At 39.2% G+C, this 121,896-nt stretch overlaps 3 protein-coding genes and 2 long non-coding RNA genes across 26 annotated transcripts; 3 read left to right on the top strand and 2 right to left on the bottom strand.

Annotated features, from left to right (window-relative positions):
- Positions 1-4,005: 4,005 nt before the first annotated feature.
- CCDC28A (coiled-coil domain containing 28A) lies at positions 4,006-11,734 on the top strand. Of its 4 annotated transcripts, none has more exons than XM_087776456.1 (6): positions 4,006-4,162; positions 5,029-5,223; positions 7,981-8,144; positions 9,121-9,275; positions 9,911-9,933; positions 10,992-11,734. In XM_087776456.1, exons 2-6 carry the CDS (start codon positions 5,066-5,068, stop codon positions 11,044-11,046), a joined length of 555 nt encoding a protein of 184 aa, XP_087632582.1. In that variant the 5' UTR covers positions 4,006-4,162; positions 5,029-5,065; the 3' UTR covers positions 11,047-11,734. The 4 variants fall into 4 exon arrangements, with proteins under 4 accessions (XP_087632582.1, XP_087632585.1, XP_087632584.1 ...); XM_087776458.1 differs by having other exon boundaries at positions 4,044-4,103; XM_087776457.1 differs by lacking the exon at positions 4,006-4,162 and adding an exon at positions 4,299-4,523.
- Positions 11,735-11,883: 149 nt separating this feature from the next.
- On the bottom strand, positions 11,884-15,437 carry LOC148053330 (uncharacterized). The gene is made up of 3 exons (XR_015708717.1): positions 15,303-15,437; positions 13,407-13,563; positions 11,884-12,415 (listed from the first exon to the last, which is right to left on the bottom strand). It is a non-coding gene; the product is annotated as an uncharacterized LOC148053330 (long non-coding RNA).
- A 2,386-nt stretch (positions 15,438-17,823) lies between these two features.
- LOC148053329 (uncharacterized) lies at positions 17,824-21,371 on the top strand. Its single transcript, XR_015708718.1, has 3 exons — positions 17,824-17,954; positions 18,161-19,756; positions 20,943-21,371. It is a non-coding gene; the product is annotated as an uncharacterized LOC148053329 (long non-coding RNA).
- A 5,119-nt stretch (positions 21,372-26,490) lies between these two features.
- On the bottom strand, positions 26,491-93,719 carry REPS1 (RALBP1 associated Eps domain containing 1). 16 transcript variants are annotated; one of them, XM_087774239.1, is made up of 21 exons: positions 77,242-77,365; positions 75,252-75,481; positions 72,688-72,884; positions 67,414-67,544; positions 63,226-63,379; positions 57,789-57,916; positions 57,139-57,301; positions 56,766-56,829; positions 55,748-55,902; positions 51,702-51,841; positions 46,861-46,941; positions 43,691-43,778; positions 42,759-42,860; positions 38,519-38,591; positions 36,116-36,234; positions 35,294-35,358; positions 33,972-34,157; positions 32,504-32,599; positions 31,757-31,905; positions 31,031-31,136; positions 26,491-29,933 (listed from the first exon to the last, which is right to left on the bottom strand). In XM_087774239.1, exons 4-21 carry the CDS (start codon positions 67,486-67,488, stop codon positions 29,865-29,867), a joined length of 2,013 nt encoding a protein of 670 aa, XP_087630365.1. In that variant the 5' UTR covers positions 67,489-67,544; positions 72,688-72,884; positions 75,252-75,481; positions 77,242-77,365; the 3' UTR covers positions 26,491-29,864. The 16 variants fall into 16 exon arrangements, with proteins under 16 accessions (XP_087630365.1, XP_087630357.1, XP_087630351.1 ...); XM_087774231.1 differs by lacking the exons at positions 67,414-67,544; positions 75,252-75,481 and adding an exon at positions 93,135-93,710 and having other exon boundaries at positions 57,852-57,916; XM_087774225.1 differs by lacking the exons at positions 67,414-67,544; positions 75,252-75,481 and adding an exon at positions 93,135-93,661 and having other exon boundaries at positions 38,519-38,588.
- Positions 93,720-94,167: 448 nt separating this feature from the next.
- ABRACL (ABRA C-terminal like) lies at positions 94,168-116,733 on the top strand. Of its 4 annotated transcripts, XM_087774242.1 has the most exons (5): positions 94,168-94,465; positions 95,496-95,627; positions 106,962-107,068; positions 114,940-115,006; positions 116,162-116,733. In XM_087774242.1, exons 4-5 carry the CDS (start codon positions 114,946-114,948, stop codon positions 116,344-116,346), a joined length of 246 nt encoding a protein of 81 aa, XP_087630368.1. In that variant the 5' UTR covers positions 94,168-94,465; positions 95,496-95,627; positions 106,962-107,068; positions 114,940-114,945; the 3' UTR covers positions 116,347-116,733. The 4 variants fall into 4 exon arrangements, with proteins under 4 accessions (XP_087630368.1, XP_087630369.1, XP_087630367.1 ...); XM_087774243.1 differs by lacking the exons at positions 94,168-94,465; positions 95,496-95,627; positions 106,962-107,068 and adding an exon at positions 111,509-111,678; XM_087774241.1 differs by lacking the exons at positions 94,168-94,465; positions 95,496-95,627; positions 106,962-107,068 and adding an exon at positions 112,302-112,445.
- Positions 116,734-121,896: the final 5,163 nt, after the last annotated feature.

Raw genomic sequence — 121,896 nt, 5'->3', positions numbered from 1 at the left:
TGCTTATGTTCATTCACTCCCATAGCCAAATGGTAGTGTGTGTATATATATAGAGAGAGAGAGATACAATGTAAGTATACACGTTGACAGGTTTTCAGTGACGTTTCCTGAGGGCGTATCTGTCATCATTCTGTAAAGCAAAACGCACACGTGCCTAACCCACACGATTCTACTACATCCATATTAGTCCGGTGGTAATTAATTTTCTTTATATATCATTTCAGCGTCACTGCATTGTTCTGCACATGCAGCTGGATGGTAAATACGCACACCCGTTGTTATGCTGCTAGTCGTAAAACAGAAACAAGTACTTTACTTCGTATCAACAGGTATCTCCCATATTGCACTCTTTTTCGGACGGTGATGCTACAGCAATGTCACGCTTCCGGGAGTGCAAGGTGCCACCCTGTGAAATACATCTGAGGTTAATTATAGAAGCTAAAGAACAAGATGCTTTCATCACTGTCTTGGAAGCCTTTAGAACCCACTTGCCATCTCACGTTAACTGAATAGGGTTTTCAAAAAGAAGAATCTGATTTCATTTGCATGCATATCTCAATACCAAGTACAGACTAACTTCTTTGAAGTTCTTCTTCAAAGCATCTTCAAAGGTGGGCCTCTAGTTTATAGGGAGATATACATGTAAATAAAATCAGATTCAATTAACTTTTTAATTTGCTTCTTTAACAATAACATTGTTCTTATTAGAACTCTGTTACCCTCGGAGCACTTCAGTCAACAAGTATATACAAACGCTACCACTGTAACGCTTGTTGGTGTTGTCAGAAAAAAAGCCTTGTAAAGGAAGAAAAAAGCATTTTCCGAACGGTGAATCATTACCACAATACAAAATTATGCAAAAGCTCAGCTAAATGGAGATAATCCAAAACACACTTTCTTTTCCTGGTGAACGTATGATATCTTTATTTGATTCCAGGCAACAGCGTTATCTGCAATAGCATTTGTCGTGTCAAGTCAAGACCACACTACCTTTGATTCTTTGGTCTTAACTTACTGTTATCTTTTATAAGAAATTAATTATTCACTATAAAATTACTTTCACTATGAAAACATACAATAAAGTCTGACGCTTTCCCAATTATCTGCCCTGTAAGCCCTGCTAAATCAGATACAGAAGTAATAGAGACATTTTAATAATAATTCTAATGTCATGTAGTGTGCAGTGGTAACAAATGTACTTGGAGCAAAACATTGCCTGCGTGCTAAAACCAATCGTAGGTCTTTTCTGGGGTGTCCCAGGGAAACCGCACGCTGTTTTTATAAGAGTAACTAAGTTATTGTACTTGGTCCCTCATACGGAGAGACTAAACTGAAGCAGGGTTGACTGTGGAATCCAACTGCTTTCTGAATATAACTGATTTTATTTTAAAAATGCTTGTATTAGTGACAGAAAGATTTTCCCTTTATTTAAAAACAGCCCATTAGACACTCTATTTCAATTGCTGTGGTAGAAACAAAGGATACCTAGTCACCTTCCATCCTAACTGTCAAACCTCTTTGCTTCATTCTGCGCGCACAGAACACCATTAATCACAGGGGAAAAAACAAACCACACCTCTATATACAAACTGCAAGGTGGGTACATTTACTTGCTTATACAGCATGTGAGAAATGAGCTGAATGAACACAAACATTTCCAAAGTTACCCTGCAGAAACAGTATTTATCACATACAAATCTCCCAAATATCTACACAAATCTGTCTGTAAATCTTGCTTTTTCCAGTTTTTGTAGCCCCCCCATATATACGCACACACATATATGTATGTCTGTGAACGAGGATTCTACTTGGGCAGCCCTATGGCTGAGAAATTGTGACTGGCTTACAGCCTGTGTGAATTTTGCTAGCTCTTGTTTCCCTGTAATGCATGCCAAACTAGATATCAGAAGCCTTTTGTATTAAAGAATCAAAAAGATGGTAAACAACTGTTTCTGCTTCTCTACCTTTCCCTTAAGTCTTGTACCAACACCTTTTTGTTTAATGTGTCTCCAATGTTACAGTTTTCTTTCTCTCTTCTCGCTTGTGCCTTTTTTCCTATGAGACTTAGAGCTTACATGCAAACACCCTTAGATTGTGTATTCCCACTGCCAGCGTATCAGCGATAGTCTCTGGTACTCCCGTCTCTTGCAACAAAACTGTTTGTAATGTGTCAGAACTGATCCAGCTCCTCAGACCCAAGCTGTGTCCTGCTGCAAGGAATTACTTTCACTGCAGAATGGCCCTCAGTGGACATTTGGTCCCTGTTGTCACCTGAGAGTCATCGCAAATGCAGTCTCCCTTTGACAGCACCCCTTTTTGGACACACAGCGGCCACTGAGTCTCACAACTGCAGCGTCCCACGCAAGTCCTGATGAGGCACTGTTATATCCAATAGCCCCTTGAGTCTAATTCAAGATCCGTAAGAAGGTTCAGGATCGGGGTACAACCGAAGAATGCTTTTTGGTATCGTAAAAGGTCTAGACAGAGGTAGGGAGGCACCCTAGCTGCACAGCTGTTAAGTTATGCAATAGCTTTGTATTGACACGTACCCTTGCAAACACCAGTAAAGCTTTTGGCCAACGTTTTCACTCTAGGTGATGCGGATTTTACCACCCTTCACAGCTGCTGCGTAAGCAACATCTGAGAGTTTTCATCAGAAAACGTACAGTTTTGAACATCTTTCTTCGGTAAAAAGTAAAATCTCTTTGCAAGTAGAAGAAATCCAAGTTGACAGACAAATTGTAGAGATAGCTGGTAAGTTCATCCCTCTAGGCAACAAACTACCAAAAACGCCTGGAGCTATCAGCCATAGCTAGGAAAGATGTGCCAAGCATTCGAGTCCACAAAGCCATTAATGACAGGGAGCACTGAAGAGACAAGTCATGACTAGAAATGCAATTGTTTGAGTTCCTCTACAATAGAGACAGCGCTACGAAATAGACTTGGGGGGGGGGGCTGAACTTATTAATTACTAAGGCTAGGTAGGCACGCCCTGCTAATGTTGCCTGCCTTGAAAATTAAGTTCCTGCAAGCCAGCTACTCAAGACTGGAATTAAGGTCGGAGAAGACAGAAAGCTGCATCAAACTAAACGCGGCAGCAGGATCCTCCTCACTTAACTCGGACCAGTAACCCCCCCCCGGGAACGCCTGTCGCGGGGATGGGGCTGTACGACAGAGGAGTGGGTCCTGGCTGTTTATCAGGCCGCTTTTCTACCCCTGCTGCTTCTCAACAGAGAGCTCAACAGCCGCGAAGGGAAAGGCAGGGGAAGAGCAGCCAAGGCTCCAAGAGCTGCAGCGTGCGAAGGGATGCCGCCACCTGGAGTACAGGGCCTGCCACTGACGCGAACCTGTCGCGCACCGAACTGCGGCTTCGAGCCTACAAAAACTATTCCCGTTGGAGCTCCGGTACCTCTGCAGGTGGCAAAGGCAGAGCTCCGATGGGGCATGCTCCCATGGGGCATGACACGCACTGCTGCCCAGGAGGCGGCAGTCCCTTTTCCAACCACTCTGCTCTCCCTCCGTTTCTCCCATGTTCGAGCCACGGAATGTGCCGTTTCACCGGCATTTCCAGCACGGCCAGGGACGCCTCCGTGAGGCGCCTGACACGCATGTGCACGCTGCAGGGCTCCAAGGCGGCGACGCGGCCCGCAGCCCCGCGCCGTGCCCGCCGCGGAGGGCTCCCGCCCCTGTGGAGACACCGAGGCCAGAGTCCGCTGCCCGCCTCGGCAGCGGCTGTGCCCCGTCCCCCGGAGCGCCGCGGGAGGCGGATGGCAGCGCCGCTCCTTTCGGCCGTTAACGGCCGCTCCGGCTCCACCCGGCACGGCCCCGCCCCTGCACGCGGGGGGGCGGGGAGAAGCGGGGCTCTCACGCATGCGCGGTGGAGCGCGCGGCCCCTCCCGGCGCCGGCGTCAGTGCCCTGCGCGCGGGGGGCTCTGGGAACGGCAGTCGCCCGGCCCGCTCGGGGGTCGGGCCGCCGCGGGGGGCGGGGCCCCCACAATGCACCTCGCGGGGCGGGGCGGGGCTGGCCGGGCCGCTCCGCCCCAGAGGGCGGCGGTCACGTGACCCGCGCGCCGGGCTGGGCCGGCCGCTTCCCCGGGGGAGGGGTGAGGGCCGGCGAGGCCGGGGGTCCGCGCGCCGCTCCGGGGGCGGGGCCTCCCCCCAGGTAGCGGGCGGCCGGGGGGCGGGGCCGGCCGGGGGGCGGGGCTTACGTTTAACGGCCGTTTAACGTTCGCCGGCGGGGGGAGAGGGCGGCGGTTGGTGGGGGGCTGGGGGGAGGGCGGTGGTACTCCGGGAGGAAGCGTCACAAGTCTCCGTGCTAATCAAGTGACGACATACAGTAGGGGCTGTCTGTGCCTGAGGGCGGGGGTCGTTACTCCGGGCGGTGGGCCCGGAGCGGGCAGCGGCGGGGAAGCGGCCCTCGGTGGGTCAGCGATGGCGCCCTGGGGTTTACATCGGTGTGCCCTGGGACGGAGGCTTTCAGAGGAGGCGTTTCCCCAGGCGGGGACGTCCTTAGGCAGCACCCGGTAATAGCATATATAACAGCAGCAGGATAGCATATATATTATTGGGTAGCACCCCTCAATAGCATGTATAATAGCAGGAATAACTCGGCATCAACTGAGTTTTGATAAAGCCTCTCCCTTTAGAAGAGATTGTTTGGCAAGGATGAATCGCAGCATCCTCATGCCACCATCGTTTCTCGGTCAATTTTGATTGGTGCGGACTTGACTCATCCCGGTGTTTTCTAGCAATAACCCATGGGACACAAAGCTTGACATCATTCTGAGGTACCCGTCGGCTGAAGCTGATGCGGATGATTTTAATTCCTGCTTGTTTTGCTGATGAGGCAGGCCTGGGCGGCTTCTCCTGAAAACTGGATTCTCTTGTTTGAGGAAATGAGTAACTGCTCATCTTTGAAGAAACTATAAAGCTGTATTTCCATGCGCTGTGACCTGTCTTTTCCCTTCCTTTTATTATAAATGCCAGTTTTAATGGGTGTTTCTTACTTTTTTTTTCTTCCCTTTGGAGGACAAGAAATTAGTCTAGGTGCAGTAAATGGGAAGAGATGGAAGAAAGGAAAATCAAGAGGAGGAGCCCCAAATCATCTACCAGTCACCCTGCCCAGGTTACTAACTCCAAGAAAAACTCCGTGCCAGTCAGCAAAAGTACAGCCTTTTCAAATCCCGCACCACAGCCTGCAGTACAGAAACCAAAGTTAAAACGGTAAGCTTGGGAGCATCAGCGGAATGCATCAGGCTCAGTGGAAGTGAGAGCCAGAAACCTGCCAATGCTCAGACAGTCTAAAGGGTGTTGAGCCTGGCTGGGACAGAATGAAAAGAGCGAGCTTCAGACTCGTGAAAATTTTTGATGACATGTTCGTTTTAGCAAAGCAATTTGTGTTTAATGCAATATAATGGTTATTTTACAGAAAAAGATGCTCGATACTACTCTCGTAAGCTTTGTAAGATGTTACACAATGCTGTGGACTCACAGTGGTAACAATTTAGCTGAAGAGATGATAGCCTGATGTGGCTGGTGAAAGACAAGAGTTGGGTGATCAAATATGGCAAATGCGGGCATCGTATGGGAGCTAGCAGAGCCCCAGATGTACAGCTGTGAGGAACAAATAAAATATTACATGACTGCAAGGTTGGAACTCACAAGCAGGGCAGGAAATGAAGGACGTAAATTGAACAGGATGAGCTAGAACTGGAATTTCCGTGTGTTTTTTATTTGGGGACCCATCGGTGGGGGCAGCAGCAGCTCCCAGGCCATACTCATGCACAGAGAGAGGCATTCAGCTCTTCAGAAAGTACCATTTTGGAGTAGTTTGTGTGTTACCGATGATGCATCTATTTCAGTTTGAGAATGTTAATTTTCCTGCATGTTAGAAAATACATTTCTTGGCTGTGGCAGATACAGTAGATAGATAAATGAGTGAAGAGGGTTTTTAAAGTGAAATGTTAGCTGGAGAGAGGCAGCGGCGTTTATTGATCTGTAAGCATTAGCTGAAGATTAAATACTGAACTGTCCTCTTTGGCACAAATAGTTTGTCTAAAGGACCCAGTATTGGCCTGATGGAAACATAATGCATTTCTGCAATGTAAAGTCTTTTTTTTTTTTTTTTTACTTTTTTTTTTTCAGGGAAAATATGCTAGTAATTTGAGGGAAATAATAACAAATACTAATGTGCTATAAACTGGTGGTGCCTGCAGCTGACTGTACCATTTATTAAGACTCAACACTATTCTGGAATCTACTAGAAATTCATTTCTTGTAGCCCACAATATTGGCTAGAGGAGAAAATGTCCTTTTTGCTTTAAGTTTTGGAAAAGGACATTCTTGCTTAATTGTTAAGTGAAGCTTACCAAGCAGTGATAATACAATTTCTCAAACTCTCCAAGCAGGAGCGGCAATTGACATAAGAATGCGACGATGAACGGCCGTTACGATAGCGGAGTAGGAGTATTTAATTAATTTTCACATCATCTGCAAGAATCTAATGAAATAAGTTTTCCAGGAGCGGTAATATATTGTATTAAACTTCAGATACAGGTGGAAAAAATCAATGACCTTTCTGGCATACAAACCTTTCTTTAAGTCTGAAATGGAAGCAGAAATAGCCAGAGTTAAACCTCAGTTGAGACGTGTTGCTCTGAGTTGAACCAGATACGATAACTGTTGGACTGTTAGTTGTTCCAACATATAGACTATGTAGTCTATACAGTGTTTATAGACTACAGAAGCTGTTAGGCTGGAAAAAGAATTATTATTTCCCACAGGAAAGAGACAATTTATGACTTGCAGAGCATGGGAGTATTCAAGGGAAGGGTAGAGCTTACTATGCTGTAAACCCTCTTATCTTCACTAATTAAATAAAGCCTCTTTACTAAGCCTGTAATTTTTTTAACATCCCATAGTATCCTGAATTTTAAGTTTTAGGCTCAACATTTTTCAGATTTCAGGATTTTTCAAAATCAGGTTCTGAACAGGCTCACCAGGAGGCTGCAGAAGCCACCGGGCCAACGTGAGAGGAAGGCTGTGTGCACACATGGATGGGCAAATCAGGGATGAGAACAGCCCCTTACCTGAATCGTATTAGGTTAGGATGCAGTCTGTCTGTCTGTCTCTGGGTCAGAGATGGAACATGCTATTTCTTACTGGTAATTGAGTGTTTAGCTTCCATGGTGATTGCATGTTCATTTGGATTTATAATGGTTATTCATTTTCATTCATGGAGTTTCTATGGGCACATGGTGCTCTGAATAAATTTTATGTCTAGAGAAAAATGTATGGATCCAGGGATTTTGATGGTTCTGTTGCGAAGGGGGCTGTAGAGAATTTTTAGCACATTTAACATTGGTTCAGGCATGGACTAGTTCCATTTGGTATGTGCCAGAGGACTGGGAGATTGCTTTTGATGGCGAGTTTTACAAAATTGGCATGTTATTCGAAGGTGGGAAGAAGGAGCTCTAGGAAGATATATCTGGACGCAAGGTCACCTTCCTGTATAGGTTATAACGAGTTGATTTCCACACTTTGCAGCCTCTAGGTGTTTGCAACAACAGGAGCATATGATTGCTGAGGGCTTTTCTCTCTGGCTTAAAGAGAGTTTGCAGATGCTTTTTGGGTGATTTTATGTAGATAATGCCCCACGCATCACGTGTCATTGTTGGGTAATGGTCATCTTTAGATTATTAAGATGGCCATTACATACATGTGCTCCACTGATGTTTCCCACCATTAATAGGAAAGGAGATTGTTGGAATCCTTCATTTTGCAGTATCAAACTGTCAAGATAGCGATGTTGTTCTTTATTCTTAAGACAAACTAGTGACCCATTTTTTGACTTAAAAAGAGTGATTGAAATATGGAGTATATATTTTCCATTTCATTTTCAGAGCCCTACATTTCAGATTCTCAGTGAAGGTGAAAGCAGGAAGTAATCTTTTTGTTTAATTACTTTTTTTTTTTTTTCAGTGTAATAAAAGAGAAAGCCAAACCTCCAGGAGGCGAAGCAAAAGGGGCACAGGCAGCACCAATCCAGCATTCTTTTCTCACAGATGTATCAGATGTCCAGGAAATGGAAAGGGGACTTCTGAGTCTCCTGAATGACTTCCACTCTGGCAAACTTCAAGCATTTGGTAAGTGCATGAATTGTCTGTATACCATAGTTGTTTTATACCTATACAATGGTAACATTTGCAAACGAGCGTGCTGTATGGACAGACTGCCAGTTTGTCATGTTGGACTCTGCCGTATAGAAATGAAGTTTAGCATAATTAATAGATCTTACTGCATTTTTAACTTACAGTCCTATTGTAAGGTTGTCTTTGCTGTGAAATTATTCAAATGCCATTTCATTGTTTCTTCCAGCATGGCTTACCAAAGGCAGTACCTTGGCTTATAGGTTTAAGATAGCAAGTTTAAAGCCACTTATTTATGATAGTGTAGGAATAATAAGAAGTAACTGTATTTAGCACCTGATTTTGCTGCATATTAACACTTTAGACTATTGTTAACAACTTTTATGGAATCCAATGCAAGTTGCATTTTACCCAGCTTACTCTTCTGTCTTAGGCATCTTACTCTTCTTACTACTTCACAGCTGATGGAGGTTTCAGAAAAACCATGACACTTCTGCTTCCTTTTTTTTGCTGCATGAGTAGAAAGATGCGTATGTGCTTTTGTAAGTTTAGCATGTCACATTAAATTCCACACCGATTTTTACAAGAGAACCTGAAAAGTCTGTATTATATAAAGCATCAATTAGAAGAAAGAAGCCCCCAAGATTAATCAAAATTAGAAAGGTTTATTGTGGTCATATTTAAAGTTAAAAACCAGGGCTTTCCTAAATCTGAGAGAAATTCAGGAGTATAGAAAAAACACTGTTCTAAAAACCAGTGAGTACCTGGGGTAGTTATCGTACGTTCAGTACAACACAACACCAGACAGGATGACAGAAGCTTCAGTAGTGAAACAGGGAGAAATCATTGAGAAAGCAAATGAAGTTGTAAATTTGATGTTTAAGCTCCTCTTCTCTGATGTAAAAAGCTGCATCTTCGCACCTTTGTGTGCCTTCTCAGGTTTCTTTAGATAAAGCTGTAGCTTGTCCTTTAGGAAATGAATGTTCCATAGAGCAGATGGAGCATGTGCGGAGTATGCAGGAGAAACTTGCTCGCCTCAATTTGGAGCTCTATGGGGAGCTGGAAGAACTCCCTGAAGATAAAAGAAAACTAGCCAGTGACTCCAATCTGGATAGGCTGCTATCAGATGTAAGTACTGGGAAGGCAGAACACACGGAACTTTGCCCACAGAACTCGGCCTAGGAAAACAGCGCTACTGGGTGGGCAGTGATTTACAGTTGAGGAGAGCATAGTTCTGTAATGAACCAAGACATGAGCCCTACCCTCATCTTGGTTTTGAGAAAACACAGTACCTTTTCTTTTTTTGTAGGCTGCTGCTTGTTCTGGTGAGTAGAGCAGTCTAGCTGGAAACTGTCTGAGGATGTAGGCCTGTTTAGAGACAGCTGACGTTCCAGGGAACTACGACCATGTTCCCTGTGGTCCGTCCTCCTGCATCTGGGGAAGACCACACATAACAAGGAATTTAGATCTGTATATTCTATACTTTCAGTTTCTCCTTTCTCTAGTGTATTTCTATAAAAACCAAACCTGTTAAAACTTCATTAATTTCCCGAGATCAGCAGATTTAAACTTAATTTGGGACTTGCCTCTGGTGTAGAATTCAGTGCAGGTTTGCTTTGCTTTTTGTAATAAAATCATACATTTCAGCCCAAACTATTAGTGATTTCCTTTGTTGTTTTAATGTATTTCATCATACCACCATAATTGTTGCATTTGACTGACTTGACATGCCATTTCTGATACTTTCTACATTTATATTGCAGCTAGAAGAACTGAATTCATCTATGTATCCTTTTCCTTAAATGTCTATTTTGCATTATAATTATTGTTAACTGTAACCAAATTACAGTGTATTTCCCCAGTAACTGGTGTCTTTACAGGAGTCAAATGGCTTCAATAATGTCCGTCCTTTTAAATTGCAGTACTGTAATACAGCATGGCTTTTAGGTTCTTCCAGTACATAAATGACTGGATCTCAACACTTTCAATTACAGGCTGTTTTTGCATACGATGATTTATTTAGCTAGCGTGTAGCACTTTAGACAACGTGTTGACAGTAGATGGCAAGGCCTGTCAGAAGCAGGGTCCTTCTACATGCTTCTTGCTGAGACACTCGGGAACAAACATACACGACAATATTCCTTCTACGGTACTCAGAAATGTTCTGTCCCATTGCTAAGTGAATCCTATTACCTTTTAGTTTTCTCTAGAAATGTATGCAGCTGTTTATCACTGATTTTACTGTGAAGAGTGGACTGACCTAACTTTTTATTTCTAGGGTCAGACTGTGGTTGAGTCAAATACTTCAGCAGAGCTTTGGTGACTGAACAGATGTGTGCTCTTAGCCCACCCAGAAGAAGATAAAGCCGAATGTCTTAGCTTGTCTTTTACATCACGCTTCTGATAAGCTAAGAACACAGTTGAGGAGTGTTGCCTTCAGTTTATATTGCAGTCTAGTTATGTCTGGTGTTACGCACTTTGTGTGCATCGAGGAAGGTGGGACTCCGGTTTGGGACTTAAGGTACTGCACCAGTATATAGGTTCCCTGTGTCTGTGGAAAGCTGGTTAAGGCTAGGTCTCATAAAGAACACAAGTGGAATGTGATAATATCACACAACAGTGATAAAAATAATCTGCCAGCGAATTCTGGAGGTATGTAATGCCTAAGTCTCATTGAGGAAGATCAATGTACTGGTTGGGAACTAGCATAGGACTTAACAGAACTGAATTCATCTGGACTGGTGCATATCTGTCACAGGACTAAGCCTAGTTTCATGTAACACTGCTATCTTGTTTATACCTTACCTATGTGTGAAAATGTTATTCCTTAATGGTTTGCTTCAGCCAAAAACTACATTTAGCAGATGCTCAAGATATTCCAAATAGTGCCACGGGCTGAAAGAACAGCTTTGTCCCAGAAGCTTGTCTTTTGTTTTTCCTGACAGTGGAATCTGGAACAGTTGGTGTTTGGTTTGGTTTTTGTTGTTTTTTAATTCTACACAATGAAGAATCAAAGTGCAAATCCAAGTGTTTATTTTTGCACATTCCTCTTTAGCACTGTGTTAAGTCAGGACTCAGTATCTAGGGTTTTAAGTAGATTGTTGTGATGCTACACTTTTTATTATTGCCTTATCTAACAGAAAAATTGGGGAAACCTGGAGGCACATTTCTTCTGCTCAGTGTTGTTCACAGGGTTGAAAATGATATATAAGTTCATTAGCATTTCTCCAATTTTTATGAAGGCAGCAATGATGTTGCCTTTTGGATCAGCACATAGACAATCTGCACACTATATCTTTAGTGTTTTGTTGATCAGTGATGCCACAGATTAATTTATTATTAATAAAGTAAAACATTTAAAATATGACGTTTCATTTAGAGAAGCTGCTGTCTGTTCAGCTAAGATATGAGTTCTTGCATGGTTGGAATGTTTGCAGAGTTTACTTTTTTTCATTACTGTGAATAATTATGAAGTGTCACTAAATTAGAACTAGCATGCATGCTAGCAGTCCACATACTCTGATTAAGTATTGTGAAATTCCAAAATCGGGTAAACAGTTATTGTTCAATAAATCCAGTATAGGCAATTCTGTAGTCATTCCTATGTTATAAATTGTCTGGTATTAACTGGTATCATCTTTGTGTTCACAGTCAGGGAAAAAATTCTGTATCAGTGTAAAATGGGGCTGGTTTTAGATCCAAAATGTTTATCCTGGTCCATCAAACTTTGCCTTTGGTTCTAGATTTATTTTATATTCAAGTTTTTAGGCAATACATTCAGAATCAATATTGCATATACTTACCGCACAAGGAATGAAATCTTTATCCTTCTACTCGAGAGTGAAGTTTTCATCAGCCCAAAGTGGGGATGTGGCCAGGGAACAAGAGGTGCCCGTTGCTTGGCACCTTTGGAGAAGATGCTTCTTCAGCCGCCAGAGGCAGTAGTGGATCCCATTAGCGCCAGCTCCTTCTGGAATTGCAGCTGGCGCCAAGTCTGCACTCTGCAGCTGCGGACAGAAGGATCACGCAAACACCACAGCGTGCTCTGGCTACAAACTCAGCCTCAAACGCTGTTACTCCCTGCCTCGCCTGCCAGGCCAATCTCAGTGATTAACGAACCAGTAGGGATCCCCGCTGGGCTCTTCCTTTAGGACGTTCTTGTTCTTTACATGATTTAGCTCCTTTGTTGTTGAGATTCTCTAGGAGTTTTGCATGCTGGCAAAACTGCCTCCAGGTCCCAGCCTGCTGCTGGGTACGTACCTGCAATGCTGTGAAATCCAAAGTCAGCGTAGGAGAACAAGAGTACAGCACGCTCCTCACAAAACGAAGCCAAGGGTTTTTTTCCCCACTCTTCAGCCAGTACGTGGGCCGTTAGCGTTTTCTGCACAGTAACTTCTCACTGTCAGCGCTACGGCCTTGGTTCTGTGCAGGCTTCTGAACCTCAAGCAACAGAGCAGCGTGATTTCGCCTCAAGTTGCGATGCACGTTACGGTGGCAAAAGTCACCAGTAGAGCTGTGTTTATACCGGTAAAATGACATTCGTACAGCTCATTTTGATTTGGGAGGAGAGCTGTACCCCCATGAGCCACTTGTTGCCAGTGCAGTATATTGCAGCGCCGTAAATCATACTGGTCCCAAAACACACTTTTAACCAGTAGCTTTCCAGCCGAAATTATTAAGCTATTTGACAATAAAGAGAATTCTTTTCCCTTTTGGGGCTCCGTCATCTAACTCTGCTTAGGCTTGTGACTTCAAACACATTTCAAATAACTTACAAATGTGTGGTCTGTTGGATGTCTTGATCTTTACATTTCGGTAGCAATTTGTGCAAGTACATCAGACATAGGTATAATTTGAGGTGCGGACACAAACAAATACCTTGCTCGAGCAGCTGTTTAGAATTATACAAGAATTAGCACCTTTTTCATCCACCCCCTTAAGCCCACAGGCAATCACAAGTCAATAAGAATCATTAATTGCAAATAATTAAGGAAGTAAAATTCTCTTCTCTCCTCCTGGATACACATTTGCGTCTTTTACACGATCCATTAATGGCGTCTGCTCGTTATCTGTTGGATTCGTACAAGAAAATTTTGTAGCAAGGTCTTTAAGAGACTGAGCTTCTCTTCAGGTGGCAATAAACTAATCACATTTCTAGGCTCTCGCAGGAAAAGGAAAAAATCTAACATATTTGTGACAGTCTTTTGTAATTATAAATGTACATAAATGGCTGCATAAAATGAGCTCCTTTTCTGTTACCTTGTTTCCTGAAGAGTTGTTTATGGAGATGAAAGTGCATTAACATGGAATGGTTCCTGGCCTAAACGAACACTGATAATCGGAGACAGCGTTTGGAAGATGTTCTGTCCTGCGTCACTGATCTAGATGACCTCCCTCCAAGAGACATCTGTAGAACCTCAGTGAACCAAAAAAGAAAATAAAAATCGGGAATAAAAGCTAATAGGAAAGGAAGGTGTCTTAGAGAAGAGGAAGAGATGTGGCCCGCAGGGCGAGGGAGGGAGGTGATTCTGCCCCTCTGCTCCGCGCTGGTGAGGCCCCACCTGCAGTACTGCGAACAGCTCTGGGGCCCTCAGCACGGGAAGGACATGGGCCTGTTGGAGCGGGTCCGGAGGAGGCCCCAAAAATGATCAGAGGGCTGGAACACCTCTCCTGTGAGGAAAGGCTGAGAGAGCTGGGGTTGTTCAGCCTGGGGAAGAGAAGGCTCCGGGGAGACTTTATTGCGGCCTGTCAGTACTTAAAGGGAGCTTATAAGAAAGATGGAGACAGGCTTTTTTCAACGGGGCCTGTAACAAGAGGACAAGGGGTAACGGTTTTAAACTAAAAGAGGGTAGATTCAGAGTACAAGGAAGAAATTTTGTACAACGAGCGTGGTGAAACACTGGAACAGGTTGCCCAGAGAGGTGGCAGATGCCCCATCCCCAGAAACATTCAAGGTCAGGCTGGATGGGGCTCTGAGCAACCTGATCTGGTGGAAGATGCCCCAGCTCATTGCAGGGGGGCTGGACTAGATGACCCTTAAAGGTCCCTTCCAACCCAAACCATTCTGTGATTCTATGAGATGAGAGTCCGTGGTATTAAATTAATTGCCTTTTTCTTCAAAAATAGCAAGACAAATTATTAAGGCAAACATCTGTTGTTTAGAAAATATACTGAACTCGAAAAATAAGTTTTAATATAAATAGGTAAGGTCTGATTTTTTTTCCAGTAAGTTTATTAAAATGACAAATGTATACAAACGCTAACTTAGCCATGCTGAGCTGTCTTGACATTCTCATTGGTGTAAAGGAACAGAAACAGAAATTTATCAAGGCCTACTGACCCGACGGTACCAGTGCTGAGCAGATTGTGTTTTACAACTATAGTAACACAAAGGTACAAGGAGCAACGGCATAAGGGCAAAGTGTGTGTCGGGGGAAAGTAAGCCAGATTCAATTTGGATCATGACTTTGTAAATTTATTTCAATCAGTAAGAAACTGGAGTATTCACTGTGGAGTTCAATGGCATGTTAGAGCCTTATAAGCCACACACAAGATATTGAGACTTCACAACTACATCACATTCTTTGTATTTTATATTGGATATTGATTGTTAATGCCTGTTCGCTATCCCAAGTCATCACGGTTCTGTTGCAGTTCGAAGTATTTCACCTTTAATGCAGTATACACAGGGATTCTGAAGCATCAGTGCATGATGCTTAGCACGTTTCATACGCTTCCAGTCTTGAAACGTGTCTGTACTTTTAGTTCTATTCATTACAGAAATTTAAAAATGCTACTTCACTCTCCTCACCTTCCCGAAGCAGAGAGAGAACTAAGTGTATCTATTTCTTTCATTTCTTCAAACACAGGTTCATGATTTTTGCACGAGTTATACTCCCATCTGTCACATAAAAAAATGAAGGAAATTACACCTTCCCCATAAAAGGCAGTAAACCCCAAGTCCTGCCCTAGGAGAGGAGCAGATGTGGGAATGCTTTGTCCACAGAAAGTCTCAAGCTTCTTATGAGAAATCAAAGCTCCTGTTTCCACGTGGGCAATTTCCCCAACTACTCCCTTGTGTCACTACCAGCTACTGTGGGTGTAACAGGTGCTTTGTGGGTACTTTTTTCTAGAAAGGAGTTGCTCGGCGCTTACCTATCGCAGGGAAGCTGGGTACAGAGCTCACTTCTTAAAAGTGAAGGTGGCCACCAAATTTGGCCTAGACTATCCCAAGCCGCACGAGGATGCAAGCGGGCTGACTGCACGTTAGAGTTGCTTCTTCTAAATGCACTTGCATTTCATCACGCCTCAGGCGATTGAATCTGGAACTTCATGTCAAATGTCACATACACGGATCAGTTCTGTCCATGTGCAAACGCCGAGTTCTGCATTCAAGAGGCTGTTTAGGATCGCTAACGCAGAACATGTTTTAGCCCGAAATACTGGAAGTTCATTCCCTTTTAATTACAAATAATTAAATTCACTGTCAGTGATCTATGCCTTGTGCAACCTTACTGTCGTCATCACAAAACATGGGCTTCATTTATCACAGCCCTCTTCACTCGCTATAAAAAGACAGAATATTTAATATGAATGAGTACATACCAGATCCTTGACTGGTTGCCCAGAAGCACCAACGTAGCGTAAAACATTTGATAGCGGGAACAAGGCGTCGGAGCAGGCCCCACGTAACAACTGCACTGCAAATGGAGAGAAGGTATTTTATTAGACCTGCATCAATACAGCAGAGCAATCAAAATACAAGTTGTAGGCTTCAGCTGGCTCATAGCGCGGCGGTGTGACAGGCTACCGATTGTCACAGTGAATGCAAACGAGCTGCAGATTAGCTGGCACCTTTTGATTTGTAGGTACCAGCCTAGAAAGACTTCATGCTAGTTGCATGTTTGCTTCTTTGCTCTTGAGAATGGGCTACTATTGCTATACCATACTATATAATTTCTTTACAATCATTAAAAGCTTGCAAGGAAAAAGTACTTCTCCAAATCACATCCTTTCAGCGTTGCTTTGGAAGAAACAAAGAACTTACCTGTGTTAATCTGGCAGCAGAGAAACTGATTGTATCACTCTTTAAAAAACAACACTCTAGATGTTCAAACTACTGGAGGTAATTTCGACACAAAATGTAAAGCAACTCTCAGAATGCAATGATTAATAAGGGGAACGGGGTATACTGCACATAAGAAACAGCATCAAAAATGCAAATATCTGTGCTCACGTGATTTGGCTTTTGGTGCACAAACAGCTTGGTGGAGGAGCTCAACTTCTCTCTTCAAAGGAATTAACCAGCTGACACATCTTTGCCTTCTGATGCAGCAGTGATTGTTGCCTTCTGCGACAGAAGTACTTGCAGTAAATGCACCGTAAAATGCAACATCTTTAATTTAATGGAAACCATGAAGGTTGTATCCTAAGAATGTGACTGAAATTTGAAGTTGGCAGGAGACTTGGTTTCTAAGGCAAGGCAATGCCTGGGAGTACCAGACTTCTAAGTGCCGGATTGGCCTGACACAATTGTTCTCAGAAGCTCATGAAACCACCTAATTTAAACCTACAGCCATGGATTCAGGAAGGCACGCAAACAAAAACCAGCAGTCCCCTCGAAGCAGCCTAGCACTCAAGAGGCTGCTAGTCTGCAATGGAAAACTTGCTAGCCATTTCTTAATTTTTGTCACACACATTTGAAAGTTGTAGCCCCTTGGAGTAAATCTACCTCGGGAGAAGATAAAAATGTGCCAAGTGTGGATTTACAAAGAAAATGATTACCAGTAATTTGTACTTTACAAACATCAAAAGCATGGGTAGTCAGGCACTGGAACAGGCTGCCCAGGGCAGTGGTTGGGTCCCCATCCCTGGAGGTGTTTAAAAGACGGGTAGATGTGGTGCTCGAGGACATGGTTTAGGGGTGGACTTGGCAGTGTTAGGTCAACGGTTGGACTCGATGATCTTAAGGGTCTTTTCCAACCTAAATGATTCTATGCTCCTGTGTTTTTAAACTCCCTGCTCCCCATATGATAACAGCACTGGAAATGGCTTTCTCTGCCATCAAACCCCCTAAGACATGGTATAAAAATAAACGGAGTGGCTGAAGTTTATAAATCTGCAATCCCACATTATTAGGTAATGAAGTTGGTTTTTCTGCCAGAAAAGTTGGGTCTTCAATAGCAAATGAAAACCATGTTACAACAGAACACACCATTACTTCTGTAAGCGTATTTAGCCAAAGAACTGCTTGCTGGTGAGCTGGATCGGGAGCAGAAGAACCAGCCCAAAGGCTCGCTTTGGGTAGGGTTTCAAAAACATTCTCAAGCTTCCAAAACTGTGCGTGCTGGAAAAAACCCAGCCTGGCAGGGCTGTAACCGTGCACCTCAGGGAGCAACTGGCTCTTCACTCGTTCTCCCTAATGAAAAAGTCTAACAAACAGCAGCAGGGGGTAACAGCGGGAGATTTTTAATGGAAGTAAGTTGTTCCTTGTTACTATCCAACACTTCAACATGATCATCGCCCCTGTTTCGCATGGATATCTGTTTAGACTGGAAAGCACCGGTCTTTACACAGAATTTGAAAAATATTAAAAAGATGCAAACTTTAAAACAGCTCGTCTCTAGCATGACGGTATCAGGGAAATTAGAAATCGGGGGGCGGGGGAGGACGTTGGTGGTTATAGCATTCATCTTCCCAAGCAACTGCTATGTGTGCCAAGTCTCTGCTTTCCTGGGAATGGCTGAACACCTGCCTGCTGACGGGAAGTTGTGAATGACACTGAGCAAGAGCTGGAACAGGCTTTAGGTAAGGGGCTAACTGAACTTGGTCAGATAAAATTGATGCAAGTAAAACAGTATTTCTTAATACTTGGAGGAAACAATAACTTAGTTATTTCAGCATCTGTTTTCACATTAACAACTTTGTTGTGCTATATATATATTTACGCAATGTTTAGTTAGTTGAGTGTCCCTGGCTCTGACACCAAGGCATTCCTCTTTTCTCCTCCCTAGACTGGAACCCTTATTACCAGTGTCTCGTGATAAGTAGCTGCTGGATACAGAAAGGACTTGCAGACTGACCTTCTTTTGGTCAGAAGGTCAGTCCATAGAAGACTGACCAAGTACCAAGATGAACACTCCAGCCAGAGCAGCTCTAGAACTTACGTTGCCAAGCTCAGAGAGACAAGAAGAGAGCAAGGGATTCTCAACTGGCAGCTCTCACCATTTTTCTGTACAAAAGGCCTTAAGTAAAACTAAGCCTGAATTCCTGTGCAAGCAAACTCAAGATTTTTCCTTTTAAAACTACCAACATAATCAAACATTCAAAAAGGCATCTGTCTGCTCCCCAATGAATGGCATACTCCAGGCGTATCTGTTGATTGATGGTCTTGTTCTCGGACTAAGTGCATGATGTCTGGGTCCTAAGGAACAATAAAAATGAAAGCTGCAGTTCGTGACCTACAGCCAAAAAAAATCAGTTTTGAATTAATACTCCTCCTAATGATCCTTCTCAGCTAGGTTTTGAAAAACAGTGACACACTTTGCATAACACTTACTAAGGAATTAAGGCTGACCACATTTAATACAATAAATATTAATCTCCTATAATAACCATGTACTTTACAATTTGTTTAAGCAGGTCTCAGATTCTGGAATAACTGCAGATCCCTATAATGCTACTTGGTTCTCTAAAGAGTCAGTTTAGTTTTGATCATTTTTAGCTTGATTTTTAATGTTGATCCAAAACAGATTTATAAAACAGTTCTTGCATTGTCTGCTTTTGAGTAGCCAAACAATTGCTTGAAATGCTTTAGTTTTCAAAGTCCCAAAATAAACAGAGCCTGACTGTTAATATGGGACATTTTTTGAAAAGAACAGGCTTACGAGCTTAGCTCTCACTTACAACTTCGCTCCCTTGCTTTTAGTTTTGACTAGGAATCTGCAAGTTGTTAAAGTCTCATCAAGCGCCTTTAACACAGGCAATTAGATAAAGAAAGCAGATGAGCACAGATCAGTTTTATGAACATAAACGACACGTAGAAGTCACTGTGTACAGTACCGGGATAAGGACTATACGATTAATCCAACTAAGTATCACATTGACTCCTTCGTGGATAAAGCGTTCACCTTGCTGTTGACTAATAAAGAAAACCAATTAGTATTTGCTTTTTTCCCTACTACACAATTATTATATACACAGAGCTCAGAAATTATCCCTGCATGGAGCGTGGCTTGGCCCATGCCTTCAGGTGTACTGCTCTCTCTTCAGTATACCGTGGTACCGAGGCCAGCGGGTCAGTTAATCCACCCATCTGCCGGTTCTTGGGGTTTCCCTTCGATGTCTGTTTTAGACCAAATCAATGTTTCGTGGCTCACCTTTCCTAAAGGACATTCACACCTCTGTCAGAAAAACACTGCTCAGATTGGAGCAGTGCCAAAGAGAAACACAGATTGCCACTGGGCTCTCACAAGAAAAGCAGGCGTGAAGATGGATGAGCCAAGTTTGCTGCTCGTAACTAAAACCTGTCATGCACGATGAATTCGGACACCTACGGCTGGGGACGTAGAGCCTTTAAAAAAGCATTTTCTCAGGATTTTGTTACTCCAGTAAGTTTGATTGCATTGCTAATACCTACTTTAAAAGCTTTTACCTGAATCTTTATAATCATAATCATTGTAACACATACATATTTAAGACTTCTGCCAGTCAAAAAGGTTGACAGAAACTATGGTAGCTAGACCAATGAATAATTTTAAAAGCTTAATGCAAGTAAATAATTTAAACAATGTATTTCCTAGTCAAATGCAAAAAGGGTTGTATTTAATTCTCAAACATATCACAGAAAATAAGAGATCTCTGAATCACAGGACTAACTGCAGGATGAATAAGAATGATGTATAAATCACCCGATATAGTCTATAAGGAGTGAAATTATTTTACATTGTTTTCTGTATAACTTTAAGCTACATCTTACTATATAAATGCTAGAAGACGAAAATGGCCAGGAAAACAGACATAGAAATGTACATACCAGTATTTCTGTAGCAAGTGCTACTTCTTGCTAAGCAGGTGCCTAGAGACCATTTTTATTTTGGAATTTGTAAGCAGAATTGAGCTGAATGCCTCAATGAATACGTAATTTTGACTTGTGTACTTTTAACAACGAATAACCCTTGCCTTGAATTCAGTTCTCTGTTGTTCTTGTCCTCTGAGACAAAAACATCTATAGATATTATAGAGCAGAAAAAAACCAAGATGCTTTTTAAAAAATTTCATTGTTTAAACCATCATCAGAACGAAGTGAAGCTTGAGGTGGTGCTGCATTTCAGCTGTTAGTCCCCAACACTACTTAAATTTAACATTACTGAGTTAACAGCACCAAAATTTTATTCAGCCTCAGAGTGAAAAGTCCTGCTCCGTGCAGGAATACAGAAAATACACCTTTCTTCAAACACCATTAATGTGACATTTTTCGCTACAACGTCTCATCTATCCTAGAACAAAATTTAAAATATTTTAATAAAAATATGTCACTGATGGACAGGGCTGCTATGCAGTTTTAAACTCAAGTTTAGGTTGTTGATTTGACAGGTTGCCCTGTGTTTACTGAGTAAAGAACACAAGCCTTTTTTAGGATCTCTGCATTAAAGGGATAATTGTATCTGAATAACTGCACGATGAGTTTCCAATTATGATGCCATCACCCTTCTGTTTTACAATTATGCAAGCGTTAAAAAAAAAATCTTTTTCTTCTCAAGCCGTGTAAAGCAATTCTCTATTTTACCCCCTTAGTGTATTTTTCCAAACCTCCACCAGTCACAGACCTTCCACTTCGAAGTTGCTGGCTGAAACAACTAACTCGGAGTTTAGGGTGAAGACACAGCAGACACATGACCCAGGCTTGCCAGGGAGCTGCTCACAAGCGAGAAGAGCTATGTGCAAACACTGGCAATTGTGAAGAAGGTTCATTTTATTCCATGGAAAGCACCATCCGAAGTCACGTTAGTGTTCAAGCGATCTTCTCTGATATCACGATCTTACAACTGGCTAAGTGTGCCCTAGCAACTAAGCCAGGCAAGCAAGAATCTGCTCAAAAGAGCGGCTGAGACAGTACCCCCCATCTAAAGCGACTGGAGCTGTCGCGCTGCCTGGGGCACTGGGCTGAGCTGGGAGCCGTTACTCCAATTTTGCTCCTACTGCTGGCTTTCCACACCCTTATCCCTGGAAGGTGGTTGTTTTTCTCTTCTTTAATGGCAATCTGTAGCAGCAAAGGATAACAGAAGTCAAGAGCTCTAATATCTCAGAAATGACTGGGGAGGTTCTGCAATGAGACCTGACGTGGCAGATTTCCGTATTAGCACTGAACTTTGCTGAAATAAGGGTTTATAGGGAGACTTGTGGCCCACTTTCATGAGAGCTGCAAATCTATTTGAAGCCAAAAAGCCTCCATATGACATTTCTAATGGCTGACATTAGATCTAAATTTTGAACCTTACAAAGTTAATCATTATAACAGATCATAATTTTTCTCCCTCCTATTTAGAAATACCAAGATTAGTACAAGACCTCCAACATATAGCTCTTTAATAGTATTACAACAACAAAAACCAGAACATGAAACAACCGAGAACAAAGTTTTCCCACAAACTGGAAGACTAGGACCAGAGTGAATGAAAGAAAAAGAGTAGTTTGCAAATACTGACGACCCTGATCAATGCAATATTGCAGCACTATGCCAAAGGCCAAAATACTGAAGACTGAAAATTTCAAAATACTAGAACAAATACAGTTTAACAGTTAAGCATGTGCCAATACAAGAAACGTTTATATGGAGCCCTTAAAATTGCAATGCACTTGTGAAAGAAAACTGAGGTATGTTGTAAGAAAATGAAAATCAGCATTCCAGGTTAAAACTATTCAGACTACCATTGCAAGAAATAATAGTTATTTCAATTTCTGTCAGCATTTTCAATCTAATTTAATGTAAAATAAAAAACACCACAGAAACAACAAGAAAAAAGTAAGCATTTCTTATTTTAGTTTTAAAAGCTGGCAATTCAGCTGGTTCAAAATGTAACCTTGGCAGACCTACTTCAATTTTCACTGGTTTTACGAGAAGGAATATGCAGCCTAGTTGAGAAAGTCTTTTTCTTACTTTGTACAGGCTAAAAGTTATAAGCATCTTAATACTTTCAGAACAGTAGCAAGGGGCTGAATAGGCCACCAAATCAAACAAGGTTTGAGATCAAAGCTGTACATTTATAAAGTGTCTTGAATTCACAGACATCCTGAGGATCTTAAAAGCAAAACCAGAAACCTCTCACTGGGTTAGCTCCTAACTCAAGAATGAAAAAGAATAATTATTCTTAATACTACAAACATATGCTAAGCACCAATCTAGAAAGAGAAAGTAGGCTGGAAATGTTTTTAAATTAGTAAAACTAGTCTAAAAAATTTAAAAAGCCCAACTAATTCGGATTATATTTTACAAGGTAACAACTTTTGTTCTCATTTGAAATCTAGGCAGATCTTAGATATTCTGACAGAAACACTTCCAGAGTAATGTCAGCCCAGACCTTAAGCAAATTATTAAGTTCAGTCTACCCCTTCAAACACGTACAAACTTCTTCAGCAACATGCTTTATCCTGCAGACTCAGTAGTTTGCAGGGCAAAGTTGAGATTGACAAGAGAAGTCCACATCTATCATGCTGGAAATGAAAAGGAACTTCTCACTTGACAGAAGAGTTAGTTTGAATGAAGGTTTGATTCCACAGGATCCCATGTCAGGACTGAAATTTTCCAAAGACAACTACAAGCAGATTGTAAATCCAGATGAAACAAGAATTAGTTCTGCATTAAGACTATTAATTTCATGCAACTCCACAGCAACTAGAGGTACTGTACTACTACGAGTTTGCATCAGGCTGTACTTTCACCTGAAGGTTTCAGGAATGCACTTAAAATACAGACTTGCTTGGAAAGAAAGCTGCATGCATGCACAATTTCACATATCTATGGGTAAATTTACATGCCCAAGTGAGGATCACACAGAAATTCACATAATTCACTGAAAGGCTCTCAGTCAGTTCAGTTTGAAATTACCAGCTTGATCATCCAACCATGCGGATGCAGCATAAAATCATGTGCTATTATCCAAGAGCCTATCATTGCAAATCTCAACCCTATTCCTACCTAATTTAAACAGATTAAGTAAATATGTATTTAGACTTGTAATTAAGCACAGAGTATCAACATAGTATGAAGCACTCGAGCTGGACAATAGCACTGCATCTACAGATACTGGTACACACAGTTGGAAGCTTCCTTTGCATTCAATCTATTCAATCTATTTGCCCCCATTTTTCTCTTACCCTTACTGTTGGCTTTAAAGTGTGAGGACACAATATAAAATAACACGTAAAATAATACATCATAGTGCCATCTTTATCAAAATTCTAAACCCCAAATCCTAGCTTGGAATCAACATCATACCTATTTTCAGTTCCATTTCTGGCAGTACTCACTTTGTATTAATTGAGATCAGGACAGTCTTGAGTTGTGACAGCTGAAATGCAACCCCACTTAAATCAATGGATAACATTTTTTTTTTTCCACAAGCAGAACAAAAATCTTCCTATTATTCCACATGCACAGCTATTTGCAAGAAGGAAATTTTAAAACTTCAAAGGATTCCATTGTTTGAAAAGGCTACAGGAGAGAAGGATAAAAAAACATTCTCAAAATAACATTTGATACTTTTGGCATGAAAAATTCTAAGAAATTACCAATTTTAGCATGTTTCTTGGTTAGTGAGTCCACCTATGGAAGCAACGTGGCAGAAGCCATAAAATCCATCAAAATGATGAGTGTCTTAATTTTGATAAAATGATATGTGAATTAATACTGTTTTTCCATGGTAATATTCTTGCTTCAACACTACTTTATACCCCAAAGATAAAGTGCAGAGCAACCCAATCAATATATTCCTTTTAAGTACCCTTCTACAGCAAAAGGACCTCTTGATTCTTCTGTGACCTCTCGGTTCCTTCTGATCAGAAAGCAGGTGACTACGTTCCTTCATGAGGGCAGTGAAAGGCAATGGGATTGAAGCTCTAGAAGAAGGGTTTGTCGTAAATTGGAGCACTCTTCTTCCAAAGGCAGGGATACATAACAGAAGAGACAAGTTAAAGTTGGAGGCACGTCACTTCTGCATTTTCTGATAGAATACATTGAATTACAACTTCCTATAAATTCCTTTCATCATCTTTTTCTTGAAACACATACTGTATTTTCATACTTAGACTGAATTCAAGCTTTGTATCAGTTCAAGAAGATCTGCAAAATAAGGCACAACAGCAGTTAGTACGTAGTGCTGAATTCCACAGCAGTTAAATGAAACACACTCCTAAGATACCATAGGGGTTCCCCAAAAGAATTTCCTTCAACATCTGCCGAGAAATCATATATTGCTGAAGCTACCCACTATACATACCTTTTTGCTAAGTCTGACACAGCCAATCGTGTACGCTAGACCTTCAGAAGCCCCTGACAAGTGTCCACATGCACAAGTGCTTACAGTTTAGAGCAACTGTTGTAATGCTTACTCCACTCCCCACTCCCCCAGCTGCATGTCAGGGCAAGCCATTGATTTTAGTGCCTCCTTTCTCAATATGCAACTCTTCTTTCAAATGCTAGTCTTTCTTACGTGCCTTTTGAATGGATACCAAAGACAACAGGCTCCTTGCAGAAGACATTCCTGATTCAAAGTGCTGTTTCTTACATTTAACTTGTTCCACCCCAGGGACCAAACCCTCTCCTGTCAGTTTAAACGCAGGCTTATTTGAGCCAAAGAGAGAAATACAATTAGACTTCTAAAGTTAGATGACAGAAAGCAAAAGCCACCATTGCTGCTATATAGGATATATCAAAGAGTTTACATGCATCGTAGAGTAGGATGTATCTCGATCTCTCTGAGCTCCTCAGTAGACCAGGAAACAAATACTCCAGTCATGTAAGGTTCAACAGCAGTATTGCTAGAATTTGTTTTTTCATCAGTACACCACTGAATGTCAGTTTAAATTGCTTTTGCTACTTGTGATGTTTTGTTCACTTCCTAGGTCACTCATAATCAAGACAGAGTAATTTCAACTGCTTCCAGATTAGATGCATTCTTAATATCTGTAAGAGTGAAAGTGTCAAGAACGTATTCTACCAGAGATGGAAGAGAATTCATGTAGCTTTCTGTGCTACAGTATGCTGTCAAAGTGTGACAAACAGCACTAACAGTCTTAAAACTTTGGATATAAGCTACGAGATCACAAACTTAATATTTCATAGAGTCACAATTCTGAATTTTTGAGTGTTATAATGAAACAAGGACTGTTTCTGACAATAACTTAAATGCAAGACATTGAATACCTATATGTCAGTAAGTTGGAAAAAAGTACTGTAAAATCACTTTGGCGTACACTGTTAGTGTACAATCTAGCTTTACAGCAGGAACTGAACCTTTAAAGCCCATTTCGCCAATTTAAAGAAATATTACTGAAAGGAAATTACACAGTATTAAACCCTCCCCCCAAACACATAATTGAATTTTGAAAAGACATTAATTCAAAGACTCCTGCGAAGAAAAGGTTTATATTTTGCTTAGGTAGTCATTATCAGGACAACGCTGTATAGTCTCACTTGGTTATTAGTATATAGACATTTTTAACACTGTTCCTATATAACGACTAAAAAGTTGTTTTCAAAGACTATTAAGAGAACATAACATTTACAATTTTTTTGTTATTAGAGAATGAAGTCCTTGGTTTTCATGTGTTTTCTTCTAGAGAGCTGTATTATAAATGATTAGTACATCAATATGCATGACGAAACATGCTGGAATTCTGCTTATGAAATTAAGTTGTACGTATCAAAAAATGGAACTTCAGGGAGTATAACTGAATACTCAACTGCACATGGACTGCTTTGTAAAGTATTTAAGCAACTTAAGCATGTAAATGTTTAAAATACACAAGCTATTTTTTAATCTTTCACACAGAGTAAGAATTGCATTGTTATTACTCACTTGGGTGTAACGTGCTGTTGTAATGCATTACCATTTCACGAAACTACATTCTTCTACAAACTAAGAATAGAATGAGTCAGGAGACAGTACTTTTATTTTATTTTCTTTTACGAAAAAGGGATTAAGACTAGGTCATCCATGAAGTTGCATTTAGAGACAAACTCTCTGCATAGCTGAACCCAGAAGAGTATCTCAACTTTGCCCTAAATGTAGAGCGGAAACACAGCACACCCCATCCATAAGGGACAGAGACATCTCACACAAGAACCAATGCTGCAGATTTATTTTCTTTAGTTTTAAGTTTTATAACCTCAAATTTGTTTATCCCACATAAGACATTTTCAGTAATAAGAGATCCTCTCGTTCATGTACTATACAATTGCAAGTAAAATGAGGGGCATGTGAAGTACAAAAAAATTGAAAATACTAGCTTAACATTGGGTGGACTTAAAATACTGCTCAAAAAAAGTGGCTTTTCAGCTTTTTACCTTTGCAGTTTGGAAATCTTCTCTGCAGTCCAAAGATAGGCAATGAACGGAGAAAAAAGCAACTCCAAAGCAGGTAAAATGAAGAAAGAAGCACATTAGCAGGAGAAACAAAGGAAACACATATCAAACAAGAAAGAGAGACACTCCTCCAATCACAGAGTCCAAAGAAACACATTTTGCAGGTGTTTCAGAAATGCATGCTGCCGTCCATCCATTCATGTACCCTAGCTGGGTACATGAATCACACTCCAATACTGTTTAGTAGTCTACATTTATACTTGCGATATGGAAAGCACATCTCTTGTACAGTACATAATTCCTTGCCCCAAAGAGCTTACAATCTAGGTTCATAAAAAAGAATGCATCAAGTAGCTGGATCAAGATCAAACAAATGGAGAAGACAGGGAAATAATTTTATAAGGGATTAAAGTTGGGTTACATTACTAAGTGAGGTAACTTCTGAACATCATTGGCAGTGATGCTCTTAAGACATAAGTAACTCTTCAGTTAGAAGCTCTTCTGATCATGAAAAACTGGTTTAAAACATACTGAATGATGCATTAAAAGTAATCCACAAAAATTCTTAAAAACAGACTTGTTGGCAAGACACAAAAATGTTCAGGTTACCCAAGTTCTTCACTTGAGACACTAACTTGTCATTCTACTAGAAAGATATGGATGTCACAGAAATTCATATGTACATGTCACACTTGAATGTAAAGGGCTCTTTATATTTAAGCTTAAAATGTTAAATTCTGATTTAAGAATCCTGCTGCTATAAACATAGGCTTAATACTTAAATATTAATATGAAAATAGTTCTATCTTAAAAATGTATTTTTAACTTTAAAATAAACTATGGACAAGTTACAGTTCATTTGAAATCAACATTCTTTGACTACAGTAAGTGACCCACTTTTCCCACTTTTTTAAACACTGGTCTTGCTACTTGGCAGTTGTAATAGACGTGACTACTCCATCACCTTTAAAGTTTTTTAGTTTTGGGTTTGGTTTTGTTTTGGGGTGTTTTGTTTTGTTTGTTTTTTTTTTTTTTGCATTTCCCTGGTTATATCTTACTTTTTAAAGTCAAAGTCTTGCACTTAATCTAGTAATTGGCAAGACATAGTTAAAATGCAATTTATATGTAACCTTTGTGCCCATTTAGCTATCATTTCTTAACCATTAACATGCAAATAGGAAGTATCTTCTTTTCATGCAACTATGACATTTATGTCTTTCATACCAGGGAATCTTGCTTTGGATTATGTACACAAGCCACCTGCAACACTTCCATGACATTTGAAAAAATGCTGGAATAGTTACAGTAGTAAAATTTAACCATAATTATCCAATCTGTATATGATAACAAAAAAGAGAAATACTTCTTTTTCACCTTAACAAACAGCATATCCAGTGGAAAAATCTGACTTGAGCTACCCTTTTGTAAGGGAAGCAGATATTAAGAGAATTTTATTTAAGCATAGAAGTGAGACAGTGAGGATAAGGACTGCTAACAAGCGATCCGTTTAGTTTTAATTCTGAAAGGTACTCTCACGGAAATCAAACCAGAAATGAACACTAAAGAACTATACATTTCTTTGACCCAAGTCAGTACTAGCATTTACTTTTTAGAAGTTACAACTATATTAAATTTGCTTATAGGAGGATACAAAAGGAGTATAGCCACAGATTACCAAGAGAATTTGATCACTTCTGACCAACAGCTAAAAAATGAGCAAAGAAAATGGTCAAGGGATTATGATCAACCGTTTCTTGTACATGCCACAAAATTACAAAAAATTCCCTGCAGACCTGTAATAAAACCCTCCCCACTCTTTGAATGAGTTTCAATTCCCAGGTAAAGATGAATCAACAAGATTAAAATATTGTGCTGTTTTATTGGTGTAAAAATCACACAATTGCTAGTTCTGATTCTGCAGAGATACATCCATGCAGTTAAACATCTATGATCCCACAGCCAGAAGAAGCCATTAAATAGAATATCTGCTGTTAGTCAGCAATTAATGCAAATTTACATATGAGATCATAAGGTGTGTATCATACAATATACAACAAATCCTAATACAGTACATCAACCTGAATAGCAGGATACACTCAGGGAACTCTGTTAATAGTGAAGCCTGTCTATATGCCAGAGAAATAAGGCCTGGAAACAAGATGACAGAAGGTACCCCAGAATTCCTAAGAAGCAAACTGTTCATTTTTTGTTTTTATTTTTTTGGCTGGGAATTAGAAGTTCATAGAGGTATTGACACATTACTTGACAATACAATTTGTTATAGTGAAGACTGGTGGATGTGAACTGTTATTAAAAGGTCATGTGTGAAACATGCAATTACAGGTGGTGCTTAGGTAATGTGGTATTAACATGTTGGGGATTTACACCCAACTCTTTTCACAAAAGGGAGGACTGAAAAAGGTCTGTTTGATAGACGACCAATTGTACCATAAATCTTTATATGCATGCGGCTGAATCGGGATCATGAAGGGATAAAATGTGAACACCTGGCAATCTGTGGTTACATACTCTATAATGTATGCAACAAAAACACAAAATCAAATCCAGTTGATGTGGCAAACAGCCTGCAAGAACTCTGTCAACCTGAATAAGTTGTTTATTGCAAAGAGGCAGGCTTTCTAGAATTGTGAACAACTTTCCAATTGTGAAAGGCAGCTTGGGAAGTAACATTGGCTGATGACAGATTACTAGTTTTTCTCTTTTCTGGCACAATAAAGTAAATGCCATAGCGAAAGAAAAGTTTATGTGCTTAAAGTTTAAAGTCAACTGATTAGCAATCCTCTTCTGCAAAGATGTTTCAATGGGAAAAAGAAACCACTAAAAAATTCCAGTTGGAAATTTTGGCGACAAACCCTGCAAACTCAAGTCCAACAAAGATCACGGATGCCCACAGAAAATGATGTGAGAGGCAGTGTCACAGTCAAGGAAAAAGGTTTTTTTTCTCTGTACTGAAATTAAAATACTTAAATACAAAAGTGGACAAATTGACAAAACAGAACCACAACATTTAATGTAGAATACAGTGCACTGAGCTAGATGCATGGATCTTTAAATAGGCTTTGAAACCAATACCCCTTTCAAAATTAGTAAATTCACAGTTAACGGCAGTAGGCTTAGAGGTGAGAGAAGGGTCGAAGTTGTTCCAGTTGGACTTCCAGGGAGATTCTCTCTTCAAGAACATCCTACAAAAGAAAGATTTTTCTACTGACTGTCCACAGAAAATGGATATTAAAAATTTTCTCATGTGATCAAAACTGGTAAATGTCAGCTTCAGATTTGAGAACTAATGTCTAGGTCTTTTCTAGAACTCTGGAGAACTCTTCCCATAATCTGAATAGAATATTGGCTTGCTAGTAATTATTCATAAATGAAAATCAATACTTTGCTCAAAGGTGAAGCCATTTAGTATTTCTTCATTCCTTTCAAATCACCCAGAACCACAAAGCTGTAACCACCTGCAAACCCAAATATAATATTTTCAAATGAAGTCTAAAATGTTAAGGGGGTAAAAGCTCTCATCTCAGTTAAAGGATTTGAAAATCACAATTTTTTTCCCAGTTTTTCCTCTTATGTGAATTTTACACACCTTGACTTTCAAAAACAGTAACAAGTGGAATTCAGGCTTGATAGTTGTTAAAATGGCTTGTCCTACAGTCTAGACAGTACCACATTCATTCATTCATTCATGTTTACATTTAAGATCTTTTTTTATTAACTTGATAATGAATATTAGATATCTTAAGGTAAGAAAGATGGCAAGAGAAAGATGTTAAGATGGTGCCTACAGATAAATCCAAAAGAATAATAGATGACCTAGGTAAACAGGTGACTATTGTTGTTCTTAAACGTCAAGTTTTGTATTCCACATTATTACATTTGTTTAAAAATATTTATAAATTTATTAAGCCTTTAAGGTTTGCTTTTTCCTTTAGAAAGGAGGCCAATTCAGCTGCTCTTCTCAGTACTGCTTTTAAAGTATCTGATGACCGTAACAGCTACTCCAAGTTATTAATACTAAGTTAAGATTTCTGCTTTTTTAGTGTAGCTGAAAGAAAATCAATACATTGAAAAATGTGTTTTGTAGTAGCAAAAGCATCCTTTGGAATTTCACAAAGCTTGTCACAATTAGGTATATTCTATGATCTATAAAAACAACTAAATATTTTATATCAATATCCTCTACTATATATATCATTGGTTTGCAGAGATGCCTGTTACTGTGCATCACTAATGTCTTGCCCTCTTAGACTATTCTCTTAAACAAAGATTATGGAATTACCTTTAGTTGCTGCTGTAGTTCACTATTCAATCTGGCCAAAACAGTGTTGGTTTCCTTGTTACGTCTGATTGATGCCTGAATTGCCTTCTTGTCTTTCCCCACTGATCTGAGAATACATTAGAAGTATTGTAATAAGTAATTTTGTTGCTTAGCTGAATATCTCCTGTATAGCTCCTCTTTTTAAAATGAGCAGAATCCCCTCTTCAGATTTTTTTATCTTGTTACACTTAATTTTCCTTCTGCCTGGCTCAATTAACCTTGATTTTTTTGCATGGAAGCCACATATACTTGGTTTCAATGACACAGCGAGAAGCACATTTTTAAAACTTGTCATAGTAAGTTTTCTGAAGTACCACATTCATTTACCTCAAAGTGACTAATGTAATAGTTTACTTTCATGCTAGGACAGAAAAACTATACATTTTGGACTGTTAATAGTGACTATTATTTAAAATCAAACACTACATTTTAATACTTCCACAATTTATTTCCAACATACTTGCAGAAGTTAAGAGTTCACAATCCAAAATTCAAGATCTCTAAAAAGGTCTCTCAGTAGCAGAGGCTACAGGATGATCTTGTTTAAAAAACAAAAACCTTTAAACTGTTAAATTAACCCAACTCAAACACACTGAAATTGTTTGCAACTCCTAGAACAGAAAGCGTGTATGCTGTTTACATGTAAACTTTCCAGTAACAGATGTATTTATACACTTCTTGGGTTACCTAGGAATAGATGGCTGTGAAGCAAGAACAGCAGCTATGACACCTGTTTTCTGTGTATGTTCCTCAGCTTCAGGTCTTAGCTCATCTTCTGATTTTAATCTTCTGCGAATAGGCTTTGGTGGTGGAGCAAGTGGGGTAGTGCCTTTACCCTGAAGAGGAAAATACAGCCTATTAATTCTCACAAACTGCATTTTACTTGGATTATAACCTGGTAATTTGTGTTACATACTCTTAAAACCAGTTACTGAGCTAACTGAATTTACAACCTATCAGATATTTTCTGATAGACATCTAGCTGCATTCTCACAGGGTCTGGAAAAAAACTTAAGTACTAAATCCTGCCCCCTGGTGAAAGGTCGGTAAGTCGCTACACACTGACAAGAACTGTGCAAGCAGAAACGTCATGGTACAACTGACAATTGCAAATACACAACATCTGAGAGCACGCTTTCCCCCCAGTAATTATGTGTCTGTAAAAAAAAAGCTACTGTTAACCAAGTTCTGCACTAAAAGTTTTGTTCTGTTTCAAAACCAAGTATCTTAATTCTCTATCTCAAGAATAAAGCTAATCATTAGCATCTTCTGATGCAAAGATTCACCATACACCTGTTTATTTCAAGTACATATGGGGCCTAGAAAACTGGGTTCAAGTGGAAGTGTATGAAGTTGCTGTTACAAATCAAAACAGTTGTATAATTTCATATGCATCAGACAACTGCACTCTCCTTCCAAGTGTACTTTGCCTACCGCACTAGTGGGGACATTAGCAGGTGCTTTGTCTTCAACTCTTCCATCTGCTTTGGCAACTCTAAGAGAACTTGCAGAATCAGAGGGCTTTTCAACCTAAAGGGATATAAACTATATTTAGCAGTTGGAATAAATAGAAGTATGCTGTGTTTCTGATACATGAACACAGTTAACACTTAGAATTCCAGTCCAAGTCTTCTTTAGAAGCACAGGCTGGAATACAACAACAATACCTGCTTTGGAGCAAAACCGCCTAAAACTATCTTGGTCACAAATGCTCTTTTGGCCTGGGAGCAGCTTACAGAAGAGACACATAGTACAAAGCTGTACTTCCAGAATCAATAGTCAGACCTGTCTTTTGATACAGACATTGAGATTTGATACAGAATCTAAAATCACTATAAAAAAAAAAAAGATTAAGTAGTTACTCAAAAGTACTCTGCTCTCAAGCATTGTACTCCAGATGTTGGAAGACCTCTGAATAGTCAAATCACCAATGTTATGAGGCACTGTATAGTACAAAAGAGGCTGTGGTCTGATGATAAACTGCTACAGCTGTTTCGGCTGTTATATTACCACCATTATCTATTTGTTACTGCCAAAGGTTAGTCCCTCCAGTGAAACATAAGGCAACTGTTCCCCACCCACCTCGATGCAAAACAACCAGCAAGCTTAACTGAAGCAGTTTTCAGCAGCAGTCTAAGCCAACATAGCTGATTTTGCAATGAGGTACATAGACAGTGCTCAAACCGTTCTTCGTCATTGACCTTCCTGATCAAGGGAAGCAAGAACATGCTGCTGGTAGTTGGGAGAACTTTGAAGCACCACAGGTACTTTTGCAACTGAGGATGCAAAAGTGCCCCAGAGAACTTACAATCTGGATGAAGGCTACAAATTATGAAAGGAAAACATGAAGTAATTCATGTAATAGCAGTAAGCTACTATGACATCAATAGTAATAAACCCTGAGGCTTCCAAACTTTAAGTCCTGTGTTTGTAGTAGGAAACAAGGTTTTGTAAACATCTCTAACGATCTACTATAGAAGGATGCCAAAGCTCTATTCACTTTAGCTGTTTGTCCAATGGCTTTGAACAAAACCAAATGACTGGAGTTTTAGCAGATGTTTACAATACTTGACAGTCATCTCATTTATTAAGACAGACTACTTGAAAACTTACCGGTAAGTCAGAGCAGAAGAAAAGTTTTGCCTGTCCTAAGTCGTAAATGCACCAACACAATCATGTTTGTGCACATATATGCTAAGTACAAAATCTTTTAAATTACAATCTGCCTAGGTGTTTGGCAATTACTAAATAAATGTAGCCATGTCTAATGCAATTGCTTTCTAGCAATGGATTAGGACACCATAAAAAAAACCCTACCAAGTTCGAACAGCAGAAGTAGGTTTTAAAGTCTCATAACTGTTGGTGGTATTAAGCAATTGACAAAATCTTCACATCTGCTCACCTGCAAGACTTCTGAGTGTGTTTCAATTTCATCTTCTTCCTCTTTGTTTACACCTGAAACAGCAAATGCCTCAAACTGGCTGAAGTCTGCAAAATTTGGCTGTTCTGGTATTTGCTGAGGTGAGGTACTGGTATGAGCTATTAGGCCTTCAGCATCTACTGGGCGATGCACATGAGGACCTGCACCCTGCAATAAAATAACAAAAATATTTAGTGACATTGCTCTTAACATAGTTACCTGATGCAAAGAATCTTGCCAAACAACTTTGTGACAGAACGTTAAGGATTATTTGCCTTTTTAGTGGACAAAGATTTATGTCCTGTCAGTAGGACAAGGTACCTCTCATCCAAGACAAAGAGATAGACCACTCTCTGTACTTATAGAGAAATATTTAAGAGAGAAGGAAGTTCAATCAGATGTGCTATTATTCAGAGAATGAGACCAAAGACGGATGCACGGTAGGGCTATCTAGACTCATTGGACAGTACGTTTCTGCTGTAACACAGTCCAGCTTGGCTCTGTCAGGTTTGATACAGATTTTTAATCTAGTTCCATAGGGAAACATGTTTATGTGATGATACTTTATGTAATATGTCTGCCATTGTACCCTCTTTCCTTGCAGATGATTTCTGGATCCATTGACTGACTTCAATTGCTGGTAACTCAGACTCTAACAAGTAGCTGCTGCTGAAAAACAACCGAAAAGCAATTTTATCTGTCTCATGTCAGATCTGCACAGCAGTTGAAGGATTCAGCTGGTTGAGACAAAGAAAAAACAATTTTCCAGGATTTGTTTTCTACCAAATCAGCTAACTGAACTGACTCAGACGAGGACTGCAAAGATCACCGAGTCTATGACAAAGGAAGAAGTGGGATCACTCCTGGGAGCAGGCATGTTATGTAAAACTATACCCTGTGCGAGACATGGATGGAAGACACACACTTATTTTGCAAAACTTTGAAAGATTACTCTCACACTCTGTGTTATGGCCTATTAGCTACACAGGGACAGGTAAAGAAACCTGAAAGTGTAACTTTTTGTAAGAGCTCCAGAGCCACTCATTCCTCTTCAATCTCTACTTTAATCCATATTAATCCAATATTTAATCCAATTCTACTTTAATCTGGTTCCACCAGAAGCAATTCTTTATTCAGGAAAGGCTAACATTTGGCTATAGCCTAGGTTTTGCCATCATACACATCCTGGTGGTTTCAAAAAATGCCAAGCAATACTACTCATTTCAAAGATAAGTTAAAATTCAGAGTTAGATAACAATGATGCACCAAGTTGAAGTATGATTTTTGAAAAATGACATCATCACCTGTGAAGGCTGTGGTCTTGGAGGCACTGCAGGGGGATAGGCAACAACTCCAGCCTGTTGCTGTCCTGTAAAAGAGGCATCACATTTGGCCAAGATTGCTACTCTCAAATTACAGCGCTATCTGTTTTTTTGACTTGTCAACATGTCAGCGCAATCCTGCATTTTGCCTACATATTAACCTGTCCTGTTGAGGATAACAACTGTAATGCCATCTCCTTCCGAATTTGCAAACAGACAAAACAAGGAATCAGAACGCGGATCCTGTCCTTTGTTCCAGTTCAAAGTACAGACATGGTCATACTTTTCTGATCTTAGTCCTGTTTTTCTTTTACCCTCATTATACAGTCTTAACACTTTCTCATACTTTGTGATCCTGAATTGAAAAGTACTGACAAGTCAGAAGTACAATAAAAACCCTTAAGCAAAGCATCAGAAATGACCTTTAATCATTTCCTCTGAAGTAAAATACTTAACACCCGTCTCTAGTACATCTGATCCAAAATAAATCCTCTTGAAAATTTACTGGCAGATGTAATGCATTGCATGTGGGTGCACTACCAAAATGTTATTTCCTGACTTTGCTTCCCACATTCGTCTAAAGGACTACAATGCCAGCATTCGGAATTTATTTCTAAATTATCTGTTCAAGTGGAGTACAAATTTCAACACAAACAGGAAAAGTGACAACAATTTTCAGCTTTTTCATTCAGAAGCACTATTTTAAAGACACACTCTAAATCCTTCTTCAGTGGAAAAAAAATTGTCTGCTTCAGGAATCTACATGCTGAAAAATAATATACACTAGGAACACAGTATATCTACCTGGGGTAACTGAAAAGGATCTGTTCATATCTAAAGATGATGATCGAGAATGAGAAGGATGAGGCCTTGGCGGGGGTGGCGGCGGTGCAGTGTTATCTGGAGATGTTCCTGAATGTGATCTGCAAAACATATAAGCTTCTGTAGTGATTTTAGGCAGCCGCAACAGAACTAAAATTCAAAAGTTCTTCAAAGTATGCAATTAAAAAATAAAGTTTGACAAATGGAAAAGAGCCTGATTGCCATTGATTTTGAAGATTGCAAAATCAGTTTTAAACTTCTGGTATTCTTTGATTTCACAATTGTTTTTATATTTCTATTTACTTAAATCTCCGTTATCCAAATTATTCTTATATTACCACAAGTAATTTATCTTTGGGAAACCAATAGCTTGATACACATCCCAAACAATCATAGTTCAGGAACAGAGAATCCTAAACATGGTAATTCCATCCAGATGGTAGTCACTATAATTTGCAAAGTATGTAAGATGTAGTCAACATCCTGATTAGGTTTTGAACTGTTTAACTTCACTGTAACTGAAGAACAACATTAAGTTTCTGTTGGACCTGCCTCCAAGTATATTGAGCTTAAGGATGTATCTCAGTGCACGAGATAGCTATTTAATTCTCTGCCTGAAATTTTCCAAATCTATATACTTGGTAGGATCTTCAGAAATTTTAACTCATTCTTACGTAGGATCACCATCTAGTGGATACCTGTCGTAAGTTCATCGAGCACACATGCAGAAAGCATAGAAGGATGAAATACTGCACTAAGTGCCATTTAAGTGAGATTTATTGTATACAGAATTCTTGTACAGCTTCTATTTAAAAGCAGCTTGAAGATACTTCCTAACTAGTCCACTTTGAGCAAGACAGATTTACTGAATCACTGACATGAATATGGCTATTCTTTTACTCAACTCATAAGTAAGTGATAAAATCTTTTCTATGACTGACTTCTGTAACATTCTTCTATAACTATCATAAGACATAAAACTAGGACAGTAAGAGGTACCCACGTTTCACACAAAACCTGAAATCCATGAATGTGTAAGTCCAGACAGAAAACTTGAGTTATTGCAATAGAAAAATCTGGTTCCTGAATATACTCTCCAGGACAATGCTTCTGTAATATTGCATAACCCTCCAGCTGATGAAAACCAAATCTAATTACATGGACTCCTATGGTCACCCCTCTAGCTAGTCTAGTGTAAAAGGCACAAGTAGGATAAAAAAGGAAGAAAGTGGTTTAAGGACACTCCTGAAGTATCATTACCTGACATAGCCTTCTCAGTTCTTGCTTTTTGAAAATACAAAAAGTACTCTGGACTAATGGTAGGGTTAAGGACAATGTCATCTCTACAGATAAAATTGCAATTGGTAGAAGAGATATCAGTGGAAGGAAGTAAAAGAGGAAGTGGTAGAAAAAATTACTGCGTGGACACTGCCAGAATTGCCAGATCTGGACAGAAGCTACCTGTGCTATGAAGCGGCAACTCATCAGAAAGCTTCACTCATCTACACAAGTTCAGCAAAAGAACCCAACCCAAAATCAGAGATGAAAAGAACATGTTGAAACCATCATGTTGATAGTGCAAAAACATATATAGAAGCAGGACAGACAATCAGATTTGCCATTAAGTAACAATGGAGGAAAGAAGTTTTCAAGCTGCTGTACTGAAAGGCAATTGCAAATCTTTCTTTGCTATTGAAGTCACCCTAATTATTTTTGTTTTGAAACTTACCTCTGTAAGACGGTTAATGGCGTAGCTGGTTTTTAATCCTATTCAGGCAGATTTAATGGGAACAATTAGCACTAGCTAGTACAGCACGTTCTCTTATGTCAAACGATGCAGTTGTTGGTTATGTGCTTGCATAGCTTCCTCCAGTCCCTTAATCTGTTGGGCATATAACTGCCCTTCATTTTATAAAAGCCCATTATTAAAAGAGATTGAATTACTGCTGTGATATTTCTAATTTATGTTTTATTCTTCTTTTATGCTACAAAATCACAAGGTCCTTCTCCATTAATGCCTAATGGACATTTTTAGAACTACGAAAAATTGTTTTCAAGTAACATCATGATCTCCTGCGCGTACAATCCCTTGTGTTTAAGGAGAAAGTCTTTATCAAGATTTCTGACTGAACGTGGAGTTTCATTTGACTGGCCAATCCCAAACAAGTTTTTAGACTACATAATTTTTTGAATTTTTACACATTAACAGGAACAGCATACATTGTTAATGCATTAGAAAACAGACTGCCTCCAGATTCCCAAGTGTTAAAGTTAAGAATCTCTTTAGCCATCACTTTACAAGCTAGTTGTCAAACAACCAGAAGCTCAGAACAGGCTTCTTTAAACACCTTTTATTTATTTTTTTTCAGTTGCTACCCTACTGACCGTTGCCGCGTTACAGTGCTTCCAATTTGCTCTGGATCTGAAGTATAGGAGTCCGAACTGCTGTAACCATCTGCTGGTAAGAGAAAGTACAACGTTTCATATTCGTTTTGCATCATTAATATACCCTAACAGATATAGGTAACACATAATTTCAAATAACCAGTTTTTATTTTTTAAGAAAGTTTATGTCCTTGTATTGCTTCCCTGTAAGGTATCATCTGGGCAGGATTCATAACCACAGAGTCTGAATAATTGCAGGATCCAATACAAACCAACTCCCTTCACCCAATACTATGACTTGTTGATTACTACTGGGATGTACTGAAGAATAAACAATGATAATAATGTTGTATTTAAAATACAAAATGTAAGTTTCATAAGCAATAATTTTTAAAACACTTGACATTCTATCACTTCAACAATCTAGCCAGTAAGAGTAAGGGACATCCAAGAAAAAAAAGCAAGAAGTAGAACATGCTTGATTTTAGAAGTGCTGAAGGATTATCACCAACCTTACAAGTCAGAAAAAGGAAAAGATATGTACAGTACACAAATGAACTCAGTAGCTTTGCTACTACTGTAACTTCTGTACCTTCAAGGTTGGTAGTCAGCTCTGTTTTGGACTAAATCTTTTTGAAAGCTTTCAGCTTTTGGTTAAGGCAACCTATAAAATGAAAGATGCTATTACAGCATCACATAGACAGTTTCCTTAAGGATACCTTTACCCTTAAAAGCTGTGCAAAGCTTGAGGTTTTTTCCCCAGATATGAGAAGTTTTCACCAAAATCACAAAATTTGTGTGGAATGAATGTAGACAGAAAAATGGCTCTCAATAATTTATCACAAGGGATGATTCCAGAGCACCCAGTAAAGCACAATTCAAGGTGGAAAGTCACTGGAGCAATGAAACTCACCCGATTAGTTATCAGTAAAGAGGAAAATCCTACTCAAGAACATCAAGATTTTTTTCTGAATTACCCAGTCTCAAAGGATTACTTCAACCCTCTAGGACACTAAAGTTTTCAGAAGTGTCAAGACACATCAACCAGGACCCAGAGACAAGAATCCTGCAGAGATGCCTTTCCTGTTCAGCAAGGCACATTCTTAGCTGTTATTTTTTTTTTTTTCCCTGAAAACTGCAGCTACATTTACCTAGTGACGTTGGCTTGAGACCTTTACCATGCACAGTCACAGTTGAGGAATACCTTATTTCAAGTTAATTTCAGATTAAAAGTTATTTTGCAGGTTTACAGGTGTGTGTCTATTCAATGAGGCCTACAGAGAATTGAAAAATGACATACACATTCTTTAAAACAAAGAAACAGAAATGGCTACCATGAGATGGCATTTAAGTTTTCAAGGGTCAAGTATGAAAATTAAGTTTTAAGCAGAAGTTGGTTATATGGTGAATGAAATAATCTCTGCAATCCAAACATCTCTAGTACTGGGTATATTTCTCAAGCCGTTCAAGATGTAATATAACCTAGTCAAACAAGAATTCATGTAATCACACTTCTAAAGAGGAAAGAGTAAGCCCTTCTGGACCAAAAATTTTTTTCATCATTTCAGTACAAAACTACTGGGTTTACACTGATAATAGAAGTATTTCTAAACCAATTTCAAAGACATTTGGACAGTAAACAATTTCCATGGTTATATAAGGCAAAGGATGGTCACTTAGCAAATGTAATCGTCATACTGCACTAATATTGTCTAATCCAAACTCATGAGTTTGAACACGATCTTAAATCTAACAGAACCCTTTTTCAGTATTTCCAGTAACATAAGCATGATGGTCAGGTAAAGTTCCTATTATGAAGGATATAGAGACTTGTTGCAACATTATTTTTGCCCTGAAGGCGGGTTTCTATTTTTCAATGTTAGTAACACAAGTTAGTTTCCAGCTTTGTCTGTATTTCATTATGAAGGAAGGTAATTTACATTATCTTTACCTTCCAATTGCTGTATTCATGATCTTGTTTATATCATTTAGCAGGAGTTTAAAATAACATATTCACAAACTTGTCCTTAATGACATATTGAAGTAGCATGTTGCTTTAAAGTTAAAACAATCTGGGAAAACAGCAGTTATTTTTGCTGCTTTTATCTTTACTTGCATAATAACAGTTTCAACAGGGTGGGTGTCCAGCAATCAGAAGAATTATTGATGAACTTCTCCAGTTATCACTTTCTGAGGTTATGGATCCTCTCTCCTTTGTTCCAAATCACACAGCTTGCACAGAAAGACAATTGTGCAGTGCCTATGCCTACTGACTCTTATCTCATGCAATGGAAATGCTTGTCCCTGCTTCCTGGCTTAGGTCTGAGCTGCTATTTACAAATTCGTAACTTGCAAGCTGGATTACTGTTGATGTAAAGCATGGAAAATACAGCCAAAATACTAATTTCTCAACATCAAGATGATGCTTATAAAGCACCATTGGTTCTCAGTTCAAACACTATTTTAATTTATTGATATATGAACAATAGACTATGAGAAGTAACAACCTGCATCTAAATTTTGATCAATAAAACACTAAGAAATCTGAACTCTTCTGTACAACGCAGAAAAAAGCATGTGAACCTATGAACAAAATATTCTAGAAGAAATGTTCTTAAGAATATCCACTTATGAAACAACACTTCCAAAACAGTGATACATTAAAAAAAACAAAACCAAAACCACTTGCTTAAATTAAGACTGACACTCCCTATTCTCAAATGAATTCTGGCACAGCTAAACAAAAACAAACAACAACTACAGCAAACACTGAAAAATGAGCCCAGCCCAACAACTCAAGGAAGCACACTATAGACATTGTCACTGATTTAGCATAGAAGGTGCTCAGATACACTATTAAAGACAGACACTAAAGAACATAAAGAAATGTAATTATCAAGACAGCAAGTCTGCACAAAAAAAAAAAAATCCTGTCAAGATTTATAGTGGTTTTTAAGCATCAGAAATTCATCTTCTAGAGTTAGCTTGCATTAAATGATTTCTTCAGGATTCACCTGAAAGATGTTAACTATCCAAATTACTTACGATACTGACAAGAGCCATTTCCTTGGAAAAAGGATGGGCATCCCATGACAACTACAGTTTGAGGTACTACAGGCTGACTTTATGTAAAACTGCAATGAGGTTTGTTTTATTTTGCTGCATTCTTCCTCTGAGGGTCAAATGCTTCTTGGTATAATTACAGTTACAGGCCCTTTATCAAAGGTTAAGCTATACTTGGATAAGGAAAAAGGACTACAGAAGGGCTCTTAGAACTTAGATCCTGCATATAGTAGTAGTTTCCCCACTAAAAGACCATGTTTGCTCATTCTTTCTTTTGCATCAAAAGACTACCCAGTAAAAAGAGCTCTGCTTGAAAAAGACAGATAGGCTCAAGACACTGCTCAGAACGAAGACTGCCACTGAAACAGAGTTCATGAGGAAAACCAAAACACGTTGCAAAAAGGCACCTTCTAAATTACTCCTGTATTACAAACTAACCAAAATACTTCTGTCTTAACACTGCACAGCAAAGGACTCAAAGTAATGAGTTCTTCAAACCTTATTTTCACTGAAGAAAAGTTCCCAGCTTAAAGAAAACAAAAGATGTCAGAAACAGATTCCAGAGATTCATTCAGGCTACATATAACCTGGGACATCTCTCAATATTAGACAACTAGACTAATCAAACCAAAATAATGCAAAATGTACTCGACACAGGAGATTCTGAAAATCAAAAAGTCTATTAGAAGCAAATAAACACTTGAAAAGCTGTACCTAAAAAAGAAATCTAGAGGTCTATCGCATTTTCTTAGTAGCTAAACCAGATGAGAAGTGCCTGAAAATTTTGTGGTCAACAGGTTTTCCACTCTTCAGAAAACATGCTGTTACACGGTTCTGAGGAAGTAGAATCAAATGCTACTTAGTCAATTCCACTTTCCATACATTTAAATTCCTCATCCTAAGATTAAAAGAGAAAACAGGAAGATGGAAAAGAGCTGACAAAAATGAACTTTTTATAACACATATGGCAGGAAAACATCTCCAGCGACATCAGTAGAACTTTCTTAATTACTACTTCTAAAATATACTTCATATCAAAAATGTCTCTATTCTTAGGATAAGTTTATCTCATTTTAGAGCTGCTGTTATCTAGCAGGTTTTCATTCACTGAAGAATGTATCAGATCTACACTTTGCATAATATAAAAAATGAGATCAGAAAGTACTTTGATACTTACTAACTGTATTTGCAGCTGTAAATTTTACAGATGAACTCATTTTGTTTTCTTCCGGGAGATCAGGTGGTTTCACAAGTAGTGGGCTAGTAGGGTTAGCATGATCTAGGTGGAAAAACAAGCCTAATAAACAAATGTATTCAAACTAACCTTTACTTCTGATGCCAAAGCTTTACATTAGTTTTCTGCCCTTATCTGAAGTGCTGCACTCAAGACTAAAATTGTTTTATTTTAACACTTTTGGTGTATGAATTATTTTAACTTTGAAGTTTTACATTGTAATACTGTTATTTCTATTTCTCGGTGTTAAGAATTGGGAATCTACCTATTTACAAAGCTAAGGAAATTTTAAAAGAAATGTGTCGTGGATACTTGTTTATTCTCATATGCTGAAGACTGTGCATGAGTTACATGACTTTAGGAAACACTGGCACATTGGGGCACAACTATAAATTGAGACTCCACTGTTCTTCAAGGAAAATTATCAAACCAGCTTCCCTATTTTTATTAAAGAAAAAAAAAAGCCTGCCAGTATTCCCAAATGCCATCAAGTTTCAAAATAATAAACTCAGTATTTCTGACCACAGTAGAACAAGCAGGCTATGTTCTCCATCTTCACAGTCTCCTTCAGTATTTAATAAGGAAACCCAGACATTCTCCTGGAGGTGCAAATCAAATCTATATCATGATGCTCCTGAACTACTCCAAGCAATGATCTCCTATAGATGGTGAAATCCTCACTGTAGCAAATGGCCAAATCAAACTCTTATCTGAACAGTACTCCAATTCTTAACCCAGAGAATCTCATTAATTATGCTGGTTACAACTCCAGATACATTCATCTAAAGAGAAGAAAAAAAGTCAGCATGTTTAAGGAAGCAAAGCCAACTCTAATTTTACAATACTTTCCTCATTAGCAAGAGAAAATACCCTACCACTTCCAGTTCTTTTAAGCTCCATTTCCTGCATGTGGATTTTGCTTGGAGTCATTCTTATGGGAACTGGGTGCACAATTGCAGTGTCCTGTGGAGGAGATAAGAGTTAAGTGATGTTAATTTTAGTTTTTCTAGTTTTAAATTGTTCTGTTAAGAGTCTCTGACACCATGCCAAATGCCATTTCTAAACAAAATTTCACAAATTTAATTTTTTTTTTTTTTACACGTTGAATTGAATATACCCATAAAACCAAAGCTCTGTAAGCTGAAGTTTCTCTGATTTATAAGGTGTAACCTAGCATACTACTTTAAAAGGGCACTAGAAATGTTTCTATAGATTACTGCGTTGTAAATAGGACCTCAATTTTACCAGCTTTCCACCATTTTTGACATACCAGATATCTGTTACTTCAAGTGCATCTTCAAAAAAAGAGGAAAAAACCAAACAATTTCAAAACCCCACTCCTCAGCTTTACTTACGATGTCTCAGTAAGTTATGGTCTCTTTAAATAGTATGAGTAATTCTCTATAAAATAGGTACTTTGTAGTAGTTTAAGGCAAATAGTTTCATGAATCTTCTAAACTTTACTATAATAAACCCTATGGATTCTATCTCTAGACAGATGCTGACCTCACGCTTAGGCATTTTCTTTGTAGTTCAGACAAGGGACTATTTTAATGTACTTAACAGACAGCCCTTTCCATTTGGTTTGGAGACAGCGTAGATAGCTTAAAAAAAAACCTCAAAACTTTTACGTTTGTTCACAAGTAACCTAAAATATGGACGTAGCTGGTTTTCTTACTGTCATCTATAGTCAGAATATATGAATAGGTGGGACAATTACAGCACAGAAAAAAATCCCAGATTATATTCTGTCCTTAGAAATAACAAGAAGTTTCAAAGCTACCCTCGTATCAGAAATTTAATCTGTTCTGACTACTCAAGTAGATCAATTTCACCAAGCATAATACATTTACATTAATATTTTCTAAAACTGTTTAAACTGACTTGCACTACTCTTGTTGCAAATATAGGCTTTTAAAACCACTTTCTAGTCACAGCTCAAACAATCTTGTCGCACCAGGCTTTTAGGAATAGTTATCACTTTAAAATGTGTTGCACTCTTTTCCCCGTGTAAGGGCATTATCATGCAAAGATCACTCTTGCTGTAGCTACTTCAGTCCTCTGCTGCAATCTAATGTGCAGCTACTACAAAAATCATATCTCAAACAGTTAAATGGGTTTCTATATAATGTATTAATTCCGATCATAAATCTAATTTTACACAAAACAACTTAACATGTTATCAACTTTCACGTACAATAGGCAAATTATGTTCCTATACCAGGGCATGAATGTACTGTTTTACTCTTTCCACTTATCTTTTACCTCCAAAGCAGCTGCTTTTCCAACAAAAAAGAGAAGAGGAAAGAACTTGTCTATGAATTTACTCTAGTTAGTTATTAACAACTGCTAGAGAAAGCTGATTCTTTCCTTTGGGAAAGCAGGAGTTGTTTAATACATCAGTTCCATGCATCACTGTTGAGACTGGTAAAATAAGAAGTCTGCACACTGCCACTGAAAATTTGCTGTCATTTGTTCTTATTTTCATATGAAAATAAAGAGTCTGAGTATCTGTTCCCAAAGCCTGTTACCTTAGCAAGCATCAAAGATGCTCACCATTCTTTAAAATTTGTCTCAACTACAAGCATTGTAACAAAACAACTCAAGAATGTGATCTCCCAGTATTTTTTTTTTATTTCTATTGAATTTCTGTTTATACACACATGCATACACACATGCATACACACACATATACAAACATATATATGGCTATATATGAGTTTTCCATATATCACTGTTCTACTTTTTAGATTATCAACATATGGGGAAAATTTTCAAACTTCAGATTTCTGTCATTTACTAATTATGTGTAAAAATAAATTACTATCTTACTGTGAAAACAAGACAGTGATAGCTCTTTACTGTCAAGCAATTATACACAGTAAGAAACAACTATAAACTGATTTCCATCATGTTTACTTCATTAAAACAAAAATATAATACATTTAAACAAAAAAAAGTCTCTCTCAAGATGAAAATGGGGTGGTTTTCACTTTAGGTATGACATTTTAATTTGTTTTGAATGTTTACTAACGGCAATTCTGAGCACAGGGAACAGTGCAGTTTGAATTCTAGCCTTCAGCATCTAGAAATGCTACTTCCACATAAATAGCAGTGTAAAGTCCGAGAGTGGAATACTGACGTATTTAAAATGTATGTATATTTATGTATTATATCTTCTCAGAAGTGACCCGCTTACTACTAAAAGCAGTTAAATGCGTATTATGTATACCTATTATATTTTGTTATATAGTCAAATGGACACTAGCACCGTAATTAATTAAAATGGACACTAACAGTGGTAATTAAATCTGTAAGAAAAGCGGGATGAAAGCAGCAGCTAAATACTGAAGTAATTTTAATGCATTTCAGAACTGCTTCAATGTCACATGCTGTGAAGTTTAAAACCATCAGAACTTGAAACACTGTAGTGAATTTCTGGCTCCCAAATTTGGCAAGATATTTAACTACGTAATCCTTTAGAGCACTCCTCACTGAGTAAAGCATTAGAACATCACAGGTTTAACTGAAGAAATACTAAAAGCCTTATTAATAGGAAGTAACTTGGTGAAAACATTAGGAGTATGAAATACCACACCCATTAAAGCCCAGTAGTTTTTTCAGTGAAGTTGGCATTGTCAACTCTTAAGAGTTTGTGCAAATCAAGCTCTGCAACTCGAAAAAAACAGAACAACACTGAAGACAAAATCTAAAACAGGACTGGTTTATCACTGGGAGGGGCCCTTCCATTAACTTCTAAATATTTTCAAAAAACCATTATGTTTAAATACTTTGTGTAGTACAGGTTTTGATAGCAGTATTGTATTATATCAAAATCAAGGGGAAAAAAGCATTCTTTGCACTTAGATCTTAAACATGAGCAGTACTAGAAAATTTGTATTCCTAAAATAAGCAAAAAATTTAAGCCTGCCACCATTCCCCAAAAAGCAGTCCATGGAATCATGCATAACAGCTAAATACAATGAATGGAAATTCAGTGTTAATAAAATTAATTTCAAACAAGCAAGCTAAGTGATTGACTTACAGGATCAGCTGGTGCAATGTTAGAATCAAATTGGGTCAGAGTTTGTGAGCTTGAAGAGCGTTCGCTAAATGTCTCCCACTGCTGAACAGACAGAGGAGAGAAGTCAGCATGATGAGAAAGATGGGAGTAAAAGATCACTGAGGAGATTTAGCATAGTAGTTCGGAGGTTGCACTGGAAAGTACTATAGTTGCACTGGACAGTACTTGACTTGGAAAGCACACTAATACACATTACGTATTTCTATTTCAGTCTGAGATTGTTGTGCAACCAAGTTTGTAATCTGTCAATATTAATCTTTACATTCACATTTCATAATGAAGATACAGGTGCGCAGTCAATACAGAAATACCTTCAGAGTTCATGTTTGCCAATGAAAGTCATAAAAATTAAAAAAAAAATGGTTAAGCCATTCAAATACTGTAAAGAAAATCAGTGCCACATGTTGTGTGTATTTGTAATTATCAAATTCACAGAAAGGTTCCTCAGCTTTGTAGCTGCTGAGTTGCAAACATATTTCATAAATGCTGATTTTCTTACAATATCTCAGACAAATGAATACTCCAATTACACCAGTTCAGCTTGCCAGTGCAACCTCTGAGAAGTGATTCTATGCTGTAAAAGAATATTTTTACAAGTCTAAATCACTGACAAGGCAAAGAATTAAATTCAAACATACTGTTGATTGCTAAAAGCAAATAAGTCAATCTCTGAACAATTTTATAAGATATAGGCATGCTGTATCAATACATGGTTGTCAGGAGTCCTCATGTTTAGGAAGTCAAGCTACAGCCACAACTGGATCAACAAAGTACCAAAGTACATAAAATTAGCCTGTGATCCAGAAACCAGATTACAAATCACAACAGGAATGCTAAACTTGTTATTTTGGTAAAATAACAAGTACATGTTAACCAAGTTTCAAACACTACAACAAAAATTACAAATACGAAATTTTTAGTGCTCAGAAAATTTGACAAAAATATTGTTAGCATAGTTGTGAAAACAAATCAATATTCCTGTCCCATCTCTACAGGCAAATCAATGTAAATGATTCTAGAACATACAGGACAAACTATATGGTGTTAGTCAACCTACTCTCATGTGCTCCTCTATGCCGAGCTATATTCAGTGAATGGCCCATATATGAACCTAGTATAAAACAGTTATTTCACAAATAACTCTTTATGCAAATTCCTAAATAACTGTTTTCCATCAGCTGAAATTAAATTCAGAAAAAGATTAACTAAATTTGTAAGCGGATTCCTGCATGGTGCTGCTCCTTGTAGAGACAGAGCCTCATCTCCTCATTTCAAACTTTAAATTAAGATTACAGGATAGTGTTCATATGGGTTTTTTGAGGTGGTTTTTTTTTCCCTTTTTTTGTTGTTGGTGTTTTTTTCGTTTTGTTTTAGGTTTTGTTTGTTTGTTTGTTTTGTTGTTTTGCTTTGGTGGTTTATTTTGTTTTGGTTTTGGTTTTTTTTAACCAGACAAAACTACCCCCTTTATGGACAGAATCTAACAAAACCTTTTTAGTAAGGATGTAAGGTTTCCCTTGCAAACTGCTCTGTCCCACTCCCTGTATTAAGCAGTTCATCTCTGTGTCATTCCACCCCTGCACAAAGGGCAGCATTGCAAGTAGTTTGGAGCTATACAGACCTGTTCAGTGAGCCGGTTTTTACTAGTCAGAGACTTCAGGGTCAAGTTCTGCCAGCCTTTCCCCTGATTTGGCCTCTTTCATTTACACAGCTGCTCATTTTCATGAAATACGCATTAGTATTTTTTTTTTTTTTAGGACTACCACTACTCTTTCAAACTTGATTTGGCCAGTGGCTTCAAAGTTACCTGTGAGACTGGCAAGCAGACCATTTGATTGCAGAAATATGGTTTCTTAATTTTTCAAAACTTCCATAAAGGCATAAAGCATCTATGTTATAGTTAAGATCAACGCTAAAATATTATTTTTTAGAGATGGATGCTGAATTTACCTCTTATTCTACTCCTCTGGAGCCAAATTGCAGGACATTTATTACTTGTCCTCAAGCTCCCTAGCTGGGCACACACAAATGAACACCAACACCTCCCGGCTGCTCTAGGGAGTATGCTATTTGTGCTCCATCCTGAGATACTACCAGAAGCTAGTTAGTGCTAATTCCCTGGTTAACAGAAAGCTACATATATTAAGGATCTACTGGACTGCATCTTAAACTCTGTGTAAGGTTTAAGAGCATTGACAATACAACTGATTGCTAGGATAAAACTCCTACTAGCTGAGACTAAAATACTTGTCTTCTAGACTTGCAAAAATGTTTCAAAAATACTTTCAAAAGGTTAATTACTAGAAACTAAAACTCACAGCAACCTGAACCATTACTAAAAGAACACCAAGACATTTGAAACAAGGTGTAACGGTTGTGAACTCAAAAGCAAGTCTCCATATCTGTGTCAAAGCTAATATGACCATATGACACTAGACTGTTTTCAACAAAAATTTAGTAGGCTTTTCAATTTTTTTTAAAGCTCTCAGAACTTAGTGCTCAGACTTGAGACTGGATTAAAAAGATGTCTGAAGTGAGAAAGAAGCAATGAGTGAAGCGATGAGAACGTGAAGCATGTAGTATCCAGAGTTACATGAATTCTCATGGTGCTCTTTATTGTGAAGTTTGAGATTGATGCCGTGATCCGTACTAGTGGGCTTACAGTAACTGAGCCTGGCAACTGGAGTCTAAAAATCAACTATGAGCTAGAAAGAACAGAGTAACCAACAGTTTTGAAACTAACAGGGATGAAACTGCCTGGAAAGGCAGATGATCCAAAGATGCATAGCTTTTTCAAGCAATTCATTTGTTCATGACAGTTATAAGAGGTTCAAACAGGAAACAATTAGACTGGTGCCTGCAGTAATACCAGAAATTTTTTCATGGCATTAAAACCTTGAGGACTTTGACCTGACTCATGTTGAAAAGAAAATGCTGAGGAGCAAGAAGCATGCACAGCAATATAGCTGAAAAATCAGAAATTCCTTTGTGTTAGAACAAAAAACATTTAATAAATGTTCAACTCTCATTTTAGTATAGTTAGTATCTGGTAGTATATTTAGTTTGAGAATTTTTCCAAACCTCTTGAAGTTTTAGTAGATTTTCAGGAAAAAAATAACACATTATCTATCTGAATAGGCAAAGTCAGTTTTGTAAGACAAGATTTTGGCTGACAGAGAATTGTCATTAACTTTGTTCCACTACTGCAATTACCCGATTCAATTGGTTTGAGTTGCATTGGACACTGAGGAATCTGTTCAATTATGATGCAACTTACCAAATGATTAGCTTATTAAACCTTTATTGCAAACATGAGGCAATGTATCAATGCAAATTTTAATACAGTTGTAGACATTAACAGCTTTTTAGCAACAACTGAGTATCTGCTCACCTCCCTTCTAAAACATAGCTCCTTACCAACAGTCTAAGAGTCACTCTGTCAAACAGAACAACTAAGAATCACTAAATCATTTCCTACATTTTTTATTTGGTAAGGACATCACTGTGAGGCTAGCATTTGCCCTTAAGAAGAACAGCAGACTTTACAAAGTCCTTCCTCCTGACAGAGGAAGAACATTTCCTCTGCTCCTAACTTTAATCCTAAGAATTTGCTTATTTTCTGTTTCATACTGACTCTCCTTTGGTTTGTCTAAATGTTCTACTACCAATCTTCTATTCACTTGAAGTCTAACAAAGAAAGAAGAAAGCCACAAAAAACTCTTTCAATAACAGAAGCAGGTAAGATAATACTCAGTTATTGACGCAACTATCTCAGATGTTAAAACAAGTTTTAGATTTTTCTTGAGAGTCTCAGATTATTAAATGAAAAAGTTTTCCAAAAATCATTTCAATGCTTTTCCTTTTTTCTTCCCTTTATAACGAAAAATAAGCCTACATCATCTTTGTAGTATGGCTGCTGTCAGGAACTCTGACTTTAGAGACTCTGAATTTGAGTCTCTGAAGTAGCTCTTGGAATAAAACACTGGTTTATTCTAAGTCAAAGGCAAAAATGTTAAAACAAGAAAAACTCTAGGAATCAATCCCTTATAGGCTTTTTAAACAATGGATATTTGTGGGGAAAAAAAATATAAACAATCCTCTTTGGTAACTTCAGTTTCAAATTCTGACAAAGTACAGCTTTACTATCTAAGACTGCTTATACAGCAAATACAGAACCATAGAAGCATTTAGATTGGAAAAGACCCTTAAGATCATCGAGTCCAACCATTAACCTAGCACTGCCAAGTCCACCACTAAACGAATTTAGCTAATGGCTGGCTTAAGATTCAACTTTGAGTCTTTGCTTCTGAAACAAACCCAGAGATATGACTTCTCTATATTACTGGTGACATATTTTATATTTCAGGGTAAATTCATCTCCAGAAATAACTCTTAATGTCCAGATCCATCAGAAATTTATTTTGAAGTTTCGCAAAAGTGTTAGCTATGAGAGCCCTTTAGAGGTAACAAAAAACCCTGACCAAAACCCGACCCTAAATGAAAAAATCAGGAGCGAATTCAACTTTTTCAATAAATGCTATGAGATCATTCTGTGATTAATATAAAGCTTAATTACCATTAATGACAACATTTTAAGTGGTAGCTCATCTCACAATGAGACAGAAAAATCAGAAGGAAAACATTACCTTTTTTACAACTTAACATGTGCAGAACCTTCCTGTGTCTATTGTCCTGCTAACTTTTTCACAATTTGTGATCAACAGTCCACTCATGATGAATTATGGATGCATACACAATTTAGTTATTGACTAACAATGAAATAACTCTTAAATAAAAATGCTAACCTCACTGCTCTGATTCAATTCTGGCCAGGTCTGGTTTAGGGATGGCATTGATGGAGACTTGCTTGGAGGCGCTTCTGCTGGAGAGCTGGAGTAACCTACCTCACCAGTCTGTTCCCCAACTTCTGAAATGACAGGAATCACTATAAACCAAAATCATGCATTGCATTGAGTTTATTCTCAGAAGAGCTGGTCACATCTCATGGAAAGTGCGAAGTACCCTTTGGTTTCATCTCTTCCAAGTAAATACTTAGCAACAGACAAAAAACACTCGTTCAAGTCAAATACACTATTTATCAGGTGCTACTCTTATTTTGAGGATCTTTCTGAATATTGGACTTTGAAGATTACTCTGTACCATACTATCTCCTGGTACTTTGGCTTTTAAATAGCACTTTCAGATTTTGATTACATGTAGAAATAAATATAATTCCTTCTTACATTATGAGAAAATAACTTCACACTAATGTTTATTAAATCCAGCACCGAGAAGTTTATCTTACAGAATAAAATACCTCCTTATATGAAAGGTTAAAGCAAAACCAGTGTATCAATGCAAACACAAACCAAAAATATGAAAACAGAGATGAAGAAAACCATTCCCTTAGATTATTCCCCAAAGAATATTTTAAGTTTTAAGCCTCCTTACTAAAACAACGGTGTTTCCATTCACTACATTTGCAAATTGAACAAGTCTAGCAGCTGTCACATTGCAACTGTACATTTACTGTTATTTCTGTTATTACTGTTATTTGTTTTCTCTGAGCTTTCAGCAAGTACACTCCCTTGCAGAAACACTCCTTCAGAGTTGTACAAATTTTCATGATGCAGCACACTTATTTTTGTTCTGTTCAAACTATAAGAGAATTGGGTAAAGTAAATCTGAACAGCAGATGAAGCATTCTGCGTAACACAGGAAAATCCTGCTTACAGTGTCTTCTATTTTGCTAGATAACACAACACAAGCTAAAGCAATGCTTTGAAAGCCTCAAAAAAATGAAGTTCAGATTACAAATGTATAACGTCAGGAACAGTTGAAAGAGTGACTGATAAGCAGCTAGACATATTAACAAGACATTTGTAGTCCGAAGAATTAAAACTCTGAACAAGACAAAATACTGCACAAGCGGAAAGATGGCTTAATTAAATTACCATTTAACAGGACTGCTTGATAGATATGTGATTGAAGACGACTGCCACAAGAATGCGTGACACATTGTGCCAAAAGTTGATTAAAATTTATGAAAAGGATTGGTTTCAGGCTCCTGAAGAGCTGAACTCTGCAGCCTGCTCTTCTGCTACGACAGCTCAATATTCTGTCTGCTGTCTTCCATTCAGAAGAAACTCATAACAAATCCAGTGTCAAACTGAGCTGTGTGGCTTGTGGGAGTTGAGGAGGCATGTATGTATGGTGGTGTAAAACTGGCACCAACAAGAAGTTTGAACTGAAAACACTTGAATAGTCAGTGGTGACCAACTGCACCTTTGAAAACCAATAACAATCCGTTATTGTCTCCAAAGTGGTGCTGGGGACAGCAAGAGGCAGAGCCTAAAAAGAATAGCCAAAACACTGAAGTCCAGAAAGAAATTAATTGTCCCATCTTGAGGCCAGGGGAGGCTGAGGTGCTACTGATGTGAAAAAAGCCACACAAATTAGTAACTCATCAAAATTTCAAAGGTCTTGTAAACTTCCTGTAAATAGCCAGCCATCAGGTTGAGACTCAATGTTCCCAAACTTGTGCCCAGCACCTAGCATCTTGTACTACTGTCCTTTAGGGAAAACAGCTTCACAAATTGTTCAAGATAGAAACTGCATTTAATACCTGCTTCAGGCAAAAAGCATCTGGCAATAAAAAATAGGCTACATCAAGCTGATATCTACAGGCGCAACGATGTCACCAAGTAGTCAAGATGACATGCTGCGGTCATTGTACACAAAATAATATACTAAGTTCAAAATATGCCAGTGGTAATGTTTTGGGGATGCGTACTGAATATCAATTGCTCTGAAGTGTAACATGAATAAAAAATTTCTAATGAGTTAAAAAACCACTCAAAAGTCTCATTTCAACAGTGGTGCGATAGATAACTGAACTAACTATTAGTGTTAAATACAAGGTCAAAAGATAAGGCTGCTTTGAGGGAGGGACTGCTTTGGACATTGGAGGGACTGTTGTAACTACAAGTAAACCTACAGTCAAGTCAATAACTTCTCCTAAAGTCTTTTATTCAACATACAAGTTTTGGTGATAAATCATGTTAGGTGCTAGAAAAGATCTGCTATTTCCAATACTGGTGGCTCAAACAAAAAAAAAAAAAAGATCTAGTTAATTAGATAAAACTCAACCAGTTTGCAAGAACTGTCACTTTTCATTGTAGCTATTAATAACAGCAGAATCAAGTATCAATAAGAACATTTTTCTTTAAGCACAGCTTACACAGCATGGTAACCTTTTAACATTCACTAGAGCAGGGTAACTTCCCTTTAATACCAGATGGAAAACCTTTTTTTTTTTTTTTTTTTTTTTTTACTACTTTTAAAAGTAGTTTTTCCTCAAATTTAAAGACCACTTTGTACCTCATGAAAATAAGTCACCAAGTTTTATATTAACAAAGTTGCCTGTAAAATAAGAACAATAAACACACACATAACACCTTTTGGTACAATGTCCAATTCATAAAGTTTTCAGACAACTTTAGTTAAATGATAAAAGCCTTGAAATCTACTACCAATAAAGGCAGTAGAAGATCAGGTACAGATATAGTAGGTTTTTTTTAAAAAAACCTAACAATGTTTTATACAAATTAATTTTACTCCATTTCTTATCAAGACTTTTGCTTGGCCATCACCTTAACACAAAAATAGACAGAATGGGTAGGTTTTAGACGCTTGCTAGGTATTCACCGAAGTAATTGTAGATATTTCTTATGAATGCTTTCATCACAGTAAAAGGCTTACTCATACTGAACACACTTCAGTTGTGGCTGCCTGCTGTTGGCAAGGTTCTTTGAGGAGCGAAGTTACTCCCACAAAAAAAATGGTTTAATTATTAAAGCTGAGGTACTAAGAGCCACAGTATCTAGGTTAAGAACTCGTCAATAACTGTCAGACGAAAGTCTTTGACATCCTACAAACACAGTATGAAGAGATCCCTTTTGAAGTATTTAGTAAAAAGGAATAAAATTCTAGGAAATCATAGTATCTGTGAACCCACAGTATAACCTGACTTTCCAAGCAAAGACTGCTTGTTAAAAAGTAATCTAAAGCAGTTTTAAAATATTCAGTTTTCCTTTACCTGTTTTAAAATAAAAAAAGATGGCCACAAGCATCCTGTTTTTAAACACCACTTTTACTTGGAACAGTAGTTTGCTTTTCAGTTATGGGACTGAGTTTTTGGTACATATTAACAAGCAGAACTTGTACATTCAACAGTATACCTGGGAGTATCCAAAGGTAAAGGACTACAGAAAGACCAGGTGCCAAAGCAACGGAGGATAAATCCTGCATCAAGTCAGGAGTAGAATTAAAAAAAGAAACAAACCTGTGCTACTGATCCTACTGATCCTGTACTTTTAAACTACACAGTCCTACCTCTAGCACTGAAACTGGGAATATTTTCTAAGCACCTTCAAGACTCAGAAACTCATGCTGTATTTTCAGAAATGAGGGTGAACAGAAAGCACATTCATTTGAAAGCAAGTTTGAAGTATAGCTGGACTAGGAATCTGGAATACAATAGTTGATCATGAATAAAATCCATACTCTGACAATCTCATTTTCCTTAACCTTTAAAGGACACAAGCAGTATTTCCAAATGTAATAGTCAATATGTGTACTGTTCCTAAATAACATCTCCCTCTACAGAAATACGTATGTGCTCAGATTAGCTCTGAACAATGATTAAGATTTCTAAAAATTGCACATTGCTTTACTTCATACTGACTAATGCATTATGCTCATACAAACCTATAAATATCTGCTGATATACTGTAACCTTAACTATACCATCATTTGAAAATAGCGAAGTTTGTGTTGAAGCATGTCTTACCCGTTGAGTCTTCCAAGTCAATCAGTTTGGGCATTAAACTTTCAGGTAACTTTTCTGGCAAATCATACCCATTCTTCCTAGCGACTACCAGATGAAATGCAGCACAGAACTCATCCAGTGTCAGTGCACCATCTTTATCAAAATCTGACAGTTCCCTAAAAATGAAAACTTAGTATAAATAAAAGAACCTTAGAAATTTTATTTCCAAAAGACATACTTCTGTTGTGCTACTTGGAAGATCAGAGAATGCACTTTATAGTTCATTTTACCCTATTAAACACTTCATATTAGCGCCACGTGCTTTATTCTTCAAAGAAGATGAGCCTTCATTAATAACATTTCTTAGAGCTTAAAGATCATTTAAACCCACTTTTATCTCGCCAGGTTTTTAACTCATTTAAGACAGTACTACACAACATTATTGGCCTCAGATTTGTGGCAAAGTATACTAAAGAAACGATAGTGCTGAGGCAATGTGATTTATTTTAAATGGGAAAATACCTGAATTAGAAATCATTACAGTGCAAGAAAGATCAAATCTGCCAAGCTAAGCTGTTTAATGGCATACAATGAGGCAGTATGAATTCTAGAATACAATGAAATACAAGCTTTGCACCAAGTCAAAGCTTAATTTGTCATCAAGTCCCACTAAGTACATTTAAAAATATTTGGCTCTGTACATTTCATTTAAACTTAGACTTGAATAAACAAACATAGATAAGGAATTAATTATTTAAATGTAAATGCATCTTTTACAACAAAAACCGCAAATAAATTACCTCTTACTCTGAAGTGTTTGAAATTTCTTCAAAAGCTCAAAATGCCTTGTAAATAGTGCCAGCCTAGACCCATTAAAGCCCACTAAAATAATATTGGCATAAATGTAAGCAGGACTGAATATACTAGAGTACTAGTGAAATTTCACTTAACACCTTTTAGTAAGTAGATTATTACATGACTGCCAGATAGCTGTCATCTTTCTAAATAATTATCCTGAATAAAGACACATCACACTTACCAAATATGAGAAAGTTCAAGAATAGGTAGTTTTGACTTAGTGAAAAATTCTTTAGCTGCAGATCCTGAAAAATTACAACAACCATTTTTAATATTTAAAGCAAGTTAAATCATTAGAAGACTCAAGAGTTATGGTAAAGGAGATGAGCTATTTAGCAAAGATTTTGGGAAAAATGGCACTAAGTACTAGGGTTAAACGAAGGAAACAGGCAAATCAGTTTCAAGTCCTTTCTTGAATTACACTGGACTTTACTAGAACATTATCAATAAAATGCAGAACTTTCTTCAAGGTGGTATGCAAACCTAAATAAACAACAAAGTCTTTGTAACAGAACTGCTGCATCCACAATTATACTTTTTAAAGAGTAACTTACCTGGTATAAATCCATTTAGATCAGGTTGAATGGTTTTAAACTGATTAACATAATACTGCCTTTGTTCATCAGTTATTTTCCATGGGTCATCATAACTACTTGATTGCCTACGAATTTCATTTGTTGTTGTAGCTGATGCTACAGTTCGTACTGTTGTCTGGTCCTGAAATGAAATATTTTTCCTCAGTATTATCTACCTAAAATGCTTCTATGAATTCTCAACTTCTTGCCTTCAAAAAATAAAGCATAGTTAAATCTCGCAGTAGTTTAAAGACTGCAGGAAACTATCAGCAGATTGCATCTATAGGATAATGACGGTATTTTTGCACACTGATACATATGGATAGGAATGGCTGCAGGTATGTAAGCAGAAAAAAAATATTGCACATATGCAAAAAAGCTAAACACAAGTTTTAAAGTCATAATTGTTGACATTTTTTAAATTAGTAACTTTCAGTTAATCATTCCAAATGAAGTCAACTCAATGAAACAAGTATCTGTTGGATAAATAGCACTGAACAGACTACAGCACATATACACAGTAAACATCTGCAATGAAAATTATATAAAGAAAAAGAAAAGAAAAAAAACTGAAATGATTGCAACATCAATCTGAATGAAGCAAATCAAACACCAATAAAGTGTCACACCTGGACAGAAGCAGGATGCATGGCTAAAAGAGCACTGGTTGGTGGGGTATCTGCAAAACTGACCCAGTTTTCTTGATGGGGTGGTGGTGAATGGCCAGACCATATAGGATCACTAGAAGTAGATGAGCCTGAAAGTAGAAGAAACATTTCCTTTTCAAAAGACAACCTTGAAAACTGAGTAAGAAGTATGGATATGGAAAGCAGTCAAAAAAAAAAAAAACCAACCCTGAAACACATGCTCCTGTCAGGTAGATAGACACTTGTAGAATGCTGAAGAAAACGAAAACCAAATTGCACCAAGGTGACCAAGTTCACCTCCTGACAACTCACTCCTGTAGATTTTTACATTACGTCAGTTTAAATCTGTCCTAAAAAGACAGAAGTGAGGAATGAGCTTATTGCAATGTGTAAAATGTAAATTGGGTTTTACCCATTTAGTGGCTTTTGAATGAGTTAATAGTCCACATTTTCACATAATTGAAATGAGCAACACTTGCATCAACAAATAGCTATTTGAAAGTGGCATATGATATTAGCATGCAACTTTATCATCATTATTATTAGATTTTTTTCTTTTTTTAGGTTTTAGTTTGCCATTCAAAGAGCAAAGTCTTGGAAATTCCTCTTAAGAATCAGGCTTTTTGGCATAGATAATTTTTTTTCCCTGAATTATTTCTAGACTAACTTAACTCAGTTGCTTAGAAACAGTCCAAGAATAATAAAAGGCATCCATATACAGTGCTGACATCTGCTATGTATTAACTATCTGGAACATAATAATTGAGATTCACCCAGTGCCTTGCTATAATCTACTTCTGAAGTACTGCCGATGTTCAATGTCTTAATATTAAAATAACGATGAAGCAACTATAGAAAGATTTGGCCACCCACTGCTCTATGTACAAACCCCTTGAAATTCTCTTAAATTGCAGTTGCAAATTAGAAATTTAAGGAACTCTGATCAGAGGGAAAACAAACCATCTAAAACAAGTCTAGAAGAATCCCAGGAATCCATTCTAACTCCTCGACTCCTAAAAGAAATGAATTCCTTAAATCTAAACAGTAGTTGTGAAACTGATTACTCTAATCACTCTTCTTGCACAACTAAATGCTTTCTCTTGAAATATGTTAGAGTCATACTTAGAAAGGAATTTCTGCCTCATATGTAGAAGCAGATTTCCTTTTAAAAGACAGGTCAATGTCTTTTGAGTTTCTGCACGCCCTCTACACCTCCTGACATGGCCTGGAGCTTCTAGTGACTTCATCCAAAATTGCTGAGAATAAAGACAATGAGTTTGACAATGCTTTTTGCCTTGGGGTTCCTTTTCAGTAGCTGGCCTAACTCTAAAACACTAGAAGGAAACTAGAAGGAAACTAGTGCAGAAAAACAGACAGTAAGATTCAGACAAGTCCTTCCCATCTCTCCTATGGATATGTTACACTCAAATTTTACTTCTGATACAATGGCTCTCCCCTTCTCTGCCCCTCAGACACTGACATTATTACCACTAACCTTATATATGTTTACTCTGCTTTTACTTCTCCCAACAGCTTGTCTGAGTACAGTTCGATTTGTACCCCACTTAGCACAGCACCTCTTCCAAAGCAGTACTTTGACAGCGATGGAGATGCCAGTAGCACCAAATTGTCGTACCTTCCCAGTACTTGACAAGTATCACAAGAACAATTTCCTTTCTCCCCTGTTCACATCATCCCAACAAAAATACTCTTTCTTGCTTTATTGTTCCTGTTATTCACTCTGCAATGCAATGTTTTAGGACACAGGACAGGAAGGCTAGAGAACGCTGGAGAAAGATTAGATTACTAGTAACTGTGAACCCCTGGATGTACACACATACTCATGGACTGCCACCAGCCAATAACTCAATTCTCAATCATTAAAACTACATCTGTTTGACATTTGAATTAGAGATAGTCACCCCTCACTTTCTTCTCAAACTACAAAATCAGACTGGGAGCACTGAGGTAGAAGGGAAAGTGGAAGAAAACTGGTTCACAGAGAAGACTCAGAACAATGATTTTTTTTTTTTTTTTATGATTTGTATCCCAATGAAGAAACAACCTTCAAGGGTCTCTGTACGTTTTCCATCAGTGAGAGCACCATTAATAGCACTTTGAATGGAGAGCAGGCCTAAGACGAATTATCAGATTTGAACTAGCTGGTGAGGTCTAATGCACTATGTTTAGTATGAAGACCTAACTTGAATTCCTGTGGCTGCTCTATATCCTTCTCCTCTAGCTTGAATACCTTACCAACACATTGATAACTTGTGGAAAATAATCTTATTTCCCGTGGGAGAAAAGTTAGCCCCTCACTTTAAGCTACAAATGGAAGTGTACGAAATGGTCTACCTAGATAACATCTGAGTAGCTTGTGTCCAACTAGTTTGAAATCATTATTTGGATACTACCAACATAAGCATTCTGTAGTCCAGACAGACTACAAGGTTATAAAAAATAGTTTCTAGCCCCTATTCTGACATGTCACTCAACTATCATTTGAAGTGGGGAAGGGGTTCTTTCTCCCAAGTTTGCCACAGTCAGAATCCTTCTAGCAGCTGAAGTTGTAGTACAAAATGAGCTGAAAAGGTAAAAGTACAAAGTTGGTTTTTTTCCTGTGTTGTAACTACAGGAATAGGAGGCTCTCATCTCATATACAATTGTTTCCTACAAAGGGTTCAGTCATCCACTGTATTGTTCGATGAATACTGATCTAGAAGAAATGTTAAAAGAGATCAGAGATGCAAGCCAGAACTGAGACATAACAACATGATTTTAACAGCTTTATCTTAAACTGTTAAATCAAAGACACCTGAAAGACTTGAGAGACTGAGTTTTTAATAGAATTGACTCAAACATGAAGGATGAGACTTGAACTAACTATAAACTTCGGTTTACACATGTGATCAACATCTGTCATCAAACTTTTAATTCCTGATATTAAAGTAAAATACATGCACCCTTTGGGGCTCTCTTTACAAAAAGCCTTGAAGAAATATGGTAACAAGCCTTGGCTTCTGATTTGAGGTCACTTATGTGTAAGCACACTGAGCTAGTCATGACAGTGCTTCAGAGTCCAGCTACTTATGAAGCATCACTAACACTATCCTAACCGAGTTACTGGACAATGCTGTGGCAAAAAATTTTAAATATCCGAATTCTTTTGCTCTGCTGAGATGAGAACAGGTTTTCTTCCTCAAGAAATTGAGAACTACAGCTATAAGTTATGCTTAAGACTTCTGATACAAGACAACGTGTATGATTTTTAAAAACAAGAGTTGAGTCATTCTCTAATAATTGCTGTACAGCCCAATTCAATACAGAAAGCACAATTTAATTTTGTTCATGGTGAGAGTACGATGATGCACTGGAGTGTCTTTTCTATGCATAAGTCAGAATTTTCCTGTTTAAACACATCTTTCTCCAAACAAAGAAAAAGTACTTGATTTTTGTCCTTCTGGTTTAAGGCAACATGCTGTTTATTATTAGATCCATCAGAAACATTTTCACACTTGAGATTCCATGCTTTCAGTTGACAACCCCATTACCCTCAAACAATATTTCACATAATGTGAAATGCAAGCAGAGAGACCTGGGTTCTTATTTTTCTTGGATCACAAGTGAAATGGCATAGCCCTGCCCTAAATCCTACTGAAACAATACCATGTTCTTGCAAATTACCTGATTTCAAGCACATCTTGCACTGGAATCAAGATGAGCTTGCAGCGCTGATTTTAAGTAACCAACAGTCTATCTGGTTCTACCTAAATGTCAGCAGAACATCATTTTTCTACAAAATACTGTCCTTAAAAAGTAGGCTCAAGAGAGGGAAAAAGAATGATGAACTGTAAAACAGCTGAAATTCAAAGGAATAATCAATCATCTGCAGTGCAAAAGAATCACCCACAGTGAATCAGGATGACAATTTTTGTTAAACTATGAAAATCCACTCTACCCTTAGCATTGGCAGAACAGACAATCCTTCTATAACAGTATCTTCAAATTACTTTAAACACACTATGAATGTGTTTCAGTATGGAATATAAAATTGACCAATATTGAGCTAGTTCAGAAATATTTTCAAACTACTACTGAAAAATTTATCCATTAGACATCACAGGGAAAGCATGGCTAAAACAGAAATATTAACATGGTATTGCAACTTTATTTTTAAGAGGACAATATTAAACTCTTCAACAGTAGAAACAGTTTGCACACTTTCCTGGAGTCTTTGACTTCATAAGTTAGAAAAACTTCACAAGTTAAAAATCAGCTACCAGACAAACTTATATTTCAGCTTACAAGAAAAGCAAATCAACTGAACTATGCAAGAAAAAAGTCAAGAAATTGACTTGCTGAAAAATCACAATGCCTGGACTGAACCCTTAGAGGTGATTATATATGCAACAAGCAGACTAATATTCTTTATTTTTTTTATTCTAAATTGACTGGCACTTACTAGCAAATAACACTCAGGACAATGGCATAAACCTCTGCATACAACCCATTTCACTTCTAAAAGAAGTTATTTCCTTATGCAACCAATTCTAACAACAAAATCCCTGGTCCTCCTTAGATGCTTATAACTACAGAATGACGATAAATCAAAAGGTAACAGATCAATTTTGGAATATCACAACTGAAATCAACCAACCAACCACAGTTCAGTCTGAAACTACAGCCTACAATATACAACATGTTATTCAGCAGCAGCATCAAAAACAGAACCTGAATTAGAATTGCTCTGCTGTTCCCAAATTTATTAAGTCTATCAGATATCAGAAAAGAAAACAGAACTTTTTGAAATATGAGATATTGAGGGGGAAGACTTTTTTAAATCTGAGCACAGAGATACAACAACAGGGAGGGTCTTCATGCTAAATGAAGAACATTAAAGAATGAAAAGCTGTACTGAAGCAAGTAGTTCTACCTTGACAGACTGGAGATACAGTAGCTTCAGTTATGTTTACATAAACTTTAAAGAAAGCAAAAAAAAATGCTGAGAGAATTAAGTTGTTCTGACAATTCATCTAATCTACCAGAAACATAATTCAAACAACCAATACATTTGCTGCTTTCCCTTGAGCTCCCCACGTTTTTGGGTATACTGACAGCTCCTGCACAATTCAGTAGGATGTCAGTTTTGTATTAAAAAACTTTCCACTGGGAAACTTTCATACTCTCTTTCCCTCCCTCCAAACTCTAAGCATTTCCCATACCACACTAAGAAATGGATCCGCCATATGCAAGACCACAGATTCCACAGTGCTGCCGTACACATGAACATTCGAATCTGCAAGAAGGTTTCCAGGATTGGAAAATACAAAGATAAACTGCCCTAAACTCATTTAATATACTTATTTAAGAATTCCACAACTTTGGGTTACAGCTGAAGCATAACAGAAGACATTTATACCTGGTTGTGCTTCACTAAATGGAGCCCAAAAAGGCCCAGGTCCAGCAAGAGGTCGTTCATTATTCCCTCCGCTGGGATGGCGGTTGTGCTTCCTCCATGTATGTGGAGAGGTTGGTGGGGATTGCTGTGGTGAAACAACTGGAGATGTGGACTCCTAATAAAACAAAGGAACCTTTTAAGTTTTTTTTACTAAAGAACTAAATACATAAAAACCTATCTAAAACCATTATTTCTAGGAACAACCATCACTGTAGTTAAAGTCTCATTTTAGAGAGTGAAAATTTTAGTACTTATTAAAATGAGGGAACAGGAGAAGTCAAGTACAGTATGACTGGCACTGGACACATTCACTTCAAAACATCATCTAATAGATTTTTAACTTGGCATTCTTAAGACAACAGCAATGCCAAGTTAAATGACTTAGCTACAAAGGAAACTAGATTATAAGACTCACTTTCACTTGTGATAAAAGTTACATTTGAACCCAGGTCTCAAAAGAAAATATTACTTACTGTACAACTTATTATCATAAGTAATTTTCATCAAGTGATTCACAATCAGTTACTTTGATTTAAAAACCAAACCAGAATTAAACACTGAATAAAAAAAAAAAAATCACTAGACAGGCCACATTATTTTTGTTTAATACACAAAAACACAGATGTAACTTTTTCAAAGAATGATGCCGTGACATCATCTCTGCTGTACAAATTACAAGGTAGTTTTGCCCTGATGTTAAGGCTCAAGCTTCTCTTTAATCCCACATTGTACTATATCCTCCCTGAAGAGGTAGGAAAACAGGGAACCACGTGCAATTTCTACCTGGAATCAGTTCTCATGAGACATTCAGATTAGCAGATTATTCAATTTCAAATAAAATATAAAGGAAAAATCATTTATATTGTACAAAGTATTTATGTAGTAGAAAATAAGTTCCTCCCTATATCTAGATCTTTTGAAATTCCTGTTTGCCAGATCTCCCAATTTGAATTGAACTGTATTAGTGAAAACCGGTACAACAAGAAAGCAAAGCTTGAACTCAGAGTTTCCTGAACAGTAAAAACAGCTAAAGATCTCAAAATCTGTTTCAGCAGTAGGCAAAAAAAAAAAAAAAAAGTGTGATACTGTATGTTAACAACTCTTAATGTACTATCAAGTACCAACAGCCAGACTGACTGTAGGCTTCCACATGATTCCCAAAACTGAACTGGCTTACTTTGCCAAATATTCAAAGGTCATTATGCTTTTTAATCAATATTACATCTGCAAAAGTCTAAAAGTCAATGAGAAAGTGCCATAAACAAGCTTTTCTCCATGCAAGGTACATACTAAAACTACATGCATTCTAACAAAAAAGTTTTAGGGCCACGATGACTGGTTACTTTCTAATGTGTTGATGTAAGCTTTCATTTTTCTCCCCCCTCTGATTTTCATATTTCCTGTGATACAGGGCCAGCCTGGTTGATTCTGCAACTGAGGTATTTTCTGAAAGTTCCGACCATTGAGTCAGATTTCTTTAAGTAAGTTCCTAGGCAACAAGATTTTGAACTTTCCATTCAAAGCATTTAAACGATGCCCATATGTATTGGCAAAGAGTATTACGAAGTCGCTGGGAGCAGTACTAATTTCCTTCAACTTTTAATAAAGGGACCAGCTGATTGCACAGTCAAACTCACTGTTCTTCCACAGTACTCCACTAGTTCAAGATTTTTTGTTGCAGTTCCATGGGGATTTATTTTTAGATGCCAGTATATTCTTATCCTTACAGGTACCTGGGGGCAAGAGGGGAAGGAGTGAGGGTATCCAGAGTGCCACTTGCAGGCTGGAAGCTGGACCCAAGGTTGAATGGTTAGCCCGCTTAGCATAGTGCAACAGGTGCTAGGAGAACCACGATGATGCATCACTGAAATCAATGAAAAGCTTCCTGTTCCCTTGGCTTTTATACAAGCCATCTTTTATCAAACAAGATTTGAAGGATGTTTGAAATTTTAGACAAAATACTATGAGCAAACCTAGGGAAAGCTATGCTTGGTCACAGCCACTATTCGTTTACACCAGTATTCTTACTCTGGTAAGTCAGATGGTCCAGAAAGACACAGAAGAAAACCTAAGGCAGACAAACATGTGGTAGTCTACCTAAACGAAAGCGCTCACTACTTCTAATAACTGCATGTGAACATTGAAACCCTTGATGCATAGTCCTCATGAAGCAGCTTTGCCCTAATGAAGCTGACAAGCATCACTGTTCAGTAAGCCTCCATCTAACATTCGGCCTTATGCTCAAGGCAGAGGAGAAAACTGTAAATATGATCCTCAACTTCAATTCTTCTAAATGTTTACATGTGATTCATGTTATTCTGTAAAGCATGTAATAATGGTAATCAGATCATCAGAAGTACAAGCATAATAAATAATTAACTTTGTTTGCAATGTTCTAGTCAATGTTATATCAGAATTCTGAACATTTACAGATTTCTCACAATTGATTTGGAGCTTCAGCTTACAGACTCCAGAATTATTAAAACAGCAAAAGCACATCACCAAGTCTGACGTCAAAAAGCTTCTGGAAGAGGGACGAGCCACATCTTCAGCTTTACCGTCATTACGAGACACAGAGTCCCAAAACAGCTTAAACCAAATTTAGATGGCATTACTGTGGCACCATCTTTCCCCTGTGCAATCCCAGTCACTCTCATATACCACTCATGGTATTCATTGATCCAGCTTACTAGAAGCTTAGGAGAGCTAAACTCCTTAATTATTTTTTTTAAATATGTATGTGTGTGCATATATGTATTTATATATGCACACAAAAATATATATATGTGTGTGTGCCTATATATATATAAATAAAATGGCTCAGCCAAAATACTAATGGCTCAATGCAAGTGTAAAGGAGGAAGATGCAAGACAGAAAAGACTGGGGAGGAAGCAGGACTGTAGAAACTGACTCATTCAAAAGCAGTCATGGGAAAACACAATGAGTTAGGATTTATTGAAACTGTAATTACGTACAGGCTCATTCACCCCTTATATATAGGTTAACATCAACTGTCTGCCTTTGCAGTGGGTCAGAAGTTGTCATTTTCATATACTCATGCCTAGAAAACACGGTTTATTGTACAAAGTTTCCACTTCAACTTTACACTGAGCTTCACATTTTAGTAAACAGAGGCAATACATTCACTAGAATCACCTCTGTTCCTCAACTGCAAGATACACTCAGTTTATGAGTGTATGTTGCAGCTGAGGAGGTAGGACTGTTCACTTTCATCTGTCTGATCTATTAATAAAAGAAACTAATTTTGAAAGCCTGAAAGATCCAGGCTCAGATATTTCTGAGAGTATTAGGGTACAGAAGCTAACTTAATTGCTCTTCAAAATCCTAATATGTAACAACTACAACAGTCTGCCTAATTTGGGTTACTGATAACTCAGCAATTTTGAATTTCACCAGTTTTAAGAGAAGTTACCCACCTAATCTCTTTGGGAACTTTGACAATTTTACTCACAATCTGCATACTGTAGTTGATGTATCATTTATTAGATCAGCTGCTATTAAAATCTTATTTTGATAAACTGTTTTAGCACTTTAAATGCAATGATATTTAAACATTTAAAACACTAGCTTTTAATTTCTCTCAAACCTCAATAAAAATCACAGCAATTACAACATTCTGGCTTTTATTATCTTAAGACATTTATTCTTCCTCTTTAAATTATTCCAGAAAACAGATCTAAATAAAAGCATGTTGACATAAATAGTTAATAACTATTTAACATTTTCATGTTAAATCCAACTGCTGAGAACATTCTTCTAAATAACCAATCAAAAAAATAAGGTTACAGCTAACAGGCAAAAATTAAGTAATACCTCTTAGTTTAAAAAAAAATCACATTTAAAAAGTTGTAAAAAAGCATTATTTTTGTCAAACTAGAATTGCAAAATGCAGACACTATGAAGGACTCAGAACTTGGACATTTTTGGACTGACAAAGCAGTTACTAAAAATAGCATGTTAATTTAAAAAGGTGGTATAATATATAGCTCTAAAAGAAGAACCTTAGTGAAGATAAAAATCAAACAAACTGGCGTAAGGCAACACAATACTGCGCTTAGGCAACTCTGGAGGGATTTTAACCTCAAAAGGGCATTGCAAGCATACATGAGTCAAATGAGATTATAAACCTTTTCCTGGATCTCACACCTCAGGCCAGAAGAAAGCCTCCTAAGGAGAATTCCAGAGACAATGAAGCCAGACATGGTATCCGAAGGGTAGCTTTAAGGGTGTTGTGATCCAGGTCCTGACACCACACAGCCTGCATAAGAGTCAGGGAACAGATCCATCATGAAGAAAGATTATGCTGGAGATGGTAATTGCATTGCAGAACCCATGTTTTTGTAATCAACTAGCATTCATACTGAGAACAAAATAGTCCAAGGTTCAATGTGAACTTCTCCACATGCAGCGCTACACATTTTTAGAGAGGGCAGGTGTGGTTCAGCCAATTACAAACTTGTTAGTCTGACCTCAACAGTTTGAAAAGTTTTACACTAGATTTTGAAGAAAATCATAATTAAAAACACAAAGACAAATGGAAAAGGGGTCAATCACAGCATGGGAAATTTTACTTAAGTTGGCTGATACTATTTTTGTGATTTTCTAGACAAAGGAACTGCACTACATTTAACCTGAACCTCAGCATATTTCAGTGAGATGCCACACAAGACAATTCCAACAATGTGGAGATTAATACAAGAATCTAAGGTGCAAAAGAACCGGCTACAGAAGGAGCAAAGCTGGACTGTATTAGAATGGGAACTATGAGATTGAAGGGAAGTTTCTAGTAACACTCCTGAATGACTGATTTGGGGAATGACCTAATTTGATACTTCAGGTAACTGTTTATGCACACGAAACAGCATGCTGATGAATTCTGACAACAAATGTAAGGAGGTATCAGATGGATGGATTCGTTTCAGGACACAGGTAACAGTAAACTATCAAGTTTTAAAATATAAAATACAGTTTCCTGCATAGTAGAAATTAATACCAAAGTGCATAATGAGAATTGATCAGCTGAAAACAAAAAACTAGATGCATAGGTCAACTATCAGACCACTACAGTGTCAAATATGACAGATTTGCTTTATTCACAGCTGCTAAGGTATATGAGGTGAGATATATCAAGCAGAAGTAGGGAAGTATCCTACAAAACAATATGAATACTGGTGAGATCTCATTTGGAACAAGAAATACAAATCTAATAAAATATTTTCAATAAGAAAAAATTCCAACTGGATCAAAGGCAGAGAAGGGTTATGAGGATTACTGGAAACTACTTTACGAGACAAAACTGAGACTATGGATTGTTTTGTCAAGCAAAACAAAGCTAAGGGGAATACGATGGTTTTCCAGTAAGTACTGGTGGTGGTCTGCAGAAAATACTAAGGACAAAGCTGTTAAAAGAACAGGTATTATGTGATCTGAGTAAATTTAAGTGGGAGTTCCCACCATATTCCCACAAATATTCCTCTATATTCCTACTGAGGCTCTGGAATAGTTTTCCTCAACGTGGCCAGTGTGGATAAAAGGTTGTGATTTCAAGGGAGAACCCTGATTATTTTTTTAAAACTCATTAGATAATACAATTTCTCATGGTAATAGAGGGTTAGATTCAATGACACAAGGTCTTTTCCAGCTCTGTGCTCCTAAACAATTTATTTAATACTAGATGTATTTTACATGGAATTACCTGTTCAATCTACAAAACACAAGTGAACAGAAATGGACTACTGGCAAAACCTTAAAAGAAAGTCACACAACTTCTCACGTAGTTAAAAAAAAGTTGAAATGATCAAATTTTGACTGCTACAGGTACCAAATTTGAGCTGTCCCCTCCTAAGGTTACACTGATATGGCAATATATCAATATAACCTAGAGTGCCAGTATTACGCTTAATGCACACATAGGTAGATGAGTACCTTTTATTTTCACCTGATATAGGAAGGTTCAACCTACGAGCATTTGCCACATACATGTTTTTCTGCTGTCAGAGCCTCAACATCTATTGAAACTAGCTATCCCCCTTCCCTGGAAAAGGTGGCAAGCCAGGTGAAAGTATCTAAAGCAGTACTGATCAACACCTGGATCACACTTAAAGACACTGGAAAAAGTATTTGCTTTTTGGCTTTAACAACAAAACACAAAACATCCAAAGGCACTATCTAACAGACTGATATTGAGAACATTTAGTCACTTGTAAGCTACTTTCAGAAGATAGAAAATACTTCCTAATTTCAACGTTGCTGCTTCTTCTGAGAAACTGCTTTCAGTACATTTGTCTTATTCCTCAAAAAAAAAGCCAAAAAAGCTTCCATCTACAATGACAGCTCCTAATTCTACTAGGAGGATTTCTTTTAAAAAAAGCACAAGAACTCAACAGAATCTAAATCCTCAAGATTGGCCTAAATTAACATTTTTAGTAGCATAGCTGCTGCTACCAAGGCATAGAGATATGTATGTACACTGTGGTTAACATACCTATGTCAACAAAAGGGATTGTTTATACGTCACATTGTCAGCAGAAGCATTGCAATCTACTTAAGCCTCTATTATTTAGGAAGAAGAAATTATGCCAGCAGAGAAAAAATATTTCCCCAATGTTTTATCTCCACCAGGATGTGCAGTCAACATGCCACTTAGTGTGGAAAGGCATCTTTTACCATTTGGCTTGACTCCTAGAATCAGTTCTGCAGCTTCCATGACAGCTCAGCATGACTTCAGTCACCTTCTATTAGCACTAACAATATTAAAAAGACACAAACTTCTGACCAGTGCTATATTTACATAATATTTAGCCATTATAAACTAAAAATGCCACCACAAAAATGGCTTGAGATAGAAAAAGGATGTTACTGAAGTTAGCTCACGCTTACTTTAAAAGATGAACTCATTTATAGCTAACTCTTTGGAAACACCACCTGATTGCCATTTCCTGACACCCTGTCTCCGAGTGAAGCTCACTGAGGGGAACTGCCAAAATACTGCATTGATAAAGAAATAGTTTTAGCTAGGCATTTCAGTAGGCAATACTCAAATTCTTTTACATAAATTGTCTGTAATTATAAGATATTAACCTATGCATGACAAATCTCACCAATATGGAAAGCTGCACATGAATGAACCCAGTTTACAAAGATGAAGATTAAGATATCTTATGATTTCACACAAATAGTATTTCAGCCAGAGTATTTTATGAAATCAATGTATTTTGAAGTGCCAGGCATATTACCAAAGCCAGTAAACAGTCTAAGAGAAAAAAAAAAATCAAAACCCAAACTCACTAATGAAGTATCTAACAGCTACATGACAAGCTCTAGGAGTGAAATATCCAAGCGTGACTTTGACACTTAAATTCCTCCAGAAAGAACAGATCCCTAGGAAAATTACATGCTGGAATTTACTTCTCAGACTTCAGCTCCTCTCATCCTCATCCCTGAAAGAGGTGGCATACAATGAAGATTCACAATCTTAACCTCTTTCTAGATTTTATAAATCTGAGTGGTATCTCCAGGTAAAGACAATTGTATCAGCAATTTCTACAAAATCATGGCTAAAAACTGTATCCTTCTTTTGGAAAATAACCCAGTTAGAGTATTTATGTGGTTAAGCAAGAAACCTGGGTTCAAGCCCCTTTCTCAGCCTAAGGGGATTCAAATTCTCAGCTTGTTTCTAATGTGGTGTCCGAATCAATAAATATTAGACTAGGAGAAGCAGGCTACTTGAATGGATTCATTGTACAGTCAGAAATGTAGAATTAGCCACAGAAAATGCAGTTTTACAATAGGGTACAAAATCAGACAATACTTCCCTGATGTTCTCAGCCATGAATACAGTTTAAAACTGCTGGACTCAATGCTGTGTTGTCTGTTACATTTGCTCCAAGTCTGTTTTCTGGGCCAGACCTCTCAAAGGACTTATACACAGAGTTTCTTTATTCTGATGATCCCATAAAGTCTTGTGTGAAAGAGATACCAAGCTGCTTCTATCAGCCAAGATGGAAAAACAAAATTTGGATGCTTATACACCTTTGTGAATATGTGGCTGCTTTATCCAGAACTTCAAGACCTCAAACACCAGTTTTTTGTTATTTTGAAGTTACACCAGTACAGATTCCTTTATCAAGTTACAGCTGTTCACTAAATAAACTCAACACCATGATGGAAACATACAGAACACTATTTCAACCAAACAAACATCATCATCAGATCAAGGAGATCTGTGATTATTGATTTCTTCTTGAAGTGCTTGGGAGCTCTCTCAGACATACCTAACCAAAACTAGACAATGACAAGCTGCCTTCAGATCTACTGCCAGGCCTCCTTTCATCCCAGTCCCCATCCCCAGTTTGGAAGAAAGGAAGTGGCAGACAACCACTGATTATGAATGGCCTCTGCTAATTTGCATTTTCTTTATATTGGATCAGTCTGCGTTATTCCCAGAGAGATTAATAAATGTTTATGAGTGATTCCTCGATTCCTGGAGAGATTAAGAGATTAAGGGATGTTTGCAAGTTCCCTGATGCTTTACAAAACAAGCCCAGAAAAGAGCATACCATGGGAAAGAAAACAGGTCATTCAACAGTTATGCACAGACACACATACACCCAGCAAAATTTAATATTTGCACTCAGTGTTCTTGCTTGTAGAAAAGACAACCAGCAAAGATTTCCCCACGGAAAGAGAGTGTAAAGACTATAAAAAACAAGGAATTATGAGGAGGCACAGAGTTGTAAGCCTTTACAGTTTTCATTTACTCAGATACCCTGTAGCTGAAGATGAAAGAACCAGTGAGCAAAACAAAATCAGTTTTCTCGTTGTTAGAACACAATAAAAAGCTATGTGAAAACTTCTGTCTTATTTCTGGTTCTCATTGTCTCTACTTAATGATTAAATAGCTGAATAATAAAACGTAAGGCAGAGAAAAGTAACCGTGAGACTTTAAAAAAATTTTTCTAAATAAGGTATTTCAGATTTAAAGGTACTGGAGCATGTTGAAGAACTAGAATTCCAGTCTTCCATGGCATCCAGTACCACTGTTCCAATAACTAGGAAGCCAATGTGAAGTATCTAATAAACAAGGTATTAACACCATAATGATTACAACTTGATATTTGCTACTGTATCTTACACCTCGATTTTCTTTTCTACCTCAATTCTTTGTCCATTACCACCAATATCTTAAACACAGATTATAAGACTTCATAAAAAAGTGTCTCTTACATGCAAGTATTTTAGAAGCATATGTCGTGGTCTTGTCTAATATATACCAGTATGATTTTTTTAATTAAAAAAAGAATCTATATCGAAAGCAAAGCAGCTCAGAAACCCTATCAAATTGACACCTATGCAGCAAAGTAGTGGTTAAAAGCCCCATTTAATCATTTAAGTTAATTTACCTGTTGATCAGTTGATGTACGTTGCTGAACTGCATCATGGCTCACAGAGCCTTTTTTGACTTGTATCCTACCAGGTGGAGGAGGAATCACACCTGAATATGAAGCTGGGTTATCAGCATCTGAAGAATACAAGGCTGCATGTCTTGATTCTTGTTCATTCTTTGACACAACAAATCTGGGAAGAGGGAGGTCCTTTACTGTTAAAAGAAGACAGCAGGCCATTTACTATACAGAAGTATGATGATTAAAAATAAAAACGCAGTCCTATTTTGTAGTTAAAATTTCACACGTGCCTCAATTACTTGAACACTGAGACTGCTGCTATAGTCAAGCCAACATCTGACTGTTGGAAAAAAGAAAATACCCTTTCTGCATTATACTTCATGATTCTACTACCTGAGTTCTGGTTTTGGTATACAAAGAGGACCTCACATAACTCCATAACAGTTTTTCACGACAACTCTGTATTAAATGCAGTAGCAATCAGATAATCTGGATTTAGCTCATTTTTTCTTAGTTTTGCCCACATTTAATTATTGAAGTGTGATTGTCAAAATTTATCCACCATTTCTAGCACATACATAAAATTAGAGTCTTCATACAGAATGGTTCATCAACAAAACAAATGCTAAAATACTGCAGTATATTCAACATCACCTTTTAGTGAGCTGATATTATGTTTATATTTACAACAGATAGCATAATCTAGTCATATTGCAGAAACTGCAACTATTGCTTAAACATATTTGTGTACACCTTTCTACAATAGAAGCTAAATTAGCTGTTTTACTGGGATACAACTGAGAGTATTCCAATATCACCTCACTTTTGTTACAAACACCTATAAAGCAAAGTCTCTACAAAATGCTAGGAGGTCCTTAGTTTTATGTACCATGGTTCACAGTAGTCTGATATAAAAATGAGGCTATGTAAGTCTTCAATTTTTCTCCGCAAGATTTCTACCATTTTTCTGAATCCCAATCACAACTTTCTTACTGGTCCACTGTGAATAAAAATAAACTGCAAATTTGCTGTACAGCTTACTTGGAATTATTATTCCAACACAAAACAAATTTACAAGCATGGCTCCAATTTAATTTCTCTTGTTGACTGCTTACATCGATTACTTCTGGTATTGGAAAGGAGTCAGTGGTACTAACAACTCTATTAAAATATGAGATGAAATTGCATACCGTTTATTACATAAAACATTTTTATGTTTATGTTTATTACATAAACATTAAACTGATTTGTATTTGAAGAGTGTCATTTGAATCCATAGTATTCAACAACTATAGACACCTTTATGTATCCATCCAGTATCAAAGAACAACGCTCCAGTAAGAACATAAATTCTTGATTTAAGCCTCTATTGCTAAGCACAACTCAATGTGCCAAACAGCTTTCATCACAGGGAAGGAGCACGCAACGCAGCCTCTTTGCTAAATTTGTGGTTACCCATCACGTGGAAACACTGCTAAAGCAGCTCCTGATGCCTTCCTCATTCCTACATGCCTATTTTCACATTAGCCTTGTACCCCATGTTGCGCTAGGAAAGTTATTCATGTAGCTAAACAGTGAACTACAGCCAGCCAAAAAGTGAAAGAGTCATTGCATACAAGTGAAAATTTGTATGCTTGCAAAACAGGGGATAAGACTGACACTAGAACATCCCACTGACACAGGGGAAGTCTATGCAATCAGTTGCTCCAACATGAGGCTTTGGCATGAGATATCCAGCACTATTTCACAAATAGAGAGGGCTCAAAAGAACACGAAATACTCTATTGTCTTCTTGAAAAACAAGACCAGATAGTTTGTTTTGCTGTACTAAGCTTCTACATAGCCAATTGAAATCTGCCATTTTTACCTCTCTCCTCTGTCTTTTCCCCATAACAGCAGAAAAAAAAAAAAAAAATCATTTTACCACTACATTTGTTACCATTCAGAAATGCCTCAATTATAAATGCAATAGCTGTTATGAATGGAATGAAATCTTGATATTGAACAAATTAAAAAGTTCTCTGTACTTTTTATGCCCACATCCTTGTTAACATTTTCTTGCACCAAAAACTGTATTCCATACTTAGAAAATAAACATTACTTTGAAATAGACACTGCTCATTAAATTTCTCAATTTTTAGCTTCTTGGAAGGAAAATTTTCTGGGACAACAAAGGAACAACAGAGGCTTGTAGTATAATAACTAAAGCCAGTATTTTTACTACACTGCATATCTGAGTGATCAAGAAAGCACTTAGTTAACTAAGAACCAACTGGATGACACTTGCGTTGAATGGACCTAGTACGCAAAATTTGACTGTAGTCTCCACTCAGCAACTTACATAAAGCAAGCTTCCTGTCTACTTAAGAGACACACAGTGAACCAAAGAGCAAAAGAAACAAGAACAGAAGGGGAGAAAAATATCAAGACAAAAGAGTGAATAACATTAAGAAAATCATTGAATAAAACATGCATAGAATGCAGAGCTAAGAAGTAGATGTCCTAAAATATAAGCTTTAACTAATTTTACATGTTTTACTTCGAAGAGAGAAAGAGTATACGGTTTAGTTTGGGATGGCTCTAACAGTTCCTCTTCAAGACCTCTTGGAGGTGGACTGTGGGCAGAACCCAGCTGGCCAGGCTGCTGAACCCCAGTTTTCAAAGGAAGGTAACCCAAGCTCAGAATCATTTTATGAATCTTCACGCTGCTGTATTTTAGCTGTTTAGTAGCTGTTACAACAACACTTGAATCATCCTAGGAGCAGGAACTTCATAGACAGGACTGGAACCACTGCAACCAAGGCAACAGACAACCAAAGCTAAAAACAGTTAGGGTAAAAATAAATGTTCTGTCAATTGCACTTGTTGTATTTAGTAGGTTTGGAACCAGTTACAGAAACTTATTCCTAGAAGTCTAGAAACCATTACAAGTATTTTTAGTACTGTCACGAATCAAGGAAATGTATTCCATTATAAAAGTTCCAATGGCTGCTAATTTCACAGCCACATATTTTATATTGGGAATTAATTCTGTACCTTCATTTCAATTCCTTCCTTCAAATTTCTTCTGATATAATTTTTTAAAACAGGAAAGCTCCTTCCAATTAAGGTATCTTGCATTAAAATAAAACCAAGCATATAAAAACCCTGGTAAAAGCTACATACACAGATTTTAGTCTTTGCCTTCTTCAACGGGTATTTGAATTCCACAATTGTTATATCAAATCCCAGTTCTATCAGATATTAGGAGGTGAAGGTCCCTTTTCCGGCTTTCTGATTCTAGGGCATTTTGCTACAACTTGCTGAAGCTTTAGATTTGGGAACATTCATCAGGAAAACTGTTTATAAACACAGGGTGGCTTATGAGCAGAAAGGAACTTGAATACTAGCAAAACATTAACTGAAACCGTGCACTTTTCCAAAAAGCTACAAAAAAAATCATGAAAGCAGTATATACTGTTTGTACGAGATTAAAATAAACATAACTGTAGCAGTACACACAAGGATTCCTTTCTTTTTTATAGCTTTGTCAAATACTTCAGTCCTATCAGATTGTTTTTAACAGTCACCTTAACCACTGTTTAATCTATACCCATTAGACACAAAAAACCTCCTAAGCTTTCTTTTAATTACTAGCATATACAAGTTATATCATAACATGTATTCTACAGACAGAAGATCTACTAGGGAAGTCACCTTAATGCAAAGCTGTGCTCCAAAGATATTTTTAAGTAGTGAGTTGTGTGCTATGCTGCAAAGGGCTACGGTGGCTTAACACTCACTGCTTCATCTTCCTAAGTATCTTTTCATCTCTCAGAGCAACATCGATATGGATCCACTACGTCACTGAGAAGGCTACAGTAGAGCCTCATATCAAAGCTCTTTCTGCTGTTCTGAACCATCTTCCTAGAGTGAGCCTTTCTCCTGTTCCTATTTCACTACCCACACCACAGCTGACCTTTGAAAAGTAGGATAACAGATGTTCTGGATGATAAGACTTCAAACATCTTTTACAGGTCAGGTTTTTCACTAGAAAAATCTTAAACCACTAATCTTCATATTTGCACTAAGAAGGGAGAAAACTGTCAAGCCAACTGTGAAGGAATGTGACTTTAGAAAAGATGACCTTTCATTTGTTGCAATCAAGGCTTCATAAACTCAGCAACTACAAAAGCCTGCAAATGTTGCATTCTTCTTTTCCTTCCATTTCACATTAGTCTTATTAGCACTTTATTCAGAAGATAGAGCACACAGGTTCTCACATTAGTAATCTATAGAATGAACTTGTACCTACACAGTAGTCAGTAGTAGCTGTTCATTTACCCCATGATGAACACAATACTTATTTTCAATAAGAGTACAGTATTTCACCTCATATTTATTGCACAGTAAGAATACACTCCCTCATAGTCTCTCCACAATTTTTTTTAAGTTAGCAACATGTATAAAAAGACATACCACACAAATTTACAAGGTTAGTCTACAAGAATCTGTGAGCCAAGTACAATAATTCTGCTTAGCAACTCAATTCCCCCCGATCCTGTGATTTACCTGTATTTAAGCTTTCCACTCTTAGAGGGAGACCAGACTGGGCCACAGCAACAAGTTTCAAAGCAATGTAAAATTGACTTCGTCCAAAATAGCCAAGTCTTGTTGCACCACAGAGCTCCATAATCTGAAACAAAACACAATTACTTGTACAAAGAAATATAAAATTTTCTTAATTTCATTTAATTTTCTTAATTTCATTTAAGAAATGCAACAAAGAATTGGTGTTATTTTATTCCCTTTTCTTCCCCGATGTTCTATATAACGGAAAGGTGGGTTTGTATTTTGTTACGAATTTTGAGAAACTTTAGTCCCTCCAGACAGCAGCTGTGCATTCAAACATGCTGACTGCATATCCCTCCACATTGAAGACCTACAAACTTGCTGAGGGTGCAGTCACTAGTAAGATACTAAGCATGACATGTCCCAAATCAGACTCTCCAAGCTCAATGATCCAGACTGACTTTTTAATCTACCTAGCAGTCTCATCTAGCCTGTAATGTTCCAAATGAGAGACAAAGATGCTCTTGGACACCATGGTGAAAGCTTCATTGAAGGCAAAGTAGACGACATCACTGCTCTTCTCTCCTCAACCACAGTTCAAGTCTTTCCATCACAGCAGGCAATCTGGTTGACAAGTATCCTTGGTGAATCCATGCTAGCTAACCCTAACTACTGTTTTCACCTTCATATGCCTAGAAATGGCTTCCGAGTGGACTTCCTGCATGATTTCTCAGGGAACCAAAGTGCTGCTGACCAGTCTGCAGTTCCCCAAATCAACCTTCCTGCCGGCGGCTGGAACACATCATTCTCCAGTCATTGAGGCCCACCCCTGATCTCCAACTATTCAAAGAGAAAGCTGACTTGCAATGACATTATCTAGCTCCCTCAGTACCCTCAGAAGCATCCCATCTAATCCCATGAACTTGATATTTCTCAAGAGATCCATCAGACTTCTTCAGAAACTACTACTAGTTTCTCTGCTCCTTCAATCCCATCTCCAGGCACAAAGGCCCCTGAGACCCTGTCTGTAAAGATCAACGCAAAGAAGGCACTGAGAATCTCAGCCTCATCTGCATCCATGGGTGCTAATTTCTCTCCTCACCCTTCCCACCAGAGCTCAGTCATAAGTTCCCTGTTTGGCAAATCTGGTCTCTTGACACATCTGCTCATTTTCCTAACTACTGGGATGGACTGTTAGTGGGCTTAGAGAAAGCTGTCCTGAAAGATTTCCCAGCTTTCAGAGGACACAGTTCTGAAGGGCAGAGGAGCCCTGCTCACAGGCAAGTTCCAGCTGAAAAAGTCAACTACAGTTTCACATAGCAGCAACCAAAGCACATGATCCACAAGGAGTTAGTCGGTATGCTTCGGCACTGCTGAAACAGGAAATAGGCTTTGGTAACTCCATACAAACGGATGGGTTTATTAACTACAGCTGAGCTAGATACAGCTCAACAAAAGCTGCTTGGGTATCTCCTTAGCATGCACCAGGACTCTAGGACCTCATGAAAATAAGCTGTTGTAAAACCTGTCACAGGAAGGTGTGGGAAGTTGACAAACACTTAGTCCCAAAGAAGTCCCAAGAGGATCAACAGGTCTAGGGTTGTGCATGCAGCTCAAATCCTGCTGGACAGAAACTAGCTGCATTAAATCACTTGGCTATATCTGCATTACACTTCCCACATTGTCCTACAACACCTGTGTTATTTGTATTTTCCCATTATAGTATTTCTGCAGCATGATGTCTGGACAGAAGTCAGAGCATTTTCTAAAGTTCGTTAACTAAGAGAAAATAGTTCAATACAGTTGAATGCAATACAGTAGTTTCAATAGGTTGGTTGGACTACAAATAGTGTCATGAGGAAAGAAACGAGTCTAAATTGACAGGTGACAATTCAAACAATAAAAACTTGGAGGTATCAACACCTAAAATAAATTGCCTGTACCCAACCTAATCCCAAAAATAATTACACTAAGGTCAAATAACTGGCAGAACTAAAGCAGTGGAGATTCAAGAGACAGCTAGCAATCAAAACTCGTGCGACAGCACGAGCAATTCCTTTTCTTAAATCACTGTATCCTGGAAGATTGATGAACATCCATGTACTTGACTATACCTACCAGAAAAAGCTTGTGGATCCAGTGGCCTGTCATTGACAGATTAATAACTGAGCAGACTCTGGAAAAGCTTCTTATGAAAGGAAGCAATGACACAGGCATTTGGAGCCTATAGAATCATTAGGCAGTAATGGTTTTGGGCAATTTCAAAGCCAGTGCTGGACTAGAAACTATCTTGCTTGGAGCTAGTCAGTACTGCCAGATTGAAAAAAAACTTCAGTTAAAAACTGAATTAATAATTAAGCTACCATGGCAGATAAGTATTAGAAAGGAAAGACAAGCATGGATTTAAAGTAAATAGATATTAATGTAGAAAATATGCCAGATGTAAGTATGAAGAAAAGGAGAAAGCTAAGGATACAAAAAAAAAAACCCCAACCAACAAAAAAGAATGCCTTTATGCTGCTGAACAAATAGCTGTCAAACCCACCCACAACTAGCTAAAGGAGTCCTCTATTTCAAACACAGAATATAAACCAATCAGAAACATGACTGAAGATTGAGTAAAATCATTAAATGCAAACATCTAGTGGAGACTCCTCTGCTGACTGACAGCATGCTTGAACATAGTCAAAACAGTCTACCTATAATCTCCTTGAAGGAGGAGTTAAACACCCAAGAGGTAATAAACTATATTAATGGGGGCAGGGAATAATAATAATAATAATAAATCATCAAGGGATTGGTTCTCTGAGATTTATGTTTAGGGCTTTCATCTTCTTAGGAAGAGAGAGGATAAGGAATTTCCTTAAACTCTTCAAGGAATGCAGAGCCATCTTCAACACAAAACACTCCATGACTGTTTTCATCTCCTCAGATATGAATATCCTGAGGTCACACTACTGCAATTAACCAGATTAAGGCCAACAACTCTGTGAAGCTCCAGAATTGCTGGAAGCTGTTGATACAAAAGGAAAAGAAACCTCAGTGCAGTAGCTGTAAATTACGAAACTGCACACTCAGTCATCATACTGCAAAGAAGTAACAGCAGCATCAACAATATCAGGAGTTGGCGCAGATCAGACGTGCATAGGAAGCAGTATGTTGACAAAGGGCACTGTTTCAAACACATACCTTTCTAGAACTCTTACAGGTTTCAAATAAGAGGTCCTTGAACTTTCAAAGGCTGGTGAACCAAAAAAACTTAAGACTTGAGAACCTTTAAAAATTTCAGGTGAAGTGGAACCAATCACATCTTTATCAGATGTGGTGAAATGCATTTCCCAGAACTCAGAAAACCTCTCTGGGAGAGTCTTCCAGAACAACACAGTCCCCCTGCCCCCAAGTTCTTCTACAAAGCAAATCAAGCCCATTATCTGTAAATGTTAATCATGTGAAAGTACAACAATATTTAAGCAGGGATGACTTCAATAGTAAAACAATAAATGAAGCACCATGCATGCCACCTACCTAGTAAAGATAAAAATATTTCATCTGCTTCAAGAGAGTTACTAAAGTACCTACCGTTCCATACCAGAGGGTGGTAAAAGGCAAGACTTTAAGACAACTTTTGAAGGCTAGAAGTCACAACACACATCGTGTATGCTGACAGGAGAGGGGGTAAACAAACTCAAAGGAGGACCTTTTGTATCACTTCATCCGAATTAGGGCATTAACACAAGTCTATCCACTAAAAAAAAAAAAATCACAAATACAAAGCAAGAAAGAAGAAGAACTGGGATTCAGAATATACACTTTGGTCCTGATTTTATTAACACATTCTTAATTTGAGGTATTCTAGTAGTCCTACTGTGACTTGGCAGGAATTTTCATGTTTGTATTGCTGGTGTAAGACTTTTTTTTAATTAATAAACACAAATAAACCCTACGTAGAATCACAGAATAGTTGAGCTTGGAAAGGTCCTCTGGAGATCATCCACTCCTGCGGCTCAAAGCGGGCTCAGCTACAGCAGATTGCTTAGGACTGTACCCAGTTGGATTTTGAGTATATCCAAGGAGGGAGACTCTACAACCTCTCTGAGCAGCCTCTTCCAGTGTTTGATCACCCTTACAGTAAGAAAGTTTTCTCTTATGTTTAAATGAAACAATTACCAGGAACAATATCATATAAACCATGGATCAGAGATGCAAAACAAGTTTTCGCATTCACTTTACAATATTTGATACAAACTTGACTTAAACCAGACCACATGAATATACTTGTGCTTCAGTATTTAGTACATGATTTTTGAGTTTTACAGTGTGTATTGACAGTAACCTTTTAATGAAAAGCAAGCAATACATTAAAAAAATTTACTTACTTCAGACAAAAAAGCTAAAAAATTAAAAAGAATAACCTGCATTCAGTTTTAGGTTATTTAATAAAAATGTAACTATGATTACAGATTGATTTTGATTCACAGTTTAAAATGAAAAATATTACGTCAACAATGTTATTTCTGTATCCCATATGCAGCAATTCACTCATGAGAACTCTAAAGCTCTTTGGAAACTTAAACAGATATGACAGGATGTTTTCCAAATTAAAAGTTTTTCGGAATACAGCCTCAAATTGGGTACTAGAATATGCTGTCCTCCAAAGGTGCTCTCCTGAAGTCACGTAATCCACTCACCCCAGCTACAACAGAAATTAAACATATCTCTACAGCGTAAGGCATTCTGGGGACGTACAAGGGAAGTTGAAAAAAGTATTTCTTAATCATTGCTATTGTAGCAGAAAAAACACCTGACCACCAGTACATAACAAAGACATATGAAAACCTCTTTTGTGCTTTTTTTCTAGATTGAATACATTTCTTCCCTCACAATTCGTTACCTTCTAATCTTGTTATTCTGCAACCACTGTTCAATAGATCAACTCCTGTCACTTCATTTATCTCAATCTGTCTCACCAATTGCAGACCACAGCCTCACACAGTTTTCTAACTACAGTCTCTCACCTATCATCAACTGGACAAAGCAATACGGATTAGTTATTCATCAAGAATTTTCTTCAGAAAAATCTCACTTGACAGGTAGCTTCTCAGATACAACAGTTATTGACAGCAATGCGTAGCAGGAACAAGACAGAGAACTGACAAAGATCCTTCTTTTGATGAGTTATTTTTAACCAAGTCAAGTCTCTGACCTAGTTCTCCACAAGGCTCCACAAACCCTGGCACACAAGAAAAAAATTGGAGACAGGACAAAAAAATTGCCACTAAAAGAAACAGTCCAAGCATTGCTCTGAATTCTATGTTTCAGCACTATTAGCAGTGTATGACAAACACTTAAACAGTCTTAAACCTATCTGAAGATCATTTGCAAAATGCATTTATGAAGGATATCAAGAACCGCTATATTTAATTCAAGTGTAAAGTAGGCAATGTTCATGTGCTGAACAGCAAGTATAATATTACCTCTAATACATACATTTATCTTATTAGGTACTTAAGAAGCATGGTAGTAAATACACTTAATTAGTTGATACTAAGAATTCCCAGGCACAGGGTATATTTGGGACATAGTTGTACTTCCTTGCATAACGAATAGTAAGGTCTCCCTTTTAAGTCTTACTGACTGTTCCATGAAGATGGATCTCAGTCAATGCCATAAACCTGGCTTCAGAACACAGGCCTTTAAAGAAATAAAACCAGCAGTACTGGAGGACTTCCAAGACGACACACGCTCTCTGGCAATGAACTATTTAGAGTCTCCTACTGTCTGAGCCTCTCCTAATACTTCGCCGCCCTTGATTTTCACACCGCGCATATCCACAGTGGAAACAGCCTGCTAAAACACCATCAGGAAGAAAAAACTACTCATGAGCTCTAACGATTAATTCTCTATAGATACTTAGAACTAAACTTTCCCATTCCACAGGTCATTTTAGGTTCAAACATACATATGTTTGAATCACATGAAATTTCAGAATTAATCACATCAGAAATGAAGAAGTTAATTAGCTGGTCAAAAAAATGACCCAGTATTTTAAGCCTCAGAGGAATGATTCTGCCCCTGTACTTTGGGATCTGTTTTACAAGGATGTCCACTCCCTAAGTAAGGGTTGGCAGCTTGGAGTCATGCTTTCACTCTGTTAATAGAAAAGCAACAGACAAAAAGCACTGAAAATTTAAAACTCTGATTTATGACAGATGCGCATAATAAATACATATCTTAGCAAATGAATATGTTGAACACCACACCCACACAAAAACCCAAACAAACCCACACAGAATTTTCACCTACTGTAGCAGTTTTTGAACCAGTTATATTTTAGGTCATTCCTGATTTCAACCCATTCGAAAAGCGGTCTGCAGCATCTCCTATTGTTCCTGATAATACGTATGCTCATGGTGGATTAGCCTCACTTATCAGAGACACTTCCTAACGCAATAGCTGTGATTTTTCCATTTGCAATCAAAGTTTGTGGTCTCGCTAACAGCCCCTGCAAAAGCTGTTACAAGCCACACACACGAATCTTACCCGAAAAGCCTCTTATGCAGAGCTCCACAGCTCTCTAGAGGTCAGTGGTTACCTTCTTGACTTGGTAGTACGTGGTAACCACCATCAATCAATCCACAAAGATGAGGCAGATGCACCCTACATGCAACCACAAAAAAGTTCAAGATAGTGATTTAGAAGGGCCATTTCTCCAAAGATCTAGAGCCATACTGTCCTACTCAACTATAAGTCATAAACAAATTATTGCCAAACACCCTCAAAAAGAGGACAGAATAAGTAAGTGTATTCCTTTCTGACACATTCAATAGCACCAACAAAGGAAAATCCAGACAGCCAGATGAACACCCACTTAGAAAGCAACTACTATCCTCCCAAACAAAACATCATAGCTGGAAGACCTCAAGGCAGAGTTGCTCTTTGCTTGCATTAAGATTCTCTCTACTGCTGTTCTTCTGGCAGATTAGGTGCTCATAAGAAACGCACCTTACAAGCAGTAATGGCAATAAAGCAGCAAGAAGAACTGGAAATAAAAAATCTGAAGCAGCAAAAGACAGCCTGGGGACCTACAAGAACCATTTTTGGTTCTTAATGCAAAAAAAATTCTTGATGCTTGTTCTTTTAAAAGGAGATATTCCACATACCTGTCTCCTCCTCCTATGCAGTTTTACACTACTGCTTAACCTAAACAGCTCCTCCCTCCTCTCAGCTGCACAGTTCTCTACTCCTGAGCACTAACTATTGCTCATCTATCTGATCACACAGTGATTACTCCACTCAGTAATACAGCAAAAAGTTGCTGTGTTAGTTACCTGCTCTTCTATTAAACTGAATCTGTCTACTGTACAACCACTTAACACCTCAGCAGCTACAAGATCCATGGGAACATGTGGCTGGTAGCAACAGTTTGTTCATTTGACTTTAAACTTTTTGTAAGGCTGCAGCCTCAAGAAAGCTGTGTGCTTTGCATTTAAGAGGAGCAGAAGAGGTTGAAATGAGACAACTGAACAGAATACCACATCCAGAGCACGTGCAAGTCCAACTTCTTTGCCTTGCCCAAAAAACACCTCCTGAGAAGGGAAAGATATGTTCCTGTATCAGGCTGCTAAGAATTGCCCTCAAAACAAGGGTGTCTCCTTTCTCCTGGTGGTGCCATGAAGAGTTCAAACAATAGGGGATGAAGAAACACACTTTAGCAAGAACTCTCAATGCCTGAGCCAGTCTGTGACGATTTGAGACTCCAGGATGATTCTATAACACTCAAATGATTGTATTTTCTGGAACAAATGGTAGCAGCCAAAGTGTCCATACAAGCTTCAGCAGGTAGAGATATTTTACAGCAATAATACATTTAGTACTTCAAATTATTACTCCAACAACACATAGTGCAAGGGAGACCACATGGATGTTCTAACTGTGGATGCTCCTGCCATGCAGCATTAAGTTGAATATTTTTCCTTCAAAATTTCTACTTAAGCACTAAATGCTGAAGACAGCAGCATTTATATAGACATTTTGATTCCTTTCAGACCTCCTTTATAATTGAAGCATTCCAGTGATTGATATTCCTTGATATTCCTTGCTAGTAATTATTTTCTTTCTTTTTTGATTTTTAATATTTTCTCCACACATCACCTTTCATCACTATGCCAGAACAAATGTAAGACAGAAAAAAGTCTCAAAGAATGAACACAAGCTTCTGGCTTTTTGCTAGTGTAAAATGAAGATTAAGGCATTCTCTGATCCTAGAATTAGTGGTCGTGCTGTGGCCTGGCCAAATAGGACTGCTCAGATCTGGCCTTGGTATTCCTGAGCGCTTCTATATAAGTCTACCTGCAGCTACTGTGCCCATTACTTTACGCTGCTTTCCCATCTCGATGTGTTTTCCTCTGAACATCAATCTGACCAGTGTTAATTAGTTACTTAGCTTTGCACTGCTCTCCTTCTCCCAATAAGGCCTTTACAAGTCTTAACAATGTGTCTATCAAAGTTTAAACAAACCCCAGGTAAAATTCTGAAAACTGTACATTTACAGAGCTACATTTGAGACTCAGAACAGAGCTGCCAACACTAGGTCTTAAATGATTTAAGACATTTTAATTCAGAAAAAAACAAGTACACAAACAAAATAAAGACTACTGCAGTAAGAATGGACTTTTCTACAAAAGTCACAACTAATAGTCTGAAGCAGGAGTAAGTTAGCACCTAATGCTAAATTTTACACAGCTCAGTCCTGATCACCCTTTCCTGGGATTACTGAAGTTGAAAGATGTATTTGAAACCGAGTCTACTAATCACTCTGTTACTATACTTCAGGAGCATTTTAGATGTCAGGAGTCAATCATTCCAGAAATTCAGGTCAGACTGTCATCTTTTCCAAGTCCTTTAACCTATCAAAACACAGTTCCTATACACAGACAGACATGCTTAAGTTATAAGGCATTTTTTGTATAACAAGTGCAGGGGATAATTTAACTCTTTAGACACCAATCCCAGCTGGAAAAACAAGCAAGTCACAAACATGGTCACCAACTCCATAAGTTAGTTTAGAAAGAATGACAACTGCTGGCTTAATAATATCCCTATGGTCTAAAGAAATGGTAAAGGAAAAAGAGCAAGTGGGAAATACATTCTTACACTAATTGTTAGTAGAACTCCAGTGAGAAAAATCTGATAGTCAATATACTGCTCCCACACTCACTTCTGACTTCAAACTCATTTAAGCAAAGAGCAGAACTGCAATTTGAAGTCCACGAATTCTACAAGAAGGACTAATCTAAACAGCAAGTATTTATGACCTCTTAGGTGTGAAACTTATCTGTAAGGACTAATATTTTGAAAGCTAGCAAATATAATTGAAAAGTCAGAGACTGCCAGCAAAATCCTATAATTTCACAGTATCTGCAGTAATATTTATTGAAGATTAGACTAAGAGGAAGGCATGTTTGTAATTTTTCACAGACAGTGGGTGAAGTGCTCACAACTTCTAATACAACAGAATTATCTTTACAGGAAAAAGATGAAGTTTACAATACATAATTTTGTACAGCTAACTTGATTTTAAGACAGCTGCATTTGCCAAAGGCCCTGATATTTCTGAATAATTTTAGAATTCTATCCAGTCACGTCAGAATGGATATTAATCATCCCTGCTGTCATCTGACGACACATTTAAAAAGAAAAAAATCAACTGTTTTCAAACAAAGCTGAGCTCTGATACTTGAAATTAGCTAAGTGCTGTTCTGGCATACGGAATTATGAAGGAATTATTTACTAGATAAGTGCCTATACAGTATGAATGCCAGCCAATTAGACTCAAAAACCAGCTGAAAGTAAATATAAGTCTAATAGGCCTAATCTACACTCGTGAAGTTTTGCCATTAACTTCCTGCCTTTTGTTTCAAAAACAATGATTATTCTCTGACTAAACACTGCTGAGATATGAGACTAGTCAAACTAATTAACTGTAAAGAGAAAACAATTTCCAGCCCACTATAGTCTCCGTGAAGGTAACATCATTAAACTAAACATTTTTACCAGAATTCTGCAGAAAACTCAAAGCACAGTTCACAGGATACAAAGCAGACTAAGAGCCATTTCTGGCACGAACAGAAAGTTGACTGCTTATATATCTCATCATGACAGACAAACAAAACTAACCTACTGCTCAGCTGAGAGCAAAGAAAAATACTCTATTACAATAACATTTGAGGGGAAAGAGATACATAATTCACAAACTGGATATTCTTAACTGCGGATCCAGGCACTGTTTGTATTTACAACAGATTTCTAACAATTCTTATTTCCTAAACGAGAACTGAGATACAGCATAATGTATGTACAAACATCCTTTAAATATATAAATATTATATATAAATGTTATACATAAATTACATATGGTTATAATCCTAAAGAGCTACAGACTCATCAACTTTATGGTGCTCAAACTAACAAAATATTTAGAATGAGTAAGAAAAATGCTATAGTTACACATTTCTACACTGGAAGAATGCCTTTGTGATGACCTGTTGTGAATACTGCCTCAGAAGAAATCTAAACTCATTTTATTTTAAAATGTCACACAGAAAAGTTGTAAGCTTTAAAATAAAAAAATATAAACACAAAATGTATGGGTTAGATTGAATTAAGTGTTTTGTTTTTTTTTTTAATTTGGTCTTGTTTGCACATTAGGTAAAGGTCAGTATTAGGAGAGGAAAGGTTTTTACACAGCATAGTTTGTTTTTTTTTTTAAAGATCTGAAAGTGCCATGTATTTTTAGATATACTCCAAATCACTGAAAGGAAGGCACGGGATTTGCAGTGTATAAGGAATTCTAACTTCTTACCCCACCAGTTCTGAAAAGATAATAAATTCAGCAAAATAACCAGATGAGGTTGAGTCTTCTGCATGTCTCCACCACACAGGTAATCCTAAGCATGCCCTGGCTCAGCTTCTATTTGCAGTTGTCATTTAGTAAATTCTACTGATTTGATAAACAGGTAGTCTTTGTGTAGGAAAATTCACTGAAACACCAACTGCAAAAATAAAATCACTGTGAACAAGTTTTTACCTTCTTAGATTCCTTTCTCTCTACACCCATTCTCCAATAGAGGCACCAACATTTTAAATTAAGAACCTGCAATTTCGTTTTGCCATACTCTGCCTGTGGATTATAATTCCAATTATAATTTCACCGCATGCCACAATTGAGCTCTGACATCTGAGAAAACTACCATTCCATGTTCTCCATTCCCTATGTTTGCCAAAAGCTGTCACCTCAAGAACAACAGAAGGCAGCACACATCTGCACCTTAGCTGTTTTTACGCATAGTGCAGAAATTGTAGCCGATGAATGAAGCTTAACGCTAACAGTCTGGACTTTACAATGAAGCAGCTACATCAAAGGTACGCACTTTCTTGCAACTTTTGATGCAAAGGCAGCAACCTCTGACAGAGAGTTGAGGTAGATAACCAGAGACAGTAATTTTTTTCCATCAATGACACAAGAATAATCAAAACTAATCTCTCTGAGACTCCTTAGAAATGAAAAAAAAAAAGCTCAAAATTGGCTAACAAGAGCCAAAAATAGGCTTTATACTAGGTTTTTAAAGGGCTACTGCAAGCATATTGTAATTGAAGAAACTGGCCGTAACTGTAAGATTTATCTGTCTTTTCAAAGACCTCCTAACACTAAATTAGAAGTCACGTAATGTTGCTGTACATTGCCAACACTGAAGATGGCAACTCATTCGTTTTAGAGAAAGTACATGCAAATACTCATATATTTGTTGTTTTATAGTAATGTTGTATTTTAAAGCAAGATGCCTTGACTCATTAATTTCAGATGAGTATCATATGCACAACTGATTTGCTTATTGTCTTGTGAAGTTTCTATGATTCATAACCAGAGAAAAGAGTGCAAGTTCATAAAACTTTCTGTGGTTAAATCACCTAAATAAGAATTCTACAAATCGAACAAATGGGACAGCTACTATATTCATCCCATGCACAAGTAATGAACTTCACAATACATTTTTTCACTGCCTGTAGCTTTTACAAGCAACTTCACCACCAATACAAAGGCACCAAGAACTGACTTTAATAGCATACCTGCATGAGCATTTCAGGTCACATATGAAATGTGCTTTTGAAACCAATTTCCCCAATCACCCTCACTGCTCTGGTTCATGCTGTGCAGCCACTCCAGAAGAGGCAACTAGATTTCCTTTGTATGAAGCTAACCTAGAAGATCCACTCTAGGAGTGCACCTAATGAATCCCAGCTAACATTCAGTCTACAGGACCAGGCCAGAACTTGATCAAAGGAACACTTCTGAAATACACATACAGGGTGGATGGCAGCTCCTCAGCATCACTTGTGTTGTGTCCTGTCATACTACTTGCTAATACAAACACCGATGCACATGCACCTGAGCCATAAGCTCAGGCTGCTGAGTCAAGTGAAAAATAACTTGACTAAAACCCCTAACTTTTGGCTGAACAAGCTCCCTGAACCAGCTCACTGTCTGTTCAAATCAATGTCAGTGCCAGCATAAGGCAGCTCTCGCTTCTAGGGGTTTAAGCTACCATGAAACCCATGCTAGGTTACAACTGAAATACCCAATCGCTCTAGAAGGAGGAAAGTTCTCCTCTTCCCCTCCATCAGCAAATGGTTTTCCTGCCTCCCTCCTTGTGCCAGCACTGACAGTCATTCAACCCCACTGTTAGCTGATACAGAGTTAAAATCAACAAAAAATTGTGATTAATTTTTGGCCTGCATAGCCCCTGATGGCAGCATACAACAGCACGGGACAGGCACTATCGCCTTTGCAAGGAGAAGCAGCAGTAGGAGCACATGGCTGGGGGAAGGGGGAAGACTGAACCACCTCCTTCAGTGGCAGCTCACCATTAGATTGGTTTAGCTACAATGTGAAACCACACCCTGAGAGCAATTTAAAGACTCATCTAACTGTTGTGAAGTAGTTGGACTTGTTATCCCAACACATATACTTTTATTCACTGTTTAATGCAAATCTTCTACCTTAATGTTCATTTCAAAGACATGCACAAAAAGGCAGAAATACGGGTTAATAAAGGCTAGTGTTCTCACATGTGCAGCTAAGGTTGTAACACAGTTTGTGGTACTTTTGTTCTGATAATAAGGCTGCCCTTTTGTAGATGTGTATTAAGTGGACATATAGCTTTTCTTTTCCAGGGTTTTCTTGCTTCGTGAGCATATGATTTGTATACAGCAACCGTAACTGCTTCAGTCTTCTATATGTTCATTTATTCCCATTTAATAGGCAGCTGACAGTGTCCCTCAGAGGCAGAAATAAGAATGATTAGGAACAATTAGCCACATGTATTAACTTTTCCTGTTGCAAGACAGAAATCTCACATAAACATGACTCTCTGCAGAAAAGGTTGTGTGTGTATCCAGCCTTTAAACAACAGATTTGCAAGCAAAACAAGTTATGGGTCTAAAAATGGAACTGTCACACATTTTCATTTCCACCAGAATCAATTCTGAATCATTCAAAGGTACCTACAGACCCGTAATACTGAAGAGGAAAATCTTCGAAGTACTTCCTCAGGACTACTTGGTCCCTGTGAGCTTGAACAGCAGTAATTTTATACTATGTTTTGCACACCTATGAAGGTACTCAGCATTCACATGACTAGTAGTACACTTGCACTCCAGGATTATATAAGAACTGGGTAACTGAAACAAGTTCCTTTCCCCACAAGCATCAGGTGCTTCAAACAAACAGGTAAGAACACAGCACCGTGGGGTCAAAACCTCCTTCACGAGGTCTCCTTATTTCTTAAGCTATATCACCTTGATGCTTTAGTTAAATAGTCACAGCTTCCGGAGCATCAAATGCAATTTCCCTTGGAAGAACCCCCACCCAATGTATTCAAGTCTTGTTAACCTGAGGTATAGCCCTATTTCAAGGAGAACATAAAATCACTAGACAACTAGATTCTCTCCCTCACAAGTACAAGGTACTTTACAGGTGACCAACAGTGATTGCACAAGATATTTGTAATGGGTCAAACTGCTAAGGGCATTTTGACTTTCTTGTATTATTTACAGTCTCATTCCTCATGCAATCTAATATCTTGTTTGCTGTTTTAACTGCAAGGTTTTCCTTGAGATCACTACAGTGATAAGCTAGGTCTGCTTCTTGAGTTAATTTATTTAGAACCCATGGAATGATGCCTGAGTAGTTTCTCTTCTTCAGATGTGATCTACTTTGCAAGAAAATATTTGACCTCCTCTGCAACAGATAAGGATATAATCTGTGGCCACTTGTATTCAAAATTCCAAGTCTTTCCACCTTCTTGCACTAAATCCCTGCATAAAACAAAATCTCTAACACTAGCCTACTTTATCTTTACAGCAATCCAGACAAGTTTTGTGAAAAATAGATTTGAAATACAACAAACGTGTAAACATTCACTTTCCTGGGATGATTCTTCTGAAATTGGTTGGCCACACACAAAAAGCAGCAGTGGGTGGCCCTTGAGAAACCTCACTCATAATACTGAGCATGCAGACTCTCTCACCATTAAGTCCAGTCTAGCAAGTCATCAAATAAGAGATTACTAGTTTTACCAGTAGGAAGCATTTCTTATTCAGCTCTCTTCCACTTTTTTGCATCTTAAACTAATTTTAAGTAACCAAGTGGCTCTTAGGAGCCCAAAACACATCAACAGTAACCCTAGTCAAGCAGAAGTATTCTGCTGAAATCTGGTACTAAATTGCAGAATGCTGAAACTTGCATACTGTATTCCTGGCTACAGTAACTTTAATGCTTTGTTAAAAGGGCTGCTTATCGCACTAGGCTGAGGATGAAGCTGAATAAAAGGCAGCATGGCTTTTTAGATACAGTTTTACCCACAGCAACTCAAAACACTACATAAACTTTAAAGCACTGAACAATGAGGGAACTGCAGAAGCAGCAAATCATTACAAACAGCTGTTCATAAGAATGGTTCACTGAGAATACTCAAATAATTACACAAGGCCCATCAGAGCAGACCTTCCCTGTTCTATGTTGGTAGCTAATGCTGCTACACCTTTTAGACGCAACCTGGCCAAGGAAAAAAAGTACTAAAACTGTGCACACACATATCGCAAGTATGGGCCCGTGTCATTCTTAGCACTGCATTTTTCTTTGTTAGAAATGTTTTGATGACTACAGGTAAGTTAATACCTGCCAGGAACCGATGTCCAAAAAAGACTGCATGGCTTAAGTGAAATGGATTAGCATCAGTAGCATCCAGCGATACAAACCCAGATTTCCTTCTGTCTTGCTCTTCATCAGCAGACTGGGGGACAAATCGCCCTCACATCCCCAAAGTGCTTTGGGGTTCCCATGCTTTGGATGGCCTCTGCCGACACGAAGCAAACGAGACACTTTCCCACCAGTTGCCGGACACGGCCAGCGGAGATTATCAACAGCCCCTTCCCAGACTTACCGTCGGAGGCCCCACAAGCACATACGCGGGGCCCTGCTACAGGCATGCTCAGCGCAGCAGCTCCCTGCACCCCCCGCCCTTCCCTCTCCGCCGGAGAGGCTCAGCCTTCGCCCCCCGCCCGGGCTCAGGTGGCCGGCTCCCGGGCCGGACAATAGCTCCCGAGCCTGCCGGCGGGTCCCGCTCCGGCCTCCCCGCCCCGGCCCGCCGCCGCCGGCGGGAGGACCCCCCGCCACAGGGCTGCCGGGCGGGCCAGGGGGCGAGGGCCGAGCCGAGCGCGGCGGAGTGGAGGGGAGGGGAGGAGCGGCAGCTCCGGACGGGGCTGTCCCCCCGCCGGCAGCAGCGGCGGGGCGGTGCCCGGGCCCGCCGCCCCCCCCGGGGGCCCGCAACGGCTACCTGCATGACCACGTCGTTGGGCAGCTGCGCGGCGCGGAAGAGCTCCAGGACCCGCCCGTTGGACGCCACCTTCTTGGTGCTCTCGGTGTCGCAGTAGGAGAAGAGGTCGCAGTAGTAGCGCTGCTCCGCCTCGCTCAGCGTCAGGCCCTCCATCTTACACCCCGGCTCCGCGCGGCGCTGCCGCCGCCGCCGCCCCGCATCCAACGGCGGCGGCCCGGCCGGCGGGAGAGCACCGGAGAGCGCGCGGCGCTACCTCGCGCCGCCCGGCCCGTCGCGGGTGGGGGGGGGAAACGGGGACGCTGCTAATGCTACTGCCGCCGCCGGCCGCCGCGCGCCCCAGCCAACCGCCGCGCGCGAGCGGCTGCTCGGCACCTTCCCCCCACCAACCGCCCTCCCGCCCCCACGGCGGCGCGCGCCTGCGCGCCTTCCCCCGCGCCTGCGCCGGCCAGCGCGCGCCCCGGAGAGGGAGCGGGGGTAGAGCGCCCCGCGCCGCCGTCCCCTCCGCCCCAGCGGCGCCGGAAGCGCCGAGCCCGGGGGGGCGGGGCTCGCGGGGAAAAGGGCCAACAGCGCTCCCCGCCGCCTGCGGGCCCGCCCCTCCCCGCGTCGCGGTGCGGACGCCACCGGCGGCCCCCCCCCGGCGGGGAGGGGAGGGGAGGGGTGGGGTGAGGGGGCGTGGTGGCAGCCCGGGCGCACCGCCCCCTTCCCGGGGCCCGGATGTGCGGTGCGGCGGTGCGCGGCAGCGCCCCCTGTGGCTGTGGCGGTGCGAGGAGGCGGGCCGGCAGCGCGCTCTCCTCAGGGACCCCTTGAGCGCCCTTTGGGGTGCCGGGGCGGTGCGCGGGCGCTCGGCTCCCCGCGGGGGAACCCCCGCTTTCCCCGAGACAGCGGCGTTGGCCTCTCGCTCGCTGGCTTGGCCCGGGCTGCGCGCAGCGACCGCCGCCGGCCGCGCAGGCCCCCGAGGCAGCTCCCCAGGAAACGGCGCGGGGGTGGGCGGGGCGCTGCCCTCCCGGTCTCGCGCGGCTCCGCGGGCGGCGTGCGCGGGAGCCGGCCGTCCCGGGTGCCGGGGGCGCCGGGGCAGCACGGGCGCGGGTTCTCCTGCCGAGGAAGTACCCGTGCCGCCCGGCGGGCCCTGCTGGCCGCGACGGCCTTCCTCAGCGTGCTGTCCCTTTCCACCGCCAAGACCTAATGCAGCACACCACGTCAGAACAGCAGGTGGCCTGGGTGGTCGCTCCGTGCACCAGTCTTGCAAGAAAGGATAGGCGAGAGCTCACTGCAGCCGGAGGGAGAGCTGTGTCTCTCGGCTGCCTCTTCCTGGATTCTGAGCGTTTCCCTGGGTAAATCTACACTCTTGCTGCAGTACGCTCCCAGAGTTCCCTGCAAGCTCCTTTGGCTTCTGGAGGGAGTCTAACATCCCTGACAGGGTAAAGGGCCTATGCAGAATGCCGTGGTCTCCTGCTAGACCCTTTTGACTACCTGATCTGATTTAAATCCTGCTGATGTGGCAGTCCAGTACTTCATACTTGGAGGCATCCTCTCATTTTTTAATTTATCCTTCTTACCTTTTTCCACTTCACCTTCCTTCACAACTCTTCCAGTTTTTCCAGGTTGCTGTTGCCAACTGCTCTACTTCCCTTAAGCACCTCATCCTTTCTGCCTTTTAGGATAGTTATGTTCTGAACTTAAAGCAGAGATTCATCTTCCTTGCTATTTGAAATACACAGTATATCCTTTCGCTGCTAGCTAAAGTTTCTGAAAACCACTGGTGCGTTATAGTTAAAATAACAGACAAAAGGATCTTCCCAGAAATGTACCATTATCAAGCTTTTGCAACCCCAAATGATATTAATGATGAAATCACACGGATTGATCACATTTCTCAGTTAGTTAAAATCCCTCAAAATAGGCTATGCTGAAGAAATAATTAACTTTTTATATTATATCTAGTTATTATGATTTTATAGACTTAGATAAGGCCAACTTAGCATCGTAGGTCACTTAATTGGAGCTGTTGTCACATCAGAATCTCTGCAAGTAAAACAAATGTAACCTTTCCTCCACAGCTAAATTGCATACTGCAATTCTATTAGTTATAGAGAGCCGTTTGTAGAAGAGGTTTTTAAATCACTTATTAGCAGATGATTGGGTTCAAGTGCCTTTGCTTCTTGCAGGTTCAGTGATTGTATGCTAGTTCAGGCACTGGTGTTTGGAAGATTAATATCTGTAGCTATAAAGTTCTTCATAAGTTAGTGTAAGGACCCCAAAATACTTTTATTGTCAAAATAATTTTGACGTTTATGTCTAAAAGTAATCCGAACATCTTATTATTTTAAATGAGTTGCTATTTTATTATTTGCATTTTTGCAGCAGGAGCAGTCTTTTGACATTAATGGGGACCACTTGGCTGCAACAGTTTGTACAAGACACAAAGAATAATACAGGGACGAGGTTCCCTAGAATGGACTATTTCCACACATCCAAGTGCCAAACAACTCTGAAGTAAGTTTAATAACTGTATATTTCACTAAAACCATGATGTGTCATGTGAAAATGTCACGTTATTGTTTACTGGAGAGTTGAATGCTTTGGGGGAACATGCCGGGCCTTTCACTGTGTATAGCACCACTCTGAAGCTGTTCAGGTATTTTGGAAAACACATTGTTGAGTCTCATTTCCAACTCCCGTACCATAAACTTACTTTCTTGCTTTGTGCTAGTTCAAAGACCGAGCAGAAGGAATAAGAATGACATGACATGTAGCAAATTCATTTCTAATTCCCAAGATCTACATGTGGGAGAAGCGTATTTGCCTCAGAGAGTCCTGGTACAATGTTTCCGCATTTGGCTATGGGATCTCCCTTCCCCCTGATTGGCCACTTGCAAACCTCCAGGCCAAGGAGGGATCTGCTGTTCAGAACATTACCTGTTCCCATCAGGCCAGACATAGCATCTACTGCGATTAAAAAAATAAATCTTTTCCATGGATTCTCAATGAGGATTCATTTTGTTTGGCTGGAGAATATGCGGTTTGCTACAGGATGAACCGAGGAAAATGGTATTCCTGCATGTTTGTAAGATATATTAGCTTCTCCGTATTTGCACTTTTCAGTGCAACTGACCCAAACAATGAAACCATATTTCTATTTTTAGTTCTTTTGGTTTGGAAAGATCTGTATCACACCATTTCCCAGAGCTCACATTAGATAGACAAAAAAGAAGGTTTATGGCAAAATACCCACCAAAATGTATCGTTAGTGATACACTTTTGATATAGTAGATTCAGCCTTTGGTGCGTGAAAAACTTGATATTGTGATTTAAACAGAGCAAGAAGAGGAACGTTTCTTGGCTTTTTAGGTATTGTACCTTTTATTCTCTCTTTTTAATGTATCTTCTTAGTATTCAGAGCTCTGAATAGCTAAGAGTTAAGCTATTCTCCACATGGTGCCTAATTTTACTGTGTTTTATTTTCTGTGAAGCAACTATTAGATGACATATATTGATATCAAAGCAGTCATCCTTTTAAGAGATCAAAGTCAGAGAAAATCATCATCGTCATAGGAAGGCCAAGACTAATGACCCAGATGGAAGGAAGTGCAAGGTTATTTTGCTGCCCATAACAACTCTTAGAATTAGAGCCAAATTATACATCAATAAAACGTTACCTTTTTTTTAGAAAAGGAATACTTTTACAACTTGATATGTGACCAGAAATATGTATGTCCATTGCTACTAAAAAAAAAAAAAGTAATGTTTTATTCGTTTAAGGGAAATGCCATTTAAAACACTGGTCAGGTTTCAGTATCTTTTATCAGCTGTGAAATTACTATTCTAAAAACTAGTTGTTCCACATGCTGACACTCATTTCTGAAAATAAACATAACTCATACACATATGCAGGGTCTAGTCTTCATCAAGTCTCGTGGGAGTGCCATGTCTAGGGTCTACCTGCTTTTGATGGGCCTCTGAATCTCTGAGTTCTTATTACAGTTAATGGGTCTCATGTACTTATTTGCACTAAGGTAACTTATATGCTCAGATTTTATTTTTTTTTAAAAAACACTTTCAAATAACTTTCAACCTTATAAAATGTGGCCACTTTCCATCTTGCACCCCAAGTTTAGAAAAATGGCCCTGAGGTTATTTGTCACTGCATTTCTAAATTCTTCCGCATGCATAATGCTGTGGAGCAGGTTTTACAATCTCTGTCAATATACTCCTTTACTTGCAGCTCATCAAGAGTTATGGGAACTTGTTCTGTCCTGATTCTTTAGTGGAAAGACAAGTAGATTAAGGCTAGAAATGAATGGGAGATGTTTAAAAAATCTGCTGTCTCAGTATTTAGAGCTGTTTTATTGTTTTGTTGTTTATTGTTACTGCTTGATCTTTTAAAAAAAAAAGAGCTACCTTTGGGGGTAGGGTACTTTATTCCCAGACAGAATAATATTTTGAGAATGCTGTTAATGCTTACAAATGAAAAAAGTCCCTGTTCTGCTTTTTCTAAAAGCATCCTTATTTCCTTTGCATAGGAGCAACATTTTAATGCACATATAGCCACTTTACAGATGTTTCTACCCATACTTTTGTAAATTTCTGCATGTATGTTCTGTGTGTTACAGTTTACAAACTCTTTCCAACCTTGATGTTTACATTCTTGCAATTTTGAAAAACATCAGTTTTGTCATATGGTCAGGTTTCACCTGCTGCTGATTTTACCTTCTACAAAATGGCATCCTTATTTCAAACAACCTACCCTCTGTTCTACCAGTCCTGCTGGGATTGTTTCTCCATCAAAAAGACGTCCCACATTTAAGGCTATGAGATTTTCCATGGTGGATGAAAAAATCCTTTCCACACAGAGCCATGCAGCAGACAGTAGCAACGAGGGGGGTATCGTTTTTTCCTTCTGCACAAGGAGAGCGCCTTTGCAAGGAGCGTTCAGCAAGCAAACGGTGGATCTAAAGCAATGTTGTTACTCACCAAAATGTGGTCATTCTGGTCCCTCCTGCACCACTGTGGAGGCACATCCCGTAAGGGAAAATAATAACTTCTTTCTCAGCAGCCTCCCTAGTGTGTTGTCACCACTGAAATATGTATGGGATCCTGGCTGGAGACATCTGCTGTCTGTAGAGTATTTAATAACATTTCTCTGTGTAAATTTCCTCAGTGGAGAATGAATAATACGTTTTCCGTATCATTCACCATTGCGCCTGCTCAGTTTTTCCCGGTCTCTCCTTTAAGTTTTTAATTTGTATGTATCTGTCATGGTCCTTGTAAAAGTTGCACATATTTAAAAAATTGCCCTCTTTTCTCTTTCATCCAAATATGTCAATTGATTGAAAGGAGTAAGCAGTAAAATGAAAGCCTCTAAAGGAAAACTTTTTTGATTAAAACAATCAAAGTGGAAGATACTGGAAAGGAGAAACCTTTACTCCTTTATGATTTTGGCAGATTTCTACAGGAGATTTCATCTCTGCATCTCAGAAGGTGGGGGGCACCTACAGTCACCCCAGCACAGCTATATGTGTTTGGTAGGTTCCAGAGAGGAGTTCCTTTAGAGAACGGATTGAAGGGAGCGTGACTTTTCATATTTACCTCAGCACCTCAAAAGCCTGAGCAGCTGGTCAAATCCCACCTCTAGATTTTAAAACTATCCTTGTTTCTTCCAAAAGGAGAGGATGTCTCCTGCTTGCATGATACTATCAAATAAGTCTCTTCTTATAGAAATTAAAACTCCCTTTAGAGCCTTTCAACATTTAACTATTAATCCATCTGGTCTTGCTGCTGTATTTATTTACAGATTATTCATGACAGTGTCTACATCCTCTTTTATAAATATATTCTCTATAATTCTGTAGAGGGAGGAGGGGTAAGATAGTTTAACTTTTCTTTGTACCTTTTGGCACTAACATACATAATTCTTTGTAAAATTATTTATATATTGATAACAGCTGCCTTGAAGTATGATAAGGTTATATTCAAATTCCTTTTTCTTAATGATTTGGGTTACCTTTGTGGTCTCTCAATATCTTTAATTGTTTTGAAGCCCTAAAATTTACATTACTCAAGCCCCAGCTAGTCTGAAAACAGTCTTATACCTCCTTCATTACCTTTATTTACTTAGCTCCCGTCTCCCTGGATTCTTGAGCAGTTCTCATTGTTCTCGTACTTTTTACTCTTTCCTCTTGCTCCCTGAATGTGGAAGTGCACTGTAACTTGCTGATGGAAGAGGATGTTATCCCTTCCTAATGGATCATTATTCCACTGAATAATGATCTCCATCTGGGAGGGCTGTTAATGGCTACTTCAGGAAACTTCTGGCACATTACTGAATTTGTCAGAAATAGGTTACGAGGTGGGAAGAAGTGCTGAAAGCAATATTTCACATCTCTCTTTCCCATATTACACACGTACTCACCCCTCCTTCCTTTTCCTATTCTCTGCTTTTAGCTGTGTATTTAAATGTATCTTTCCTTTTCCATTTCCCCTATATTTTAGTTTCCGTCTTACTATTTTTTTCCTTAGCAGTTTTAACTTACAATCAGTTACTCAAGGATTTTAATTTCCCCCTTGAACCTTTCTTTCTACATATTTCTTCCTCACATTAGCAATACAATCCTCCACAATATTGATAGTCTTGGGATTTGTACTCCAACTCGCCTTTTCCTTGTGCTTTGGTACCGTCTCTATTCTGGAATCACCAGTTTGTTATTTCACAGTGTGATTCTGCCTCTTGGTCAGAATTAGACTCAGCCTGTTCTTTTAGCTGTTTTCCATTAAGATCAATTTCCCAAGGATTTTAATCTTTTCCTTTTTCTCCATGGTGATGTGTGCTGTTCTTGATATGTTAAGATAAATAAAATGTAAAACTCCCTCTGTGTCTTATATGTGTTTAAGATAGCAATAATCTAGTTTATTTCTTTTTCATAAAGTCCTCTAGATCAAAAACACCCCAACGCGCTTTCAAATCTGCTTCTTTTGTTAAAAACAACACTTATAATGGCATTTCTCTGATGTTTAAGTCAGGTATAGGAGGGATATTAAGAATGCTGTATGCTCCATCTGTGGTGGCTGTAGGAAGGAGTCTAATAATTAAAGGTCTCTCTCTATATATATAGTTTTGCTTCAATATGTTTTACAGACTCATTTCTTTGCACTTTCTAATTTTTAGGTTATTTTTTTCTCTCCCCTGTCTTATCGTTTTCTTCCTTTTTTTTCTTCCCAACATCTTGACTTATTTTGAAGATCTATTTCCAATTACATCTCTTTATCCACATTTATTGTCAGGGATTAGACAGGGAAGCCGGGAGCTGAGCGTGATGACGAGACCGGCAGTGGCCATCTTTGCCGACAAAAGTCCCGTCCCACCACCCCCAGGGCACCAGGCAGGGCCGGGAGGTCTGGACCAGCAGCCCATGGCCAGGGACTGGCAGGGCTGCGATGCGGTGGGGCTGGAGCTCTGGCCAGGCCCCGCAGCAGAGTCTCAGATGAAGGCAGCTCTCATGGGATGAGGTCGGCCCTGGCTGTGGCTACCCCTCTGGCAGCCGGCTCGCAGCTGGCCCTGACCCACACAGCCAAACCCCCCACTTACCTTTAGGTCACTGAATCATAGAATCATAGAATCGTTAAGGTTGGAAAAGACCCTTAAGATCATCGAGTCCAACGGTTAACCTAGCACTGCCAAGTCCACCACTAAACCATGTCCTCGAGCACCATGTCTACCCTTCTTTTAAATACCTCCAGACCTCACCTCCATGTCCCTAACTTACATATATTGTTGTAAAAGCTAGGATAATTCCATCACATTGAGGAATATAACTTTGCATTTACATTAGTGTACCTGGGAGCTAAAACTGATTTTGAACTGTGGTAGCATTTTCATTGCACTACCATTCTTATTCACAACCCCCCCATTTTTTTAGTTTGACAGTAAGATATATACAACATACACAGAACTGAAACTTCTTCTGTTTGCATTAAGACACTCAAGATGTCAGAGAAGAAAGATGTAGTTTTCCTGTTAGTGTATGAATAATTCCTGAGGCAAAGCTCTTACCATCATAACTTCCTGCTAAACTTGACTCAGTTAGCAAATGCTAATGACAGTCCTGTAATGTAAAATCAATAAATGTTATTTGAACTGAACCTATTATTTGAGCAGAGTGGAAATATACTTAATTAACACACATTCAAATGTTCTAAAGAAATTACATCTCTTTATTTTTGAAACATCATGTTCTGTTCCAGTCATTTTAGAGGGACTATATTTGGTAGAATGGGTGCTAAGCCTACATAGTGCTATGGCTCTCTGAATTTAAGTGGAATCATTGCCAAGTACTTTATTTCTCCCTGTGCCTTCTAGAAAAAGGTGGAGATCTTACAGTTCTTGAAATGAATCATAAAATGAGCATATTAGAAACTGGCAGGATGGAATGAATATACGTGCATAAATACAGAGAGACATTGCATCTTTTGCTACCCACATGTTTTCTTCATGTAACCATTAACTTGTGTGTGCCCTTGTGCGTGCTTCCCACCAAAAGCCTTTGTCGGGATTTGTGTTTCTGACAGAGGAGAGAGAATACTCTGAGTGCGTGAAGCGCATCTCTCTCTTTTACTGGAGAGTGAGATAAAAGGTGAAGAAACACAGCTCTTTGCATCATTACTCATCCCATGCCTCTTTTGTTTCAGGCTAAGAGCAGCTTGGCTCTCTTACAGAGAAAATAGTTTCATTAGGAAAGGATTAGAATGTATAGTTGCCCCTCTGATTGAAAGGTTGTGTCCCCAACGGGTATCTCTTCTGTTCTCCCCAATAGATCAAACAATGGTTGTGATAAAAGGCAATGCTGATTCTTTGCAGGAATCCAAGCGCTGCTGTTACCTGGCTAAGGTGGCAGCCTGGATTTCCTAGCTTGAACAGGTGCTAGAAAGTAGCAGGCTATCTCATCCTCCTCTTCCTCTCCCGACCCAGGGAGAGATGTACTAGTAGGTTTCTTCATGGCCAGCTTTGGGAGATGTCTGGGTAGCGCCTGTTTTTATAGGTGCCTTGCAAATGGCTGAGAGACTGAGAGAGGAGAAGCCTCAGGCACGATCACTGCAATTCCTTCGCAGAGTATCTCGTACAGATAGAAGAAGTAGCTCTGGACAGCAAAGCAGGGCCTGCTGGGAGCGTACAGTGGTCTCATGCTTGCTTCCCCCAGTCTCCAGTTACAGCTCGTCGCTGAGTGAGAGCAGAAACTTCTTGTACCACTTCCCAGTTCATTCCAATGGGAGTTGTTGCAACCCTGGCAAACAGCCTGGGACTAGGGTAGCCAAGAGTGGGCCAAATGTCCTTCATAACTCAGGCCTTTCTCTTGTTTATATTTGATCATCATACTCCAGCCATTCAAAGGACTGAAGACTTGGGAAAAACAGCTGAGAAAAAGAAACACAAAAATAGTTTATTGGGATTTTGTAGGCAGGTTATTTATTTGTATAGTTTGATCTTATTCTCTTGGAAGAGAGAGAACACTCTGAATGAAGAGCTACTATATTTTATATGAAAGAAAACCAGAGGCAGCAGTTACCTTTGACGTACAACCTTTTTATCAAATAAAGGCTTTTCTGATACTGTCTGTGTACTACAAGAGCCATTTATATATTATTAGATATTCCAATACACTAAATAGAGATGATGCACTCAAAGTGGCAGATCCTTGCTTTTTCGAATGAGGCATAGTGAAAAAGGAGGCAGGAAACTGTAAGAACAATAGGTCTGGTCCCATTTTCCTCTTCTCTTTATATAGAGATTTTGAAGGAAGTGAAATGGCTCTGTTTCCTCACATCTGACCCGTGAGAAAAATAGCCTGTGCAGTCAGTTTTTAGCTTGGGAACACATACGAATTCTATTTCCCAGTAATGAAATAAAGGATGTGTATTCCTTAGAAAGTAAGTGAACGAAAAAATGCCTGCATTTCTTCTGGTGTGAGATACTGGTCTTTCCACCCTCTGTTTGCCTCTGTGATGGAAACATTCTGATATGTAGTATCAATTAATCGACGTACCAAGTGTTTATCAATGACTATTTGCTATTGTGAAAAGCCGTTCATACTGAGGATAATTTGTGTGTTTGCTTAGAGAATCTTTCGTTAATTGATAGAATGGGGTCAACAATACAGCCTTGGTACTTTAGTTTATATGTCTCTTAGCCTGCAGCTGTGACCAAGGAACTATTATTTGTTCCATGTGTCTTTAGCTATCTAAAAGTTAGTTGTCGTCTCTGACCTACTTATTGAAGTTCTCTCTATAGCGGTGCTCTTTGGAAGGTGAGGTCTTTCTTCTTTACTACAGAGGCATAACTATGTATACATGCAGAGAGTTAGTCAAGTAACTAACTTAAAATAGACACCTTACTTTCAGGTAGCTGAAGTCCGGTGAGATGAATACTGATGAAAGGTGTATGCACAGGTAATACAATTTAAAAGCCTGACTGAAAATTAGGGATCTTTCAACTCCCACCCAAAATCTTAGCCGCTGCACTTTACCCAATGATTTCTTAATCGCCTGCTGACTTTTCAGGGAGATTGTTAATTGTTCCCTACGCAGGTCACAGCAGTCCTACTTTGCTAGCATCTGCAGATAAACAATGTTCCATGGCTGATGTACATCCTAGCGCAATGCCAGCCATTTTAAACAGTGTGCGTCATGGCCAGTCTTTTCTTTTGAAAGGTGCACTAAGAAAATGCCAACTGAGGTCGAGGGAAGTCATCTAAAAGATTAGAGCATGAACGGTCACAACCCACCCTTTTAAGGAAAAACAAGAGGTTAGGCTCTCCTTACATTTTCCCATCATATCTCTTTTCTCCTTTGCTTCCCCTGGCAAGTGAAATGATTCAATAGGAGGAAAGAGGGAAAGTTGGCTGGCTGGAGTCTTTGCATGCCTGCCCAGTACGAGACAGAACTGATCCACTAATCGACCTAATGATCAGTTGCCTCTGTTTTAGAGACTGTTCCTCCAGTTTTCATCCACCCAGAGGACTTCCGTCAACTGTCCTCTTGCAGCTCCAGCTATGTCACTGTGTAAAATAACTGAGAATTAAGTCCGTGTTTCGTTTTTTATTTCCATTTTAAGACCCCCACATCTCCTGAATGTACTCCTGAGGAAGACAGCTACTATTTCCTCTGTACTTTATCCCAAATATTGTACCTGTGCCCACCTGTACCTTTTCCCTCTGATGGACATGCATACCTTGTTTATGGAGCTGGGGAGTTCCTCATCCTACATTGACTTACTTTGCCCAATCTATGACGCAACTGATTGCCTAAAGAAAAAATAAAACTATCCCTCCCATTTCTGTTTCCTGTTAACACTGTAATTACACAGTTATTTATGGTTTTAGAGCAGAAATACATACATAAATTCTGGAATCATCAACCCCTCCCATTGTTTCTGCCAAATTTGCAGACCATCAGAAGCATACTTTCATGTCATCTAATATTATTTTATAAGCTTCCATTAAATTCAGAATGGAGATGAACTCCTTAAAATGGAGTAATACGCTGGTTCCTAATAGTGGAAGGAAGTTGAAGCTGGTCTAAACTTGCGTAAGGAAGACTTGGATTCAGAGGAAGTGCATTGGGAAGTTTCTGTAACAGTTCACAAAGAAAAAACGTGTCTGTGTGCAAGACAGCTTTTGTGCTTTCCTTCAGTAAACATAAGGGAAGTGAGATTCATTTGTGCTATTCGTGTGACAGAGAACAAATAATATTTGCTTCAAAATACTACATCACAACACCCTGAGAAGCAAATATTATTTATATATGTGTAACACAATTACATAGGATAACTATGAACCAAACAAGAAGATGGTTATACTTAATTTTCTTAAGTGTGTTTTTAAATCTAAGCTTCTCCAACATGTCAGAGATGCTTGGACAAAATTTCCTTAAGGAAAAATAAAAAAGGGTAAGACTTACCCAGAAGTTTGGGATTCACAATTAAAATTAACTTTGCAGATGAAAAATTCATGAAAATTCATAAAACTTAGGTGTTAGATGCAGGATTAAACTGGCACATCATTTGTAATCAAACCATATGGTGTGTTTAAAAGCATAAATTAATTTGATGTTCTCATAGTACTTCCGTGGTCGATATTTGTCTACTATTTGACATCAGGATACAGTTCGACCTTCTACACGGTGTCTGAAATTCCTCCTAGGCTATTGGGTCAATAGGTGAGACCATTAGCAGTGCTCTATGGGAAGTTGTGTTGGGCGTCTGATCATTGTTCTGTGTTGCAGTTTCCAGGAGCATGAAATCAAATTATTTAGGATCAAAAGACTTGTGGCCGCAGTGCCAGTGAAATTAATAAAGTTTGATCAGTTATGAATTTGAACCTCATTTGGATTTTGGAGCTGGCATTGCATCTTGAAACCTGAAAAGAATTCTTAAAAGGTAGTTTATATATAAATTTGACCCTAAAAATACACTTCCTCATATGCAGGAACCAATAAAGTGCTCCTGTACTTGACTTCAAAATATAGTATAAATTCAGTGTCATTGCGAAGATGATCAGATTCAAATGATCCAATGTGCACCTTAAGCACAGTTTTTGAGCTGAGAACCTGGAATGTAGATGAGCAAAATTACGGGTTTATCCCTAAAAATGCTTATAAACAGGATTGTTGCATTAAATGATTAATTGTTATTAATCCAATGATAAATAAACTTTTCTTATGTTTTTTAGCCGACTATAAACTTCTGTGAACCATGCTTGCGTGGCCAGCAGGAGGTCTTGACATTTCACTAAAAAAAAAAATTAATGTAATGACTTTTGCCATGTCAAGATTTCATATGTTAAGTAAATGCATTCTGACAAATGTCAATCCACAGTTCCATTTCAGTAAGATTTCCTTCAGGAAAAGATTTGATGTACTTCTGTTATCAGTCATTATAAATGCCTGAGCTTTAGGAAGGCAATTTATATGAAACTAATAAATAAAGATATTACACCTAGAGCTGTATTTGATGTGGATGTGAATAGTAAGTTTATATTAATGTAACTGTCATTTCTGCTACCATTATTTGACATCTTTATGCAAAGCCAGTATTTTTGGTTTTCTGAAAAAGTCCCCAAAATGTCAGTATGTCTATGTGTATCTGCAGAGGGCAAGGGAGAAGGGGAGGTGATTTTTTTTTTCATGATGCATACCAAACAAGAGGACAGAGGGACTGGATGATTCAGCTGTTACCATGCTGTCTGGAGATCAGGAGATGTACTGCTGTTTCCTTGCTACAAGAGATTTTTTGATACCAGGAATCTGAGAAAGTAATTAGTCTTCATGTTCCTCGCTCTCAAATATTCAGCTCTTACAGCAAAGAACACCATAAAACATATTAAATGCAATCAGCTATTTATATATTTCTTTTTCTCTTTGTAAACTGTCTCCAAACACTTTTTGATACTCAACTCCCTCAAGATATTACTGCACATCCTCTTTACTTCACATCCTTTTGTGTAGAAAAGCATCACCCAAGCTCAAAATACACCCCCTACTAATTCTGACTTCGTGCGTATTTAGGGAGGTTTTGAGTTCAGTCTTACGGTTTTCAAGTAAGTACTCTCAGACACACGATTAGGGTCATCCTGTAGTTCTTTTTACATTGTGTGCTGTAGGACTAACATGATGGGCTCAGTCTTTTAGCCTGTACTGATACAGCATCTTTCTGTCATTCCATACAGAGGTTTACTCTTGGGTTAGGAGTAGAGCAAGTCATTTTGGTGATTTACATCAAGATTTTAAGTACTCCTTCTCTTTTCCATTCAGCTGTAGTAAAGATTTACATGTTTAATTTAGGAAGAAGCAGCATTACTTTGTCTGAGGCACCTAGTGGGTAACAAGAAGGGTACGATGATGCCCTGAGACCATTCCTGAAGTAAGTCCCCTCTCCTGGACAGACACAGGTGAGTACGAGCATACGTGAATCACTCCGTTTACCTCAATGGAAGTGCTCGTTCAAGTGCCAAGACTGTCAGCAGTCACTGTCTTTGTATTTGTAGTCTCTCTTGTTCTGGGGCTGGTCCGTTGTGTTTGCTTTTACATTAAAAGAAATGCATATGTTTTGCTAGGTTACTTTTTCAACTCACTGAGAGAGACAAAAGAGAAAGTGGGGTTTTTTGTTGTTCTGTTTTGGTTTTGGTCTGGGCTTTTTTGGTTATTACAGGAAAAGTAAAGCTAAGAGCCCATACAATTAATATTTTAAAACATGGCTTTACAGGAAAATTCTTGAAAAGTTTTCCAGAACATCACTATCCTTTTCATTTTGGTAAAATAATTTTCTCCCTTGAAACAACTGCTGACTTAAGACAGAGAGAGCGGCCAAGGAAGATGCTTTGGATATGGCGTTTGTAAGAGAAGAGAGTGCTATTTTCCTGGTTGATTGGCTTATCTCAAACAAAATAGTTGTTCTTCTGACTATCTATCTCTAACAACCATACTCTCTGAATATTGTTTACTTCCCTCAGATTTCTATAACAGCATTGACTTGCTGTGTTTTTTTCTTTCTTATTGCAGCCAAGGACCCTGTCTTTTTCTAGGAAAAGACGTCTTACTTTTTCTGTGGCGTTACAAAGTCCACAGGAATAAGGAATGTAGTAGATCCTCTACCACTTGAAATCTTTAAATCATGCGAAGACATATTTTTAAAGACCTGTTTTAGCCTGGGCCGAAGTGGCCTGACGGCTGCATGTTGAGTCATAACCCTACAGCGGGTTGCATAATACGGCACACCCATGTTGAGAAGTGACTCAGGGCAGGCCAACGGCACAGGTACGCGATGGGGCTGGGCTAAGACAAGACTCACACGCACACTCCTGGTTGAATCACCGCACTGTAGTTTCTGTCCAGCTTTGGAGACAGTAAGGAGAATCTCTGGCACTTTGCACAGGTATAAGTTGATGTTACAGCGAAGGGATGGGACACAGGCATATGCGGCAGGGACTCATGTCTCTGCTACATCAACAAGTCAAACAAAAATGTGTTGAAAGAACAAAGACAGACCTGGACTATGTAAGAAGACAGATAAGATGATCTCTTCTAGCAGTGAAATCTGCAAATCACAGTGGCAGTTCTAAGGGTTTTTAGCTGGGGAGGATCTCAACAGAAAACTGTGTGTATGCACGTGTGGTACATATGTCTGCCTATTCACAAGCACGTATAATGCAACAAAAATTCAAGAGAACAGTATTGGACAAAACAAGAACAGTATGGGTTATCAAGACATACTAATAAAGTGAGAATATTTAGTTAATATATGCTGGAAAACAGAAAAAATGGCCATTGCCTAGCAAATGACCTTGTAACTTTCTCCTGCATTTTTCAGGCTTGGCCCGTGCTGCTACACACTTGTCTCTGGAAAAACCTGTTACAACAGATACGTTTACAACATGTTTACTGTAAATATTAAATACTTTCACAAAACTAATTTCTCATGGGGTAAGAAGGCAGGCTCCATTCAGAATCAATAAACAGCTGAAAGGCAGGAGTAGACAAAGAGTTAGAGCTGATGGTCAACTTTCATGAGGGAGAGAGGTTACTAGTGTGCGCTTAGTACCATCTCTGTTTGAACCTGTGTTGTTCAAAGCAGTCATTGATGACATGGGAAAAGGGGTGAGACAAAGTTTGTGTGATCCCATTTCAAATCACACAGTAAACCAGCCGATGGTACTGAAAAATGCAAAGTAATATACTGGGGGGAAAATACAGAACAATTAATTACTACCACTTTGGAAATAGTTTTTGAAACCACTGTGGATGGTGCTCAGCACTTTTCAAAAAGGCAAGTAAAATGTTGGGAATTATTAGGAGTGAGAACAAAACAGAAAACATGATTATGTCTTTGTATATACCATACCCACGCGCTGAATAATGCTGACAGTTCTACTAATTTAATCCCAGAAAGGAACATGAAATTATTTGAAAAATTATAAAGAACAACAAGAAGGATCAGCAACATGGAAAGACATTCATCTTACATGAGATTAAATAAAACTAGGGCTCTTCACCTTGAAAATAAGATGAGTGATGGGAGAGCTATAGGCATGAACCTGATGGAGAAAGGAGAAGATGAAATAATCACTTGCTCCAATAAGTACCAGGAGCCAAGAGAGAAAGCAAGGGATCAAACGATAGTTTTCGTTGATTATACTCTTTTTCAAATGCCTGCTCTTGGTCACTGCTGGAGGCAAAGTGTTGGCTTAAATTGCTTGTTTGATCAGATCCAGTACGTCTACGGTGGTGGTCTCAAGCTATGTTTTTTAAATCTTGCATTGTGTAATTCCTCTGTCTGGCTGCCTTCATGTAAAACTGTGCATCTGGGGGGACAGTAACAGTACAGCGAGATGGCAAGGAAGGTCAAATTAAAATAATCTGTTTTAAGGCAGAATCTCATGACTTTTGGGGAGCACTCTTAGTAAATGCAGCTGAAATGCATAATGAATTATGAGTCCGATGATGACCTTAACCAGTGATATGAAATATGTATGAGCAAATTTCCATGTCTGTCCTGTGAGCTTGTAAAGGCCAATTTTGTACTTCTCTTTTTTTAGAAAGTATCATTTTGTGGAAGCAGAATGACCAAAAATCACCATCTCCATAATTTTCATGTTTACTGCTCTCTGCTGCTCGCCCTGTAAGGACATAATCAGTCACTTAGTCCTGATGTTGCCCAGCTCATTTTCATACTTGGGCAGCATCACGGTTCCCTTAATTGTCATGGTAACAGATGGTTTTAATTACTTATTTACTTAGAATTGTTTTAACATTACATGACAAGGAAGGGCCATGAAAGAAATAGTAATGAAAGCATACCGTGTTTCAGTAATCTCCTGATTTTTTCCTGGGTACATAACACTTTCTTTTCAAAAGACAGAATTTAAAGATACGAATTGTACTTCCTTAAAAAAAAAGGGGGTTAAAAGAAAATAAGATAAGGAATTACACATTTTTGTTCATCTTTCTCAGGTGTATAGTTGATCTGCTTATAAATTAGGGGTTATGATTCAAAACAGACTTAGAAAATAATTTCTAACATAGATTTAATAATAATATTAATAATAACAACAGCAACAACAACAATAATACCTTTGGTCTGAAAAGCCCCAAACTATTACTTAATCAAACATAAATTATCCATAACAATCACATTATGCAAAGCAAAGGCCTACATTATTTGTGCAAATGATGATTAAGAAATGTAGAGTATGTACATGATACAACTGAAAGCATGTTGTTAACAATAAAACCAGAAGATAAGCACTTTTATTCTATACTGCTAAATAACTGAAATGTTTGCCATATTTGCTAACATACTAATTAGATTCTCTTTTAAAAGGTTTATCTCAGATTTTCCTTAAAAGTCTATGCTTTTTACTGTAGTATTTAGCATTGTGTTGGCCAACAAAACAAAGATCTTAGGAAAAGCAATATGCCTTAATATAAACACATACACCACCATATGCACAGAGCATCAATGCTCTTCAGATGCTACATTTTTCTGAGAATTCTCCACTGTCTTTTGATTCAATTCAGACAGATTTAAGTTTCATTAATTTCGTTATCAACTTGGGAATGTAGCCCTTTCAATCTTAACTTGTTTTCCTGACTATCGGGGTTTGTTTTTTGAAAAGAGCGCCCTTTACTGGTGTTAAATCCAGATAATCTGTTTGGGAAACTGTTTTGATATGCTATCACCTGCTGAATATATAGCTCCTTAAGCAGAAAGCAGCATGGGGTTTTTTTGACTAACCGAAGATTCTGTTACTGATAAATAGTGATTATTCTAAGGAAAAGTTAATCTTCTAATAAAAACACCAACTTCAAAAAAATCCCTCAGAGAAGCAAAGGGCTTGAACTTCAGTTATACGTCCCTGGAGCGATACAAATGTGATCTTCTTGGCATCATTTCCACTGTGCAAATCAATGTATCTAGCTGCAGGTTCTGCCAAACGAGCCCTAGCGGAGCTTGCTGTAGTGGTCTAAGGTGCCATTAGCTATTTATTCATCCTTCCACCAGGGACGGGAGAATGTAGTAAGAGACCAGACCTAACTGGCACAGCTCACAGTCTGAGAAAGTATCTCAGCCTCGCCCTCAGAAGCTAATGCATGAAAATGTGAATCGCAAGGGCTGGAAATAGCTTCTGATACCAGCTCTGCTGTATGGGCAGTCGTGCCTGATAAGGAGGTGGGAGAGACAGCCAGGAACGGCGATGCCTCGAGCTGTGCCAGTGAGAATTTTCTGGAGACGTTTGGTGCAAGCCTTCCCTCTGACTAGCAGGTTGGCGGCAGCCTCATTGCGTCGTAGAAGTTAATGCAGCGCTCGGTTTCGATGCCTGTGTCCTTGAGAGAAGATGTAAACATTTCTGTGAGGTGAAGAAGCAGCAAGAGAGACAAGAGCAGCAGTGAATATCAAGACACAAGGCGGAAAAAATTAAATTGCATTCTCTCCACAGTGTAGAGTGCAAGGACGTGGCGCTGAATGAAAATTTAGATAAGCTGCAACACGACTTTATCGAAGGTAAATGATGTTAACCTAGCTCATTCACTTTCTCTGGCAAGAGAACTGTTTTTCTAGGAGAAGACAGATGTGGGAGGCATAAGAAGAGAACGTGGCATGGTGTCACCCGGGGAAGCCCGTGGAGATGGAGAGTATGAGCCACGGTACGGTAACAGAAAGTGACTGAAGCAACAGGGCGTGTTGAGAGCTGACCTCCTGGAGGAGAGGGAGCTGCTGAAGGGCCGGCCTGGGAAGGCATGTCACCCAACAAGCTCAGTGACGCCTCTGTCACGAAGAGGAGGGGGTGCGCTGGTGAAATCCGTGGATGGCACACAGTTGGGAGTCGCTGGCGTGGAAGAGCGAGGCCCCCGCGGCGGGGGAAAGACGCGCTCCTTCCACCGGGACGGCAGGGCCGGGCCCTTGCGAGGGGCCGAGGCAGAGGCGGGGCTGGCGCCAGAGGCGCGGTGCCCGCCGGACGCTGCCGCGCGGCAGCCTCGCACGCCGCGGGAGCGGGACCCCCGGCCGCGCGGGGCGGGGCGGGGCGGGGCGGCTCCTACTGCAGCCAGCAACGGCAGAACCCGAGATGGCCGAGGGCGCCGCCCCGGGGCGCTCAGCGCCGGTGGGGGGACGGGGCCCAGGCCCGCGGCGGCCGGGCGGGGTGAGGCCCCGGCGGAGGCCGTGTCACCGCCGCCCGCCCCCTCGCCCTGCCCCCGCCTTCCGCCCCCGCCCTGCCTCACGCGGCTCCCGCCGGCGGCGGCCCCTCGCGGCGAGAGCGGCGACGGCAGCGGGTGAGTGGCGGCGGCGGGGAGCCGGAGCGGCCGGGGGCGGCCCTCCTCCCCTCCGCCCCGGGGAGAGGCGCTGCCCGGGCAGCCGCCGGCAGCGGCGGGCGGGCGGGTGGGTGGGTGCGGCTGCCCCTCGCCCGGGCGGGGCCCGTTTCCCGGTGCGCCCTGGGCAGGCGGCGGCGGGAGCCCCGGCCCGGCCGTGCCCCGGCAGAGCCTGGGGGGGGGGGGGGGGTGTCCTGCCGGAGGGTGCCTCGGTGGGAAGGGGACCGCGCCCTGCCTCCAGACGCGGGCCCGCCGAGGAGCCATCTTCCCCGGTATCGGCGGTGTCCGCAGCGGGAGAGGTCGGTGCGGTCGGTTGCGAAGATGCGTTTGCGCCAAATACCGGTGAGGCGGATTTCCGGCAACTAAAGAGAAGTTTGGTTTTTCGTACTACCTGCTGAAAATCATGCCGGCTTCCAGCAGCGGGTTGGCATCAGAAATACTGGCTTAATAGTCGGCATGCACTTTTGATAGTTGACGTGTCAAGTATATGACAATATAAAGTAAAATATTTAAGTGTTCTTGAAACACTTAGAACCCCTTCTTCCTTACTCCTTAGGCAGCCACAGTTCTCTCATCTCAAGTGTTGCATCATAATGTAGATTTCTTTTTTTTTAAATTCTAAACGTTGCTATTTAAATTGACTGTGTATGAGGGAAAAGAATTTTAAATTAACGTGAATTTAGAGAGTTAAAAGTTAAAGTAAAAAAGCCTTTAAAGTTAAAAGAACATCTTTAAAGAGAAGCTAATTATGCCATTGTAATGACCAATATTAAAATTGGCAGTTTGACAAATTAGTGATGATAGTGTAAGCTTTCTGGTAGATGGGTCATATTTTCCCTGGTGACTCGCAACGATGTATTTAGTGCTCGGTTAAAACGAAATCTAAAAGTTTGTAGAATTCACCTGGGGCAGTTAAAATTCCGCAGCCCTGTTGCCCTGCCTTTCTGAGGCGGCTTCGCAGGGGGGTACCAGGGCCGCGCGTCCCGGTGCAGCGTTAGGCGTTAGTGCGTTAATATCCACTCCAGCGTCTGTGGTTACCGCGCGTCAGGGGTGAAACTGTGGTTTGGATGGGGCTTGGCCTGACTGAAACCCATGCTGATGCTAAGCTTGCTCAATTTTGCATGTTAAAAAGACAGATTTTTGCAAGTGAATTTGGGATCTGAAAATCAGGCTCTGTTACAAAGTATTTTTGCCTCTTGGATAAATCATGAGGGGTCAGGAGGTGGAACTATGTCACGCTTACTATTTTAACTCAATCAGAAAAAGAAAGGAGGGGAAGCTTTTCTCTTAGGAAGAGTTTCTCATGCACCCAGCTGTCATTTTATTAACTCTGCTTACTTACTGGCTCTGTGTAGAAATCCTGGTTTCTTGAACGGCGGAGGCTGGCTGAGTGCTCACTGAGCCGCCCTCGGACAGTGCTCCGCTCCAGCAGCGCGCTCTGTAGCTTTTGTTCCAGGCTGCGTTGTTCGCACTTGTGGAGGCTGCATTTGGCGCTTTGCTTTGTCTGTGGGACCCAGTTTCTTGTGCTTACCTTGGTGCCAGTTTGTGCTTAAGGAGCTTCAAATCTAAAGCTTTCATTGTGTTAATGCTGCTATGCATAGCGTAGATCCCCAAACACCTTTCAGGTGCCTGCAGTTATTAACCGTGGTTGCTTTGCAGCCAAATAGTGTTTTGTGTGACTGTAGCGTTGCCATCTACTAAGTTGCGTATGGGTAAACTGTTGCAAGGCATTGGTGCAGATTGGTGAAAATCGCTGTGTTTCACAGCAAAGAGGTGCGCAGGGTACGTTTGGTGGTGTAGCAGTTCCTTGGGATCACTATGAATGGAAATACAGGTTGGCCGCCTTAGGATGCTTGCATAGTTTGCGTCTGGTTCAATTCCGCTCTAGGCAGCAGGCGTGCGGTAGCTGCTGTCCGTTCAGGCACCGCGTGCGTAGGCCTGCTGTAACCAGCTGGATGTCTGCGGTGTCTTGCCAGGATAAGTGGAAAGCTGTGGTGTGGTTTAAAAAAAAACAAATCTACTGCATATCCCAGAGAAGAATCTAAAGGAAGGTGTTGCATTTTTATTGAGGGCATTGATAGAAAGTTGCAAAGCCCCTGAAGACCTGTGACGTTGCCAGGATGCTCTGATTCTGTGGCAGTCTAAGCTCATTCTTTAAAACAAACAACCGCCCCCCCCCTTCCCACATTTTTTTCATATTTTGAGATCAGCCCATTATATTTGTGTTTAGAATGTACCGAGGTTGTAGTTTCTTTTCACTTCCCCTCAAATCTGGAGGTGTGGAGGCTCTTTATCTGTTCAAGACTGAAATCTCAGATTATCCTGTAGCCATGTGTCGCCAGGCTACTGGGATTTACAGAGTGCCATGACATTCCTGATGAACTGAGAACAGGCCAGGATGGCGCAAAGGATTTACAGGTCTCCTAATAACTTTGTCAAAATTTATTTTACTTTTTAGACCACGATGAACGTGGAACATGAAATTAGCCTCTTAGTTGAGGAGATTCGGCGGTTGGGAACCAAAAGTAAGTATTGTAATATGTCTGACCGTACAGATGTAGTCATGTAATAAATACATGTATGTATATGACATACATGTCATACAGATGTAGTCATATCAACTGATGAACTTGGCAAATTTAATTAAGCAGGCTCAGGTAACCTGAAAACTTGCATATATACTTAATGTTGGACTGTGTGGTACTCCCTGTGTCCTATCCTTTCAAGTAGCTCTGTTATGAAGTTAAAACGTTTAAGCCTCTGCAGCACAGAGGATGTAGGCTTGAAATCTTGCTCCCACTAAAATCAACTGCAAAATTACCCTTTTCTTTAGACTTCCAATACTCGCTACAGCCAACAAAGAAGACGACTGCACCTTTTCCTTCCACTCCTTCCTTGGTAACTTCTGAACTTTGGAATTCATACACTTCAATTCTGTTCCTCGTAGTATTATTTGGAAGGAGTTGATCTGTATGCCTAAAACTAATCCAGGAGTTATAGGTGTAGTCCCAACCTTCCTTAAACTTGCTTAGAAGGTAGCCTTTTCTCTGAAGATTGTTTTTCATTGTTAAAACTCCTCTTTCTTTACAAATATTTATGCAATTTGTGGGTGTGCTACCTGCTCGTATATTTCAGTTCTGATGCAATTTCATTAGGTTCCATTTGTTTTTCAAAGCCTAAATGGATACGTACATGTTGCATTTTGTATGACTGCATCTGCCTTTTAAGAATAACCTAGCTAACCTTAACATATATTTTAAAATTCTTGCTTTGTGTGAGAAATGAATTCACATTGCACCTTTTTCAATGTGAACTTTAAATATTAATAAGTGGAAAAAAAAATGGGAAAAAAAAAGATTTTAACATTTTAATTATTTAAAGCTAATTTCTTCCTTATGTTTTGAAGAGGTTCAGTAGCCTGTGCTGGTCATAGGTTTCAGAAAGTCATCAGTAAAAATAAACATAGCAGATATGTGATCCTTGATATGAGTCTTTGGAAAAAAAGGGAAAGTCATACCAGGCAGTTTTGCCTACTATTTATCATCAGCATTCATAATATAAATTGGGAAACACCATGGGGTTTATTTTTAACGTTCTGACTGCATGTCATTTTGTTTCCCCAGTAATCTCCTAACTGAAAGAAAATCTGCATGTGTTTTCCTGTTATATCTTTGATTTAGATGCTGATGGACAAGTGAGCGTGAAATTTGGTGTGCTCTTTGCTGATGAAAAGTGTGCCAACCTCTTTGAAGCCCTAGTGGGAACTCTTAAGGCTGCAAAACGACGGAAGATTGTCACTTATCAAGGGGAGCTACTTTTACAAGGTGTTCATGACAATGTTGATATCATGCTGCTGCAGGACTGATGCAGTGTTTCAGCTATGCATTAACAGAATTGTTTGAGACAGTGACTTGCAACATCCTCTGAATAATGCTGATCATTCTAAGGTGTTTTGATGTATTTTCTATATCTTTATAGTCAAAAGGAAACTGCCCTATTTTGGAAAACATTCCCTTTTGTAATTCTTCCTAAAATGGTACTGTATGTGAGTAAGGTAAAAGATGCCAGATCTCTCTCTCTCTTTTTTTTTTTTTTTTTGTTGTTGTTTTTTTTTAAATCTCAGGTAATGCTCTCAAATGTCTGGTGGTTATTTTCAACATATGAAGAAGGGGATTGGTAATTTAATGTTTACAAATCAAAATGTGCCATGAAAGTGTAAAATAAAAGCACATACTTAAATTTATGCAATTCTTATTGCTGTTGTTTCTCTTTTTATTCGCAATCTGAAATGAAAGCAAACTGAATTCCTGTAAGGAACATAGTTAAGTAACTGTACAGAAAGCATGACAGTGAGATAGAAATAATTTTGCAGCATGATTCAGTTGAAGAATGACTGTCCTTTGGAGTGACCAGACTGTGCACAAAAAGCCACGAATGATAGATGTACCTCATTCATCTCTGGCAGTGTAATACGCTTTCATTTTTTTGTCCTCTAGACTTTTGAAGGAAGTGGGTGAGGAGCTCCCTGAATGCTTTCATGCAGTGTTAATGAGAAGATGGTACAGCAGCTTGAGGTTGTGATTATTTTCCTCACAGAAATCGTACTTTCTCTAAATCACTCCAGGCAGAAAGTGGGAGGAGAGGGGAAAAAAAAGCCCTTTTGATCGTTTTCTAGCTTACTGCTGATTCTTCTTAGCAGGTAAAAATGCTCCCTCCAGTAAGGAGAAAGAGTTGCTGCATGGGGAAAGCAGCAGCGGGTAAGCAAACTGCTCTGTACTTCCGGGCTGCGGCTGCAGCTCTTAAAGTTGCAGGATGGGTGAATTTCCTTTTACTTAGCAGTCTTTTGCAAGTGCAAAATGCTTGAAAAGTGTCTTCTTATTTCCAGATACAGGAAATGCATGCATGGTTATGGAATCTCTACAAAGCTGTGTAATTCCAGCTGCTGCCCCTTTCATCTTTGTTTGCTCTGCCTCATGCAACAGGAAAACAACTTAAATCCTGTGTGCAAACAGATCTGGGCTGCCTCTGCCGGGGCTGGCCCCAGAATCCGGAGAGCAGGGAAGTGATACGCAGAGAAACTTGAGCTGTCTGGGTCGGAGCCAGCTGGAGCGGAGAAGCAGAGCAGGAGCTCAGCACAGCTTACTGGCTCCAGTGCCCTGTCACTCACATGCAGCTATTCTGCTTCCAGACCCAAGCTGGCAAGTGCCTGCATCCCTCTGCCCCACAGGTGGAAAGGAGGGGGGCTGAGACCCAGGCCTTCAGTGGTAGGGGTGAGACCAGACAGTTCTGCGTCACCAGATAACCACAGTTGTTTTTTCCTCTGCCTCTGTTTTGCTGACAGCCCGAGTCATTGTCCGGGTTCACAGGACAGCCTGAGTATGCTGACAGATACCGAGCGCTTTGTGATTGAGGTGCCGGTTTGGGTACGGGAGGGCACCAGCCTGGCCCGGCCAGGGTATAGTTCTCTGCGCGTGTTCACGACAGCTCTTTAAGCACTGAAGGAGCCTTCATCTTGAAAATTTAGGTACCAGTGAATTTAAGGCTCGGTGCTGGGTTGGAGCTGAGACAGGACTATGAAGAGACCTTTATGTCTCTCTCATTTTGGATTAATCCTCTTAACAATGCTAATAAATGTATTCAAGGCTTCTGGGAACACCATGTAGCAAGAGACAGAGAAACTTGGCACTAAAACAAATCTGTAACAACCAGAGGAGAGTGTGACTGTGTACTGCCCAGGGGAGCTGAGATTTGTTTTCCCTCTGTTTCTGAGAGCAGAAGAGGAACAACATGAACAAGGATGCATATCCAAGAAGTTGACCTCAGTGCAAAGCTTAATGTGTCTACTGGCCTCAAAACTGTGTAGGCTTCTTCAGGTTATATACAAGCACTGATGACTTAATTTCTAAATATTTTTTTTTCCTGAGAAAATCAAATACTAACATTGCTTCACATGCGTGGGACCACGCCTCTGTGAAGAAAATAATTACCACAGCAAATGGCCTGGAGACAAGATGTAGTTCCTGGAGCAGTTGACACAATAATAGAAAACCTAACTATGGGGAAAGCGTTACCTATTTTTGTAAACAGTAGGACAATCAGCGGTCCCCTGTGATGGGTTCGTGACCTCACCAGCCATGGGTATGAAGGAAGTTTGTAGGTCAGCCAGGAGCACCAGTGACTCCAAAATAGCAAGTCATTCTCCTGACTGATGGGAAGTAGGAAGGCGTAGAGATCTTTGACAACCGCATAGAAGAGTTGTCAGTAGGGCAGTTACCTGCCGATGATAATGCTGGGAAATTAGTGAAAGAGTAGCTTAGCTAATTCAGTCTCCATCCATGTAAGATCCGAGCGCGTGCTGGAACCTTGACAAGAGGCAGGCGAATCTAGCTGGTGCAATTTAAGATGTTACCACTGTATGTCTTCAGCAGTGACTGTTAGAGAAACTGAGGGAGTGGAGTGTATGCAGCCTCCTCAGCCGCTTCTGTGCAAAATCGAGTAACTGGAGATACATGTGCTTTTCAAAGTGGTTTTGACTAAGTTGTGAAGGTGCTGAGGCACAGGTTGCCACAACCTCTGGCGAGGGGTGGTAACATCTTAAACTTCACAGCTATTTCTCTTGTAAGCATAGGTTTTTGCTGGGATCTTGAGCAAAGGAAGGGTTGAAATGTACGTGATACTATCTTTTCCATGCCCCTCTCATGTTGGAAGGAATTTTGAAAATGCCTGTTATATTTTGCTTGTTTCTCATCTCTCCTCCAAAGCTTTGCTGGAGGTGTTCTTTCCGCTTCAAGGGATTTCTCTCAGTGACCGTAGTGTCACTTTTGCCATTCATATCCGTGTAAAGTTGGTTATCTTTACTTAGGTTTTTTGTCACAAAAAACACTTGAATGAAAGAACAAGAGTAAGAGGAGCAGGAAGTTCTTACATGCTGAAAATGGGTATATGGCCACTGATACTTAGCAGTTTTATTTAAAAATAGATGTTTCAGAAATAGGCTGAGATTCTCCTTTACTCCAGGAGCACAAAGTGACTATTGAGCATGTTTAAACAGTTCCAGAGCCTTTGCTAAGATGATGCAGCATGAACCAATGAATGCCACAGGACTGGCCTTATGGCTCCATATCAAATCACTAACCATTAACGGTATCTTTGTATCACCTCTCCCTAGTATAAAAGAACAGTCCTAAAGGTTTGGTCTACACCCTGCAGCATAATTCATGTTTGGTGTTGCCTGAAAATCCTCTTTCTGGTAATCATATGATGGGAATCATGGTTTCAAGGACTTAAGAAAAGCAAAAAAGCCCAACATGCATTTCTTTTGGAAGCTGGCAAAGTCAATAATTTCGTAAAATTCATATTCTTGTTCATGTTCTTCTCAAGCAAATATGGGACGTTTGGTCTGTAATGGATCTTTTTTTCTGATGTGTAAGCAAGCAATTCATTCCAAAGCCAGCCACAAAGGGTAGAACTAAATGTGAACAAAGCAATTTGAAGGAAAATGAACCCCCTAGACCAAAAAATATGTTTCAGTGGTCTGACAGCTATTTGGAACAGGTGATCTGGCTAGCTTGGAGAATATGAGTTTGGTGACCCAGTGACATATTTAAGCCTGAATACCTTTCAGGACAAAAGTCAGTATGACATACTTTGTTTTGCCACCCAAAAGATAATGATATATGACAAAATACTCTGAGTTTTTTTTCTGCTTCCTTACTGACCAGTCAATTTTTACTTTGGAAACTGTCCATTAAGCTTATGAAACAGACCCAGACTGTCCCCTTTGGTGCATTTCTTATGTACCAGAGAAAAAAAACAAGGACAAAAGAACTGCTCAGCGCTCTCCAATACATGCAGACAGGATCCAAGTCAAGACTGTTAATGTTACAGGTGATGCTAAAAAACAACAGCCTGCCTTTGCTCAAAGGTCCAGCACCCATACCAACTTAGATCTCCTAAAGGTTTGATTTTCAAGGCAAGATATCTTCAGCGTTTTGATCTGAAATGGCATTCTCAAAGAAAATCAATAGCAGGTTGAAGAGTGCAATGATTTCAAGGAATCTGTATGGTCAATATTTCCAGGCACTCGTTTTAAAAAAAAAAAAGAAAAGCTGAATGGGTTAGTCAAGGATAAGTGCTTGACAGTGTTTCTAGAAAGCTGGTGTATTTAAGATCTAGTTACATAAACTGCTTAATGCGAAATTGTTCTAATAAAGTTTTCCTGAGGGTGGCAGTTCAGTTTATTTCTGCCACTCTGAGTACAGCTTTAGCCACAAACGCACTGTAGATGCACATTGAAGCAGCTGAAGCTAGTCTCCTGGCAGGTATTTTGAATAATGCACCAGAAGAAGCATTATCTTGCGGTGTCGCCTAGATGTCATCGCAAATTATGCTTATCTCCGCCAGAGCACCTGAGCGACTTGGGGAGGTTAAATACCAGGCTGGTACCTGGGGAGGGAGTAGTGCGATCTACAAACAGGCTCCAGAGTCTTGTCAGATCAGATCCAGATCAAACTTCCTTTCAGAGGAAAGCTTAGGGTCAGACCTGGGCATTTTCCAGTGCAGCATTTTCACAAATATAGCAGCATTATGTCCGTGACCTTGCTCCTTTTTGGAGGTTATTCCTGCACAGCCACTGCAAGCTGAGTGACGCCGAGAGTCTTATGGCCACCTTGCCATCCTTAAAGCTGTTCTCCAGAGAGAACAACAGTATGTACCATGTATTTGTATATGCGTATTATCCGTACGTATTGGTACAATATGTACTCAAAACCTGACTGTTTTTTCCCAGTGGGGAAACATTCAGTAAATGACAATTATGGTTGAATGGGAATATAGTGAGCTGCATTTTCTGGTCTTTGCTAAGTCTGCTAAATGCCACAGAAGATCACATTAGAATAATAGAGAGTTTGTATCTCGCAGAATTGGTCTTTTGTAAAGCTTTGGTGATAGCAGACATATTATTGCCGGGTCTTTATTAGTTTGGAGGCCTTGGTCTGTCTCTCTAGCTACTGTTCTAAAAAGCTTCCTTTATAAAGTTGTATTTTGAAGCACCGTATGATTTTCTTGGAAATTGGCTTTCAGTTTTCTTAGAAAAAAAAAGACATAAAGGCAACAGCAGTTGAAGACACTCATCACCGTTCAGCAGGAGTTCAACCCTATGTAGCAGCTGACACAGAAGTCAAGGTCCAAAGATGGAAATAATTTCATTGTAGGTACCTTCAGTGGCATTTGAGTACCTGAATTCAAGTATGTGATTCATAGCATCTGCAAGGTACTCGGGTAGCTCCAAGTCTAAGGTTTGACTGGAAAACTTTGCTGGGAACCTGAAATCATGCGAGCCTCCATATACCCAGAGGCATTGCTACCTCGTCTGTGCTGAACACCAAAGTGCCTGTCCCAGACTTATGTCCCCAAG

Source organism: Nipponia nippon, unplaced genomic scaffold, assembly GCF_047370975.1.
Source record: "Nipponia nippon isolate SJK-2023a ecotype South Korea unplaced genomic scaffold, ASM4737097v1 scaffold_4, whole genome shotgun sequence".
In the NCBI taxonomy this organism is placed as follows: domain Eukaryota; kingdom Metazoa; phylum Chordata; class Aves; order Pelecaniformes; family Threskiornithidae; genus Nipponia; species Nipponia nippon.
This window is presented reverse-complemented; position numbering and strand designations above follow the sequence as displayed.

Coding starts and splice junctions, on each gene's coding strand:
- CCDC28A (XM_087776456.1), top strand. CDS start 5,066: ATGGAAGAAAGGAAAATCAAGAGGAGGAGCCCCAAATCATCTACCAGT. Junction 8,145..9,120: donor TGGCAAACTTCAAGCATTTG/GTAAGTGCATGA, acceptor CTTGTCCTTTAG/GAAATGAATGTTCCATAGAG. Junction 9,276..9,910: donor TGGATAGGCTGCTATCAGAT/GTAAGTACTGGG, acceptor TTTATATTGCAG/CTAGAAGAACTGAATTCATC.
- REPS1 (XM_087774223.1), bottom strand. CDS start 93,287: ATGGAGGGCCTGACGCTGAGCGAGGCGGAGCAGCGCTACTACTGCGAC. Junction 63,380..72,687: donor GTACATCAACTGATCAACAG/GTAAATTAACTT, acceptor TTGTTTTATTAG/GAGTCCACATCTCCAGTTGT. Junction 42,861..43,690: donor GCTTAAAAGAACTGGAAGTG/GTAGGGTATTTT, acceptor TTTTCCACCTAG/ATCATGCTAACCCTACTAGC.
- ABRACL (XM_087774240.1), top strand. CDS start 112,803: ATGCGTTTGCGCCAAATACCG. Junction 112,824..114,939: donor TGCGTTTGCGCCAAATACCG/GTGAGGCGGATT, acceptor TTTACTTTTTAG/ACCACGATGAACGTGGAACA. Junction 115,007..116,161: donor TCGGCGGTTGGGAACCAAAA/GTAAGTATTGTA, acceptor TCTTTGATTTAG/ATGCTGATGGACAAGTGAGC.